General features: G+C 41.6%; 2 protein-coding genes and 1 pseudogene across 3 annotated transcripts; 1 reads left to right on the forward strand and 2 right to left on the reverse strand.

Annotated features, from left to right (window-relative positions):
* Positions 1-19,254: 19,254 nt before the first annotated feature.
* On the reverse strand, positions 19,255-53,501 carry Heatr3 (HEAT repeat containing 3). Of its 2 annotated transcripts, XM_021656709.2 has the most exons (15): positions 53,198-53,501; positions 52,924-53,096; positions 51,124-51,211; positions 49,272-49,384; positions 47,340-47,449; positions 42,829-42,969; positions 39,670-39,944; positions 37,108-37,198; positions 36,830-36,987; positions 36,519-36,601; positions 35,356-35,492; positions 31,287-31,375; positions 27,801-27,944; positions 23,917-24,093; positions 19,255-20,580 (listed from the first exon to the last, which is right to left on the reverse strand). In XM_021656709.2, exons 1-15 carry the CDS (start codon positions 53,333-53,335, stop codon positions 20,458-20,460), a joined length of 2,040 nt encoding a protein of 679 aa, XP_021512384.1. In that variant the 5' UTR covers positions 53,336-53,501; the 3' UTR covers positions 19,255-20,457. The 2 variants fall into 2 exon arrangements, with proteins under 2 accessions (XP_021512384.1, XP_060248261.1); XM_060392278.1 differs by lacking the exons at positions 47,340-47,449; positions 52,924-53,096; positions 53,198-53,501.
* Positions 53,502-58,197: 4,696 nt separating this feature from the next.
* Cnep1r1 (CTD nuclear envelope phosphatase 1 regulatory subunit 1) lies at positions 58,198-74,917 on the reverse strand. The gene is made up of 6 exons (XM_021656696.2): positions 74,782-74,917; positions 73,815-73,886; positions 68,918-68,991; positions 63,082-63,191; positions 62,493-62,547; positions 58,198-59,517 (listed from the first exon to the last, which is right to left on the reverse strand). Exons 1-6 carry the CDS (start codon positions 74,804-74,806, stop codon positions 59,476-59,478), a joined length of 378 nt encoding a protein of 125 aa, XP_021512371.1. The 5' UTR covers positions 74,807-74,917; the 3' UTR covers positions 58,198-59,475.
* A 5,943-nt stretch (positions 74,918-80,860) lies between these two features.
* Positions 80,861-81,144, forward strand: LOC110560808 (10 kDa heat shock protein, mitochondrial-like; annotated as a pseudogene).
* Positions 81,145-117,155: the final 36,011 nt, after the last annotated feature.

Genomic DNA, 117,155 nt, shown 5'->3' on the forward strand with positions numbered 1-117,155 from the left:
AAGAAAACTCGAAGCCTTTTAATCCTAAAATTAGTGGATATCTTCCGTGGTCATTTGTGTAGCTTTCTTGTGGCGCGAAAAATACCCAGAAAGGGGGCCAATTCTCAGTACTTAAAATCGTCTAGAAAAAGAGTGGAACACTTACTGTGCGCATGCTTCAAGCTTGCTACAAATTCCAGAACCAAGTCCCTGACATTTGGGTTTTGGCTCTCTGCTCAATATCCTTGAAAGTTTGGGGGTGGTTGTTGTTGTTTTTGTTTACTTACTTATTTTTCAAAGGATTAAAAACTTGTTTGTCACAGAATGAATCATTGCTGAACGTTTTTGTTTTGTTTGTTTGTTTTGCTAAAAAAGGATACAATGTCCACAGGCTGGGCTAATTGTAACTCAGTTGGTAAGTGGTTGCCTAGCACACCAGAAGCCCTGAGGTTGTTGATTCCAGATCCCCAGCACTTTATAGATCAGGCAGGAGAATGAGAAATCCATGGTCATGCTCAGCTACATAGCAACTTGGAATACGCTAAGACCCTATCCACACACACATAAAAACCCTATGAATACTCACTGTGAAGACATTTTTAAACATGCTTCCATTCTTCCCCAAATCTCTGTGTACAATACGAGTCAAAATACAAGTAGATATTCAGTTATTTAGCAATTTCCACAAATGTCATGTTAAATACCACCACCCTTGGTAGCTTTTAAATTTTTATATATTTAAATTTTGTTTTGGGGTTACAATAGTACTTTACCTTACTTGTGCTTGAGCCATATTTTCTTTCAGAAAACGTTAAGAACTACTATAGCTAAAATGACCAAATGAAATAATATATAAAAGTACTTTATAGGGGCTGGTTAAAGAACTCAGCGCTTAAGAGTACTGCCTGTTCTTCAGTTTCAATTAACCCAGGTTCAGTTCCCAGCACCCACATGGCAACTCAAATTGTCCAGTTCCAGGGGACACCCTCACACAAATATACATGTAAACAAAACACTAATGTACATAAGATTTTTTTTAATTAAGTATTTTATAAACTCAAATGTGACTGAGCTGCCATACTTAATGGATTTCCTGCAGCAGTAAAGAATGCTGGCTGCTCAGCCCTGCCTAGCCCTGCTCAGCCCTGCCTGTAACTTAGCCACTCCTCCAGGCTGATAGCAGATCCTGAGAATTCTATCCTCCAGGCAGAGCGAAGTTAAATGACCTTAGAAAAGTTAATCAACCAAGGCATTTGGCAGCTTTCCATGGATTTACTGCCTGGTTGAGAAGGAAAAAGAAGTAAATATTCAAACTCAAATTGCAATTCATTCAATTAATACAACAAATATGTCACAGGCAAATTATATGCCAGGTTCAGAGGATACAGGCAATGAACAATGTTGATAAGGTCCTTGCCTTCATGGGCCTTGTATTCCAGTGGCTGAGGCAAGCATACAAAGTCAGTGCTACTGGTGGGGACCGGTAAGCAGACTAAAGGGATGCTATTTTTAGATGGGCTAATCAGGGAAGGCTGCTCTGAGGTAGTGATATTTGAGGAGGGACTTAAGTAAGAGACTAGGCCATGACCATCTAAGGAATGATTTATTAGATGGAGTAGCAAGTTATTAGATGAGGTAGCAGTCTGCGTTGTGTACGACATAATAAGGCAGTTTAATTAAATAATGAATTTCTGGCATAGACTCATACAATATATATATATATATATATATATATATATATATTCTGGAAGATTCTTTTAAAATGGCTAGAAAGATGGCTCAGCGGTTAAGAGCATATCCAGAGAACCCAAGTTCAATTCCAAGCACCTACATGGTAGCTCAAAACTGTTTGTCACTCCAGTTCTAGAGGATCTGGCACCCTAGCACAGACTCGCAAGCAGAACACCAATGCACATAAAAATAAATAAATAAATAAATCATTCAACCCAGAGAGAGTTTGTTTGGTAAAATGCTTCTCATGTAAACATGAAGACTTAAATGTGATCCATCTCCAACACCCACATAAAAAACCAGGACTAGAGCCTGTCATGGTAGCACACACCCTTAATAGCAGCACTCCAGAGGCAGAGGCAGGTGGATCTCGAGTTCAAGGCCAGCCTTGTCTATAGAATGAGTTTCAGAACACCCAGGACTATACAGAGAAACCCTGTTTCAAAAACAAACAAGAATAGCTGGGCAGTGGTAGCACTCAGCTTTAGTCTCATCACGCTCAAGGCAGAGGCAGGTGGATCTCTAAGTTTTGAAGTCAGCCTGGTCTACAGAGTGACAAGATAGCCAAGGCTGCACACGCACACACACACACACACAAAAAAAAAAAAAAAAAAAAAAGAAAAAACAACAAAACCTTGTCTCAACAACAAAAATGAAACAACAATAACAAAAATAGCCAAGCATAAGTAGTTTGTGCCTACAATTCCAGCACAGCTCAGCCAACCTAGCCTACTTGGCCAGCTCCAGGTCCTAGTCAAGAGGATATCTGTCTCAAAAACCAAAGTAGAGCTGACAAGATGGTTCAGTGAATAAAGTTGCTTGGATCCACATAGTAGAAGGAAAGAGCCCACCTTCCTGAGTAGACCTCTGACCTCTAAATGTGTTCAGTGGCATGTGTGACATACATACACATACATACAAAGTAAAACACGTTGTACACACACAAAATCACTGAGCCTATAATAGCTATACTGGCACAAGATGAATTCTAGCTACTTAAAAGACTGTATTATTCAAGCTAGAGAGATGGCTTAGTGGTTAAAAGTACTGTCTGCTCTTCCAGAGGTCCTGAGTTCAATTCCCAGCAACCACATGGTGGCTCTTAACCATCTATATAATGTGATCTGGTGCCCCTTTCTGGCACAAAGGTATACATGCAGATAGAGCACTCATACATAAAATAAATAAATAAATCTTTAAAAAAAACCTATATTATTCAAAACAATCTACATTATATTGACGAGAAAAGAACACAGCTATTACAAACCAAAGCAGTTTTCTCCATACCCCAGTATCCTATTTGTTTTTTGTGTGCTTTTTCCAGTAGGAGAAAATGGATATATCCCTGATAACACACGAGTGAAACAAGTTAAGGGTATAAGGAATTATTTAGGTTCCTGATTTCAAAAGGGCCAGCACATGCTGGTGAGAAAAGCGTGGTGGCAGGAGCAGCCCAGTCTTGCTCAGTGGGAACCTGAGGCCAGTGGTGGTGTCACAGCTGAGCCAGGAAGCAGAGAACAAGCAGGCCAGAAACAGAATAAAAAAAACCCTCAAAGCTCATGCCCAGTGACCCACCTAAACTAGCTAGGTCTCAGGTCTCAAAGGTTCCACAACCTGCCAAAACTGCATCACCAGAAGGGGACCAAGTAAATGTTCACACCTATAAGCCCGTTAGGGACATTTCACATTCAGACCATGAAGAGCTTCTGATCCTTTTGTCTCTGTCTTGTGTCTGCTTCCTGGCTACCAATGAGTCAAGCAATTTTGTTCAGCAGCATGCTGTACTGCCTTATGACAGGCGCACAAGCAACTGCCCAAGAGCTGACCACTTTGAAACTATGGGGCAGAGTGAACCTTTCCTCCTTGAAAGCTGATTATCTCAACTAATTTGTCACTTTATTCGATGTCACAGATTACTGTTCTAAACTGGCTGCAGAATTTTTAGAATTAGTGTTGTAATCTGATTAGATATAAAAATGCTAACAACTCTACGTCTAGAACAGTGGTTCTCAACCTTCCTGTGACCCTGTACTACAGTTCTTCACGTTGTACTACTTCATAACTATAATTTGGCCACTGTTATGAATAGTTATGTGAATATTTGTGTTTTCCAATGGTCTTAGGTGACCCTGTGACCCCTTTAGGGGGGGTCACAACACACAAGTTGAGTTCTGAGAGCCTGTGAAATGATCTAGCTGTAAATTTTTTTTTTTTTTTAGAAAATCTGCATTGGACACTGATAATCAATCACATTTAAAACAAAACATAAAGAGCCAGGTGGTGGTTGTGCACGCCTGTAATCCCAGCACTCTCAAAAGGCAGGTCTCTGTGAGTTTGAGGCCAGCCAGGTCTACAAAGTGAGTTTCAGGACAGCCATAGAGAAACACTGTCTCAAAAAAACAACAATAAAACCCAAAAAAACCCAAACAAATAAAAAGTATGAAAGGCTGGAGCGGGATCTCAGGCGAGAGCGTGCTTGCCCAGCATGCATGAGTCCTGGGATCAATGCTTAGCAACACATAAAGCAGCCATGATGATCCATGCTTGCAGTCCTTGAAGGGACTCTAGCAGGCCTGAGCATGGTCAACATGACTCTGGCAGGACTTGCCCATTTCCCTCTTTCCCTCTGCCTTGCTGAAAAACTCTTAGCAAAGCTAAAGCTAACCCCCAAGGTCTATTCCTTATTTGGCCACTTCTTCCTCTTGAGGCTGACTACTACCAAGGTCCAGCCATCCAAGTGTTGAAGTACAGCAATCAGAAGCCCTTTTCAGCTCACATAATTAACATGCCCAATTAAAATTAAACACTGGTCTTAATGTGGGGTGTCCCCTTTTACCTTTATAAACAATCATTTTGCCTATGGGCCACAGCTGTCTCCTCTCTATCCAGAGTCAGTCCTTTGCCCCTCTCTGGGACAAATATCCCTCTCCCATCTCCTTTGTCCTCTTCCCCCTTCTTCCTTGTCCTCTGTCTCCTGTCTTTGTCTCTTATTCCCTGCCCTTGGTCTTTCTGGGGCAAATAAATCTCCCTTGTGCTGAGATCTTGGTCTTGGGAGGTCCTGAGCTGATACTGACCTGTTCAATCCTGGCACCCAGGAGAACCAGATGTTCAAGACTGCATGGTCCTCAGCTGCATAGTGCACTCAAAAGCAGCCTGGGTAAGAGCGGACTTTCTCAAAGAGATGGGGGGGGGGGGGGAGAAAGGAAACATGAAGCTGGGTTTATATGGTACTTCCAAAAGTTCACAATGGAGCTGGGGAGATGGGTCAGTGAATAAAAGCACTTGCTCTCCAGGCATGGGGACAAGAGTTCAAATGTCCAGAACCCATCTTAAAAAGCTGGAGGTGGCCACGTACCTCTGTAAGCTCTGACCTGGGAGGATGAAGGGAGTAACCAGCCAGGAGGATCCCTGGGGCTTGCTGTCTGCCAGAAAAGTTCCAGGTTCAGTGAAATACAGGGTTTCAAGGAATAAGACAAATAACAATAGAACAGGAAGCTCCACATTGCCCGCCAGCCTCTCTTCTCACACATACATATGAATGTATTGTGCACACTCATATACACAAGAGAAAAACAATTCAGAAACCTAACCAATGTAAATTAGCTGCTAATATGACTAGACAAAGCTGTACAAGAAAAGGATGCTGTTGTATAATAAAACTTTTCCCGGGGAGACACAATGCATGCACACATCTACTCACCCCAGATAAGGATTGCACAACAGACCAAAGTATGGGTACTGCCAAGATCCAACTTGGTGAGCCAATGAGTTTTACTGGGGTTCTTACAGGAGTAGAAATAGCTTAAAGTCAGCTTTATCTCTCAGGCCCAGCCCAGCATGGGTGACAGCTCACAAAATCTGGGAAACCGGAAGCACACTACACAGCCTGCAGGTTGGACAGTGTCCTTTCCAAGTCTCTAAACTTGGTCTGAACTTCCAGGCAGCTAGACGGATTTCTACTTCTTCCAGGCAGCTGGTCTGGTCTCAGTCTTCTTTGTGGCTTGGCTTGCCTGAGTCTTTTTTTGCAGCTTGGTCTCCTTTCATCTGAGATGGACTCTCAGCTTTTATTAATTACTGTGGCAGGGAGGGGGCCTAGTGAATCTCCTCAACTTCAGGGACTTCCTGAAGCTATTTTGTATTATTTACCTTCCCATTTAAAGAACTTCCTTGCAGGATAGAATGTTTCACTCTCAAAGAAACTGTTTTGTGTTTTGGTTTTGTTTTTTCCCTTTTGGTTTTCTAAGACAGGGTTTCTCTGTGTATCATTGGCTGTCCTGGATTCACTTCATAGACCAGGCTGGCCTCAAAGTCACAGAGATCCACCTGCTTCTGCCTTCGTGAGTGCTGGGATTATAGGAGTGCAGTGTGCTTGGCTTGGTTTTCAACCCTCTTTTTTGTTTGTTTGTTTTCAACCTTCTTAATGCTGTGTCCCTTTAATACAGTTCCTTGTGTGATAGTGACACCTCACCATAAAATTATTTTCATTGCTACTTCAAAACTGTAATTTTGCTATTTTTATTAATTGTAATGTGACTATATGATATGCAGGATATCTGATATGTGACCCTTGTGAAGGGACTGTTCCACCCATCCCCAAAGAAGTCAGGACCCACAGGTTGAGAACCACTGACCTTAAGAAGAATAAACTAAGTAAATATTTCTGGATTGATTGAGTACTAGGGATTGGACTCGTGGCCCCTTAGATACTTGACAATGTAACCGTCCCCAGCTCACCAAATAATAAAGGTTAAGGTTAATTACTATTAGTACCCTGATTTTGTTCTCCTTTAGTATTATATTGGCTTTTGAGGCCTGTGTGTGTGTGTGTGTGTGTGTGTGTGTGAATGTGTAAACATAAGTATGTTCATTGGTGTTTTACCTGCATTTATGTCTGTGAGAAGGTGTCAGACGCCCTGGAACTGTATTAAAGGGTCAGAGCATTCAGAAGGTTGAGAACCACTGCTCTAGATCCTTGTTTCTTTCATTAAAGTTTTTGAATCTCCTCTGCATGCTTTGTTTTGAGTCTCAGAAAACCAAAAGAAAAGAAAACAGTAGTTTAAAAAAATGACAATAAAAAAGCAGCTTTAAGCCTCCTGCTGGCCTTTGTAGAGCCTGATCTCTTGGTGAGGTCCATGAAGGTACTATGTGACATTAACTGAGTATCTTTGGGCCACCAAGATGGCTCAGCAGAAAAAGGCACCTATTGCCAAGACTTACAGCTTGATCCCCAGGATCCACAGGAAAGAACAAAAAAATTAATTTCTCTCAAGTTGTCTTCTGAATTCCATATGCCTGCTATGTCTTGCTTGCACCTATACACATAAACACATACACGGACCCAAAATAAATAAAAATAGTTTTAAAATTAATTTTAGAGGCTGGAAAGATGGCTCAGAGGTTTAGAGCACTTGTTACTCTTGAAACAAACAAAACAAACAAACAAAAAAGTTCAATTCCAGGCACCCACATGGTGGCTCACAGCCATCAGTAATTTGAATTCCAGGGGACCCAACAACCACTTCTGACCACTGCATGAACATGGTACATTTCATACATGCAGGGAAAACATTTATAGACATATTATAAAATAAACACACCATTTTACAAAAGATGTTAAAACAAAACAACAACAAAAAATTATCAATGGGCTGGAGATGTGGCTCAGTGGTTAACAACACTGGCTGCTCTTCCAAAAGTCCTGAGTTCAATTCCTAGCAACTACATGGTGGCTCACCACCACCTATACTAGGATCTGGTTTCCCCTTCTGGCCTGCAGTTATACATGTAGACAGAGCACTCATATATAAACAATACATAGACAAATAATTTAAAAGGAAAAAAAAAAAAAAAGAGAGCGACACAAAGGTCAGGTGTGTGTGCTGGCACCATGTCTTTAATCCCAGTTCTCGGGAGGCAAAGGCAATCAGATCTCTGTGAGTTCAAGGCCAGCCTGATCTATAAATTATCCAAGACAGCCAGGGCTGTCTTCTAGATTTTTCTAGACTTGTGTTATTTCATGAGTTAAGGTGAAGTGGAGAGACCTGAAGTAAAATTTTTTTTCATTCCTTTACAAAAGCTTTACAGTTTTTTGGAAAGTTTATGATAGTTTATTAAATTATATATTAAGCCGGGCTATGGTGGTACATACCTTTAATCCCAGCACTAGAGAGGCAGAGGCAGGGGAATCTCTGTGAGTTCGAGGCCAGTCTGGTCTACAAAGTGAGTTACAGGGCAGCCAGGGCTACACAGAGAAACCTTGTCTCGAAAAACCAAACCAACCAACCAACGAAGCAAACACATCCAAAATTTTATACATTAATGTACAAATTTTAATGAAAATGATTGTATAATGTGGCATTATCCCTTCCTTCCTTTTCAGTTTTGTGGGACAACATCTCACATACCCTAGGCTGGCCTTAAACTCACAAAGTAGCAGAGGATGACCTTGTGCTGGGGACTGAACCCAGGTGGGGTCTAATGCTTTGTAGGCAAGATACTCTGCCACTGAGCTAAAACCCCAGTACCCAGTCCCAGTGCTGGCATTACAAGTATGCACCATGCTTGCAGCTGTTTCAGTGAGGGATGTAATATTTTAAAAAACTGTTATAACTTTAAACTTAATATCCATCTTTGTACATTCCTGAGAGAGAGAAAAAAAGGAAAAGCAAAGATGATGCCTTGAGAAGGCATTATGAAAATCATTTCTGCTGCATGTCTAGAGCTGTTCTGGGAATCTGAAAAATGAATTGGTTATTCCTTTACTTTGACAACATTCATCCAAAAACAACAACTGGGTTTCCTATTTTACATAAATAACTTTAATTGTGTTTATGTTAAACAAACTCAAGAAATTGCTTTCTACAAATGAGAGAAGGGACTGTTTCCTGCTTTCACTCCTAGCAAATGGAAGTAATTGAAGTCAGTGGCTCCTTAATTCAAAAAGAATTTGTTCTTTTCATGAATATTGCTGAAAACATCAAAATTTTGGATGGCTGTGTTCTCATAATTAAGATTCCTACATAAGATTAGAGAGGATAAGAATACACTTAAGCAAATACTGGAAATTACTTGCTTGTAATTTTTCACTCTCTATTAAAAGGGGGAGGAACTTGATAAGTGGACCAAATAGTTCCATTAGGAAATTAGCTCTCTCTTATTGGACAAAATTTGAGGACATGAGGACAACTGGGTATGTTGGTGCATGCCTATAATGCTCTTACTCAAGAAGTGGAAACAGGAGAATCAGGAGTTCAAGGCCAGCCTTGGGTGAGTTTCTGTCTTAAACAAACAAATAAAACAAAATCATGATTTTTTTTTGTTAGATAAATAGCAAAATACTATAAGCTTTTAACTCAAGGAAATAGAAAGTGAAAACAGCGTCAAAGTCCGAGATGGTGACACACACTTTTAATTCCAGCACTTAGGAGATTTGAATTCAACAGAAGCAGGTGTTCCCTGTGAGTTTGATGAGGGCATTTTTTTTTAAAACATGGCTTGCTCCTCTGGAACTGGAGCTACAAACAATTCTGAGCGGCAATGTGGGTGCTGGGATTTGAACCCGGGTCCTCTGGAAGAGCAGCCAGTACTTTTAATTGCTGAGCTATCTCTCCAGCACCCTTTCCGCATAGACATACATGAAGGCAAAAGACCAATACACATAAAATAAAAAAGTAAATAAATCTTAATTTGGGCACGGTGACACACACCTGTAATCCTAGCATGGCGGAAGCAGGAGGATCTCTGTGAGTTTGAGGCCAGCCTGGTCTACAAAGTGAGTCCAGGGCTGCAAAGGCCACACAGAGAAACCCTGTCTCAAAAAATTGAAAAAAAAAAAAAAAAAAACTGGCTTGCTGTTGAGCATGGTGAAGCATGAGTTCGAGGCCAGCCTAGTCTACAAAGTGAGTCCAGGGCAGCCAGGGCTCTGTTACACAGAGAAACAGAAAAACAAAAAACAAAACAGAAGAAAAATGTGGCTTGCCTTTCTTGATTGCTTTTGCACCTTGCAATTATGGTCACCAAAAAATCACAATGGGCAAAATGGCGGAGAGCTGATATGAGTCAAGGCTTCAGCAAGCGACCCACACTAGTAACCACTGTATTCCCCCTTAGTTCGCACTAGGCATCACTGACATATGTTGGTGGCCCTTAAGAAGTGCCTGATGATTCAAGTGTAGTATAGTGGTAGTAACATATACTTAGGCTTTCTGAGGCCCTGTGTTGAATCCTCAGTACCCCAAAAAGTTAATTTGGGGCTAGAAATGTAGGCCAGTGGTAGAAGGCTCTCCCAGCATGCACAAGGCCCGAGGTTTAAGCTTCAGTACCACAATAATAATAATAGTAATAATAATATTTTAGTGACAGATGTGGTCATGCACATCTGCAATCCTTATATTTGGGAGACTGAGGCAGGAGGATTACAAGTTGGAGATCAAACTAAGCCATATATTAAGACCATGTCTTCAAAACAAAAATAAACTAAACAAAATTCTTGATCCTTGAATACATAGACCTTGTCTCTATTACATTTATTTATTTGTGTGTGTGTGTATGAACACATTTTCAGAGGTCAGACGGCAATCCTGGAAGTTAGTTCTCTGATTCCACCATGTGGGTCTCTGATTAAAAGCAGGTCCTCAGCCTTGGTGCCAAGCACTTTCCTCACTGAGTCATCTCACGAGGCCTACATATTATTTTACTACAATTGAAAAGAGTTATTTCTCTGCACGCACAATAGTGGAAAATCAATTGACCATACAACATGGGTCTATTTCTGGCCTCAGTTTTGTTCCAGTAATCTATATTACTTTCCTTATATTTAGGACACATGGGCTTTATAGAAGTTTGTAGATGATGGTGGAGGTGGCCATGCACACAGCCAACAGAACTGTGCTAGACTTTATAGAAGTTTGTAGGTGATGGTGGAGGTGGCCATGCACACAGCCAACAGAACTGTGCTAGGCTTGCCTCTTTTCTTTTGGTCCCAGGGCCAGAGCACGATGATAGAGATTTCAGGTATCCCCGGGGACCTCTCTTTGCAACACTTCACTGAAATACAAATATATAAACAGTTGCCAGTCAGTCTCCACAAGGGCCTCCCTATTCAAGAGGACCTGTCTAGCTCTGATCTCCCACCTTCTCTGCTATTTCTACCTTCAGTGATGTACCAGGCAAACCACAACAAATCATGACCTTCCCTGAGATTCTCTCCCTTCTGTTAGCTTTCTGTTTCTTGCCTTCTCTACTGAGTCTGTGTCAGCACCTGTTTCATCTTCTCCATGCTTGGCCAATTACCTCTACTCAATACCAGACAGCAATTCTGATCTTCATCCCAGGCAGGCAGGGGCAAAGAAAACTAACATGCAGTCATGAGATGGGCCATTGTTAAAAAAACAACAAAAAATCAGTCAGCCAGGTGTGGTGGCGTACACCTGTAATCTCAGCACACTGGGAGGCAGAGGCAGGCGATCTCTGTGAGCTCAACGGAGAGGGGCTGGATAGATGGCTCAGTGCTTATGAGTACTGGCAGCTCTTCCAGAGGACCATGGGTTCAATTCCCAGTACCCACATAGCATCTCACAACTTCAAAGCTGTTTTTGAAAAACTCAAAAAGTCATTTATTCTTCCTTCATTTCCTCTTTTCTTTCTTTGAGATAAATTCTCCTGTAGCCATGGCTAAGCCTCAAACTGGTTGTGTAACCAAAGATGACCTTGAACTTCTTTGTAAAAACCTTTAAAAGTTACATGCATTTATTTACCTAGCAGGAGCTGGGGTGCATACACTGACAGGCATGGGCAAGACGGAGGGCAGCTTGAAGGAGCTGGTTCTCTTTCCTGCCCAGTGAGTGCTGGGCGTGGAATTCAGGCCATCAGGCAAGCACTCCTTCACTCACTGAGCTATCTTGCAACCCCAACCTTGAACTTCTGGTCCTCCTGCCTCCACCTCCCAAGGGTTGGGATTACAGGTATGCACCCTCATGCCTGACTATTCATGTCCTCTCCTTTTTTTTTTTTTTTTTATTCATTTTGAAATGAATCTGTCAGTTTCAACAAAAAAGCCTGTTGAGGCTTTAATTGAGATTGTGCTGGAACTACAGATTAATTTAGGGGCTGGAGTATAGGCCAGTAGTGATCCTCTAGCCTGTGAGAGGTCCTAAGTTTGATCCCCACAAAAGCAATACACAAAAACAAAAGCCAATATAGATGGATTTGGGGAGAAATGCTACCTACCATCCAATCACAAACATGGTTTATTTCTCCATTTACTTATGATTTCTTTAAATTGTCTCAGCAAAACTGTACATATTTTTCTCATTACTTATTTATTATTACTATTATTATTTTAGACAGGATCTTACTGTGAACCCTGGCCTGGAACTTGCTATGTAGACTAGGCTGGCCTCAAATTTACAGAGACCTGCCTGCTTCTGCCTCTGGAGAAAAGGATGGCTTTCAGGTGTGTGCCACTACACCCAGCTTACTTTTATCACTTCTTTAGTTAGTTAGTTTTGACACAAAGTCTTATGTAAATCAGGCCAGTCTTTAACTTGCTATGCAGCCAAGAATGATCCTGAACTCCTGATCTTCTTGTCTCTGTCTCCTAAGTGTGTATTATTACCTTTCTGTTGCTGTAGTACAATACCATGACCAAAACAGACTTAAGGAACAAAGTTTATTTTGGCTTACAGCTCCAGAAGGCTGGAGGCCATAACAGAAGAGAAGGCATGGTATGAAACCAGGAGCAGGAAGCAGGCTGATCACTTTCTTTCCACATAGAGGAAGCAGTGAGAGAGAGAAGAGGAAGGAGGGCCAGGCTATAAAGCCCCAAAGCCTGCCCCTGGTGATGCACTTCCTCCAGCAAGACTCCACCTCCTAAAGATTCCAAAGCCTCCCCAAACAGCGTCACCAACTGAGGACTAAGTGTTCAAACTCATGAGCCCATGGGGGACATTGCTCAATCAAATCACAGCAAAGGAGGGTTATGGGCATAGGCTACCACAGTAACCTCTTCTTTCTCTGTAAGTACAAAATTTGGGATGGGAGTGGGGTGGCAGCTATTAAATTTAAAACAAAGCAATACTTATTTTGTCGAAATAGTAACCAAAAGCATTGTATAAGCTTATGTGTCCAGATGCGTGAGACACTAAGGGAAAATTTGTTAGAGTGCTGTCGTTGTGCACTGTGTATTAAAATGCTGACTTCTGTGGGAGCAGAGATCTTATTACAGGCCAGACTTTGGTATTATAATTCTTATGAAGCATCTCTTAGTATTTTGTAAACATTATTTTCTATCACCTTCTGATTGGTCAAATGAAGAGCTGAATGGGCCAATAGCTGGGGAGTTGAGATGGGACTTTCCAGCCCAGAGAGAGAGTTGAGGGGTGGGGGGATGTCTCAGGTGAGAACCAGAGAAGAGAGTCACCATCAGGACACAGGTGAGGAAGCAGGTGCAGAATAAGACTGAGATGGCAAGTACGGATTATGTGGCAGGACATAGATTAAACATAGGTTATAAGAGTTAGTTGGGGGCTAGAGAGATGACTCAGAGGTTAAGAGCACTGGCTGCTCTTCCAGAGATCCTGAAGTCAATTCCCAGCAACCAGGTAGGTGGTGACTCACAACCATGTATAGTGAAACTGGTGCCCTCTTCTGGCATGCAGGTATACATGCAGACAGAACATTGTATACACAATAAATAAATCTTAAAAAAAAAAAAAGTTAGTTGGGAACAACAGTAAATTAAGGCCTAAAGCTATTATAAATAAATACAAGTCTCCATGTCATTATTCAAGCAAGGGCGGGCATAGAAAATCATATGGTTATAGTGATCCCAGGAGGAAATACATTGAAAGTCTAATACAGTAAGGATAAACATTTTGAAATTAAAATTTGCAGGTAAAAAGCTGGAAAACATCTAAGTTTGATTTAGAGATCAAGCACATCATTTCCTGCGACTTCCAAATGACTCTGTTTACTGCTCACTCCTCCAGCTGGAGGTTCCTCTCAGCAGAAAGACCACAACCTGCAGGTAAAACACTTACTTGCTAATGTATTATAACCCGGTGCATGGCGTACCCAGCTCCAAAGGCAACTTGAACTGAGAAGACAAAACTCAAAACATGTTCTTAAAAACTGTACGATATTCAGGTCGTATTTACTTTGCAGAAAGATGTCACACTATTTACCTCAGTAAGGCAAGAAAACAGACATCTACTTCAAGTACTGCTTATTCAACCCCTATAATCCATTAAAAAATTTTTATGGCTGGGCAGCTTGGGCAATGATGGCACATGCCTTTAATCCCATTACTTGGAGGCAGAGACAGACAGATTTCTGTGAATTCAAGGCCAACCTGGTTTATACAGCAAGTTCCAGGACTACCTGAGCTACATAGTTAGAGCCTATATCAAAAAATGAAAAAAAAAAAATCCTCAAATTATTATCATTCTTCTTCTTCTTCTCCTTCTTCCTTCTCCTTCTCCTCCTTCTCCTTCTTCTCCTTCTCCTTCTCCTTCTTCTTCTTCTCCTCCTCTTCTTCTTGAGGCAATGTCTTCTATGGCCAGGGTTGCTTCAATCTATGTTGTCAAAGATGTCTTTGGATTACTGATTCTCCTGTCTTCACTTCCAAACTGCAGATTACATGCATGCACCACCATGCCTGGTAGTATCAGTTATTCTTTCTTTCTTTCTTTTGGATACAGTGTCTCTCTACATAGTCTCCTGGCTGTCCTGGAATTCACTATGTAGTCCAGGTTGACCTCAAATTTAGAGATCCTTTTGCCTCGTCTAAGTGCTGGGATTAAAGGCATGTGTGTCCCCCTCACCCCGCACCCCATCCTCACCCCAAGTGAAATGTAATCAGGAAGCAGAAAGAGCTAACTGGGAATGGTCTGTGAAGCTTCGAGGTCTGCCCACAGTGACACACTTTCTCTAGAAGGTTCTATCTCCTAAACCTCCCACAAAACAACTACCAACTAGGACCAAGCATGCAAATGCTCTATGAGGGATGATTATGAGTTACTCAAATGACTTTAGGAACATCTCATCAGACCACCACATTGTGAATCTCTGATGACCTGAGTTCAAATTCCTTGATCCCATGTTGGAAAGAGAACCAGATTCCTGAAACTTGTCCTCTGAATTCTATGTATACACCTGCCCATATAATAACAATATATGAAATATCTTATTAAGACCACATAAACTATTCTGTTTGCAGGGAATGGGAGGCAGAGGTGGAGGAAACAGTTTGGAGCAGCAGATGTGGTAAGGTGGGGATCTTGTTAATGCTTGTCCACAACTGCAGTGCTGAGCCTGGTCATGTCTGGAATGTTATTTTTATAGATTTCAATATATAAATATTGCATATTTCCTATGACTTTATGCCTACATACATTTTTGGATGTGACTGAAGTACAGTTATTACAGTAATTTCCTTTTTGGATTGTTCATTGTTGTCTTAGACACTGTTCTATTGCTATGAAAATACACCATGGCCAAGGCCACATACTAAACTTCTTCTCTAAAACCTCTTGAGCCAGACCCCTCCTATCTTCCATACTCCTATTGGAAGGCCCATTAAGCCCTGCTTAAAATATCCAGTCACTTTTCTAGTCCAAAGTCCCTAAGTGTTTCATATTCCTCCAAATAAAAGCATGGTCAGGCCTATCACAGTAATACCCCAGTCCCTAGGAAGAACTTCTGTCTTAGGGTTTCTATTGCTGTGAAGAGACATCTCGGCCATGGCAACTCTTATAAAGGAAAACACTTACTTGGGACTAGTTTAGTTCAGAAGTTTAGTCTATCATCATCATGGAGGGGAACATGGTTGCATACAGGGAAACACTGGAGCAGCAGCTGAGAACTATATCCTGATTCACAGGTAGATACTCTGGCCTTGGCATAGGCTTTTGAAATCTCAAAGCCTACCATTGTGACATACTTTCTCCAACAAGGCCATACCTTGTTGCATTAATCTGTCTAATGCTTTCAAATAGTCACTCTTAGCCAGGCATGGTAGCACATGCCTTTAATCCCAGCACTCAAAGAGGCAGAGGCAGGCAGATCACTGTGCATTCAAGGCTAGTCTGGGCAACAAAGTGAGTCTGGGAGAGCCAAGGCTACACAGAAAACCTGTCTTGAAAAAATAAAAAACCAACCAACCAACAACAAAAAACTTTAAAAAACTAGTGTCACTCTCTAGTGACTAAGCATTCAAAAATATGAACCTAGAGGGGGTCATTCTTATTCAAACTACAACTGCTAATGTATCAAAATAAAACAATCTTTTGATAGTGTTATTGCATTTCCTGTGGTCTCACTAGATGCATCTATTGGTTTTGGCGGCCTTCCTTAGCGTCCCCATGGACTTTCTGCGTCTTTAATAACATCAACTGAAGGGACTCTTCTTTTTCAACAGTTCTCTCTCGCTACCATTTGTTTTGTGTCTTGCTACACAGCCTTGGTTGGCTTCAAACCACTGTCAATCCTTCTGCCTCAGTCTTCTGAGTGCTGGGATTACAGCTATGTGCCACCATATCCAACTGGGTGTCTTTTGTTTTGGTTTTGAGACAGGGTCTCACCATGTACACCAGCCTGGCCTGGGTTGCTGTCATTTATGTACTGTCCTCTGAGCTCCACACTTGTGCTGTGATATGTGCTCAAATACAAACACTCTAAACAGTAATAATACCTTTTTAAATTTTAAATTGAAAACATACAAAAGTTTGGACCAGATATGGTAGCACTCCTTTAATGCTAATACATAGGAGGCAGAGACAGGAAGATCTCTGTTAGAGGCCAGCCTGATCTACAGAATAAGTTTCAGATCAGCCGACCAGAGCTACATAGTGAAGTACTGTCTCAAAAAAAAGAAATTACAAATAGACAGAAAATGTAAGGTTTTTTAAGGCTTTTCCTGCCTCTATTAAGATGATCACACAGCTCTCCTTTTCATTCTGTACAAATAATAGAAGTGGCAGAGGACATCAATGCACTCAATGCACATATCATCCAGACTGCCTGCATTTGCTGTGTGGTACATGTCTATAAGCTTTGTACTCAGGATGCGGAAGGAAGTCAAAAGCTCAAGACCATTCTCAGCTTGCCAGGTGTGGTGGTGCATGCCTGTAATCCCAACACTCTGGAAGGCAGAGGCTGGTGGTTCTCTGTGAGTTCAAGACCAGCTTGGTCTACAAAGCAAGTCTAGGACAACAACCAAGGCTACACAGAGAAAACCTGTCTTAAAACAAAAATTAAAAATACCAGTCTTAGCTCATCAGTTTTAAAAATAAAAACATCTGGAAGGCAAGTGGGCCTTCGGGAGTTCAAGGCCAACCAGGGCATCATAGTGAAATGCTATCTCTGTATTAATTAACTAGTTAATTAACTAATCTGGGGCTGAGGAGATGGGTCAATGATTAAGAACACTGGTTGCTCATCTAGAGGACCCAGGTTTGCTTCCCAGCATCCACAAAGAGGTACACAACCACCTGTAAGCCCAGCTTGCTCCAAAGATTTTGTTTTCTCTGCCTTGTGAGTGCTGGGATTACAGGACTGCCCAGCCATGGCTGCCCAGTCTTTTATGTGAGACCTGGAACCCAAACTGTGGTCCAGAAGCTTGTACAGAGCCACCTCCCCAGTCCTAGTGCCAAGTACTTGAGAGGTGTAAGGCAGAGGGTTATTTATGCTCAGGTGTGGTGATTTGAATAAAAATGGCCCCCATAGAATCATGACTGGCATTATGAGGAGGTGGGTATGGTTTTGTTGAAGTAGGTGTGTCCTTGTTGGAGAAGTGTTGGGGGGAAGCCAGGTCTTGTGGTTCTGTCTCTCCCTGCTGCCTTAGGATCTGAATGTACAACCCCAGCTATCTCTCCAGCACCATGTACGCTTGTGTGCTGCCGTGCTTCCCACCATGGTGACAATGGACTAAGCCTCTGAAATGTTTTCCTTTATAGGAGTTGCAATGGCCAAAGCCTCCTCATAGCAATAGAAACTCTAAGATAGTAGGTATCATGGAAAAGAAGGAAGATGTTAAAAACTTAAAACCAGGGCTGGAGAGATGGCTTAGCAGAGGACCTGAGTTCAGATCACACATCCACATTAGGCAGCTCATGACTGCCTGTAACTCCAGTTCCAGGGGATCTAGTCATGCACACATACTCATGAGCACACACACACACAAAATAAAAAACAAAACAAACAAAACCCACTAAAACCAGCTGGGTATCGCAGCACACTGATCTCAATAATAATTGTGATATGGAAAACGGATCAGGAGCTCAAATCCACACAGTACATTTGAGGCTAGTTTGCCTGTGCTAAATGAGATCCTATCTCAAAAAAACAAAAAATTAAGCCTTGGCTGTCCCTGAAACTCTCTGTAAACCAGTTTAGCCTTGAACACAGAGATCTGCCTGCACCTGCCTCTATGTGCCACTAAGCCTGGCTTCCAGAAGATTTTCAAATAAATTACTTTATGGATTTTCTTTTCTTGCCAGTCTTACTATGTAGTCCAGACAAGCCTTCAATTCACAATCCTCCAGCATTAGCTTCCTGAGTGTTAGGATTACAGGCATGTGCCATTGCCCCTTTTAAAGATTTCTCTATCACACTGTCCCATGAACAACACCTGCACAAACTACTTAGCTATTGTGTAAGAAGTTACAACTGGGGAGTGTATTCAGGACTTTTCCATTTCCCTGTTGCTATAGGAGCAACTCATGCTGAACCACCCATGCCTTAAAGCCTAGAAGATTGTAGCATGCATGTTTTCAATGCACCACTTTGACCTGTGCTGTGCTGCAGGCTGACCAGACTACTATGCAGCTTAAAAAACAATTATACAACACTCATTCACCCAACAAATACCTGCGTGCCCTGCGCTTGTCTATCTGCTCTAAGTCTGGAAAGCACAGAATCAGAAACACTATTCTCTTTGAAATGGGTATGACAAATACCGGAGGCAGAAGATCTCTGAAACTAACCTTGAATTCACTCTCAGCCTAGACTGGCCTGAATTCCCATATAAATTTCCTCTAACATGAATAGCAATACACTTCATCACCTGGAGAATAAAGTAACAGTTGCGTGTGGCAGAGCATATCCATTTCCCACCCCACTGAAAACCTGTCATCTCTGCTTGAACTCAGTGAAAATAATCCCAGCTTCCAATACCTGTACTGGACATAAAAACAGTCCCTCAGATCACAGTGCACAGTAAAGGCAACACTAGTAAGTGACTTGTACAGCTACAGAACTAGGAGGAAATGAGAACCTTCATTGTGTTTTGGGCTTTTCATCATGGCAACTGAGATCTGTTTCCAAATATTCTGATCAGAATATATCTGGGTGATACCCAGGACTGTTCCCAGATAACATGGACTAGAGTCCCAGCTTGAGTCCTATCTGATACTCTCATTTTTCAAGAATAATGACATTGCTCCAGAAAGCCATGCTGTTATCCTTTTGTAAGCTCTGACATGAAGCAAACTGCTAAGGAATGTGTGTACTTAGGGTTATAAAAAATAATCTGTAAGACACAAAACATCCAGTTAAAAGTTATTTATTAAAAATATTTTCTTTTCTTTTTTCTTTCTCTGTTTAGCCTTGGCTGTCCTGGACTTGCTTTGTAGACCAGGCTGGCTTTGACCTCATAGCGATCCACTTGCCTCTGCCTCCCAGAGTGCTGGGATCACAGGTCTGTGCCACCATGCCTGGAATTCAAAATATTTCTACAAATTCTTTTATATTCTGTTTTGTTTGTGGTTTTTTGTTTTTATTTTTTGAGACAGGGTCTCTCTTTGTAACCCCGGCTATCCTTGATCTCAGAGATCCACCTGCCTCTGCTTCCTGAGTGCTGGAATTAAAGATGTATAACACCATACCCAGCCTTTTCTACTAATTTCTGATTCTGTATCAAATTAAGACAAGGAGTGATGTTACACAACATAACTGCTCAGATCCCCTGTACAGAATACAATCACATCATTAGCTCATTATCTACCAAGAATGACAAAGTCATTAGCTTCACAGAAGATTCATAATTGGTAAACAGTACTCCATACTAAAATATTTTATAAAGCTTATCTTCATATTTCAGTTAAGATTTAGCTAATATAAAATGAGACTGGCTTTAAAGAGCATCCAAACAATGACTTACTTTCTTTTCTTGCAAACTTCAAAAACATAATTGTCTGGGCACCTCTTTACTGCCCACAAAGTACTTAAGAGCCACCTGAGGGCTAGACATGTAGTTAGCTGTAGAGTGCTTGCCCAGAAGGAGCAAGGCCCTAAATGCCAGCTCCAGCACCACGAAGGACAAGAGGACCACCTGAGACTGTGGTACATTTCCAGTGGCTAAAATACACTGGAGATGTAAAACCTATTTCCTACAGGTTCTCACATTCAAACTAACATCCAAAGTAGAGACATTAAACATGGCTCTTGGAGGCCAGGTATGGTGTTGAATACCTTAAATGCCAGCAATCAGGAAACTGAGGTAGGTAGACCTCTGAATTCCAGGCCAAGTAGGGCTCCCTAGTGAGAACCTGTCTCAAAAAGGAAAAAACAAAAGGCTTTTGGAAACATGTACATTAAAAGGAAACCCTTCAGTATTAGCGTTAAATCCACCTGGAGAAGCAGTCTCTCTCTTGTTCTTTTTTCTCAAGAGCTAGGGATGAAGCCAGGGAGATACATAGCAGCTAGCTATACAGCCACTGAGCCAGCCCCAGCTCTGGTCCTCCTGAGGGTTTAAGAAGTCAGTCTTTTCTCAACAGCTTCCTGGTAAGCAACAAACCGTCTCAAATTCATCTTCACGTTGTCGAGAACACACAGCTGATCTGGACTGTATTTGCCCCTCCCTTCTTTCCGTATCTGATGAGAGAGCCAGAGAGAATGAGAACATATAACCTGATTTGCTATCTATTAGTCATTCATTTAAATAAATTTTATAATCATGACATTTCAAAGAATATAGTAACAGTTTTACTTCTAGATTAAATAGAATATGGACCATGAAGAAGAGAAAAATTTAAATGTGCCCATTTTTTTCTTTTTTCTTTTTTCATTTTCACCGAGGCAGGCTCCTTCAATCAAACCCAGAACTTGCTAATTTGGCTAGTCTCACTAGCCAGCTTGTTTTTGGGATCATCTGTCTCTACCTTCTGAAGCTGGGATTCCACCCATTTACCCATTTTGGTGGGTAAATGCTGCCTTAGAATCTTAACTCCTGGTTTTCACACTTGCATGGTGAGTACTAAACCATTGCGCCATCTCCCTGACCTGAATATACACATTAAAATTATAGTCACAAGCCAATCGCATGCCTTTGATCCCAATACTCTGGAGGCAGTGGCAGAGGTAGATGAATGTGAGTTTGAGGACACCTTGGTCTATATGGTGAGTTCCTGGACAGCCAGGGTTACATAAAGGGACCCTGCCTCAAAAAACAAAACAAAAAACAAAGCAAAACACCCAAGGGGTAAAAAGGTTACAGAAATAAGAGCCATGGATAAAAAGATTGAAATTTATGGAATACAAATCATAACCCACCCTAGTCTTTTTAAAAAATATTTTTATTTAACTTTAATAAAAATGATTTAATTTTTCTGTATGAAAAATTTTTTTGCTTACATGTATGAATGTATACCACCGGTGCCCATGATGCCCATGGAGGTCAGAATGGGACAACGGACCTCCTGGAACTGGAGTTAAGCTTACTGGTTGTGAGTCATCGAGTGGATACTTGGAGTCAAAGCTAGGTTTCTGCACGAGCAACAAGTGCTCTAGATTACAGAGCCATCTCTCCAGCCCTTTTATTTTGTGTATGGACATTTTGTTTGCATGCTTCTCTGTGCAGTACATACCTGCAGTACCTAGAGAGACCAGAAAAACTCCAGATCTGGAACTGGAGTTAACTTCTAAGGAGCCATGTGGGGGCTGAGAGAACCCAGGTCCTCTGGAAAAGCAGCCAGTGCTCTTAACAGTGACTATGCCTCCTCCAGCCCTCACACCTCTAGTCTTACACACCAATCCTCAAGTTTGGATAAACCATCTACAAGATTTCCTACAGAATGGGCTGGTGGGGCCACAACTAAGTTTATGATCCAGACGGCAGCAGCTGGGGCTAAGAATCCACATTCTGAACAAGACAGCAGGTTATGCTGTGGGCAATGGTAGGGGAGGTTACCTCTGAGAAGCATGGCTTTAGACAAATTCTTTAGTTCACCATATGCAGTTGTATCCAAATGCAACTTGAGGCTTCTAATACCTTCATTTTACACAAATGGGCTTTGTTTTAAAACTGTGGGTTACATATAGTACTGGCCTAGTATCTATAAGGTCCTGGATTCCACTTCTAGTAATACAAACCAAAATCAAAATAAAAAAAACTTAAACCCAAGTTGTAGCTATTCTCTGGCTAATAAAGAAACTTCACTATGGCTTTCTACTGTAGAGAAAAAAACAAATCCAGCAGTAAAGTGTCATTACTACAGTGATGCACACTGACCAGGAAAATCTACCCGTCAGCAGGTCCGCCAATGTTTCAGGTTGCCTTCCCAGTTCAGAGCTTACATAAAGCTTTTAAAGCACAGCCTTCTTCAGAGTTTGTTCTTGTTCTATTTTTGGTGCTGAGGATTAAACCCAGGGTCTCACGAATGCTAAACACATACTCTACCATGAGCTATGTTTCCAACCCTCATTCATTTATCCTTTGAGATGGGATCTCACTGTGTAGTCCAGGCTGGCCTGGCACTTATGATTAGAGGCTGGCACACCACATCCATCTGGAAGGTTTGATCATCCTGCCTAATCTGCTTTGCTGGCAGGTGTGGAGAAATGGGGTAAACTTCACTTTTCTTATCTCAAAGGCTCCTTCTGCAGAAATCTAAGGGGTTTTATGAACAATGTAGACACTGCTTACTGCTATGAAATTAGGCCTTAGATAGAACTAAGCAAAAACACAAGAAAAGCAGAAAAGTTATGCTATGGTTGTACACTTGTCTCTGCTTAAAGAAACACTGCTCAGTGGGGCTAGAGAGATGGCTCAGAGATTAAAGAACATTAGCTGCTCTTCCAGAGACCTTGAGTTTGATTCATAGCATCTACCTGGCAGCTCAGAGCCACCTGTAACTCTAGTTCCAGGGGAGCTGACACCATCCTCTGGCTTTTGTTTTTGTTTTTAGTTTTTCAAGGCAGGGTTTTTCTATGTAGCCCTGACTGTCCTGTACTTGCTTTGTAGACCAGGGTGGCCTGGAATTCACAGAGATTCGCCTGCCCCTGCCTCCCTGAGTGCTGGAATTACAGGGATGTACCACCCCACATGGCCTTTTTTTTCTTCATCCTTTGGCTTTTATGGGCATTGCACATGTATAGTGTACAGACATGCACAGCCAAAAACATCCACATGAAACTAAATATATCTCAAAAGAAAAAAAATTCTTTTTATTTTGGGGTGGCTGGGAACATAGCTCAGTAGTAGAGTGCTTGCCTACCTATGTGATTCTTAAAAGGAAGGATGAAAGGACTGATGGATAGAAGGAAGGAAAAGAAATCAAATAAACAAGAACCCTCTAAAATAGAAAGATTCAAGTTTGTTCCTAAAATTCATAGGTGCTGGGTGGGACATGTGCAGAGCACTGGTGAGGCCCTGGCTTCTATCCCAGCACCAAAACAGTAAGTAAAACAAAACTCTGTTGCTCCTGTTCAGCTAATACAGTGGCGGCTATAGTCTCCAGGACAGAATGCCCTGTAGATGCCTTTCCTTCCCAAGGGAAAAGTACCCACAGCAAAGCGAACATATAAATCACATGTCACCATGTAAATAAGTTTCAAGGTATATGAAAGTGCTACTTCAAGATATATGAAAGTGCTACTTAGGCTACAAACATTATTTCTGTGTAACAAAGCTCTGTTAACACCATGAAGAACCTGTCAAGATGCCACTCTGGCTCCAATTACAAAAAACTAGCACTATTCTGTGGAACCATGACAGCCAACAAGCATTTCATTGAGCACTATGGATGCAAGTACTAAGTTAATCACTGGGGCTATGAAGGGAAGTGCTAGGTTAATCACCAGGTGCTATGGATGGAAGTGCTAGGTTAATCACGAGACTTCACAGGGATTCCTTACACACCCTCTAAGCTACACAGACCTTCTCCCAGAGCTACTGAGACCTAGGCATTAATAAAGAAAGCAACAACAAACCTTCATTTTGAAGACTGGCTGGAATTCTTTCAAAGCTGATAACAATTTAATTTGAACTGAGGCCTTTTCTGCTTCTTCACCATCTGCAAAAACATCAAAGAGAGCATCCAAAGCCTCTCCTGTTACCACGAGGGAAGGGTCTTTGGTGGCGACTTCCAGCAGAAAGCACCCAATGGTCTACAAAAAGCAAACACAAGATAATGAAGGTCAGTCTCCAAAATGAGCACTGACAAATGTGCCAACAGCTCCTGCATTCTATTTCATCCAAAATACCAGGGAAGAATAAAAGCCGTTAAAGGACTGAAGACAGAGCTATGAATATACCAAGCATAGTATGACCAAGATAAGCTAAATATGCTAGAGTTTATATTACCAAAATAAAGTGAACGGAGATCCATAAGTGATATGAAAATTTGATTATGAAAATGATTGAATTTTTTCTTCTGCCTCCCTCAGGAGGCTTCTCATTTGTAACAACAATCACCATCACCTTTGATCCCAGCAATCAGAAGGCAGAGACAGGCAGAGCTCTGTGAGTTTGAGGCCAGCCTGGACTACATAGTGAGTTCTAGGACAGCCAGGGCTATACAGTAAAACCTTGCCTCAAAAACCCAAAAAAGAAAAAACAAAACAAAACAAATTACACAAAGTGACACTCTAAGTTTAGTTCACTATATTTGTTTTCCTTTTGAGATAGGGTTTCAAATACATTAGGTTGGCCTCAAACCCATTACAGTGGGGGATGACCTTGAACTTCGGATGCTCCTGCTTCTATCTTCCATGTGCTGGGAATATAGACATGTGCCACCAAGCCTGGCTATTATATTTATTTTTAACATACGTCCTTTCTTTTCCCTTAGTTAGCTACTGATGAGAACGTTTCCTATCTGCAAAGGCCTCTTCTAAAACAGCCTGATTATAGTTCAGCTGTCCTGTGGAAGTGGGACATGTAACCTGTTATAGGGGTAGAGGATGGAGACTGTCAGAATATGAGGTTCAAAGTCCAGCAGTACCATGCTAGTCAGTTAACCTCTCTGGGCTCTAATTTGTTCCTTTCCTTTTTTAATTAAAGCTTTATTTATTTATTTGCTTATTTTTTTATCTATCTATCTATCTATCTATCTATCTATCTATCTATCTATCTATCTATTATGTATGCAGTGCTCTGCCTGCATGTACATCTGTACTCCAGAAGAGGGCACCAGATCTCATCTCAGATGGTTGTGAGCCACCATGTGGTTGCTGGAAACCAAACTCAGGACCTCCGGAAGAGCAGCCAGTGCTCTTAACCTCTGAGCCACCTCTCCAGCCCATCATTTGTTCCTCTTAATGTAAACAGTACAGATTTTCTCTATGACAGCATTAGGCTTATTACCCTAAAGTGTACAATGAAGCATACACCACCATATATAAAGTAGTCGTTAAAAAGGGTGGGCCATGGGAGAGGGTAGGTACAATAGGAGGAAGGAAGTGGGGGAATATTATCAAGAAGCATTGTATACACAGATTCCCAAAAAATTAAAAAGAAAAAAAATGAAATAAAAGACATTGGAACTAACTTGTAGTTTGCAAGAAATACAGCAGACGGGAACAGGACTAGCACAACAATGAAGCAACAAGACACAGTCTATGTGATTCTTCCAGGAGGTGCAGAAGAGAAGGTGGTGCTAGGTAAAAATGTTTTACATCAAGAGAGATGAAGAGGGCTGGAGACATGGCTCAGCAGTTAAAAAATGGCTGTTCTTCTAGAGGTCCTGAGTTCAATTCCCAGCAACCAACCACATGGTGGTTCATGACCATCTACAATAGTATCTGGTGCCCTCTTCTGTTATTCAGACATACATGCAAATATGTATAAATAAATAAATCTAAAAAGAGAGAGAGAGAGAGAGAGAGAGAGAGAGATGAAGATCTCAAGTGAAACATAACTTAGGGCTTTACTTGCAAAAACAAACCCTAAAGATTATCTGTCAGACAACTGGAAAACAACGAATATGGAAATGGTATTAGACTGTTAATGGTACAATGCACAATAGCAGTTACATAAAGAACTGTCCCTATTTGTAACAGATACACATTGAACAGGGGCAAAATATCATGATGTCTTTTATTTACTTTAACATACCCAGCAAAGAAACTATCTGACATAGTAGGATAGAATAGTAATTTAAATCTGCTTATGAGTATAAATAAAAAATACTTTTAAACTTGAGTGTCATTAAAATGAGCTGTGAAGGACAGGAAGTAATTACACATAAAAATGTTCACCTACACACAGAGATGCCACATAGCCAAATGTAATCATTAGAGTGCATTTATCAAAAGCACCCAGAACAAGCTGTCAAGGCAGTTCATCAGAGAAGACAGCACAGTTAGAATAAATACTCAATCCCTAGAACCCATGGAAGAAGGACAGAACCAACTCCTAAAAGTGGTCCTCTGCTACATGCACATACATACACACACCCCATAGTATGTGTGTACCTGTCTTTATACACACAATGATTGTAAATAAATGTCATTTATACTTAGTTGTTCTATTTTTCTACATATTTTTTGCTAAGTATATGTACTACTTTCTAACTTCTTTTTAATTTTAAGATTTATTATTACTGGTTTTTAATTATGTGTATGTATGCAAGGGGCTTGAACACATGACTAGCAGGGCCTGTTGAGGGGCCAGAGATGTCAGAACCCTTGGAGCTGGAATTGCTGTGATCTGCCTAATGTGGGCACTGGTAGTTGAACCTAGGACCTCTGAAGAGTGGGCAGTGCTCTAAAACTGCTGCGCTATCCCCAGCCCTTCCACATGGTTTTAAAAGACATAAATCACTATAGGATTTTAGCAGGTTAAGAAGCACCTTATAGCAAGACTTAGTGGCTCACACCTTTTATCCCAGCACTTGGGAGCAGAAGCTCCAAAAAAAAAAAAGGACTTTACAATGACTAGTTGATCCTATTAGCCAGTAACCAGTCCTTCAGCAGTTAGCATAGCAAAGGACAATTTCGTCACTGTTGACCCTGAGTTACAATGATGGTGGTGCCATACCTCTAGCTGTGCAGTTTCTGACAACCGGGCTAAGATCAAATGCTAAAAGCCAACGTCTTAGTCAGGGTTACTATTGCTGTGATGAAATACCATGACCAAAAGCAACTTGGGGAGGAAAGGGCTTATTTTACGCACACTTCCATGTAACAGTTCATCATTGAAAGCAATTAGGAAGGAATTCATACAAGGCAGGAGCCTAGAGGCAGGAACTGCTTTTACAGAGGCCATTGAGAAGTGCTGCTCATTGCCTTGCTCACCCTGTTTCCTTATAGAACCCAGGACCACCAGCTCAGGGGTGTCCCCACCCATCAATACTAATTAAGAAAGTGCCCTGCAGGCCTGTCTGCCTACAACCTGATATTATGGTGGCATTTTCTCAGCTGAGGTTCCTTCCTCTCAGACGACTCTGTCTTCTGTCAAATTGACATAAAACCAGCCAGGACAGCCAATATACTAAGTGAATTCCTAGAGTGCTGGCATTCCTAGAGTTGCTGATAGAGTACTGTAAGGATTGCCTATGTGGTATGTATTTTATCTGATCTAGCAGAATAAAACATACAAACATTTTACACAACAGCAAAGCCAAAAGTCATCTTTAAAAATTCCACATTTGGCCTTATGCTGAAGACAAATTCAGTTTTAAGAAAACACAAGGAGAAAAGTTAAATGCAAACGAGCCTCACCTTTTCAAATGCTTATTTAATACAGTTTTATTAAAGTCAAAGGGCACATTCCACCAATAACTTGATTAGCAGTTTCTTTATTCATTATCTTATCACGAACTCCTCCCCATTTCTACTTACTGAACGTTTTAGGTTAGAAGCAAACTATTTACCTTAAGAATTTCAAGTGTGCCATCTTCTTTGGCTAGGACGCTGCCAGTGATCCCCAAAATACTGACCACATTCACTCTAACCCCGACGCTACTACTGTGAATGCCTGCTCTGCAGAGCGTCATCAGCTGCTCAGGTGTCATACACTGTTGAGAGAAAAGAAATAATTCCAGGTATTTATTTTCTTATCTCATGTGTATATGAATTTTCATATGTGTGTGTACGTTGTGCAAGTTTCCTTTGAGATTGAAACATTCCATCCTGCAAGGAAGCTTGTTAAATGGGAAAGTGAACACTCAAAATAGTTTGAGGAAGTCCCTGAACCTGATCAATTTCACTAGGCCCCTACCTGCCAGAGTAAGCAAAAAAATCTGAGCATCCCTCGTAGGTAGAAGGAAGCCAAGCTGTAAAAACTCTGAGCCTAGACCAAGCAGCCTGTAGGAGGCAGGAACCAGCTGAGCTGCCTGGAAGAAGTTTAGACCAACTGCATCACTTGAAAAAAAGTCATTCTCCAACCTGTTGAGCTGTAGTCTGTGCAGTGTGTATGCAGCTGTCTTCTGCTCCTGTAACATCAATAAATTCACTAGTTCATGAGGTTGGACTTAATGTGGGATTCCCATCTGGGTTGAATACACATGTGTGTTGTCTCTCTGCAGTAAAAAAATTTCATCATACAACAGTGGACATAGATGTGCAGATGTTCGTGTACCTGTGTGTAATGTGTGGAACATCAAGGCTGATGTTGGGAGCCTTCCCTGACCACACTCTACTTTATTGAAGCCAGATCTCTCAATTGAATCTAGAGCATGCCAAGAGAGCTAGTCTAACTAGTTTGCTCCTGGAATCCCATCTCTACCTTCAGATCTCTGGGCCATCCACCACAGGGCAGTTACATGGATTCCACATCTGGATGCCAGTCTTCACACTTGTTTCATTTCTCTGTGTAGCCTTCGCTGTCCTGGACTCGATTTGTAGACCAAGCTGGCCTCGAACTCAGAGATCCGCCTGCCTCTGCCTCCCCAAGCACTGGGATTACAGGCATGCACCACCACACCCAGTTCAATCTTTACTTGTAGAGCAAGCACTTTAATCACTAAGCTATCAATCTAGTCCTCTTAGGTTTTAAGGAGGAATATCACAACTTGAGTGTGGGACATTTTCTTTAGCAAAAAGCAATCAGAAACTTAAGAGTTTAGGGGTAGAGGTATAGCTCACTAGTAGAGCACAAGTAGAGGGGAAAGGAGGAATTGAAGATCCATATCAGAGAATGGGAGTGAACCTGAAGGAATTCCTATTAAAAATGTATCAATTTTTGCATCAAATGGAATAACTAGGCTGGTGTGGTAGCCATGACCACAGGCCTACAAATAATCCCAGCATTTAGGATAGGGCAGTAGGATCAGTAGTTCAATCCCAGCCTGGGCTATATAATGGAACCCTATCTCAAAATAAATAATTGTATGTAACACTCTGAGTTCACAGGGAGACTAAAAAGAAAGTAATGTGTGAATCCCTGGGTTCAGGCTCAGAAAAACAACAAACACAATAAGTGGGGAAGAGAAAAGGAAGAGAGAGAACACAGTGTAGGTTGTATTTAGAGACTGCCAGGATATCTATTCACTATGTGAGAAAAAGGATCAGGGGTGCAAACTATGCAAAGATTACCAAACAACACATTTGCAGAAAAATCCTTGGTAACAGTACTGTACAAAGAAAACAAATTGGCCATCACCAGTGTGCAGCCTCCCAAAAGGACCTGCTATGATCACTGTCTGCTAAAACCTTTGAGTGAACACATTAAGACATGACCTGTAATTTGAAATATAAAATACATATAGCAATATGATTTTTCTTGCCAAAAAATTCTGAACCTGAATCTAATTAGATGTAGGCCTTAATATAGGTGATAGTATTAAAAAATCAGATATATTATTCAAACCTATTATTTGATATATATCACTGAGAACAAAATAACAGATTTTTCCTTGAATAAATGGTATAAGAGAAGGGAGGTGCGTATGGAAAACATGAAAGGTTAAGAGCCATGAGAGACGAACATATAAAAACTACAGAACTGTAAATTACAAATAGATAAAAAGTACAGTATATTAAAAAACCACACCTCTATAAAGTTGTTTAAAAAAGAATCAAAGCCAGGTGTGGTGGTGCATACCTGTAACCCCAGAACTCAGGAGGCAGAGGCAGGTGGGATCTTTGTGAGTTTGAGGCCATCCCAGTCTACAAAGCAAGCCCAGGACAACCAAGAGAAACCCTGTCTCGAAAAAACCAAAGCTTAGATAATAACTTCATTTATAAAATTAAATTTTTATTATTGTGGAAACATGCCACGCAGCATATGTACAAAGGTCAAAGGACACCTCTGTAGAGTCAGTCTTATCCTTCCTCTCTTATGTGGGTACTCAGGTCATTAGGCCTGCCTTCTTTTTGAGCCAGGCATAGTGGTGCATTGAGGAGCAGAAACAGGTGGGTCTATGTGATTTTGAGGCCAGCCTGGGGTACTTACCAAGTTCCAGGACATCCAGGGCTACATAATATAGACCCTGTCTCAAGAAGAAAAGAACAGCAAGAGATAGAATCTTATTTTGTAGCACATGCTGACCTTGTCATGGTCATCCCCTGCTTCTGCATCCCCAGTAGAGTGATGACAGGTGTGATTCATCACACCCAGTATAACATACAGATTTGAACAAACTGGTTATCAAAAGACATTGCTAAAGCAGCCTGGAAAAAAATGAACTGTACAGGAAGTAAGAATTATCTGCTATGTTTTGGATGTGGAGTGGTGATATTGGGATTTCGGCTTTTAAAAACATAACTTTCTGTCGGACATACATAAATCAGATAATTTATTGGTGAAACGATATAATTTGCTAAAAAATACTTCAAGAGATATGATTAAAAATGCAGGAAAAGCATTTAAAGGGGTGCATTTAAAGATGATTAAAGTGGTGGTGGCACACCCCTTTAATCCCAGCACTTGGGAGGCAGAGAGCAGGAGGAACTCACTGAGTTCAAGGCCAGCCTGAGCAATATAGTAAGATGTTTCTGTTAAAAAAAAAAAAAAAAGGTTCACAAAAATGCAGGGAAACAAAAACAAGGAGTCAGGGCACATACTGTTGGAGACTTGGGTGGGTGTACCTGGGCTTCAGCAATACTTGGAATCCACTTGATAAAAAGTAACAAGTATAAACATAAGACACCTGCCAAGGACTCAGAAAGACAGAGGTAGGAGGTTCTAGAATAACGTGTTTGAAGAGCAATAACAGCTGGAGAAAATGTTTATGGTATATATGTCAAGTAGGAAACATCTTGCAACGGCAGCCCTGTGGTGCTGCATGCTGGGTAGAAGCACTTTTCCTTGCCTGAAAAACCAACCTACCCTAACAGGTTTTTGGTTTGTTTGTTTTGGTAATATGTAAAACACAGAATCTTTTCAAGTTTCTTGTAAGAAGTTTATAATATCTTACCTGTGGAATGTTCTTGGAGGCCATTGTTTGCAAAAGGGCTCTCAAAGCACTACTTATGGCTTCTAGAAAATCCGCATGTTTAGCAAAATCTAAAACACAAGAAGTTTCCACAAAACACAAAGATAAAGTACAAGCTTCCTCTTCTCCAAGACAAACTATTTGGTAGGAAAAGAAACAGGATTAAAAAAAAAAGGACATAAGTATTATCTTACCCTGTTATTAACAAGAACATGTTTTTTTACCTCCACCCACATTTATTTTATTTTAGGTGGATGAGTATTTTACCTTCCTAGTCTGTACACAATGAGTGCAATGCCCAGGGCAGCCAGAAGAGGGCATCAAATATACTAGAACTGGACGTAGAAGGTCTCAATGTGGGTTCTGGGACCTGAATCTAGATCTTCTGCAAGACCAGTAAAGGGCTTACTAACAGAGCCATCTCTCCAACCCATTAAAAAACATTCTTGATGTATATAAAAGTTTGGGGTTTTTTGTTGTTGTTGTTTGTTTTTTGAGACAGTGGTTTCTGTTTGTTTTGTATCCTGGTTGTTTGGAACTTACTGCTAGCCTTGAACTCACAGAAATCTGCCTGCCTCTGCCTCCCCAGTGCTGGGACTAAAGGCATGCACCATTACCACTGAACTGCATTCTTGATATTTAAGCCAAATATTTGCTTAACAGTCTTCTCACACTATCAAGTAGGGATAGGCAGTGAACTTCAGAGGGCCTGACTTAGGATGTTGGGTTTTCACTAGACTAATATTTGGCACAGGATAAACCTTAGCCAGTAGTTGTGGGCCAGTCTCATCTCCATTTTGGTGCTGGCAGACCTGTGAGGGAGTCATCTCCTATATCAGTGCTCTTGACCACGTGAGTCCATGGTCAAAGTCTCCCTGGTATCTAGTTCATGACTCAGTCTTCTTTTCCAACTGTACTTTCCTATGCACGACAAACAGAATAGCAGCAAGAAACAACTGGTCTAGCACAATCACAACAAGACAGAATGAGGGTGAGAGATGCAGTTGGTACACTAGGATAATTTCTAAAGATGCGCAGCAAGTATGACCAGTCCTGCTCCACCAGACACTTCACCATGTGTGTCTTACACACAGTGCCTGTTTTCTTTTCCCTAAACATAGGTGTGGCCTTATCTTCTTCAACCACAACAATGACGGGCTAGGTCATCACAAGCAATATAACCTGCAGCTGACTCACAGGTGTGCACTTTTCCCTCAGTTCTGAACCTGGGAACGCAGTCATTGTTTTGAGGAGGTTCAGGTCATGTATGAGTGCTCTGCTGGATGATTCTAGCACTAAGTGTTCAATGTAAGTGGAAAAAAATCTCAAACAATTCTGGCTCACAGCCTTTAACTTTCCAGAAAAGTCCCTAGTCTACTCAAAAGATTCTGCCTCAGCAACAGGACAGATAATTCTGTCATGTGTGACCCAGGGAGCTCCTTTCAGGATGTCTCCTAGCATCCCTGTTGCCTACCAGGGCAACCACCAAGACATAACTACTGAAAATACCTTCACACATTGCCAAATACCCCTAAGAGAGAAGCAACCATCCATAGTGGAGAACCACTGCCTAAACAGTGCAGAATGGAGACAAATCACCTTCACCATTCTGCCTAAACTTCAGGCCCAGAAAGACTTTGAGAATGACGATGATGAAACAGGGCATTATGTGGTGCTTAGGCTGTTTTAGAACTCACAGGCTCAAGAGGTCCTGATGCCTCAGGCTCCTGAGAAGCAAGAGACTGAAGGTATAACTAATCACCCCTATTGCTTTAGCCATAACATTCAGGGCACATCTGTTAAGTAGAACCATGGTTTATTGCCCTGTAGTGCCTGGGGCATTGTCCTTTTTTGATACCTCCTTCTTAGGTTGCCTGGGGAAGCAATAGGCAGCTTCCCACAATTTTTTTTTTAAAGATTTATTTATTTTATGTAGATGAGTGCCCTATCTCATGTACACATGCATGCCAGAAGAGGGCATCAGATCTCAGTATAGTATAAATAGTTGTGAGATACCAAGTGGTTGTTGGGAATTGAACTCAGGACCTCTGGAAGAACAGACACTGCTCTTAACCAGTGAGCCACCTCTCCAGCCCCTTCTTTTTTCTTATTGTCCTAGAACTCATTTTGCTGACCTTGAACTCACACAGAGATCGGCCTGCCTCTACCTCCCGAGTGCTGGAAAGAAAGGTATGTGCTACTCTACTCCACAATTTTCTTAACACTCAGAAATCTTTTCTCTCTTTCTATCCTGGAAACCAGGATTATCAGGCTTTCATATGAAGCGCATTTTTTTTTTTTTTACCTGTTGCATATCAGCCTTCCAACAAATTATAACCAAGGCTTATTTTATGTTTTGGACTTTTCATTTTCAGATATTATATGTACCAAAAAAGGGAGTTCCTGTAATATCACAGCACAGATAATTGGCAAACTTCAGGATTAGACACACCTTGGGCAAACTCCTGCATGACATGTGATCTCTGTCAGTTCACTTTGATCCTAGCTGAAATGTTCTCTCTCTCCAAATAGCCCCTCTACCTTTAACACAGCACCTCACACCAATCTCCCCTATTTTTTTCTTCCCAACTGAAATTAAACAGGAGAGAGTATATGGTCTATGACTAGTAACCCCCAAGCCTATCTATTTACTCTAGTATCCCTTGGACCTACATGGTATATGACATAGTGAGAGGTCAAGGAGTATGGGCCAAATTCATGATCACTAGAGTTTCTCCTCCATTTCCAAAAGCCTGGTATCCAACAAAGGCTCCAAAATTGATGTGAAGGTATTAATTATTAATAGTCTTTAAAAGTTTCCACATTGTGTAATTCACATTTTATCTTGATTAAAGAAAATATTTGAATTGGGCTTAGTGGTACATACCTTTAATGCTGGCACTCAGGTGGCAAAGGCAGATAGATCTCTGAGTTTCAGGCAAGCCTGGTCTACATTGTGAGTTGCAGGACAACCAAGGCTACACAGAAAGACACTGTCTCAAAAACAAACACAAACAAACAAAAACTCTTCAACAACATAATGGTGCCCTTAATATCTTGGGGCAACCAAAAGCTGTCTGATCAACTGGAGGTTAGTCATGCCAAATACTGTAAACTTGCCAAGAACCCATGTCCAGAGAGGCCACAGGCCGAAGAGGAGACCCTACTGCTACCATACTACCAAAGTAATAGTTTCCAACTGCCTTCTAAACACTTATCCTTATTTGCATAAATAAGTGCAGATCGCTCATCTCATCAAAGCTTCCTTTTGCAGCAGGCAGAAATTAGAAAATATCTACAACTAGTCAAATGCAGAGAATAAGTGACTCAGCCCCAAATGAGATATCTATAACACAACTACAACACCTAAGGCTCAGGGAATATTACAGAGGAGGAGAAAGGAAAGACTAAAAGCCTGAAGACCAGGATTGACTGCTGGTCTTTAAAGTTTCTTTAAAGCAGGGCAGGGATGTTGCTCCTATGAACTCAGCAAAATGGCTGCTGAGGGAGGGAGAACCAGCTTTCTTTTCTCTCTCTCTCTCTCTTTTTTTTCCAAAGATGAGACCATAATCTTACCTGGTCAGCCCAGAATACATGTGGGTGGGGCTGACAGAACTAGCTGGTTGTGTGTCTATGTTCACTTGTGTGTTTGTAATAGGAATAAATAGAGAAGGTCATGAATTCAAAAGAGGGTGATGGGGGAAGATAGGAGGAATTTAGGGGGAAAGTAGAAACAAGGCAAATACAGTATATTCACATATGAAATTCTCAAATTAAAAAAAATAATAATGACTTACTCAAATATCCTAATGAGGACTTGATAGTTATGATTCACTTTAATTGGCTTGACATTAGTTTTAAAATACACACACACACTCACACAAACATATTACCACACCTTGACTATCACTGGCAATAATACATGACTGATAATGTCAGGGAAAGGTTTCTGCAGGTTAAATATAATAGCATTCCATTTACAGAGTCCGATTCCCACCCTTAAAGTTCTGCTATGTCTAAGTACTCTTTCACCGTAATGTCTAACATTTACCTGGCTGAGAAAAAAGAAGTTGTGACAGGTGCTGTGCAAGTGTCTGAAGAGCTGGGGCTCCACCAAGATGGTCTATGTCCAGGAGAGACACAAGACTCTGGAGACACATAAGGGCTCTACACTGAATGGTGTTCATTCTGCAGAGAAAGTGAATACAGTTGTTTCTGTGACATACTGGAACTCTATGAGTCTACTGATTGTTATTATTGTTGTTGATTATGGGTTAGCATCTTGCTTTATACCCCAGGCTGGCCTGAAGCTCACTCTGAACTCATGTTGGCTTTGAATTTGTGATCCTATTGAATACTGGGATTAGAGTTATGAGCTCCATGCCTGGCTCAGTGTCAATTTTTGATCTACGCTTCAGATTCTGACTAAGGTACCTGAAAGTTCCAGGAGATCTGAGACAGGTTACAAAGAATAATGTGTCCTGTTAATCTGCCAATCAAGTGCCTCAGACTCAAGGGCTCTGAGCATAACTCATTTGTGAGTCATGAGTCTCTCTCTACTCACCTTGTACATACAGCCAACTCCTTGATTTATATTTTCATTTTTACTTATGGTGCTGTCCTGGGAACCGATCCCATGGCAGCACATATGACACACAAGCATTCTGCACTGAACTACCACTCAGCCCACTTCTGACTTTCAAAGACTGTGAAGACAGAACTGTCATAGGCTTCCCAGGGAAAGCATGAACTTTGTAACCCTTCTACTTTAGCCTCAGCAGTGAAGATTATAGCTCTGCACCCCAGGCCTACTTTCTACCTTTCTTTTTCATAAGGGAGTCACTTGGTGTATAGTTGGTGTTGCTCAGCTGTGTGCTCTGTGAAAATGGAACCATAGTTCCATTTTGTGTCTTATTCACTGAGATCAACACAGTAAGTTCTACTGTGTTGTGAGTGGTTTTAGTTCAGATCCTCTTCACTGCTGAATGTCAACTTCTTATGCATGTGACCATGGCAGACATCAAAGCTGTTTCCAAGTTGGGGCAACTATGACCCACATGCTGTGAATATTCACTCTCACACTGGTATCTCAGCACATAAGGGGAACAAACTTCTCATATCAAGACAAGTCTTGGGAGCATTTTCTATTCAATATTCCAACATTTCACATAATGAAAAAATGATAAATGTTTCTGAAAATTGAAAGTTTCTTACTTCCTAATCAAAGGTTTCCAAGTAGGGTTCCTAGAACATATGTCGACTGCAACACTGTTTGGTGAAGAGGTTTTCTCAAAAACCTAGGTTTGAAAGGGAAATGGAAAAAGATAAAGGGAGGTCATCTTAAAAAAATCTTATCTATAAACATCAGAGGTTATTTACAGGTTAACATGGTCAGGACAGAATCAAGTGTGTGCATTTCTGGACCAGTCACTTCTGCTTTCCACCCAAGACTGTGCTCTTCCAATGAACAGCTCACATCAGCTATCCCCACATCCCAACCAGAGACCAGGAGGAAACTAAATTACCTTCTTTGGGATGAGGCAGTTGGTAAGGGCAGTGTGAATCTCATGGGATAGGCACATTGGGGACAGCAACTGTCCACTGCACTCATTGAAAGAGTTCTCCATAAAGGCTTCACTTTCGTCACTACTAGAAAGCTCTTCCCACTCATCATCGGAGGAATCTGAGGAAACAGCAAACCAGACATACCTGGGGTTATCAAAGAAACCCCCACGGAAGCTGCTCTGGATGTGGGGGGCGGGAGTTGGGGTGGGGGACTGTCCAGTGTAAGCTGGGAGCAAACCTTCACTGCAGCACATGTTGACAATAACTTCCAGAGCGGTCTGCTGAGCTGTCAGCAATGCCATGGTCTCTCTTAGCTCCTTGTCAGTAGACTAAAAAATTAAAAAAATAAATACAAATCAAGTATTTTTTAAAATATTTCCTTGATTAAAGTGTACGAGACAATTTCTGTGCTTGGAATAGAGTATATGGGGGCTGGAGTAGGTCAAAGAAAAGCTACAGAGGTACAAATGAGCACTGTGATTTCCTCTTGGCCCAGTAGAGCAAGTCTTTCTTAACTGTGTTCCATCTATCACAGGGCTGCATAGTTGGTGAGAACAGATATCCACCTTCAGTATTGACTACATGTTCAGAAGTAGCTCAGCATATTAAGATTATACAAAAGTCTATTTCAGACACCTGATGCTTAAACACAACATATTTTAGTCATCTTCTTGGAAAGATTACATTCAGCACAGACTACCATCCAGGCATGGTGGCACACACCTACGCCAGCATTCAGGCGGCAGTCAGGAAAATTACCTCAAGTTTGAAGCCAGTCTGGTTTATGGAGTGAGTTTCAGGCCAGCCTGGGCTACATATTAATATCTTATCTCAAAATTAAAAGAACATACCCACAAACACTATTAACAAGCCTTAAATTAACAGTGCTTGACAAATAGCAGACAGCCTTGATTCCTGGTTTTCTATGAAAAATAAAATACAAAGCAACACTGTAAGACTGACAAAAATGCTGGGCATATTGGTGGAATAATCCCAGCACTCGGGAGGCAGAGGGCAGGTGGATATCTATGAGTTCCAGGTCAGCCTGGTCTACATAGTGAGTTCCAGGACAGCCAGAGCTCTACAGAGACCCAGTCCTAAAAAACAAAAGAGCAGCAAAAAAGACTGAAAAAACAAAAACAGGCTACGAGCTGGCTCAGTGGTAAAGAGTGCCTACTATTCATGCAGGACAGTTTGGGTCTCCGCACACATTGGGTAGCTCACAGCTGCCTGTAACTCCAGCTAAGGAATCAGATGCTCTTTTCTGACCTCCATGGGCACCCCCACTCATTTACACATAAAGACACATAAATAAAACTTGAGAAAATAAAAATCAAATCAATAACAATAACAAAAAAAAAAAAAAGTTTAAAAGCAGTTTCTACAGGAGCTGGGTGTGGTGTTACATGCCTTTACCAGTCTGGTCTACACAAAGAGAGTTCCAGGACAGCCAGAGCTATCCAGAGAACTCAACAAAACAAAAGAAAACATAACAAAAAAGCAGTTTTTGCTTTGAGAAAACACTGTATTTTAATGAGCTCATAATTTTATTTCTCTCCTTCCCTCCTTCTCTTTCACTGTGCCAGTACTAAACCTTGAACATAGTTACTGTGGGCCAGGTATGGTGGTGCATGCCTTTCCCTCCAGAGGCAGAGGCTGGAGGATCTGTGAGTTCGAGGCCAGCCTAGTCTACAAAGTGAGACCAGGACAACCAAGGCTACACAGAGAAACCCTGTCTCTAAAAACAACAAAACATGGTTACCATGAATTCTACCACTGTCGATAGTCTCAGCTCCTCTGTGTGCATGTCTTTGTAAGTAGTGCAGGCACATGGGTGCACGAGCGCACACACAGGGCAAAGCAGGCTTCACACCTCGCTGCACTGCCTTCAGACAGGGTACAGGGAGAGAGAAAGCCTGAGTACTTCAAGTCCTGAGTGAATGTGCGCTTTGGGCCATGTCAAGGACCTCAGGCCCATGGAGAACAGGCAAAGCCTTTCCTTCTGACATGTGCAGATGTTGATGATGTGTGCTTTCTGCTCCTGCATATTTATGGCCTGAAGACTGTTCTGCTGCAGGGACTGCTCCTACCAAGATTAGACAAACTTGTCTCCTTGTTATCTGTATGTAATAACCCTACCTCCTATTCAGGTGTATGTAAACCCCACCTCTCTGTCCAACTCTAGTAATAAACATAATGAGCTCCAGCTGAAAGCACCAACGTATCACATTTCTACTTTCCGAACATAGATAGACACTAAGCACATCCCATTTCCACTCTTCAACTAAGCAGAGTATGACCAGTGTGAAGACAGCCTGGAGGCAATGGGTGACTGAACTAAACCAGTCAACAAGATAGGTAGGTGTCCTAAAAGAGAGTATTCCGAGCTGGGTGTGGTAGTGCATGCCTGTAATCCCAGCACTCTAGGAGGCAGAGGCTGGCGGATCTCTGTGAGTTCCAGGCCAGCCTGGTCTACAATGCAAGTCCAGGACAGCCAAGGCTACACAGAGAAATCCTGTCTAAAATACTCCCCACCCCACCGCCCAAAAAGAAGAAAGCATTCTGAAATGCTTAGTTTGCCTCAACTGAAAGCTCCCACATGGAAAGATTTCACTGTAGGCAAGATATTTTGTTGTTGTTTGTTTCTTCTATAGGTGTACATTTTTAATGTTATAACCAGAAACAACAGGAAAATACAACTTTTCCTGAAAACTTGGCTGTAATATTTTTCTGTAATGTTAAGGACACCTGTTGAAGAAAAGAGATGTATTAATTTATGTTGAACATCAATCTGACTCACTGGAAGTAAATCAGAAATAAATGTTTTCCTCCTGAGTTTTCTTTTATGAGGAATTTCTTCCATTTCTTCATCTTCAACCAAATCACCATTAGCATTTGCTAGTGTGTCTTCGGTGTCTTGAGCAGTTTTTAACCGCTGGGTTTCAGCCTCCTTCATCTGAATGACTGTTTCGGCAGCATTCGCCTCCAGGACTTCAGACAAGATGTTTACTATGGCATTTATGGTTTCTGCCTGACTCTTAGATGGAATAACGTCCTTTAGGTTCCAGATTGTACCTGGGAAAAAATAAGCATGAAGACAAAGAAATTGCCTATGGAATCTTTATTAAAAATGGCTTCTAATGGGCTGGAGAGATGGCTCAGCAGTTAAAAGCACTGGCTGCTCTTTCAGAGGTCCTGAGTTCAATTCCCAGCAACCACATGGTGGCTCACACCCATCTATGATGAGATCTGGCGCACTCTTCTGGCATATATGTAATGAATAAATAAAATAAATCTTTTTAAAAAAAAAATGGGTTCTAACACTGACTGGGTAATACATAGACTGATTTTAGTACAATAAAATGAAATGCTAAGTAGTAAAAATAAATGAAGTATAACTAAATGGAACAACATAATATTATATAATAGTGAGGGGAAAAAGAGTTTCTACAAGACTGGGTTTTTAGGTGCTGGTGTAATTTCAAAATATCTAACCCAATAGTCTTTGTTCATCCTGTCTTAGCAAACAACACATTTCTCTGGTACAGACTTACACACCCAGAGATACTGATAAAGTTTCTTTTTTTAAAAAAAAGATTTTTATTTATTTATTATGTATATAATGTTCTGACTACATGTATATCTCCATGCCAGAAGAGGGCACTAGATATCATCATAGATGGTTGTGAGCCACCATGTGGTTGCTGGGAATTGAACTCAGGACCTCAGGAAGAGCAGCCAGTGCTCCTAACCTCTGAGCCATCTCTCCAGGACCCCTAAAGTTTCTTTTCAAATGGCAGACTATGCCTCATTTTCTTCCATCTTCACGTAAGCTACTTTTCCTGGCAACTTCTTATATTATAAGTATACTGGAATGATTAATCCTCCAAAATCTCATGTAGAGGACAGACAGCAAGTTCTTGGCTTTTCCTATCAAAATAAAATAGTGCTTCTAAGAAGAAATCAGAAAAGTTTTTTGAAGTGAATGGCAAAGTCTGGGGATGTAGCTTAGCTGGTAGAATGCTTGCCTAGCATTCACAAAGCCCTGGGGTCAGCCCCCAGGACTGCAAAACCGGGGGTGGTGCTGTACACCAGTAAGCCCAGCCTTCAGGAGGTAGAGGCAGGAGGATCAGAACTTCCAGATCAAATTCAGCTAAAACACCCGGTCATATATGAGACTCTCCCTAGGAAAAAAAAAAAAGTGGTGATAAAATAAAAACACCACCTAGGAATATCTGAAAATACTGAAAGCAGAGGCCAGAAGAAATTAGTCACACTGTAGCATGAGCAACAATAACTAAAAGGTTAAAAAGGTTTAAACAACCCAGGTGCCCACCTGACGATGAAAGACAAATGGAGAGTGGCTTCTAAGACAAGCTGGGCTATATTATAGAGATCCTGTCTCAAAAAGCCAAAACCAACCAACCAAACTAAACCAAAGAGTGGCAAACACACACACACACACACACGAGTACTATTCAGCATTTTCAAAAAAGAAAATGGGTGGGAATATTATAGCTTAGTCGGCAGAGTGCTTGCTTAGCATACAGCCCTGGGTCTGATCCCCAGTACTTCATAAATTGTATTGGTGATACACACCAATACTTCCAGCACTCAAGTTGTAGAAAGTTTGCTGTCAGCAGACTATACAGTAAGTCTGAGGCCAACCTGGGCTACAAAAGACCAGGTTTCTAAATCATTAAAAAATAGTAATGATGCATGTCACTGTGTAGACAACTTTGAAGACCTCAGGCTAAGTAAAGTAGTTCAATCATAAACGTGCAAAGAAAAATCATTGTATATGTGTAAGATTTTTACAGTAGTCAAATTCACAGAAAGAGAAAGCAGAATGGTGCTGTCCAAAGATTGGAAGGGAAGCAGGGTTAAGAAAAGCTCTCATTTACTGAATACAGTCATTTTGCAAGATGAAGAGATCTGGAGATTCAGCTGTGCAGGAATGCTTTGTATTATACCACTGATCTATACAAGAGAGTCAGTGAGACAATTCAGCAGGTAAAGCATTTACATTTGTAATACCAGCTCCTGCACGGGGTTGGGAGGTAAAAACAGGAGAATCTCCCTGAAGTTTACAAGCTAGCTAGCTATTACGGAGAGACACGGAAGAAGAAGCAAGAGAGACCTTGCCTCTACCTTATCCTCTGATCTCCACAAGTATACAGGGCACACATGCACCCACAGTAACAGATATGTGAACAACAATAATAAATAAATTAAATGGACTGGAGAGAAGGCTCAGAGGTTAAGAACACTGGCTGTTCTTCCAAAGGTCCTGAGTTCAAATTCCCAGTGACCAAATGGTGGCTCATAACCATCTATAATAATATAATGTGTGCCTTCTGGCCTGAAGGCACACATGCAAGCAGAATACTATATAAATAATAAATAAATAAATAAATAAAGGAAAGTCTAACCACAGTGTTTCTATACGAGACAAAATAGTTTGTTAAATTGGCTGGGGCTGGAAAGACGGCTCAGGGGTTAAGAACCCTGGCTGTTCTTTCAGATGGCCTGTATTCAACTCTCAGCACCCACATGGAAGCTCATAACTGTATGAAAGTCCAGTTTCAGGGGATCCAATGCCCTCTTCTCATCCTCAGGATCCTTCACGCATGTGGGGCACATAAGCTTACACAGCCACATACAGATACACATAGAACAAAAGATAACATGGGCAGTGGCGGGGAGGCAGAGGCAGATCTCTGAGTTTGAAGCCACCCTTGTGAACAAAGACAGCTCCAGGACAGCCATGGTTACAGAGAAGCCCTGTCTCAAAACACCAAAATAACAATAATAATAATTTTTGGAGAATGGAAACATTTATTCTAGAAGGCTTCACAAGATGGAAAGCCATGTCAGCTAAGCACAGACCTGAGGAGGACTGAAGTGTGGCCCCACTTCTATCCATTACAAATTACTCCTTCATCTGGATGAACCTTACCTGCCACCAGTGTCCTTAGCAGAATGTATTCCATAGAGGTGACAGGACAAAGCAAAGCAGCCTCCAGCACACGCAGTGCTGTGCCATCAACCGATTTTAGGAGCTCTGGGTTATCTTCCGTCACTGTCTGTAAACAATATGCTATAGGACAAGAATCAACAATTCAAGAATTTAGAAATTTGTGAATTGTTTAAGATAATTTACACCAGTATAAGTCATATAAAAATGTGCATTTTTACAACTCTAGACACAGCTTCGTTGGATATATAGGTTTCACTTCAAGAATGGCACACACAAAAGAAGCCTCAGAACCTGTCAGTGCTACAGATCTCATGTTCTTTAAATTTCTTAACTACCCCCCTTCCCCAGAGTTTCTACATGTAGGTCTGGCTGTCCTGGAACTCATTCTAGATAAGGCTGGCCTAGAATGCAGAGATCTGCCTGCTTTTGCCTCCCAAGTGCTAAGGATCAAAGGCATACATGATAACCACTGGCTAAATTTCTAATTCATTACAGAACTACACTCTCATAAATTATAACTTAAAAAGCTATTAAATGTTGTGGCAATGCTGAATAACTATAAATATCTGTAATTTATTCTCAGTTTATTCACTTACCCTAGGCCAGTAGCAGTACCACTGCTGGGCCATGTACCACATGCTTAACAGTAGTTCTGTTGCCAAGAACAAACCTGAGGTCTTAGGCACTGTGGTCACAATGGCCTTATACATTGGTGCTATTTGAGATTTAAAAAAAGAGTAGCTGAGTGTGCTGATGCATGACTTTAACACCAGAACCCTTAATCCCAACATCAGAAGGATATCTGTGAGTTCAAAGCCAATCTAGTTTCTATAGTTTCCATGACAGCCACTGCTGCCTCTGTTACCAGAGACTCCCCTCACAATCAAACAATAAAGCGAAATCAAGATAACGGATTATAACATTCATGCTGGAAATTGACTGAAAGCATAAAGATAACTGAGCTGGCTGGGCAGTGGTGACACGTCTGTAATCCCAGCACCCAGGAGACAGGTAGATCTTTGTGAATTCAAGGCCAGCCTTATCTACTGATTGAGTTCCAGGACAGCCAAGGCTAGACAGAGGAATGCTATTTCAAAAAATGAAAAAAAAAAAAAATCAAGAACAACTGATACCACATGAAAGGTTTTGACAGAAGAAACCTCTGAATTACAAAAAGGAAAACAAACCCACATTAATTTCCTTTGAAATATTTATTCCAAAAAAATCCAGATCTAGATATTTCAAATTAGACTGTCTCCATCCACATGAACCAAAACACACTGTAGCACGGTCAGAGAGATGGCTTAGCAGTTAAAAGCATTTACTGCTCTTGGAAAGGAATTGGATTTGGCTCCCCGCACCCATGTGAAAGTTTACAACCATTTGTACCTCCAGTTTCAGGGGACCCAACTCTCTCTGATCACCAAAGGCACCAGGCATGTACATGGTGCACTCCACTCATACACACAAACTACATACATGTAAAATGAAAAACAGGATACAGAGTGTGTATCTATGCTGTGATCTAATTTGGATCCCAAAATGCATCTGTATGCAGAGCTATGTAAATACACATCAATACACAAACTTACATCTGAATGTATCGTTCTTAAGGGACTAATGCCACTAGCAAAAGACAAGAGTTGGGGTAATAGCTCCATGGCCAGGTGCTTGCCTCGCATGCGCAAGACTCTGGGCTGGATCCCCAGGACAGTATACCAAAGCAAACACCTCAACAGCCAAACAACAACAGAAGGCAAGATGAGCTATGAATGCTATCAGAAACATAACTTCAACAATTTATTCTGGACAGAACCTTATGAATTCACTGTATTATGTGCAAGCCTTGCTTTACTTGTAAAATGTGTTTATAAAATCATCAATCTAGCTAAATACACAAACATTATTATTCACTTCAAAAATGACTTTATGAAAAAAGTACATTAGAATAAAAAGAACTGGTGCTGGTGAGATTGCTCCGTGGGCAAAAGCATTTCCCTTGAGCACCTGAGTTCCTTCTGCCTCGGGAGCTTATGAAGGAGAGAGCAGACTCTTTTGTTCTCTTTCCTTGGGTTTTTGAGACAGGGTCTCACTACGTAGTTCGGACTGTCCTGGAATCTGCTGTGTGGCTCCACCGCCGGCTTCCCAGACTGAAGGCATGTGCCACCAAGCCTAACGAATGATGAGGTTTTCTGACCTGTGCAGACACTCCATGGTACATATGTGTCTGTGCTGTCACTCACAGTAGTCATAGAGGAACAGGAAAAAATTCCAGACCCTTTGATACTTTTAGGCACAAAAATATTTTTTATTTTTAAAATGTACTTACTTATTTAGTGTGTATGTGTGTATGCTGTGTGTGCCTGTGTGCATGCACAGGCTATATGCCACAGCACACAAGTGGAGGTGAGAAGACCGCTTACTGTAGCTGGTTCTTTCCTTCAGGTGGGTTCCTGAGACCAAACTCAAGTTGTAAGGCTTGCATAGCACCTCTTTTACCATAAAGCCATTCTGCTGTCCTAGGCTGTTGATTCTTCTTTCTTTCTTTTTTGGTTTTTGAAGACACGGTTTCTCTGTATAATAGTCCTGGCTGTCCTGGATTTGCTCTGTAGATCAGGCTAACATTGAACTCAGAAAGATCCTCCAGCCTCTGCCTCCCAAAGTGCTGGGATTACAGGCGTGTGCCACTGCTCCCAGCTCTTCTTTCATATTTTTAAGAGATAGTTTTAATTGTGTGTGTCTGTATGTCTGTCTTGTCTGCCTGTGGGTATGTACGTGAGTGCAGGTGCCTGCAGAGGCCCATAAAAGACTATCAAATCCCTAGAGCTGGAATTAAAGGCGGTTGTGAGCAGCAGGATGTGAGTGCTAGAAACTTAGGTTCTGCAAGAGCAGTGCATGCTCTTATCAGCAAATCGTCTCCCCAGATCACCCCTATGCTTTCTTCTAAAAGCTATAAACTAACCTGCCTGAAATTCTCTTATACTAAAAACTGGTTTAAGATTAAGACACTTGCTAATTCTTAAAGCAGTAAGCTGTTTCTAAAACCTCCACTTGCTCACTAAAACCCCTTTCAGGTTCCACGGAACAAACAGATCTTTTGAATTTTTCCAGTAGTACCTAATCCACTATTTTATGTTTGTTTCTCTTTTTTGGTCTCCCTAAAAATATCTGAGAGTTGGGCATAGTAGTACAACATGCATTTAATACCAGCAACCAAAGACAGAGGTGAATTTAAGCCCAGTCTGGTCTACATAGCGAGTTGCAAGCCAGTCGGGGCTGAAAAAAGAGCAGATGTTGAGCAGTCAAGAGCACTTGCTGCTCTTATAGAGTACTCAAGTTCAGTATCAACACCTGACAGCTTAGAACTGCCTATTAACTCCTGCTCCTAGAGATCTGATGCTCCATTCTGACCTCTGAGGTACAACCCCTATAAAAATACAGTACATATAAAAACAAAATAACTTTAATTGGAAAAAAGTATCAGCAGGGCACAGTGGCACATGCCTTTAATCCCAGCATTCAGGAGGCAGAGGTAGACAAAGAGAGTCTAGGACAGCCAATATGAAAAAAACAAAAACAAAAAAGCAAACAAAACAACAACAACAACAACAACAAAAAGAAAAAAAAAGAAGAGGAGGAAGAAAAAAGTATCTACTAAACCCAGGAGAAACACTGCTTAAGAGGAATACACATCTTCCTCTCCTAGAAATATGCATAATTAATAAAGGGGAGCTGGATAGAGAAGCAGCTTTTTCAAGTGTTTCTCTGTCTGTATCCAGAATTCTTCCCAGGTGCCTACTTTCTGGTTTCTGCCTCCCCCTGCTTTGGAGATGAGGGTTTTCAATGGCTCTCTATCCAGCCCAACACAGAGAACGTAGGAGCTAAAGGCAACTGCTGGACTCCATGTCCCCGGCTCCCAAAAAAGGACATAGGCCTAACTTAAAGTCCAGTCACTTTTTTTACATCTTCCCTGCCATCCTTCAACAACAACAAAAACTATCAGTTTTCTTTGGAAGTCAGAGAAAGTAGTATAAAACATTTAAGTAAGGCTAGATTCCAAATAACCTTTATGGGTTTTTGTTTCTTAGTAAATACAGACAAAAAGTTTAAGAATAAAGGCATTTAAGAAATAAACCATTAAGCCAGGCAGTGCTGGTGCATGCCTTTAAGCCCAGGACTCAGGGACCGAGTCAGGTGGATCTCCGGGTTCTATGCCAACCTGGTCTACAGAATGAGTTCTAGGCCTGCCAAAGCTACACAGAGAAACTCTGTCTCGGAATTAAAAAAAAAAAAAAAAAGCAGCACACTACACATACTCACATAATTGCCTTCCTCCATTTCCAAAGAAAACAGTCAAAATTGGCCAGACAGAATTCCACTATACATTTAAGTACAGTCTCAGTACGCAGCAGCAATCACTGCTGGAACAGTAGACACTGTACCTGCACGTGGCAGCACACAAATAACAAATGAGCACTTTCTTCACTTACCTACAGAAACAGCCAGGTCAACATTGGTGGGGAACCTACGTAAGTACTTTAATACAATCTCCAAACACCCTTCTTTGTTGAATACAGACACTGCTCTACTACTGCATTCACTAAATTGAAGGGGAAAAAATAAGTTTTACTATTAATATTTTAACATCAAGAAATCAATCACAGAAGCCTATGAAAAAATAATTATGCTTCATGAAACCAATGATCAGAAGTCAAGCACCCACCATATTTATAAAGAAAAAAAAAATGCCCACTCCTATTTATTGTACAAGACAACCTATTGGTGTTTCATTTCCATCACAGTGGGATCTCTTAGTCACTCTCTCCTTACAGAAGGTTAGAGCTGGAGGAAACCTCAGAAATCACTCATCTACCGTCCCATTTTACAGATTTGAGAAAACCCAAGACCCATCCATGGGTGAGCCAATCCATCTGTATTCCCATATCCTGTGTGTGGTGGCACCTGGTCCAGGATCTCAGCTCTTGTGTACAGACTGCTCCTTTCCATTACCAAGATAATGCATTCCAGTAAGGCCAAAGGCCTCTGTCACATGAAGAGCAACATTTTAAAATGCAAAACCACATTTTATGTACTCTTAGACTGTAATTATAATTTCAAAAAGCAGAATTTTCAATCTTCAAAGAAATTACTCTAATAAGCATTAGTTCTGAAATTATAAAATTTCTTTAAATAGTTATCAATATTACTAATATGCATACATGCTAAATGCCGAGTAATAGAATAATTTTACTCATGTCTCCAGAATATAATCTCAGTGTAAATATACATAATATATACTAACAATGGTATCCAAAAAAATATTTTGTTAGCTATCTATTTAGTTATTTCAGTACTAAACTATAGCCACGAACTCAAAGCATATATCGGTAAAGAAATAAAAAGTGTGAAACAGAATTCTAAGAGCTATGGTAATAACAGTAGCAAAATTAGTCGTAAAATAGCAACAAATTAATTTTATAGTTGGGTGTCACCACAACATGAGGAACTGTCCTAACCTTAACCAGTAACAACATCAGGAAAGTTGAGAACCACTGCATTAGGCTCTTTTTAAAGAAAATATTCTTAGCCAGGCTAGGCCGTGCATGCCTGTAATTCTAGCAGCACTCAGGGGAGGAAGGCAGGCGAATCTCTACAAGTTCGAGGCCAGCCTGGTCTACAAGTGAGTCCAGGAGAGCCAGGGCTACATAGAGAAATCCTATCTCAAAAAGCCAAAAAGAAAAAACATTCTTCAAATTCCCAGTTTGAGCCACATGTAGTGGCTCACACGTATAAGCCCAGGACATGGGAAACAGAAACAAAAGGATCAGGACTTCAAGGCCACCCTTAGCTACACAGCGAGTCCCAAGCTAACCTGGCCCACACCCGTCTCAAAAAATAAGAATGAAAAGAGCTGAAAAGATGGCTCAGTATGCAGAGGCAGGTAGCTCTCTGAGTTCAAAGCAAGTCCCAGGACAGCCAGGGCAGTCATACAGAGAAATCCTGTCTTTTTTTTTTTTTTAAAGAAACTATAATTCTGCTATAATTACAGACATAAAGTCAGACTTTAAAAAAGTGATTCTAGACTTTGTTTCTAGCTTCTTTCATTCCCAGCCGAGGTCCACTCTAGCCTACCAGTGCCAACAACTTGGAAAAAAAGTGGCCTTTTTCCTACTCAGTCCCCGAGAGTATCTCTTGTGAATTCCCTTGCTATTCAAATAGCCACTACCAAGCAGTGGACAAAAGTATCATTCAATGTTTGTGGTCCTGTGTACACTGGGCTGAGTAGGAGGACGAGCTCGGGTCCAGGTTTCCACCTACTATGTCAGCGGCATACTTTAGGAGGTTCCTACAGCTTAGCAAAGAGAACAGCAAGCAGGCTGAGCAGTGACGCAACTGGAGGCTGTTCTCAGAAAGCACCTTACCATATATTCCAAAGCACATTCACAGCCTCATTGGCTATGCTCTCAATAGAATTTCCGTTCTTATCGGCTTTCTCCTGGGCAGACATCTCATTTGAATCCAATCCAGCACTACACTGCAACCAAATATTATAATTAGCACCCAGGTTCAAAAGAAGAGTTAAGCAAAAAAGCTAGTAGCAGTAAAGAATTACAAAAGCAAAACACCAGAAACTACAGTGGCTACTAATCTTATCATGGTCATAAGTATGAACTCAAAAGTGTGTATCCCTTGGGGGTAGAGAGACAGTGGTTAAGAGCAGTCCCGGTCCAGAGGTATGGTTTGGGGACCTAGGAGGGGACCTGGGCTCACTTCCCAGTATCCACATCAGTTGGTACACAATCACTTCTTGCCTCTGAAGGCACCTGCATACACATGGCATTCACTCACACAGACACACACATAAAAATAGATTAAAAATTTAAAAGCTATCTGCCTCCATTTCTCTCCCTTTCCCTGCTCTCCCTGACTCTCTCTCAAGGATGGGAGGCACCATCCCCCTCTTTCTCTTCTCCTGCACTCTCCCACTGTCTTTCTCTGTCTCTGTTTCTCTCTCTCTCTCTCTCTCTCTCTCTTTCCATCTCCATACAATGAATTTCTTCTTTCCAGAAGAGAAAAAAATAGATCCCTTTAGCAAGAAACACACACAAGAAAGGTCCTCAAGGCATGATGTAAAACATCTCACACTTTACATGAAAATACAATGTCAATGCAAAGTATCTTCCCTAATATGACAAAAAAAAAAAAAAAACAGAAATAGAAGAACTAATATCTGTACAGCACCTCCCTAAGTATTATTCTGAGCATTTTACTGAGTAATTAATCCTCACTTATGAGGCAGGTCAAATATTAACCATTATCTTCTAGGAAAGAAGGAAAATATGAGAACAGAGGCTGCTGAAGGTACATGAGTGTATGGTGACATTCTAGCCTCAAACTGGTGCCCCGACCTCTGTGCATGTCTGCCTCCTAGGACACGCCAGGGTACTCTCTAAAACAGGTCTTCTGAGTCTTGCTTGGACTTCTTATGGAGAGACTACCCTCTGCATGGTAGGGGGTCTTATAACATTCCTGACTTCTACCCACTCGATGCCAGCAGCAGAGTGCCAAATATCCCCATGTGGCAAAATCACCTTCAGTGTAGAATCACTTCTCTAAAGGGAACAGGACTGATGCCTCACATCAAAACTGGATTTTTTATGTTGCATTAAGAGAAAATTGGCTACATGTAGAAAGTGGGAAAACTGCATGGCAGGCTGACAGAACTACAAGGGCTCACCATCATCATGTCACATGAACAATATTAAGCATGAGGGTGCAACATCATCTTTTAAAGCTCAAAATGGCTATACCTTGGACCTATCAGCATACAAATGAAAATAATAACATTTGCTTTGCACTTGGGATACAGTTCAGTGGCAAAGCACCTGCCTGGTAGGCACACAGATCTGAGTTCCATTTCCAGCACCACAAAAAAAGAAAGGGAAAAGAAATGTCTCATGGGACTGCAGTGAAGATTAAATTACAAACACACATGTGTAAGGAATCAAAAAACAGGCTTGAATTCTAACGTCTGCACAGTTTTAGAAAGGGCTCATCTAATTCACATAAAGGTGGTGGGGACACAATAACAGAGATTAGTGTTAGTGAGGCCTGTGTACCGATAGTTTCCAGGGAAAGAAATGAACTTGCCACAGGATGTTTATAGGTATGATAATAGATGACACCAAAATACTGGGGGGGAAATCCACTTAAACATGTTGTCTAGAAGCTCCAGTTAGAAACATCATTCAGGCTCCATTAAATACCACATACCTCTCTCAGTAGTGCTACCAGGGGCGTCATGATGTCCTTAGCCACCATGTCATCGCAAACTTCAAAACCTCCACAAGCACTGAGGTTTCTACATGAGAAATTTAAACGTTTTACTTTCAAGTCACATGTCACAAAATACTACCCAGCTCTCAAAGGTAGTGCATGTTTAACCACAGTTAAGGTTTCCCACAGAAAAACTGTCATAGGCTGGAGAACAAACCCACAATTTTGAACTGTCCTGACCCTTAGCACAACAAATAACTTTGTCATTGTCTTACACTGTTCTATTGTTTTGAGGAGAAAACATGAGTAATGCAACTCTTATAAAAGTAAGTATTTAACTGGGGGCTGGTTTACAGTTTCAGAGGCTTAGTCCATTATCACCATGGCAGGAAGCATGGTGATATGCATGGTGCTGGAGCAGTAGCAGAGAGCTAGATCTGTCTGTAGACCATAGACAGAGCTGTTGGGCCTGGGGTGGGGTTTTGAAACTTCAAATTACATCCTCAGTGACATACCTCCTCTAATAAACCTATACCTACCCCAACAAGGCCACACCTCCTAATCCTTCTCAAATACTGCCACTCACTGGTGACTAAGCATTCAAATACGTGAGCCTATGAGGACCATTATTCAAAGCACCATACGCCCAATAGCGTTCTATGCAATTACTACTAGCTATATGAATTATTAGGTTAATAATAATCAATAAATTATTAACACTAATATTCTTCAACAGACTTAATATCTATCTATCTATCTATCTAGATATCTATTTTTTCAAATCAGGGTTTCTCTGTGTGACAGAGCCTTTCGTGTTGCATTTAAGTCACCACCAAACTCTAGGTCACCTTAACTTTTTCCCTTATGTTTTCTTCTAGGAGTTTTGTATTTTACACCCAGAGGTGAGCCACTAGTTCATATGACAAGTGAGTGGCTCTTCTTTCTTTCTTTCTTAAGATTTATTATGTATACAATGTTTTGTCTGAATGTACACCTGCAGGTCAGGAGAGGGCATCAGATCTCATTATAGATGGCTGGGAGCCACCAGGTAGTTGCTGAGAATTGAACTCAGGACCTCTGGAAGAGTAGCCAGTGCTCTTAACCTCTGAGCCATCTCTCCAACCCGAGTGGCTTTTTCAAAAGGTAGACTATGCCAATACCGGTCTAGAGCTTGAGAGCCTCTGCAACTACAATCCCCACCTTCTCTCTTCTTTTGTGCTGTGTCAATCCGCACTCTGCCTCACCTCCCTGTTGTTGCTGTTCCCCCCATATTCACCCTAGTTTTCCATGCCTGGTTCCCTGATCTTCTGGTCTCCGTTTATAAATGTCCTCTAGCAGCCACCCCAGCCCAACTGTCCCACTGCCCGCAACCCACCCTCTCGTTTACACAGCACTTCTCATAAATGTCTTTTCGATAGTTTCGAGACACCCTCTCAAGGGAGCTCCTGAAAAGACAAGGATCTTGGGGGTCCTGCCATGTCTTACATGCTGAAATGTCGGTGGTGTACTTGGAGCACAGACTGTAAGACTTCATTCTATCAGGGACCCTCTGTCGGGTTGGGGAGGGGGAAAATGGGCATCAGTTTGAGTGCAGGTGAAGCAGCCAGGAGGATACAAACAATGTATGTGGTCTGTGGGTCCCGCCGTCCTTTAGAACGTGGACTCACATCTCCATCCGCTGCAAACCTGAGATAACAGGCAGGTATTTCTCCCTCTAAAAGCAGAGACCGCATCGGGAGAGGGTGTGCTGGGTTTATTTGCTCACAAGGAAAAAGCCTCGGGCCCTCTCCAACTCACCTCAGAGCTCCGGCGGCCGTCTCCCTGACGGCCAGACTAGGGTCCAGCAGCAGCGGCCCTAGCCGGCGCACAGCATCTCGGCGAGCCAAGTGTGGCAGCGCCGGCCTCTGTTGCACTAGCCGGGCCAGCCCCGCGCAGGCGCACTCGCGGACCTCGGCGCTCGGGTGCTGGAGCTGCGGGAACCAAGACGTCAGAGGCGCGTAGTGAGCACGCGCGCCGCAGCTCCACTCCCGCAGACGCCCTGCCGCCCGCCGCGAACCAAGCCCTGTCCCACCTTCTCCAGAAGCTCCGCCGCCGGCCCGTCGTCCTCCTCGTCCCCAGTCCCGTTCGCTGCGGCCGCGGCCTCGGCCTGACAGCTACCGGTAGGGGAGAACTGAGGTCGCTTGAAGCGCTTCGTCCGACTCTTACCCATGGCGACGGAAGCTGCAGTGATAGGCCGGCAAAGCGAGACTGCAGCAGGCGATGGGAGCCGCGGGGCCGGTGGCGACTTCTAGTCTCCGACGCTCCTTGACGTGTCTTCTCAGCTGGGCCAAGCTGACGGCCTGAGCACACATGGAAAAGCTGCGCGCTTGCGCAGAGGGCGGGCGCAGGCACTGCGCGTGCGTGAAATGAGGTGTGGGCGGGGCCGTCCCTGACAGTGGGTGGAGCCCCGATTTTTTTCTGGGAATGTTAACACACCCACCTTGTCTCCATCCAGCAAATGCAAGGCTTCTAATTCAGCCTTACAAGACAAGTTCAACTAGCTGTTGGTGGCGCACACACTTTTGATCCCATCACGCGGGAGGCAGAGGGAGGCGGATGTCTGTGAGATCAAGGCCAGCCTGGTCTACAGAGTGAGTTCCAGTACGGCCAGCGCTACACAGAGAAAGCCTGTCTCAAAAAACCAAACGAAACAAAAAAGGGAAGTAGTAACCTAGTCACAAGGAGTGTACTATCTACTAAGAAAAGTAAAATTCCTTATTATGCCATGTTTAGGAAATCAGAAGTGTAGCTCCCAGATGGAAAGTCAGGCCTCTGGACCAACAATTGTAGGTGCGAAGAACCCCTGGAACCTTGATCTCTTCCATGCCATACCCATAGTCCAAAGTAGTCTTCACTTGTCTTGATCTTATGGTCTTTCCATATCCACCTGTTATCTTTTCCAAGAATTCTTCCATGGTTCCTATTATTATAATTCATTGTCCTGCTCAAAACCTGTCAGTGGTTTCTCTTCCTCTTAGGATAGTTACCAAAATCTCAGCTGGGCTGCCTTATCTCACCTCGCTCCTGTATCCTGTCTTTAATGATCTTTAGGGCCTAGGGTTTTGCATAAGCCTCTCCCTAACCCCAAAAATTAGTGGACACAAGAGCTACTTATTCTGACCCCATAGTCAGAGACAGGTCTCCTTTGAGTTTGCTTCAAAGCACAATGAAGAATTGTCACTCTCTGTGTGGTTGCTGTCTTCCCAACTGAAAAATGACATCTTGTAAGAACAAGATACCCATTCCCACACATTACTGTATTTCCAACACAAACTTGGCACAAATTGTCTACAATTCCTTAAATGAACAAAGAGACATAATCAAGGAAGATCAGGACATGCAATCAAGATGGAATAAAATGAGAACAAAAACTTAGATGAGACAAACACATTTCTACTGTTTTTTTTTTTTTTTTTTTTTTGGTTTTTTTTGTGGATACGTGCAAAGAAGAAAAAGGATTCAAAATCTTAACTATGGGGAGGCTGAATAATTTTGATACCAGGCAAGGTTAAATAGCAAGACCTTGTCCCAAAACCAAGGTATAGTAGCAAAAGGAGGGTATAGTAGCACATCTGTTTCATCTATCCAAAAATGATAATAAATAATAAGTAAGCTTTATTTGCCAGTCTTAGAAGCCATTCTGCAACCACCCGTCGTTGATAGACAGTTTTAGGAGCCTAGGGACTTTTAACCAGTCTGTTATTAGACTTTTCTTTTTTAATTTATTATGTATACAATGTTCTTTCTGCATGATACACCTGCACGCCAGAAGAGGGCACCAGATCTCATTATAGATGGTTGTGAGCCACCATGTGGTTGCTGGGAATTGAACTCAGGACCTCTGGAAGAGCATCTCTGAGCCATCTCTCCAGATCCCCTTTTCTTCCCTTCCTTCCTTCCTTCCTTCCTTCTTTCCTTCTTTCCTTCTTTCCTTCTTTCCTTCTTTCCTTCTTTCCTTCCTTCCTTCCTTCCTTCCTTCTTTCCTTCCTTCCTTCCTTCCTTCCTTCCTTCCTTTCTTTCTTTCTTTCTTTCTTTCTTTCTTTCTTTCTTTCTTTCTTTCTTTCTTTCTTTCTTTCTTTCTTTCTTCTTTTTTGAGACAGGGTTTCCCTGTGCAATAGCTCTGGCTGTCCTGGAACTCACTCGGTAGACAGGCCTCGAACTCACAAGATATCTGCCTGCTTCTGTCTCCTAAGTGCTGGGATTAAAGCCGTGTAGCATCGGCTCAAGTCTTTTTTCTTGAAACAAGCTCGACATAAAAATTTTTGTCATAAAATATTGGTCTAACAATTTTTTAAATGTGCATGGGCGCACATGGCACCTTGTTGATGTAGAGATTAGAGACCTACTTTGAGGAATTGGTTCTTTCTGTCAACTTTTATGAGTTCCAGGAATCAAGCTCAGGTTTTCAGATTTGCATGGCAAATGCTTTTACTTGCTGAGTCATTTCATCACTTTTTCTAAGGTTACCTATTCTTTCAGTCATCTGTTGCCCCTCCATCTTTTTATAATGAACCTTTCCTAAAAGAGACTCTGAAGTGTATTTTCTAAAAACTTCCGGCAGAGTCATGTAGTTGTAAAATCCACTTCAGATTTTTATTTTATGGCATTCTGCTTCATGCTACCAGCATCTCCTCTATAAACCAGGGAGCCTCCTCAGTCTTCCAGGAGCTCTCTTCCAGTACTCTGAGGCCTGGGCAACTGGATAGCTTAAGTTTATGCAGTGTCCCTCGCACTGATCATTTGATCATCACCTAAGACATCCTCAGTTCTACTCAAAAGTCCCTTTTATTATAGGTAGGAATGTATTCTGGAGAGATAGGAGGTATCTAAAAGAACAAATGGACAACTTATGGGGCCTGGTCTATTGTCCTCACTCTCCTTGCTGTCCCAGGAGACACATTACCATGGGCTCTCTGGCTTCTTTGTGTACAGGTCTCTCTCTTTGAATTGTCCTTAATTGTCACCAGATATGTGCAGGTGGGGCTGAAAATGAGCCTAAGCATTAGTGATTGCCTAGCAAGTGCCAGGTCCTGCGTTCCAGCATCAGTTTCCAGAACGTGCAAACAGAAAAGGTATCCCTGTATGCTGCTCTTGCTAGGCTTGGAGCTCCCTGAAGGGAAGGTGCATGGCGGGCTATATTAGCAGTGTAGAACAAGTCTCGGGAGTGTCTGCTCGCCGTATCGGCTAGTGCCCTGTCTCACACTACTGTACATTAAGTGATTAGGCAGCCATCCAAGAATTTCAAGGCCAGTATTATCTGAAAAATTAGCTGAGAGAGTCCTCTGGTTCCAGATTCACCTCTAAGATTGTATGATCAAGGACAGGTTTCTCTATTTACAAAGACTTAAGAGGGTTTTCAAAATATCAAAGGAGGACCATTTTGATTATTTCAAAAAGGAAAATTACTTTAGCCTGTTGCTCTCACGTCTCATTTATCTCTCAGACTTTGCTGAGGGGGGTGTGATTATATAGATGCTGACAGCTCTGAAAAAGTTGCTGTTGAACAGTCTGCCGCCCATTCAATTCCACATCACCCATTCATGAGCAAGTCTTTCTGCTCATGTAGAAGTGCTTGCTTGCTATGTGTTGGGCACTGCCTGGGGAGCTAAAAATAATAGCTATACACTGGTCCTGACATCATGGGGTTTACAGAGCACTGTAGCTCTAGGCTGTCTTTAAGTTTCTGTAGATGTGCACTGTTAATAATTATCCTGGCTGGGTATAGTGGCACATGTCTTTTAATCTCAGGAGGCAGATAGGAGGATATCTGTGAGTTCAAGGGCAGCCTGATCTACATGATAACTTCTAGGACAGCCGGGGCTACATAGTGAAACCCTGTCTTAAAAAAAGCAAAACAAAGGGCTGGAAAGATGGCTCAGCAGTTAAGACCACTGTTTGCTTTTCTAGAGGTCCTGAGTTCAAATCCCATCAACCACATGGTGGCTCACAACCATCTATAATGCCCTCTTCTGGCATGCAGGTGTTCATGCAGATAGAGTACTCATATGTAAAATAATTACAAATTAAAAACAAACAACAAAATAACAAAAGAATAATTATCCTGAGGCTAGAGATGCCTCTTGTAGAGGACACAGGTTCAATTCCAACCACCTGACCTCTTCTTTTGGCTTCTGTGGGCATCAGATACACGTGTATACATACAGGCAAAACACCCATACACATAAATAAATCGAAATAAACGCCTAAAGAATTAAAAATAGTCATGACCTATGCAAACATAGTAGCACATCCCTTCGATCTAAGCACTTGGAAGCACATCCTTTTAATCACGCAAGTTGAAGACTTAGGACACTGATGGATTGCCTGAGCCCAGGAATTCAAGTTTGACTTAGGAGAAACATAGTGAGGCCTGGCCTCAAAATGTTAAGAATGAATAAAAATAGAAAGAATAGAAATGACGAAAGTACAAACCTTTCGCCTTATAGCAGCATGCTTCTTCTCAGAGATAGTGGACTCCAAACACAGGCCAAGCTTACATATATATACAGACACATCTCTCCTAAGAGAAGAGCCAGGTTCTAATCAAACACTCAGAGGAATCCCCTGCCCCTAATACTAAAGGTCTTAAATCCTCTTTAGCTTTACAGTCTTGGGGGGAAATTGCAATCCGGGTGTGTAAGAACAACAGACAAAACTGGCATTTCCCAGGTAAAAGCCAAGCGCTATTAAACCATGGCGGGTAAGACATGAGGAAGGCTGATAGTCTAGAACTACCATACCTGCAACTGTGTTCGGTCTACAGGACAGGATTATAATAAAATAGTGAGAAGCTGGAGATGGCTCAGCGGGTTAGAACACTGGCTAGTCCTTCAGAGGTCTGGGGTTCAATTCCTGGCTCCCACATGATTGCTTACAACCACCTGTAACCCGAATTCTAAGGGATCTGATACCCTTTTCCTACTTGCACAAGCACTAGACACAGGAGGGGTGCACAGACATATATGAAGTCAGTATCTTTACATTTTTTCTAGTTGCAGACACAATAAACCAAAGAAAAACTCTAATCACTAGTTATATATAAAGTATTTATTTTTATGCATATATTTACCTACAAAATTTACAGAAAATAAAACAATGCAGAACATATAGAACACCCTCTTAGAGAGCTCTCAGAAGCAGAGGGTTTTATTGCTGCAATTCAGAAAATGCAATTTTATACATTTATACACAGGAAAGTCAAGATCAACACACGTAAGTTAAATGGCAGCTTTGTTAAACGTTTTTGTCCTATTATTCAAATTTAGTTTAATGTTAGATGAAATTTAAAATATTCCTCATGAAATAATTTAACGTTTTCAAAAATCTAATAAACAGGTAAAGGCACCTCTAGTACTTTAAGTATTTACAGCAATCCCAACAGTTTCATTTCAAGGCCACTGTAGTACACGTGGCTGCTGCGCAACAACACTCTCCAGCAGTGACGACTGCAGGCTCTGGCTTAGGGTGTGGTTCTTTCTGTGGGACTGGTGATGGACTGAGCCCAGCAGCGACACCAGGACAGCACTAGTGTAACACGTCTACCACAGCGTAAAATCCAGTCACCTAAAATAAGAACTGTCAAATTCCCAGACAATACATAATTTAACTTGTACATTCAGAAGACTTTGGGGTGTTTTTAAAATTCTTTTTTTAAAAAAAGTAATTTAGTGTTAAATGAAAACAATTTATTGAAAAATATAACAATAGTTGCCAGAATCCAGTATCAGGCTTAACAAAAATTGTCAAAACATCTATAAATTTTTCAACATAATGGAGATGAGACTTTTCTCAGACTAAGTGGAATCTGATGTTTTTCCTGCAGCAAAATGGAAAGAGGCATTAAGCATGAAAGGCACACGTAATAGCCAGTTTTAAGGAGTGGTGGAGATCTCAAGCAGATGGTTCTTGAAATACTGGTGCAGGAGAACAAAGTCCAAACATTTTCATCTTGGTTTAACATTGGCATTGATTTGCTATTTACAACAGTTTGCAAAAATACATTATAAAAACTGAATGAGGTTTGGTTTCTAAGTTTAACTTAGTAACATATGCACATACTTCATCTGCAGAGTTCTGTGCAGGAGCTGAAGTGCTAAAGTGACACTAATACTGAACACAGGTAATCAAAGGTACTGAGGCGCTGAGAGCTCAGTCAGCATCATCGAGATAATCTGGGCAAATATTGCACGCTTCTTGTCAGTTGTCACTAAACCATCACATTTCCAACTCCAAAAGGAATCCTTTATGGCGTTTTGCTGTATCAATTATTTGAAGAAGACTGGTTTAGGTTCCTAACAATAGTGCAGACTGTCATTGAACGTGAGGTCTAGGTTTCAAAATTAGCTTTCCTGTCTGTAGAAAAGAAAAAAAAAAAGTCAATTCACAGTTCTATTTAAAACACCATCAGTTATTTACAAACTTCAAGGGCATTTGAGGACCCTGATTTACCAGGGAAGGGCACTTGCTGCCAAGCTAAATAACCTAAGTTCAGGCCCCAGAACCAATGAAAGCAGTGAATGAACTACAACTACTGCAAATCTTTCTCTCCCATGGGCACTGTGGCATACTTGGGCACACACAGTCAATCCAAAAAATAAAAAATGTAAAAATTTAAAAGGGGTATTTGATGGAGCCAATGAGCTGGCTCACTGGGCAAAGGCCCCTTCTGACAAGCCTGACAACTAGTTATATCCCCAGAGCCCAGATGTGGAAGGAGACAAATGATCCCTGTGATTTATCCTCAGATCTGGACTTCCTCTCAAGTGCTGGGATTACAGGGCACAGCACCACACCCACAACATCCACCAGCAACATCCATACTTTTGTCCTGATGTTTTGTTATGATTGTCTGCTTTATGATGGCATTGTCTAGTTAGGTTGCCACTATATGCAGCTGAGTACTTGAAATGGAACTAGTTTAAGTTGAGGTGTCTTATAAACACAGAGAATGTTGAGGAAAATAATACAAAGAGGGGGGACTTTAAAAATACACTGAATAGAAATTGTAACTTGTATAGATTTGATGTATTTTTGTGTGTTTTGAGACAGGATTTCACTATACAGCCTTAGCTGACCCGCAATGCACTATGTCAAGTAGATTGGCCTTGAACTCAGAGAGCCACTTGGCTCTGCCTCCCAAATGTTGGGATTTATCTATCTTATTAAACTAAAATTTATTTATAACACATAAAATTATTTGGACAAAATGCTTCTTTCCACATAAAGTTTATTTCCTTAAGTTAAAAAGTAAACTAGAAGCCAGGCAGTGGTGGTACATGCCTTTAATCCCAGCATTCCAGGAGGCAGAGGGAGGTAGATATCCGAATTCAAGGTTGGACTGATCTATAGAGGAACCCTGTCTTAAAAAAAATAATAAAAGAGCCAACCAACCACCTATAGCTCTAGTTCCCTGACATCCTCTGACAGTCTACATATGCACAGACATATATGCAGGCAAAATACCTGTACACATAAAAACAAATCCTGAGGGTTGGAGAGATGGCTCAGTGGTTATGACCTAGGTTCAATTCCCAGCACTCACATGGCAACTCACAACTATTTATAACTCCCCAAGGGATCCACCACCCTCACACAGACATCCATGCAGGCAAAATACCAATGCACATAAAATTAAAAATAAATAAATAAACAGAAATAAATCTTTAAAAAACAGTAAACCAACAGTAAGAGCAATGAATACTCACATACTGCTGGTGGTAAGAACATTCTAAGAAATTTTGTTTGTTTTTGGTTTTCAAGGCAGGGTTTCTTTGTGTAGCCTTGACTGTCCTGGAACTTGCTCTGTTGACCAGGTTGGCCTCAAACTCAGAGATCACCTCCTCTGCCTCTCAAGTGCTGGGATTAGGCATGAGCCACCACCGCTCAGCTAAAACATGTTTTTGTAGAGCTGGGCCACGTATATAAATACTAAGTTGGAACAATAATAACAAAGCACATACCATAAAAATCAAACTTTTCTAAGGGTTTGTCTGAAGTAAACCACATTTGGGTGGAAAGATTTACACAGATGTGTTAGTGCACTATTGTTAGTGCCTACTATAGGCCAGGTTCCCTGTGAAGTGCTGAAAGATTTAGTAACAAACCACACGAAGCAGCTTCTACCACAGTGCAAAGTGCAGTGGGAAACAAACAACACATGGTATGAAAGATGGGAGAACACATCTATGTCAAATAGGAGGAAAAATTACAATGCAACCAACATGCATCTAGACATAGCAGGCAATTTCAACTAAGATAATTCGTGCAGGGCTGGAACTCTGCACATAGTTAATGGCCAAAAATTAGTGGCTCATAATGTGAAATCAACATGTTCCTTTACTAGAAGCAAATAAGAATATATTAAAAAATGTAAAACATGATCAATCAACAAGCTAAGGCATGAGATAAGCAAGTCTGAGACCAGCTTGAATAACATGGTAAATTCCAGGCTAGCCTAGGCTACAAACCAAACTCTGTCTGAAAAATTTAAAAACTAATAAAAATTTAAAAAGATTAAATTGTCAATCCTATCACTGTGTTTGGCACCACTGTAGCCATGTTGTCCCAAAAGCTCATGTGTTGAAGGTTTGGTCCCCAGCCATTGGCATACTGAAGTAACAGAATAATGAAGGGACAAACTTCACCAATGGATTGAACCACTGGTATACTCATAGCTAAGGGAGGTGGGGCCTAGTCAGAGGATACAGGTCATCCAGGGTTGACTCTGAAAGACATGCATTATTCCTGGAACTTGCTATGCCTCCTGAGTGTTGGGGCCAAAGGAGTGGGCCAACAAGACTGGTTAAAAGATTTCCGGTAAAGTCTTGTTTTGTTCGGACAAGATATCGCTATAGAGCCCAAGCTGGTCTTAATCCCTTTCCTGTTTTTTTCAGACAGTATTATCTTCAGGCTAGCCTCAAATTTGTATATTGCTAAGAGCCTTGAACTTTGATCTTTCTGCTTCTACCGCCCCAGTGCTAGGATCACAGGTACACAGCATCTTGCTTGGTTTCATGTGGTGCTGGAGATGAAACCCCAGGCTCCACACGCTACTCCCCAGGCTCTGGCTTCACACTCTTGATTCTCTTCCTCCATTCCCTAGTACTGAGGTTACAAGTACGTGCCACCATGCTTGACCCAAAAGACCCACAGGTCTGTTTTCCTTAAACATGTCAGCACTCCCTCCCATTTTTATTTTGAAACAGTCTCACTATATAGATCAGGATGGCCTTGAATTTGAAGTAATCCCCTTGCCTCTTAAGGGCAGAGATTATAGATGTCAGCAATCATATCCGGCTACGAGTGTATTCTAATGGGAAAATACTTACATCATCACAAGACATATTGTATTCTGCTAATACTGTTCGACATCGAGCAGCTATACTGAATCAGTGTGGTCAAAGGAAAATTCCCACTGCAAGTCAAGCTTCTGTGATGATTTAGACATGACATGTTGCCGCAAAAGGCTCATGTGTTGAAGGCTTGGTCCCCAGCCATTGGCATGTTGAGGTAACTGAATAACAAAGGGACAAAACTTCATCAATGGACTGAACCACTGATGTAATCATAGCTATGGGGGTGGGGCCTAGTCAGAGGATGCAGGTCACTGAAGGATGACTTTGAAAAGTATACCTTGTTGCTGAACCCTTCACTCTCTGACTTCTGCCACTGTGAGGTGAGTATTTTTGTTTTACCTCATGCTCCTTTCCATGATCTACTGCTTTAACATGGCCAAAACACAGTGGAATTAGCCAGTCATGGTCTGAAACCCCTAAAATCATGGGCCAAGACAAATCTCAGGGATTTTGTCACAGAGATGGAATGTGATTTACACAGTGTCTAACAACTACTTAGGTACCAGGGACGGTTCTTCAGTTTAGCTCCAAGAATAAATTTCAACTCTGTGGTAAAGGATACATTGATGGAGCCACTACTCTTTTGTGTATTCCAGCAAAGAACAAGCCTATTAGAGTTATACAGCTAATAGTGAAAAACGGATGATTCCATAACGACGTGAAGAAGGACACCTGTAAAAGAAAAATGTGAGATATAAAGACTCAGGACACTGATTTCTACCTCCCTACTTATACCAAAATTTGTAATGTTCTATCATCTAAACTACGAGGGTATGAAGACTTCTAACTCTAGTTCTCTTTACTTTTGTGCTATGAAAACAAAACACATGCTTTATCTTCTTTGTATGGTGAGATAACAGCAATGCATATCATTCACACTAGACACCAAACCATTTCAAATGCATTCCTATCATCAGAAAACTACCCCACCAAAAAAATCCTGAACTCTCTATTTGAAGAATGAATATGAGGCCTTTAATCAATCAGTCTCTCTCTGTGTTTCTTTCTTTCTCTCCTGAGATAGGGTTTCTCTAAATAGCTCTGGCTGTCCTGGAACGCACTTCTATAAACCAGGCTGGTCTTGAACGCAGAGTTCCACCTACCTATGTGGGATTAAAGACATGGCATTGGCCTTTAGTCTCAATAAAAATACAGATTAAATTTGATTTAGTTACCTCCCAGTCAAAAAGCTTCCTCAAGGCTTGGATGGTGGTGCACATTTTAAATTTCAATACTCAGGAAGTACAGGAAGGTGGATCTTTGTGAGTTCAAGGCCAGCCTGGTCTACATAGGAGCTCTGGAATAGCTGCATAGTGAGACTTTCTCTCAAAAAATATTAAAACCAACCAACAAAAGCTTTCTTAAGAGAGTTGGGCCAGCTCTGCCATTCATAACCTTGTCCCACACTAATCTTCACCTCCTGCCCCACCCTCCACGCATATACTACCTTTCTTGTTAGCTTAATTTCTACAGCTACTCCATCACCTTTGCCTTAAATAAATGAAGTTTATTCGAAACAAAAAGAGGCTTGTTTTGAAGCTTCATGAATAAAAATAATAAAATAAAAATATGAAAATTTTTTAATGAAGTTGATTTTGAAGATACTAAGATTCTAATGGCCACAGGACACTGAAGCAGGAAAAACTAGTTAGTAGGTTTCTGTAAAGAACTAGAGTTCAAGAAAGAGAAATGACTTCATTCAGAACTGGGCCTAACAAAATGATTGTAGGAAAGTAGAATATATACAATTCTAAGACTATGTAGAAGGACAAGAGTACACCAGGATCCATGCTGGGAACAAGAGAGGGAACAAAAGGCAGAAGGCTGGGAATAGAAACATAACCAAGAATGGAAAGATAAGCTCATAAAGTGTCTAGAAAAAGAAAGCAAATGGACTAGAAACTACACAGAAGAAACACTCAAGGGAAACAAAGCCCTCTCCCCACAAGAGCAATCTCATAGTTTAAGAGAGTGCTAGCCTCTGCTTTGATACCTTGATCAGCAGTCTTTCAGAGGCCCTCTGTGGTAGGCTCCTGTCCTGTTCCCTGTTTTCTCCTGCTTCCAATGTCTATCGCATTTGTCCTTCTGAATGAGGATTGATCATCTTTCCTAGGGTCTTCCTTGTTGTCTAGCTTCTTTAGGAGTATAGATTTTAGCATGTTTATCCTATATTATATGGCTAATATCCACTTATGAGTGAGTATATAACATGTATGTCTTTCTGCTTCTGGGTTACCTCACTCAAGATGATCTTTTCTAGTTCCCACCATTTGCTTGCAAATTTCATGATTTCCTTGTTTTTAATAGCTGAGTACTATCCCATTGTGTAAATGTACCACAATTTCTGTATCCATTCCTCCATTGAGGGACATCTAGGTTGTTTCCAGCTGCTGGCTATTAAGAGCTGCTACGAACATGGTTGAGCAAATGTCCTTGTTGTATAGTTTAGCATATTTTGGATATAAGCCTAGGAGTGGTATAGCTGACTCTACTGATCAAGATATCAAAGCAGAGGCTGAGACTGAAAGCCAAACTTTGGGCAGAGTACAGATAATCTTATGAAGGGGGAGATAGAAAGACCTGGAGGGGACAGGAGCTGCAAAAGGAGGCTAACGGAGCCAAAAACAACTGAGCCCTGGGAGCCCTGCAGAGGCTGATGCCCCAACCAAGGACAATGCATAGAGAGGACCTAAAATTCCAGCTTAGATGTAGCCCATACGTTCAGTTTCCAAGTGGGTTCCCTAATAAGGGGAGCAGGGGCTTTCTCTGGCATGAACTCAGTGGCAGGTTCTCTAGTCACCTCCCCTTGAGGCGGGGCAGCCTTACCAAGCCACAGAGGAAGACAATGCAGCCAGTGCTAATGAGACCTGATAGGCTAGGGTCAGATAGAAGGGGAGGAGGACCTTACCTACCAGTGGACAAGGGGAGGGGCATGGGAGAGAAGACAGAGGGAAGGTGGGATTGGGAGGAGGTAAGGGAAGGAGAGCCACAGCGGAATACAAATTGAATGAATTGTAATAAATGATAATAAAAAAAATTTTTAAAAAGAGAGCACTAAACACACATGCACATTCAAGACAAAGGAAAACACTAGGTACACGATATTACCAAAGCCAAATGAAGGAACAAGACTTAAAATACCTGGAGGGAAATAGTCCGGGGATGAGGTGATGCTGAAGACAAACTAATGTTCCAGAGATCTGTTTTTTCTCTTTTTGTTTTGTGAGATAGGGTCTTGTTATGAAGTCCCCTGCTGACCTGGCACTTGCACTGTAACCAAAATAGCCTTGAACTCACAGCAATCCCTGTACTTCAACCTCCTAAGTATGTGGAATACAGGCAAAAGCCACCACTATGACTCTAAAGAGCTCGCTTTACCCTATCTGAGATTCAGTGGCTAGCAAGATGGCCGGCTAGGTAAAGGTGCTTGCCACAAGGCCTGATAACCTGAGTTCAATTCTCAGGACTCATATGGTGAAAGAAGAGAAGAACCAACACCCCCAAGCTATCCTCTGACCTCCTCAGGAGTGGCAAACACACACAAACACACACACACACACACACACACACACACACACGTAGTAGATAAGTGCAAATTAAGGAAATCTGAGGGTTTTGGTTTGGTTCCTCTATATATCCCTAGCTTTCCTGGAACTTGCCTCTGTAATACAGGCTTGTCACAGACCCACCTGCCTCTGCCCCCCGAATGCTGGGATTAAAGGCACAAACCACCCTGCCTAGCTGAAAATCTGAGGTGATTTCTTTTTTTCTTTTAGGTTTTTTGAGGCAGGGTATCTCTGTGTAGCCCTGGCTATCCTGGACCCATGGGGTTTGACTTCTACAAGATGGCTATGGTGTCTATATAATGTTAGCATATATAGTACTTTGTATTTTATGTGTATATGTGTATAGTCTATGTGTGTGCACTTGCTTGTATGGGGAGGTCACAGGTTTGACACAGGACTCTTCCTCCATCACCCTGCACCTTATTTCAGTCTCTCATTGAATCTGGAGCTCACTAATCTGGCTAAACCCGCTGAGCAGCCATCCTCGGATCCTTCTGTCTTCACCAATCCTGCTTTCCCCCCCAATGCTAGGGTTATAGACTGCCACCTCTGGCTTTGACATGATTGTAGGAGTTATAAACTCAGGTCCTCATGTTACACTGAGTTACCCACTAACCACATCTTCTGTCCCAATATTTTACATTTACATTTTTTTCTGTTGTTATTTAGCAACAATGTCTCATCATGCAACCCAGGCTGGCCTCTCTCTCTCAAACCTCCTGGTTCAGTCTCCCATGATGCCAACATTACGGGGCTACCCCACCACACCTGGCTGTATGTTTTATTAGGTCAGTTGTTTTAGCCTCCTTCCTTCCATACCAATAATCAATGACATCTAAACAGAAGTTTCCTTCTTCTTTCAGGAGTTTGCAATATCCTTTCTCTCCCTAGCTTTTGTATTCGTACCTCCTGCTTCAGCCACAATTGCTGGTTAGAACTCTCATCAGGTTTGGGGTTATTAAATACTGAAGTAAAAAGAGCCAACCCTAAGGCTAATAGCTATCTTCTCATCTAATTTAGAAAATTATATTAACTACATTGTTTTGGGCCTATTTCCGATTACATTTAATTCTTCGTTTTATTAAGATCTCAACTAGCTGAAATCGGCTTATATTTTTCTCAATTAGAAGTAGACTCATTTCCCAAGATAGAACTTTTCAATCTTCTTGCCAGCTTCCTTCCATCCTTCCCCTTCAGATGAGTACCAAGTGAAGCCTTCGTATCAGTTTTATAAATGAACTCACACAAATTTCCTGTCTGCTATAAAATCCTCTCAGTAGTACAAACTACACCAGCCTCCCCTGCTTTCTGTCCTTTCCTACCCCCCTCATGCAGTCAAGGATGCTACATGAAAACTCTCTCCCCTTGTCTGAACTGACAACTAGATTGATGACAAAAGCCTTCTGTATAACTTACAACATATAACACAAAACTATAGATGTAGTCTACCTAATTATAACTTTAAAAGGGAGAGCCTATTTTTAAAATTTCTGAAAATTATAACTAAACAGCTGGGGAAAGGTATCATTGAAGAACGTGAGAGTCACTGGGTGTGGCAGGTTATGCCTCTAACCCCATGCCCCCCCACACACACACTTGGGAGGTGGAGGCAGAGGCGGGTGAATCCCTGTGAGCTAGGATGGTCTACACAGCAAGTTCCAAGACAGGTAGGGCAACACAGTGAGACAGTGAGACGCAGTGAGACAAAACAAAACAACAAAAAACAGGGGCCTGGAAGAGGGCTCAGTAGGTTAGAGCACTGACTGCACTTCCAGAGGACTCAGGTTCAATTCCCAGCACCCACATGGCAGCTCACAACTGTTTGTAACTCCAGGATTTAACACTCACAGACATACATGCAGGCAAAACACCAAAGCACATAAAATAAAATAAATTAACAAAACAAAAGAAACAACAACAACAACAAAAAACCCAAACAGAAAACAAACAAAAAAGACAACCCCAAGACTGCAGGTTTTCTAATAAAAAAGGATTGAGCTTGAAATTAAGGCAATAGGAGAAAGAGGTAGAAACTTCAGAACATTTTATCAGCTTTCACCAAATAATCCTTCAAGAGCTAACATTATGAAATTCGATATTGCATCTGGTATAGAAAAGCTCCTGCACAGCGCCCAGTGGGAGACCTCTCAGTGTTTCCTATATTAAAATCCAGGCAAGAAGAGTGGAAGGAAAGTATAAGAAAGCAAGCTTTGCTAACTCAAGGGGCTAGCATGTGTTCTCTTCAATGACAATGAAAACACACAGAATTAACTGGGACTTTGCGGATCAGGTCACTTAGAGATCAATTTATAACTCAATTCTGTCAACTTCGCTAAGCTATGTGGCCTAGAAAGAAGCGAGTTGGTTTCCTTCCTGATTTTGGCCACCTGGTGTAATGTTTATCAATTTATCAGTGCTTATCAGTTATCACTGTCTTTTGGCGGGGGGGGGGGGGAACAAGTCATCTCAAATGCTTTATGGGATAAAGAAAGGTATTAACAGTTAATTCACTAAATTACAATTTTTAAAAGCTGGTACTAATGACACTAGATGAATAAAACAAAAGGAAAAATGTTTATATGGAAACAGAAAAACTCAAAAAGTTAATTAAGAAATAATGAAGTAAAATTTTTTCGATTCTTTCTCTTATGGAGACAGTTAACAATTAACTCAAAACAGCCAGCTAGAGCTTTCCACAGGCAAATGATTACAGAGCATGTTGTTAATGTAATGATCAGCATCATCAGTAGCAGGTAGAGCGTCACATTTCAGAATTAGCACCACTACATCCAGTGTCTTAATCTGCGAAAGACTTTAAAACAAAATTTCTACCTTTTGTGTCTCAGGATCTATTAGCCAGTTCCAGGCACCAGTAGCTGTACAGACAGACACCACTATAAGAAGCACTGGTGAAAAATAAACACGGTATTAGTAAGCAAACACACCCTTCACCCCTTCATGTTTTGATACCACTTCCAACAGTGCCTAATAGACACAGCCAAAGAACGCAACACTTGCTCAAACAAAGTGGATCAAGAGTCAAGACTTGCAGTATTGAGGGACTCTTCAACATTCTGAACCCTGGGAACTGAGGATGATAGCAACTTCCTGCTTCTTATTTAGAATTCATGAAAATGAAGATTAATTAAATTGAAAATAAGAAGTCAGATGGCAACATATTAACATAAAACTCTATGTTGCAGAAATTTCATTGTGGTTTTGGGCTGGTTTTGCAGATCCTGTAACCTCAAATTGGAAAAGAAAAACCCTCCCATTTTCTACTGTGAACACACAAACAAAGGCTCCTTTCTGAAGCACACTGCAGCCCTGGGAGTTCTGCGTGGCTCTGCCATGCGGGCAACTGCTGCTGAGTTAAAGCTTAGTGCTGATGAGTGTGGTCTCACTGGCAGCACACCCATCAGTACTGGGACTTAAAGGGACTTAAAGAAAGGACTTAAAGGGATAGTAGAACTGAGAGTTTAGTTTTTCCTATTAAGCTTTTCTACGTGTGTGTGTCTGTGCATGCACACATGTGTGCCACGGTGCACATGTGGAGATCAGAGGTACCTGTTGGAGCTGGTTCTTCTTCTACACCAGATGGTTCCTAGGGACTGAACTCAAGCAATCAATCACCTTTACTTGCTGAGCCATCTTACCAGCCCCCTATCTAAACAGATTATAAATAAATTGAAGAATAAATGGTAATAGTAAAAAAGAATGTAAGGACACCAGGACTTAGCTAACGTTCTTTATAAATAAAGACAGTGTCTTTATTTCAGGTATGCTTCATAGTTTTACAAATGGGAAAAACAATTGTCAGAGAACAGAAACATAGTAAAATCTTAATCGACTGGAATTATTGGTGATAGTGGTAATGAAATCATTTTAGGTATTTTGTAACAGAATCAAAATTATCTTCTGAGCTAAAAACAAATTAAACTCAATTCCCTAGTCCATATTTCCAGAAATATATTGTATATCACAGGTACTTTTATAAAAAATGAGATAAACCAAAGCCAAAATATCAGAAAGGATCTCATATGCATGCTTTTGCCTGATTGGTACATTAGCCAAGCTGATGACACTTGCAAGAAGCAGATAGAAAGAAAAGTGCTTTCACCAGAAGATGTCTGAAAAGATAGGGCAGCATTGCACACATTTTAAAAGGTTTTCTAGCAACTTCTCTGTAAACAAGAACAAGAGAATCACTACTTATGAATCTGACCAATAAAAGTTACAGAATACGGCTAAGACAGCTAACTATCCCTGACTTCAGTAGTGTCTTCTGGTACTGGAGCCTGAGTCAAACCTTGAAACAGAACATGTCTTTGTAGGTCTGGGATGGCTCAGTAGGTAAGGGCACATGCTGCTCCTGCAGAAGACCAGGGTTCGGTTCTCAGGACATGGTGGCACCACTGTTCTCAACTCCAGTTCTGGGAGGTCCAGCACTCTCTTTGCCCTCCCGTAGTACTAGGCCTGCACATGGTGTACATACATTCATGCAGGTAAAATGCTCATATAGATTAAGACAAAAATAAAGAAAAATTAAACCTCCAAAAACTATGCAGTTGCAAAGTTGGCTCAGTGGTTAAGAACACTAGTTATAAAAGAACTGGGTCCGATTCCCAGCACCCACATGGAGGCTCACCATCTCCTCAGACACCAGTCACACATGTGGTGCACAGATGTACATGCTGGCTAAACACTCCATACACATAAAATAATAAAAATCTAAAAAATTAACAAAAATAAAATTAAATTTAAAAAGTATGCTCCTAGCTGGGTGGTGGTGGCTCTCAGGAGGCAGAGGCAGGTGGCTCTATCTCTGAGTTCAAGGCCAGCCTGTTATGCCTGTTATACAAATTAAGTTCCAGGACAGCCAAGGTTACACAAAGAAATCCTGTCTTAAAAAACCTAAAAAAATAAAAAGAATGAAAGAAAAACCAAAACCAAAACCAAACAAACCAACTAATCAACCAAACAAACAAAACCATTTTCTCTTTGTGTTGTCTATGTGGTTTAGCCACAGGAAGCATGTCTAACAAAGTTAAGACCCTGGATCTTAGTCCCAGCACTGAAAAGTGGATTATGCTCTGAAATCAAATTTCAGTAGTTCAGCTTCCTAAGAGTATAACACATGTATGGTCCCAACAACTGGGGAAGCAGACATACGAGGACCATTTGAGCCTAGTAATCGGAGGCTAGCCTGAGCAAGACAGTAAGATTCCATACTCAAAATGATAAGCGGTGAAAGGAGGCGAAGGGAAAAAAGACAACTTGTCTCAATATAAATGAGCAGCATTCTCTTGGCTATCTCAATACTTTATATTTGTTCACATTTCCGACTATGGCCCTTTTTGGGGGCAGTAACTAGAATTCATTCAAATCATACACTGCAGCCTTCATAATATTTAGGAACAGGCAGTAGTAAGAAGAAACTCTTTTCTGGGTCAGGCTTCAAAACATAATACTGTATTAAAAGTAAGGAGGTCATCGAGATGGTTCATTTGGTAACAACATTTGACATCAAGCCTGATGACCTGAGTTGGATTCCCAGGACCCACATGGCGAATGAAGAGAACTGACTCCCACCAGTTGTCCTCTGACCTCAACATGGGCTGTGGCATGTGAGTGAACCTGCACACATGAGCACAATAAACACATGTAATATAATTTAAAAAAAAACCAACTAAAGGAAATGCCACAACTTTTGTTTTTAAAATATCTATGTAATTTATACATACTGACCTGAGTGTATGTATGTATACTGTATGTACGCAGGGCCTGCAGCATTCAGAAGATTGTGTACTATATGGGTACTGAAAACCAAACTTAGGTCCTCTGCAAGAACAGCAGGCACTCACTGCTGAGCCTTCTCTCCAGCCCTATGTCATAACCTTTATACGTATAACTGAAAGCTATTTTTTTAAAAGCAAGAGCTCTGTGTATGCTAAGCTCTACCACTGAGCCATCCCCTCACATCAAAATAATTTTTTTTCAAAAGATTTATTATTTTAACTAATATGTATCTGTATGTGTGAGGGTGTTCACATGGGTCTGTGTACATGTCTGCAGAATCCAAAAGAGGGTGTCAGATCCCCTGGAGCTGGCGTTACAGGTGGCTGACATGAATGCTGGGAACTGAACCTGTGTCCTCTACACGGTCGTCAAGCCATTTCTCAAGCTCCAATATAGGATTTTTCTTCACACAATTGTATTTCAATAGTTTAAAGGCAGATCGTGTTTTGTTTGGGGGATTTTTTATGGATGTGTGTATGTGTTCATGTATGTTGTACACTGTGCGGGTGTGCAGAGGCCAGAAGTCGACGTTTGACTTATTTTATGGGACAGAGCATCTCACTGACTCTGGAGCTCACCAGCTACTAACATTTTAATTGCATGTTTTTAATAAAAGTTGTAACATTTAATAAAAAACATGTATCTTGGAAAGATGGCTCAGCAGTTAAGAGCACTGGCTGCTGTTTCAGAAGTCCTACGTACAATTCCCAGAAACCACATGACAACTTACAACCCTCTGTAACTCTAGGCCTAGAGAATCTGTTGCCCTCTTCTGGCATTTTTGGGCACTGCACATACTTAGTACACATACATGCAGGCAAAATACCCATACATATAACAAATAGGAAAAAATGTGGGGTTTTTTTTTGGGGGGGGCTAGAAAGATAGCTCAGCAGTTAAAAGCACTAGTTGTACTTGCAGAGAACCTGGTTTCAGTCCCCAGCACCCACACTGTGGCTTACAATCATGGCAACTCCTGTTCCAGGATATATGGAGCCCTCTTCTAAAATCTGTATGTACTAGGTAGGCGCACATACACACACACACATACACATATGTAGACAAAACACTTATACACTTAAAGTTTAAAAATACATATGTATGTTCATGCTGGGCAGTGGTGGCACAGTGATACCAGCACTTGGGAGGCAGAGGCAAGGCCAGCCTGGTCTACAGATACAGAGTAAGTTTCAGGGTAGCCAAGGCTACACAGAAAAACCCTGTCTCAAAAAAAAAAAAAAAAAAAAAGAAATATAAAAATAAAAACAAAAATTCAACCATATAAAATAGTGTCTTTTTAGGGTAGCCAGTCATAGTTTTCTTTTTCTTTAACAAATATTTATTGAGTGTGTACATATGTGATACGAACAGGCATGCATGCCACAGCACAAATGTGTCAGTCAGAGAACTTCGTGGAGTCCATCCTCTCCTTCCCCCTTTCTTTCTTTTTTTTTTTTTTAAACATTTATTTATTTTATGGATATGAATGTTCTATCTGCATTTACATCTGCCAGAAGAAGGAATCAGTTCACATTATAGATGGTTGTGAGCCACCATGTGGTCGCCGGGAGTTAAACTCATGACCTTTGGAAGAGCAGACAGTGCTCTTAACCACTGAGCCATCTCTCCAGCCCCTCCTTCCCCCTTTCAATGGCATCTGAAGATGCTACTAAGGTCTACAGGCTTGATAAACTGCATGCACCAGAGCCATCTTGATAACCCACAATTTTCTTTCCTTGAAGACTTCTTTATAATACAATGCCAACAGTGTTAAGCAATGCATTTAAAAGCTGTCTGAACACAGAAATCTTACAGCTTATTAAAAGAAGGATTTATCCGTCAAAAGTTTTACATGAAAGGGAGTCACTCCTACTGAGGAATAAAGTCTCGACTGCAGCCGTCCTCCCTGACAAAGCATTCGGCGACTTACTTCTCCAACGTCCGGTGGCAGGTTGCAAGCAGTGGATATATTCAGTAAGTCTTCTCTCGAAAGCCTTGAGATCTAGGTGAAGACAGTTCAGTTCTCTACCGGCTCTTAATAGTTTGAACTTATTAAAATGAAATTTTAGGTCAATAACTGCTACAGGTGTTATACATCAAATGACACGTGTCATGCATTGTTTGCTTACAGTGACAATTTTAAGTACATGGCAAAACAAAACAAAACAAAACTCCCAGTTTCTGGAAACCGGCTGGTCTACTTTTAGAAGTTTGGAGAATGGTATGTGGGAGACCAGCAGCAACTTCAACCAGAGCCGAAAGCTGGAATCGGAGGGAGTTGCAAATAAAAGGACCAAAACCCAGCTTAATTCAAATTCCGTGGAACTAAGAACTTTCTCTTGAAACAGCAAAATCCGTAAGGTCTACTTGACTGCGTTTACCCAATTCAGGCCCTAGCGCTAATCATTAATTGATGGCTATGCGGTGTGGGTTTCCTGCACTTCCGAAGACAGATAACGGGCTGTGCAAAGATACTCCCTCTCATCTTCCGAGTGGGTTACCCGGTGATCCCCCGTCCGCAGCAGAGCGCCTACGCCTTGCGCCGTGACAGGGCGCACCTCTGAATGAAGTAGGGTGTTATTTCCACGGTGGGGGTTTGTCTGTCTTTCTTTCTTTTTCTTTTTAAACTCTGGAAGGCCGAAAAGCATTTCCAAACCCCGGCATTTACCAGAAGCCAAGGAAGGAATTTTAGGGCTACGGCTCGCGGGGTTGCCGGACAAAATGAAAATGAATTCGCACTCTACAACTCGCACGGGCTCGTCAGCGAGAAGGGGCCCCGTCGAGGCGGGAGAATGCGGCCCCCTCGGCGGCCGTGCGCCCCGCGGCCCCCGCCGCCGCCCCGCCACGCCGCCCTCGCGACCCCTCCGCCTCGGGGCGGGGCGGGCGACACACTCTACCTTCCGCCTGCTCCAGCGAGTTCATGTCGGGCGGCAGCTCCGGTCACCGCCGCGGCCCGGTCCGCATCGCAGCCCGCTGTCCCCGCCCGGCCGGCAGCGCCAACTCCCACCTCTAACCGCTCCCCTCAGCCCTGCCCCTTCGCACCGCCCATTTTCTAGAAACATTGAGCTTATTGGGCACCTCGGCCTGACCCCTTAACTAAAGTAGTTTGTTATTGGCTAACTTCAGCAAACGCCTTCGGAGAACCTAGCGTTGGACGTGCAGCTGGAAGGGCCGAGGAGAGCCGGCACCCAGTCGGCCACAGCCGTGGCGTCGCCTCCTGCCTCGGGGAGGAACTGCAGTCTGTCCAAGCATAATTCATTTTCACACATACTTTCTTAGTACTTTCAGTTTCTAAACAGTGATCGAGCGCCCACTGCTCTCTGCGCAGTATTCTGGTTGCTAGAGAGAAATCGACAAGCTGTCTGTGCTCTCAAGGAATTAAAGAGAAACTAAAATATGCTCAGCAGTAAGTAACTAGGAGGCCCCCAAATAGACTTCTTTGATTATGGGACCTCTTTTTTAGATATCCAGTTCCTTAAACAAGGATTTCTTTCTGGTTATTTTTCTCTCATGTCATCGGATATTCATAAGTCATAAAAAATGCAAAGTGTAAGCCTCAGTAACTATTTTATATATATATTCAGCAAAATTAACATTTGATTATAATGTCCTGTTTATTTCTTGGTAGTAATTGATTCATTCAAGAAGAATTTATTAAAAAAAAAAAAAAGAAGAATTTATTGCAGGACCTGCTAAGCATTGTACTCATCCTGGATACAATTATGAGCAAGGTAGATAAGATTGCAATTCTCACAGTGAAAGGTTGCAGAGAGCAATAAGCATGCAGATAATTGTTTTCAGATAAGAGTAGTTCTACAGAGAAAGCAACAAATGAACAGATGTCAAGAAAATCAGAAGGAAGGAGGTTTAGCAGGATGTGTGAGCTGAGAGCCCCAAGATGACAGGAAAGCATCCAGATGCACAGATCAAGGCTGAGAGGGTCTTAATGCAGCACTGCCATGTTTCCAAAATTGATATATTGTATGTTTTACTCATCTTCAACCTTTTTCTTAAGTCACTCGCCGGCTTCTGACTGCTTTGCTTTAAAGACTCCTTTACCATAGCAGCACTTCCAAACTTTTCCATTAGGGAGCCTTCTCTGGACTAAATCCTTTATATGGATTATCTCATTTAAACTTTTAAGGTGATGTGTTGTTTTTGAGATAGAGGTTTTTTATGTAGATTAAGCTGGCCATGAACTTGTCAGATAGTTCAGTCTGGCTTCAAACTTGTAGTCCTCCTGCTTAAGCTTTCCAAGTGCTGGGATTGCAGGTATGGGCTGCCATGCCTGGCTTCAATACGTATTTTTAATGTTATGAATCAAAACCTATGAAAGCGTTATAACATATACTTAGTAGATCATACCGTGTTTTGTTCTGTTTTGAGACAGGGTCTTCGCGTAGCCCTGGCTGTCCTGGAATCCACTATGTAGATCTGCTTGCCTGTGCTGGGATTAAAGGCATGCTGCACTGCATCTCAGGCCTGTAACTATTGTTTTTAAAAACTGAGGCAGCGGAGTGTGGGGGTGCAACTGTTTAACCCCAACACTCAGGAGACTGAGGCAGGCAGATCTAGGCAGGGAGCTCTGGGCTAGCCAAGACTACACCGTGACTGCACAGTCTTTTTGTTTGTTTGTTGTTTTGTTTTTGTTTCTTTCAAGACAGGGTTCTCTGAGTAGCCCTGGCTGTCCTGTAACTCACTTTGTAGACCAGGCTGGCCTCAAACTCCTGAGTGCTGGGATTAAAGACATGCACCACTGCTACCCAAAACAAAAGGCTACAACACTGGAAATGAGGAGGAATTTCTGTTTCAGAGACTTTTGTTTTAGGTGTGAGTGTACTTGTGTGTGTGTGTGTGTGTGTGTGTGTGTGTATTATGCCTGTCCATGTGTAGTATGTTTTGACCAAAATGTAAAGCATTCATACTGAGAGATTCAGTAAAAAAAAAAAAAAAAAAAAAAAAAAATTGAAATTGAGGAGTAATCAAGGCAGGTATTCAGAGGACAATTCCACAAATGAGAAAAGTAAAAATGTGTTTGTTCAAATCTTGCATTAATGATCATAGCCTGAACGTTAACTCTCCTTCAACCTACCTCTTCCTTCTTTTTTTTTTTTTTTAAGGAAGGAAGAATTTATTTTGGCCCACAGTTTTCAAACATTAAAACTTTTATTTTGCCTGGTGATGAGGGTGCATGTCTTTAATCCCAGCACTTAGGAGGCAGAGGCAGGTAGACTTTTGTGTTCAAGGCCAGCCTGATCTACAGAGCAAGTTCCAGGATAGGCAGGGTTACACAGAGAAACCTTGCCTCAAAAAAACAAAACAACAAAAAAATTTCTTTTTTAGTTTTATGTTTGTAGGTGTTTTTGTTTTGTTTTTTGTTTTTTTTTTCTGGATGTATGTTGTGGATCACATGGCACCTAAGGCAAGGACCATAAGAGGGTCCAAAAGGCCTGGATCTGGAGTTACAGGTGGCTGTGAGCTGCTGGGAATCAAACCTGGGTTCTCTAGAAGAGCATCCAGTGGTCTTAACCCATGAACCATCACAATTTTTCTAAAGAGTATTTTTTAAATTTACATATTTCTGTCTTTCTACCAAGTGTGTGCAGGGCAGATGCCAGAGGAGTCCCAAAGAGGACACTGGATCCCCTGAAACTGTATTTACAGAGTGTGGGTGCTAGGAACTGTACTTGAGTCCGCTACAAGACTTGAGAGTTCTCTTAACACCTGAGCCACCTCTCTAGCCTCTTGGTTCAAAGTTTCAAGGTAAACCATTAATCATGACAACGAAGGCATGACACTGGACACATGAGGCAGCCTGTGAAATTGCGTCTTATAGTTAGCTGAGGGGTGAAGGCTGGGGCTTCGAGCTCTCTTTACAACCTCAGTGTTCCATTTCTGCATCTCTATCTCTTAATTCATCATATTTCATTTTGACAAATTTACAGCATGTCTATTTGTGTTGGGTGACAGTCTTCCTGGAGAGGCATGAACAAGTGTCTCCTCACCCCAGATAAGGAACTGACAAGAGCGCAAAGCAAGGATCCCTCCAGAGTCCAACTTGGTGAACTAGCAAGCTCATCGAGGTTACTTATGGGAGTACAGATGTCTGTGTGCTGTGGGTATGTGCAGGAGTGTAGGTGCACTTGGAAACCAAAATACTTTTGAAGCTGGGTGTACAGGCTCCTGTGAGGGCCCAGCTGGGTGCTGAAACCTGAACATGGATCCTCTGTTCCATGGAAAGGACAGGACACACTTTTTTTTTATGTGTATGAGTGCTCTGGCTGCATGTACAACTGCACACCAGAAGAGGGCATCAGATCCTTGTATAAATGGTTGTGGGCCACCATGTGGTTGCTGGGAATTGAACTCAGAACCTCTGGGCAGACAGTACTGTTAGCCACTGAGCCATCTCTCCTGCCACACGACACACTTATAACTCTTGAGCCATGTCTCTAGCCCTATCACTGGCGAGTCTGAAAAAACTAGATTCAACTATCGGTTGCCTGTAAAAAACACACGTCCCTGTGTGACTGAGAGTCAAAGAAAGGAAAACAATCCATCAAACTGGCATAGTTATTCTTGTATTGGGTAAAGTAGTCAGAAGAGATAAGGGTGGCCAGATAGCTCTGTAGGTAAAAGCACTTGTCATACATGGCAACTGACTGGAATTCTATCCCTGGAACCTACATAAAGGTAGAAGAAGAGAACTGGCTGAACTAAGTTGTCCTCTTATCACACATGTGCCATGGCAATGCGTGCCCTCCACATCATTCACACACACACACACACACACATGCACATGCACATGCACACATGCACACACTGCCACTGCCACCACCACTACTGCTAAATAATAATAATAATAATAATAAAATGTAAAGGATATTCGGGGTTCAACAGGTAAAGGCGATGGCAGGCAAGCCTGACAACTTGATCTGAATCCATAGGTTTCACCTGGTGTAAAGAGAACTGACTTCTGCACATTGTCTTCTGACCTCCACACACATGCTACAGCATTTGTACATGCATACATATTCACTAAAAAAATGAATGAAAAAAAATTTTAAAGAAAGGTGGCTGAGGGACTGGAGAAATGGCTCAGTGGTTAAGAGCACTGTTTGTTTCTTCAGAGGTCCTGAGTTCAATTCCCAGCAACTACATGGTGGCTCGCAACTGTCTATAATGTGATCTGATGCCCTCTTCTGGTGTGCTGATGTACATGCAGAGGAACACTCATATACACAAAAAATAAATACATCTTTAAGGAGAAGGAGGAGGAGGAAGAGAGGAGAAAAATGGCTTTAACCCCAGCACTCAGGAAGCAGAGGTAGGCAGATCTCTGTGAGTTTGAAGCCAGCCTGGTCTACAGAGGGAGTTACAGGACACCCAGACAGAGAAACCCTGTCTAAGAGCACAGGCAGCTCTTGCAGAGGAACCAGATTCAATTCCCAATTCCCAGCACCCACATGATGACTCACAAACTGTAACTCCAATTCCAGGAGTCTAATGTGCTCTTCTGTCCTCCAAGGGCACCTGGCTTATATTCTAAAAAAAAAAAAAAAAAAAAAAAAAGAAAGAAAGAAAAAGGGACATCTAGAAGTAGATAAATTCCTAGACATGTGTGACCTACAGAAATTAAATTAAGAAGAAATAAATAATTTAAATAGACCCATAACAAGCAAGGACATTGAGGTAGTAATTAAAGTCTCCCTATATAGAAAAGCCCATGACCATGTAAATTCATGGCCAAATTGTACCAAACCTTTAAAGAAGAGCTAACACAGTGGGGCGTGGTGGTGCAGGAGGGAGGCAGAGGTAGGTAGATCTCTGTGAGTTCTAGGCCAGCCTGGCCTACAAAGCAAGTCCAGGACAGCCAGGGCTACATAGAGAACCCCTGTCTTGAAAAACCAAAAAAAGAAAAGAAAAAAGAAGAGCTAACACCAAAGCTCCCCAAAGTGTTTCATACACAGGAGCAGAAGGAAGAAACCCTCCCAAACACATCCCATAGAGCCAGCATTACCGTAATTCCCAAATGCATAAGGACATGACAAAAAAAAAAAAAAAAAAAAAAAAAAAGGAAGAAAGAAAAGAAGAGAAAAAAAGAAAACTATTGAAAACTATGATAAGATTTCCTTGATCAACACAGACATGAAAATTCTCAATAAGACCCTGGCAACCAAATTCAAGAAATCAAGTTGGCTTCATCTCAGTGATGCAAGGATAGTTTGATATACAAAAACCAATATGTGTAATTTGGCATATAAATCCTCGTTAGGACAGAAAGCCCATGCTCAAGTCAGTCATGACAGTGTGCACCTATGATCATAACACTTGATCTAGCAGGAGGATCTAGAGTTTAATGATATCCACAGCTGTATAGCAAGTGTGAGGCCAGCTTATGTTGCATGAGATTCTGCCTTAAGAAAAAAAGGAAAGAAAAGAAAACCAATAGGACCATTTCAATTGATGCAGGAAAGTTTAACTCCCTTCATGATAAAACCTGTGAGGAAACTCGGAATTAAAGGAAGGCATCTACTGAATGATGGGTTTTCCTGTGGGAGAATGAAAACTAGAATGGTAAAAAGCTCAGAAGATGGCTAGACAGAGGGCTCAGTAGTTAAGACACTAAGTGCTTTTCCAGAGGACCAGGGTTTCAACTCTAGGGTTTCAACCTGGAAGCTCACAACTGTCTGTAACACCCAGATCTGACACCCTCACACAGACACACGTGTAGCCCAAACATAAAAATAAAGTATTTAAAAAAAAAAAGCTCAGAATTCTGGGAAGAAAAAAATAAATTCCACAACAAAGGTCTTTTTGTACAATGTGTGTATGGTGGTCCTGGTAAGTTTCTTCTTGAATGATGTCACCATCATCACCGGTATATCATAAGGGTGTTTACTATTAGAACTAAAGATATAAAGTCTCCTTGCAGCAGCTGCCTGGGTGCAGAGTCCAGAGCTGAGGTAGCAAGTCATGGCTGGACAAGCTGTTAGAAAGTTTCTTCTGCTCTTTGACCAAGTATTGATTGAAGGGAGTTCTGCTGAAACTGTAACCCAAGGTGGCATTATGTGTTCAGAAAAGCCTCAAGGAAAAGTATTGCAAGCAACAGTAGTGGCTGTGGGATCAGGCTCAGAAGGAAAAGGTGGAGAGGAGACAAAGTTCTTCTCCCAAAGTACGGAGGCACCAAAGTAGTTCTAGATGACAAGGATTATTTCTTATTTAGAGATGGTGACATTTTTGGAAAGAATGAGGACTGAAATCACTGTTGAAATGGTGTCACATGAAGCTTCCCATTCCACTGATGTTCTGAACTATTTAATCATGTAAATAATTTCATTGCCTCCCTTTTTATAATAAACTGATGATGCCTAAAGAAATGTCTCTGGAGTTTAGTTTTGCTGAATTGTTATAAACATTTCCGAATAAAATATTGTAAATGAATGGAAAAAAAGAACTAAAGATATAAATATAGTAGAGTTATAATGAAGGCATATTACTGCACCAAAAGCTATTAATAGGACATAGAAAGCTCTAGTGACACAGGTCTACTCACCCAAGAAAGGGAACCTGTTGCGGGATATTTGATTCCATTGTGAACTCCAAAATTGTGAACTCTAAAATCCCGTTTTATTTGTGTGTGGGTGTGGGTGGTTGAGGCCTAGCACATACCTTTAATCCAAGAGCTTTGTGTACACAGAATTTAATAAAGTTAATCCTTGGTCAAGATGCAAGAACCCAGCTGACAGGGAGTAAAGAGCAGGAAGGACTTTGAGTTGAGGGGTATTAAAGACAGTATGGAGAAAAGGGTGATTTTAACTTAAGCTCTGGCTTTAGGTTAGGATTCAGCTCTTCAGCTCCCTGGCTTTTGGGGCTTTGAGATAGCAAGCCTTCAGCCTTGGGTTTTTTGGTCTTTTGCTCCTGGGCTGTCAGCTGAGCTAGTGGGCTTTTTGTTTTGTTTTGTTTTTCCATCCAGATCTGAGGTGAGAAGGAAGGTTAGCTGGGTACTTTCTCTGCCTCTCTGAGCTAGCAGGTTTTTACCCCAGCATCCGGCTCCTGAGTCTTTATTGGTAAAATAGAATGGTTGTGATTTTTGTTCTTGTGTATAACAACATTTGCTGCTCCAACGAGTGGCCTGACCCCACAGACAGAGATCATTCCAGCTGCAGACAAACTGAGAAGCCATCAAATTCAGTAAGTCATCTGGGAAGTCCTTTAGGAGACAGTTAAGGATGGGATCTACCATAATAGACTTTAGAACCCTTTTTAATGCTGCTCCAGATGGTCTAAAAATAAAAGCATTCAATAAAAAGCTAACTAAGATTACTGAAATTAGCTCAATACCAATTATGCTTAATATCGTTTTGTTATTTTTAAATTCATTCTTAATAGTCATTAAGTCTTTCTATACTTGCTCTAAGAAAAAACCTTTAAAGAAACAGAAAAAAGAAAAATGTGAAAAGTGCATTGATGGGGGCTGGAAAGATGGCTCAATGGTTAAGAGCACTGAGTACTCTTCCAAAGGACCTGGGTTTAATTCCCAGCACCCACATGGAAGATTCAACTGTCTGTAATTCCAGTTCCAGGAGATCTGACACCCTCATACACATACAATCAGGCAGAACATCAATGTACATAAAATAAAAGTATTTTTTTTAAAAGAAAGAAAAGTTCTTTGATAAGATACAAACCTTCAAAGAAAAATTAGAGAGAGTCACAAATGAAAATAAAAATACTCAGACAGGGCTGGAGAGATAGCTCAGTGGTTAAGAGCACTGGCTGCTCTTCCAGACAGAGGTCCTGAGTTCAATTCCCAGCAACAACATGGTGGCTCTCAACCATCTATAATGGATCTAGTGCCCTCTTCTGGCATTCAGGCAGAACATTGTACACATAATTTAAAAAGTACTCAGAGACAGAGGGATTTAGACAAGCCTTAGAAAGATTTATTAATGAGATGAAGAAAAGTACCCAGACACAGATATAAGAATTTAAACAATCCTTAGAAAGATCAAAGAAAAATAGTCAGATACACAGAAGAATTTAGACAAGCCTTAAAAGACTTATAAATGGAATAAAGAACATTCTCAGACACAGACAGAGGAATTTATTTTTTTTTAAGATTTCACACTCTAATTTTTATTTTTTTATATTAATTACAGTTTATTCACTATGTATTCCAGCTTTGTATCCCCAGCCCATCTCAATCCCACTCTACCTCCCTCTTCTTCTCCTATGCCCCACCCTGAGTCTAATGATAGGGGAAGTCCATCTGACCTAGTCTATCAGGTCTCATCAGGACTGGTTACATTGTCTTCCTCTGTGGCCTGGTAAGGCTGCCCCCGCCCCCCCCCCAAGAGGAGGTGATCAAAGAGCCAGCCCATGAGTTCATGTCAGAGATGGTCCCTGTTCCTATTATTGGGAAACCCTCTTGGACACTGAGCTGCCATGGGCTACTTCTGTGCAGGGGTTCTAGGTTATCTCCATGAATGGTCCTTGTTTGGAGTATCAGTCTCAGAAAAGACCCTGGGCCCAAATTTCTTAGTTCTATTGCTCTCCTTGTGGAGCTCCTGTTCCCTCCAGGTCTTTCTATCTCCCCCTTCTTTCACAAGATTCCCTGCACTCTGCCCAAAGTTTGGCTACGAGTCTCAGCATGTTTTGATACACTGCTGGGTAGTCTTTCAGAGGCCCTCTGTGGTAGGCTCCTGTCCTGTTCCTTGTTTTCTCCCTCTTCTGATGTCCATCTCGTTTGCCTTTCTTAGTGGAGATTGAACATCTTACTCAGGGTCTTCCTTCTTGATTAGCTTCCTTAGGTGTACAGATTTTAGTATGATTATCCTATATTATATGATATCCACTTATAAGTGAGTATATACCATGTGTGTCTTTCTGCTTCTTGGATACCTCACTCAGGATGATCTTTTCTAGATCCCACCTTTTGCCTGCAAATTTCATGATTTCCTTGTTTTTAATTGCTGAGTAGTATTCCATTGTGTAAATGTACCACAATTTCTGTATCCATTCCTCAGTTGAGGGACATCTGGGTTGTTTCCAGGTTCTGGTTATTACGAATAAAGCTGCTACAAACATGGTTGAGCAAATGTCCTTGTTGTACACTTGAAGATCTTTTGGATATATACCTAGGAGTGGTATAGCTGGATCTTGTGGTAGCACTATTCCTAATTGTCTGAGAAAGCACCAGATTGATTTCCAAAGTGATTGTACAAGTTTACGTTCCCACCAGCAATGGGGGAGGGTTCCCCTTTCTCCACATCCTTTCCAGCATGTGTCGTCACTTGAGTTTTTGATCTTAGCCATTCTGATGGGTGTAAGGTGAAATCTCAGGATCATTTTGATTTGTATTTCCCTAAGGATGTATGACTCAGGATGTTGAGCATTTCTTTAAGTGTTTCTCTGCCATTTGATGTTTCTCTATTGAGAATACTGTTTAGCTCTGTACCCCATTTTTTAATTGGGTTACTTGATTTGTTGCTGTTTAACTTCTTAAGTTCTTTATATATTCTGGATATTAGCCCTCAGACAGAGGAATTTAGACAAGAGGCTACCACTCCACAACATAATGAAGCTGGGAGGGTGTAGCCTAAGATTGTTAGAAAACCAACCTTAGTATATCCAGTTCCTATACAAGACCTACCAGGAGACAATTGACACCCCCAAGATTATACAGAATTTAAATGGAATCCTATAGATATATTAGATTTGAGGAGATTTAAGGAAGAATCATCTCCTATGGTATGCATTCAACCTATGTTAAGCATGTGTGAAATTCATGGTCAACTCAGAATAAAGGGTTATACCCAAAGACTGGAAAGATATCACAACAGCAATATTGGAACTTGGTCCTTAGTTACAATGGCAATCATGGTGGAAAGAGAAAGTGAAGATAACAAACAACAAAATCACACCAGAGAATATTAATATGTCCCAGGATCAATCGCTAGGTAAAAGTTAATATGCTGATTTACAAAGGCAGTTTGAATTTGATGATCACATCTTGGCACTATGTTGTCTAGCAGCTTTAAATGCTTTGGATAAGTTTGAAGAATCAGGAAAGAGGTGTGAGTCATTTACTAAAATTATACAAGGCCCAAAAGAAGACTTTACTGATTTTTTGCAAAGATTGACTTCAGCTCTAAATAGAATTGTATCATTCCTTAAAGAGAAAGGTACTAACTGAAACTTTGACTTTTGAAAATGCTAATTTAGAATGCAAAAGAGCTATAAGACCTTTAAAGGTAAGATCAGTGCCAATTGAGGAATGCATTAGAATTGTGTCTGATATTGTCATCTTTATGACACTAATCTGATAGGGGAAGTAATTTCTAAAAAATTTAGTAATCAAAATGGCAGATGTTTCAATTGTGGTAGGCATGGCCATTTGAAAAAGGACTATTCTAGAAGCAGTGTTTTTTTCTAGAGATAATTCAAAAAGAAGACCTCAGCCTTCTGGAGTATCCAGAAGGTGTGGCAAAGGCAGGCATTGGAGTAACAGTGCAGATCAAGAGGTAAGGTAAGCCTTTGCCTTTGGGAAACTCCCAAGGGAGCCTCCTGCAGGCCCCAACATTAAACTCTATTCAGTTGTTTCCTGGCAGCTTAGGAGAAACTCAACCACAGAGCAATGAAAAGATTTAATGCCTGTTGTTAAAAACAACACTGCAATAAAGGACAGAACAGCTTCAATAGATAAACCAAAAATTCAAGAGAGACTACAAAACAAATGTATTGGCAAACAGCTATAAAAGATCAGAGACCTAAGCTAAAAATAAAAATGAATGGCATTGGAATTGAAGGTTTGGTAGACACAGGAACAGATGTAACAATAATTTCACCAAAGTCTTGGCAACCAGATTGGCCTCTTCAAGAAGTAAATATTCAGCTTCTTGGAACTGGAACTTTATCTCAGTTAAAACAAAGTGCAAGACAGGTCAAGTGTATAGGACCAGAAGGACAAATAGGAAAATTAAAGCCACTTGACGCTAATATAGTTGTAAATTTATGGGGATGTGATTTGTTACAGCAATGTAAAAATACAGATTAACATTCCTTCAATATCAGAAACAAACTATGAAATAAAGAATGCTTCTGAGACAAAATATTAGAAGATATTATTAAGAACAGTCACAGACTATTCAGGTTGTCCATAAGTAGAACACAACAGTTGTTGTTCTTTCTAAGGTACCAACTGCCTTACTTTTAAAATGGCTAACTGACAAGCCTGCATAGGTAGATAAATGACCTATGAAAAAAGAAAAATTACAGAGGCTAGACAGCTGGTACAGGAGCAGCTAAATGCTCAGCACATTGAGGAATCTACCAGTCCATGGAATTCCCCTGTGTTGCTATAAAAAAGAAATTAGAAAAATTGAGGATGTTAACAAATTTAAGAGCCATAAATAAGATGATTCAGCCAATGGGCTCTTTAGAGCCTGGAATCCCATTGTCTCTTTATTACCTCTGTCATGGTCTTTGATAGTAATTGATTTAAAAAATTGTTTTCACAATCCCTGTGCATAAGCATGATAGGGAAAGTTTGCTTTCTCAGTGCCAATTTATAATAATAGTGGTTCTATAAAGAAATATCATTGGAAGGTTTTACCACAAGGAATGTTAAACAGTTGTACCTTGTGCCAATATTTTGTACAACAACCATTAGAAATATTTCGTACACAGTTTCCTCAATCTAAAATTTACCGTTATACGGATGATATCTTATTGGCTGATTCAGATGCAGATACCTTAGAAAAAAATGTTTGATGAAGAGAATTTTGCCTTACTGGGGAATATAAATTGTTCCAGAAAATATATAAAGAAGAGAGTCTATCAAGTATCTAGGTTATAAGATAGGTTTACAGAAAATTTAACCACAGAAAGTACAAATCGGGAGAGATCAATTACATACGCTTAATGATTTTCAAAACTTGCTGGGAGATTTAACTGGCTACGACCCACAACTGAATTAACTCAAGAGCTGAGTAATTTATTTCAAACATTACAAGGTAGTGAGAAAATAATCAGCTGAGGTTGAGAGAGATTTGGCTCTGGTAGAAAAGAAACTACAGGGTGCAACATGTGGATTGCTTGGATCCAAAGCTAGATTGTATGCTCATTATTTTGCCTTCTACTCATTCTCCCATGGGAATTTTTATGCAGAGAGAAAATAACATATTAGAATGGATACTTTTGGCACATAAACAGAGCCAAAATTTAAAGAAATAGAAAAGATTTCTGAATTGATTCTGAAGGAGAAAATGTGACTTCATCAAATAGCAGGAACAGACCAGCAGAAATTGTGGTACTGGGATGAGCTGCAGTGTTGTCCAATTGTATTTTGACATATAGGTTAAACAAGGGAGTTATCTGTTGGAGACTGGGTCTGATCTAGGATATCTGGCCTCCAGGCCCTTAACTCATTCTCCTAGACATTTGGTCCAGAGCTCAGAGTCATAAGGGAAGAAAGGAGTGGACCAGCTGTATCTAGTTAATTAGGGCACAACAGGCAATTGGTTATATAGTTTTATAATTATGTATCTTGTATAGAAACAGCAATTTTTATATTCTTTAGTGGCTGACAAATATTTTTTGGAGAAGTGGGATAGGAATTCATTCCTGGGCTTGGGAGCATAAACTTGTTTGAGCGTGCAACAAGATGGAGAAGTTGTTTTGGAGATGGCTGGACTCAGACAACCGTCAACTTACAACAGAAGCTGTTCAGCTATTGGGAAGGTCCCAGATCCCTCCCCTAGGGCCTGGGACCTTGAACTTAGTTTTGCCCTATGGTTAAATGGAGTCTGAAAATGAAATTGTAGTACTTAGAATAAGTTCCTTTTGCTCAACACTACTGAGCCTCATGAACCTCTCCCCATCCATGCTGGAACGCTGACAGACTTGTGCAGGTAACTCCAGCCACCATGAATTCATGAGCGTAATGCTGTGCCATGTCCAGAAGACAGTTCCATATCCTCTAGCTCTTAAACTCTTTCTGCCTCCTCTTCTGTGATTGTCACTGAGCCTTGAGGTGTGGATAGATGTCTTTAGTTTTGAGCACTCAACAGTCACTTACTCTCCCAACTTGGACCAATGAGCCTCTGTATTAACCACTGCCCAGTGCAAAAAGAAGCTTCTTTTTTCAGGATGAAGGGCAGCACTTCTCTATGTTGGTTCTCTGGTGTTTACCATTGTGTTTTTACATTCATGATCTGAAAAGGGGCTTTTCTCCTGTATGTATGAAGATGTGTGATGTATGAAGATGTATGAAGATATGTGTTTTGACTAGGGCTTTTCCCACACTGTGACCATTGATGTTTATTCCTGGGAGTGTTGTTAAGTGCTTATTACGATAATTGAGATCCAATAACATTTAGACCTCTCATCATGTTGCTGACATTCCTCAACAGCGTGAATTCTTTGGTATTTGACAAGCTAAGCCTGAAGCTTTCCCCACATTACAGGGACTGCAGATGCTTTCTCTTATATGATCTTCCTAGGGACAGTATGTAGGTCTCAGTAGCTCTTCTTTCCATATTGAGAATTATTTTCTTCACTGGAAATCTCTGTGCTGTGTCTCCATTCTATGTGCATCACCATTCTATGTGCATCTATTTGCCTGTTGCTTTCTGGGGAACTTTTACTTGGACTTTATTTTTATTTTAAATTATGTATTTGTGTGAATGTCTGAAGGTTGGTGGAGATGTTCTGGGACAGGAGGAAAAATGAATTCAGATGCCACTGTCCAGTCTTGATGCATGTCTGCTCTGGAAAGGCTAGCATTTGTTGAGCATGCGTTGTCTTCTCATATCAAGCCCTGGTTATTTATGAAGTCTCCTGCAGGCTGATCTTATAGACTCTGGTACCTCTTCCATAAGTCTTCATCCTGAGACACGCCCTGCAGTTGAGATTCTGACGGCTTCAGCTCAAATCCTGGGCCCTCTGCCACTTCTCCCAAGAGCATCACCTCCTTTTCCAGCTCATAGACTGCAAACCCATCCTTCATTGGATCAAATTCTGTCTGAAAGTGTTCTATGAGGGCCACAGCCTCCCCATTGCTCATGGATAGGGCTTCTCATCTAAATGGGGGAGAAGTGAGGGTTGGAGAGATGGCTCAGAGGTTAAGAGCACTGGCTGCTCTTCCAGAGGTCCAGAGTTCAATTTCCAGCAACCAGGTGGTGGCTCATAACCATGTCTGATGAGATCTCCTGTGGCCTGCAGGCATGTATGCAGGCAGAACACTGTATTCATGATAAATAAATCTTAAAAAAAAAAAGGTGGACACAGCCTAAATACCTATCAACGAATGAACAAAACACCACTCCAACTCATGCAAAGTAGTAAAAAGGAAATTCTGATAAATGTACATAAGTGAACCAACCTCGAAACGGTGTTAAATGAAAGAGGCCCTACACAAACAATAACATATTCTATATTTCCATTCACACACAGAGCATGAAATCCATCAAGATGGAAAATAAAACGGTAGGAGGCTTAGGAAAGAGACAACAGGGAACAGCTGATAACAGGTGGAAATTTTCTTTGCAGAACAATACCTAGGGCTAGGGATTGCATTAAGGTTATAGGTGAATAACTCTATAAAGATACTTAGAAAAAAAGATACTTGGAATCACTGAATTATGAACTTCTAATATTGTGACATGGAAATTATATTTCAATGTTTAGGAGTGGTGGGAAAATGCCACGTGATTATCTCAACTGTTGGAGAAAAATGCTTGACAAAAATCCAACAATGATTCATGATTTAAAAATAAAAACCAAAACAGCTGGGTGTGGTGGCACATGCCTTTAATCCCAGCACTCAGAAAGCAGAGGCAGGTGGGGCTCTGTCTTTGTTTGTGTGTTTGTTTTTGAGACAGGTGTCTCTTATATCAGTGGTTCTGAACCTTCGTAATGCTGTGACCCTCTTAATACAGTTCTTCAGGTTCAAGGGCAGCCTGGTCTACAAATCGAGTGCAGGACAACCAGGGCTACAGAGAAGCCCTGTCTTGAAAAAAACAAAACAAAACATGCCCCCCCCCCGCCAAAAAAAAATAGAAAAAAAAAAGTAAAGGCCAGCAAGTTGGCTCAGTGAGTAAAGTTACCTGGTGCTTTTGGTCACAGTGCTTTCTCACAGCAACAAAAGGTAACTAATACAATAGGAACAGAATGGAGAACACCCACAAGGCTATCAAGGGTGTATATAAAACTCACAATGAACCTCATAGCTGATGCTGAAAGACTGATGCTTCCCTCCAAGAGGAAGAAGACAAGGGTTTCTTACTGATTTTTCTTTTTGTTTGTTTTTTCAAGATAGGGTTTCCCTCTGTAGCTTTGACTGTTCAGCCTCTAACTCAGAGATCCACCTGCTTCTACCTCCTGAGTGGTGGGTTAAAGGCACCCACCACCATCACCAGGCTGTTCTTAGCCCTTTTGTTCAACATTGTGCTGGCGGTTCCAGCTGGAGAAAGGAAGAAAGAAAGAAAGAAAGAAAGAAAGAAAGAAAGAAAGAAAGAAAGAAAGAAACCAAAGTGATTAGGTCTGAAGGCAAGAAGTAAAATGTAGCTGACTTGTTTCTGGATATAAAATCATAAACACACCAACAGATAATTAGAATTAGCAAAAAACTTAAGGGTTACAGAATAGAAATCAATAAAAATAAATTGTATCTTTTTCTTTGTTTTTTGTTTGTTTGTTTGTTTGTTTGTTTTTAAGACTATGCAGCCCTGACTGGCCTCAAACTCTGAGAGATCCACCTGTCTAAGCCTCCTCGTGCTGCTGGGATTTAAAGGCATGGGTTACCATTCCTGGTTCATTAAAAAAAAATAATACTAATAAAAATAAAAATAAATACTTTTTAAAGTTAAAAACAAACCAACAACTGAGTGGGTTGCTCATACCTCTAAACCCAGCATCTGGAGGCTAAGACAGGAGAACCACAAGTTTGAGGCTAGCCTGGGCTACATAGTGTTGATACTACAGCTCTCATCTGGAGCCATTTTGAGTGGCCATGGCCCAGGAACACAGATTAGGTTACCCCTATGTGGAAGCAGTTTCGAGAAGTTATTATAGTTTTGCTGAACAAAGAAAGTCACAAATCCAGGGCAGTTTAACATACATTGGTGGGGACCTCAGAGGGGCACATTTTCCTATAGGTTCTGGATGCTATCTGATCGCATTCTGAGCCTTTGGATTGGTACAAGCTTATTGGCTGCTAAATTAGTAGATTCTAAAAGGTTTTTTTTTTTTTTTAATCTATTATCACAAGAGTTTTGTTCTGACATTTGGAGGTCTAGAACTTATTAACCTCCAGACCTACAACACTGCAGCCTTTCTCCAGACTGAAACTCTGATTGGTCAGTCAGTCTGCAAACACGAATTTCTTTCATTTTTCATTCACAGACAGACCCAACTTCTCTTCAGAAGTTTTTGTTCACAACAGAAGGACATTGTCTTTGTTTGTTTGTTTGTTTGTTTGTTTTTAAGACAGGTATCTCTTATATCAGTGGTCTGAACCGTCGTAATGCTGTGACCCTCTTAATATAGATATTCTTCAGGTTGTGGTGACCCCCAACCATAAATTTATTTTCATTGTTATTTCATAACTATACTTTTGCTACTGTTATGAATTGTAACGTACATTTTTGATAGGCAGGATAGCTGACATTTGATGCCGAGGGCGTGGAGACCCACGTGTTACCCACTGCTGCTCTCTATATTTCTGCTGTCCTACAGCCCACGATGAAGAGGAGGCTGGTCTCTAACTCACAGAGATCGCCCAGCCTCTGCCTCTGGAATGCTGGGATTAAGGGCCCTCTCCACCACGCCTGCTTCAAGACAGTCTCAAAACGGAGTAGCTGCACGGAGGCAGCAGTATTTATGTAAGTACAAGGCTCAAGAGAAAAATGAAATTTAAATTTTGTTTTAATAAAAATATATTAAAAGCCAGCCAGGCGTGGTGACACACACCTGTAATCCCAGCATTCAGGGAGGCAGAGGCAGGCAGATCTCTGTGAGTTCGAGGCCAGCTTGGTCTACAGAGCGAGTTCCAGGATAGCCAAGGCTACAGAGAAACCCTGTCTCGAAAAATAAAAACAAAGACAAAATTAAAAGCCTCAAATGGTGAGCTCTTAAAAAAGCCCAGGGATATGGCATAATAAATTCCATAACTTTCCCAGTTCCGGAAAGGAAACTGTAGCTTAAATTCAGCTTGTACCGCCAGGAGGAGGTGTCTGCAACTTGCTGGGACAGTTCTCCAGAACCTCACTTCTCAAAGGCACACATAACCCCCTGGGGAGGAGACTGAGTGAGGGGCAGAAAAAAAAATCCCCTGGTCAGGAAGTTCCTGGTCAGTGAGTGTGGCTGGCAGAGGCCTGCTTTTGTCCTTTCACAGTTCTCCCGGGAGGTGTATCATCACTTGCCAGTTTGTGATCCCAGGTGGGTTTGTGAACCTGTCTTAGTTCTTCCCTACGGGGTGGGAAAGTAAGAGAAGCAAGCTGCTCAGGTGCTTGGCAGGGACCTGGGAGGGATGATGTGTGCCAAGTGTTCAGCCTGGACAATGCTGTTCCAATATCAACTATTATTGGTATTAATCTTGGTGTGTGTGTGTGTGTGTGTGTGTGTGTGTGTGTGTGTAAACTCTCTGGGGACTGATTACTCAGTGTAGGCAAATACTTTACCACTGAGCTACAAGCCCAAACCTAGTTTTTGCTATACGTTTTTTTGTGTAAGTATCTTTTATTTATATATTTAAATATATTAGCAGGCTGCTGGTCGTGGTGACACACGCCTGTAATGTCAGCCCTCAGAGAGGCCGAGGCTGGTGGATCTCTGTGAGTTCAAGGCCAGCCTGGTCTACACAGTGAGACCAGGACAGCCAAGGCTACACGGAGCAACCCTGTCTCGGAAAAAACAAAAACAGACAAAAAATTTGCTGGGAAGAGTGGTGCACACCTTTATTCACAGCACTCAGTCTGCAGAGTCAGGCAGATCTCCTGAGGCCAGCCTGGTCTACAAAGCAAGTTCCAGGACAGTCCCAGGGCTACACAGAGAAACCCGGTCTCAAAATAACCAAAACAAAAAAAAATTATTTTACGTGTATGAGTATTTTGACTGCATGTATGTATGTGCATCATGTTTGTACCTGGTGCCTGCAGAGATAGAGGAGAGTATTTTCTGGAATGAGGGATGGGAAGAGTTGTGAGCCTGTGGTAGGTGCTGGGAATTGAACCTGGGTACTCCAAGAGCAGAGGGCTCTTGACCAGTGAGCCATCTCTCTAGCCCCTTATTATCACTATTTGCAAATAGCTCCCTAGTTGCTTAAATCACAAATTTAGGAATTACTCCTATTTTCCCCCTAAATGCTCTGTGTTTGCCATTCATGCTGAAGGGTCAGGATGGTCAGGAATACTTTCCCTTTCTCTTCATTTCCACATGGTCCGCCATCATTCCAGCGCTGCTTACCAAGCCCTCTATCATGTATCTGCTGTGCATTGTCATCTAGCCCATGTCTGTGCTTTCTGGATCCGTCCCACTGTTCCACTGGCCAGACCAGACTGAGCAAGAGGGTGTGAAGTCTGGGATTTGAGCTACAGATGGCTGTGTGTTGCCTTGTGGGGTCCTAGGAATGGAACTCAGGTCCTCTGGAAGAGCATCCAGTGCTGCTAACTTTCGGGCTGCCTCTCCAGCCCTGGCCTCGTTGTTTTAATACACACATTCATATCTTTAAAAAAAGAAGATCTATTTATTTATATGCATGCTCTGTCTGCATGTACACCTGAAAGTTAGTAGAGGGCATGAGCCAGCATGTGGTTGCTGGGAATTGAACTCATGACCTCTGGAAGAGCAGCCAGTGCTCTTAATCTCTGAGCCTCCAGCTTCCTGCGTTCATATTCTTTTTTTTTTTTTTTTAATATGTATGTATGTAATGTATGTATGTATGTATTTTGGGTTTTTCAGGACAGGGTTTCTCTGTAACAGACCCTGGCTGTCCTGGATCTCACTTTGTAGACCAGGCTGGCCTTGAACTTACAGAGATAAAGGCGCGTGCTACCACGCGCAGCTCCACATTCATATTCTTAAGCAACTTTTGGCTGGGCTTTTATGAAAGTGGTGCCACGTTGTGGATGCTCATGTGAGAACTGCTTTACTTACCATTACTACTTCTAAAATTTACCCCTGTTGCTCTTCTGAGCCATCATTCATGTCGCTGACAGGTAGATGGAGAAAACCCGGAACTTGAGAACTGTTTTCTGCTAGTGCTGGTAGCGCATGTGCTAGACCGCTGCGCTGCGGCCCTTGCCTTCATTACTGAGGTGTGTACATGTTACTTTTCTCCTCTGTCTTCCTGATTTCAGGAACTTAAACTGCCTGTACAGGCCAGCGGGAGTGCGCGTACCAGAGGTTTTCCTGGACGGTGGCTAGAAGGTAGTGGGAATTTCACCTTTCACTCTGGGTGATAAGTGTGTTTGGTGTTGTGATGCAGTAAAGACAAACGTTATCCATCCTGACTTGTGATTCTGCTTGGCATTTTTTAAAATTCTACTTTTTTTTTTTTTAAGATCTGTTTATTTTTAGTTTATGGATATGACTGTTTTGGCTGCAGTGCTCACAGAGACCAGAAGAGGGCATCAAGTTCCCCTGAGAACTGGAATTCTAGAGGTTTTGAGTGTCGTGTGGGTACTGGGAACTGAAATCTCACTGGAAGAAACGGATAGTGTTCTTAACTACTGAACAAGCCAGTGGGTCTCGGCTCCTCAAGATCATCAGAAAACACAGATGGCTCATAGCAGTTGTAAAATTACAGTTGCAAAGTAGCACAAGGCCCTGGGTTTCATCTCCAGTACCACCCAGATAGAAGTCACCTTCAGAGATGTATCTGCCCCTGGTTTTTGCTGTTTCACTCTTGGATTTTTTTTCTTAAAGATTTGTGAGACTGCTAACTATTCATGCGCTTTAATCTTTTCTTGGATACACTCAGTGTTGGAATCATCTCCTAATTTATATCTTGTCTTTCACTCATCAGTGAAAGACGAACAGAAATTCTTCCTTTTAATTTAGACGACTGTGTGATCTTCCCCAGGGAGAGAGGAGCAAACATTTCCTTGATGCTGTGTGGAGGCAGGAACAGGTTCATTTCCCCTGCCTATTAAAGGATTAAAAGGCAGGAGAGAAACGTCAGAAATCTGCCATGAGTCCTGGTGGAGCCACCGTATTGGAAAATCAAGGTTCTTAGCCTTTGTTAATAAAGAACTTAAGGATGGATGCAAATGGAAATTTGAGGACAATTTATTGGAATCAAACAAATCAGAACCCCGCAAATGACCCAGAGCAGGAAGCTGTAAATCTTGCAGCTGTCCAGAGAAGGCTGGAGAATATAAACTGGCATGGAGGTCAGCCACATGGCAGGGATGGGGCTTTAGAGAAAGATTAGGAAAGCCCAAAGCATCTGTGGATTTAAAAGCAGGAGTTGTCAGGCTTGCATGGTGGTAAGCGCCTTTGCCAGCTAAGCCATCCTATGAGCCCTTACATATTTTTGTGGATATACTAATATACATCTGTGTATGTAAAGACTTCTTCCTTCCTTCCTTTCTCCCCCTCCCCCCACAAGGTTTCTCTGTTAACCCCTGGCTGTCTTGGAGTTCACTCTGTAGACCAGGCTGTCCTCAAACTCAGAGCTCTGCCTGCCTCTTCCTCCCCAGTGCTGGGATTAAAGTGTGTGACACCACTGCCCCAGCTCTTTCTTTTTTATTTTACTATTATTATTACTTTTGAGGCAAGGTGTCATGTATTCCCAGGCTGACCTCAAAATTTCTATGTAGCTGAGCATGGACTTGAGCTCTGGAGTCTACAGGCCTCTCCACCAAAGTGCTGGGATTGATTACAGATGTGTGCTGCTACCTGCAGTTTAGGTACCACAGAGGACTGAACTCTGAGCATGTGCCAGGCAGACACTCTACCAGTGGAACTACATCCCCAGGCCTGTTCCCCTCACCCTTTGTTTTTGTTTTTGTTTTGTGACAAAGCTGGCCAGTAACTCACTGTGTAAGTCCCTTCTGATGTGAACTCCTGGCTCGCTGCCTCCTGAGTGCTAGGACAATGCATATGCGTCACCACACCTGGCTTTTCTTTGTTTTCTTTTTTCCTTTTATGTATTTGTTTTTTAAAGAATCATAAATGGAATCATAGTTTACTACTGGAGTGTGTGCTGCTTTCTTCATTTTTAATAAGGCATGGGTATCTTTCCACTTGTGCACAAGTAGATATTTAATGAGTCCCCAAGTGATAGGCATTAACTTACTAAAATAGTTCTCTGTTATAAACAAGGATGAAAATGAATTGCATTTGTCAGGGTTCTCCAAAGAATGAAACAAATTGTGTGTGCGTGTGTGTGTGTGTAAAAGAATTGCCTATGTGTTCATGGAGGCTCTTGTGCTTAGACCTACCACGATAGCTCTCAGGCTGCAGACCCTCGGAGAAGCCAATCTTGTTGCAATTCAGATGTGAAGGCCCCTTAGGAGCTTCCCTTTTGCTTAGGGTTGGGGGGGGGGTGTCAGTCCTGTTTTAGTTAGTCCTTCAACTGACTGGATGAGGTCCATTTACATTACGACAGGCAATTTGCTTTATTCAAAACCCACCAATTTACAAAAAAAAAAAAAAAAAAAAAAAAAAAAAAAAAGCCTTCTTAGAATCATCCAGACTAGCCTCTGATCAACTAATGCTTGGCACAGCTAAGTTGTCATGCAAAGTAAACAGTTTTCACTCAAAATTCTGAGGCGAACCTTGCCATTCTTGCTTTTCTTTTGTTCACTCTTGGTCGGTCCACTCTTTGTCCTCTGCTCACTTCCTGCACCATAAAGGTGAACAGGGCTGAGCGTGGTGATGCACCTTTATAATCCCCAAACTCAAGAGACAGACAGGGAACCAAAGACAGGCCACATTAATGATTCCACCAACTTGGCAAACACATGGCTTTATTGGGGTTACTTACTGGAGTGTCACTGAGGGGTAGCTTATCGCTTTGGTGGTACAGAGCTCGCAAGGATGTGCAAAAACTTGGATCTAACCCTTTTACTGAAGGAGGGCTATGGAGCTAACTTTTATGTAAACTTTCTCTTACATTTATGGGTTTTATTGCTTTCTGGACATGATATTACTAGATGCTTACAATAGTTTACTCCATAACCAATCTTCAGAAATAAACTGATCACAGATTCATCAATATCACAAAGGCCGGGCCTGGAGAGATGGCTCAGCGGTTAAAAGCACCGTCTGCTGTTCCAGAGGTCCTGAGTTCAACCTGGTGGCTCAGAACCATCTATAGTGAGATCCGGCACCCTCTTCTGGTGTTCAGGTGTACATGCAGGCAGAACACTGTATATATAATAAATAAATCTTTAAAAAATTTCACAAAGGCCAACAAAACAAAACAAAAACCCAAACAAAATAACCCCAAAACAAAACCAAAACCCTAGCACCTTCCCCCCAAAGGAGAAGAGAAGCCTGCCGAAACTTCATTGCCATGCACATGTTCTTACGCCCCGTCTGCTTGCTGGCTTCACTACTCCACCGGGAGCACAGTGAGCACCCTCACAGAGATGAAAACGTCACATCACCTTGGCTTAGGTGTGTATGTGTATGCGTGTCCCTTTATAGGCAGTCTGTCTCCTGCGTTGCAAGTGTGGGTGGTGAGTCTTTGGATTACTGTCATTGTTTTTTGTGACAGGGTTTCACTTTGTAGCCACAGCTGGCCTGGAATCACTGTGTAGACCAGGCTGGCCTTTTAACTCACAGAGATCTGGCCTGCCTCTGCTTATTGCGTGCTGGGATAAAGGTGTGGAAAAGTTTTCTGCTCTTTACCTCCTCCACGGCAGGGGACGCAGTTTGATCCAGCAAGCTTTATGGGCGTGGCTATGGGTCACAGTGAGGCCCACTCGACCGCTACGTGAGACCTCGCTGCTGAGGTGCTGGGGAGACAGAATCCGGGCCCCAGAGGCTGTGCCGACTGGCCCCTGCAGGCCTCAGTTTCCCCAGCTTGAGTGGGGAATGGGTCCGCTCCTGCTTCCTGCCTGACGGCCCGGCCTTGCCCTGGAGGCCCGACTTTCTGCAGTGCAGCTTGGTGTTCTGGGCAAGACCTACCCGTGAATCTAGAAGGCTGACTGTGCGACCTTGGGCAAGTCACGTCCCCTGAGTACCTGTTTTTCTCACGGCTGAAATAGGCAGGATGGGGCTACAGGGATGGCGCAGCGGTAAACGCGCCTGACCGTGGTCGGCCCCCAGGACATGGTGGAAGGAGGAAACCGACTCTCGAGAGTTGTTCTCTGACCCCCACACCGGTGCTGTGAGCACGTGAGCGCACCACTATCCCAATAAGTCATGTAAAAAGAAGAAAAAAGTGCTTTGAAATAGGCAGCGTGCCCCCTATCTGATATTTTGGTGGTTTTTAAGAGACCGGTATAGGTCCAGAGCACACCAGATCTTGTTACTGTGGCTGTAGTTGTACTTCTGTGATGATGTAGGTATTATTTTGATGACCTGATGCTTTTATTTGTTTTTATTGTGCTGAGATGGAATCTGGGACCTTCTGCGACATATTGTGTACCCCTGAGCCACATTCTCAGTTTAATATTCTTTGAATTCCTCCCCAGTAAAGAAGGGCAGGGTAGAAATAGTTTACCTCATAGCTTTCATCGCAGCGTTGAGTGGGGAAAGTCTGAGGCTTGGTATTGGCCAGCCTGGGGGGGTCAGTGGTTGTATCCCAGCAGTAGTCCCCTCCCAATCCCATCCACCCTCCCTCTTCTCCCATGCCCCTCCTCCAGGCCACTGAAAGGGGCGCTCCACCTTCCCTTCCATCTGACCCTAGCCTATCAGCTCTCATCAGGAGTGGCTGCTTTGTCTTCCTCTGTGGCCTGGTAAGGCTGCCCCCTCCTCAGGGGGAGGTGATCAAAGAGCCAGCCACTGAGTTCATGTCAGAGAGGGCCCTGTTCCTTTTACTAGTTCACCCACTTGGATACTCAGCTGCCAATGGCTACATCTGTGCAGGGATTATAAATTATCTCCTTGCATGGTTCTTGGTTGGAGTATCAGTCTCAGAAAAGACCCCTGTGCCCAGATTTTTTTGGTTCTGTTGCTGTCCTTGTGGAGTTCCTGTCCCCTCCAGGTCTTTCATCTCCCCCCTTTTCAAAAGATTCCCTGCACTTTGCCCAAAGTTTGGTTATGAGTCTCAGCACCTACTTTGATACCCTGCTGGGCAGTCTTTCAGAGGCCCTCTGTGGAAGGCTCCTGTCCTGTTCCCTGTTTTCTCCCTCTTCTGAAGTCTATCCCGTTTGCCTGGTCATCTTACCTAGGGTCTTCCTTGTTGTTTAACTTCTTTAGGTGTACAGATTTTAGTATGTTAATCCTATATTATATGTCTATATCCACTTATAATTGAGTATATGCCATGTGTTCTGCTTCTGGGATACCTCACTCAGGATGATCTTTTCTAGTTGCATCCATTTGCTGAAGATTTCATGATTTCCTTGTTTTTAATTGGTGAGTAGTTTTCCATTGTGTAAACATACCACACTTTTTGCATCCATTCCTTAGTTGAGGGACATCTGAGTTGTTTCCAGGTTCTGGCTATTATGAATAAAGCTGTTATGAACATGGTTGAACAAATATGTCCCTGCTGTATACTTGAGTATCTTTTGGATATATGCCCAGGAGTGATATAACTGGATCAGTGGTTGATTCTGAGGTGTGTGTCTGAGAGAGGCAGTTCAATAATTAAGAGTGTTTGGTGAGTGTGTGTGTGGGCAGGGGGGTTCAGGCCTTTAATCCTGGCAGAGGTAGGCAGATTCACGTTTGAGGTCAGCTAGGGCTACATAGCGTGACCCCGTCTGAAGAAAGAAGGGGAAAATGGCATGATGACTGGGAGGGTTTTGCCTCTAGAAAGTGCCTTCCAATAGCAGCTCTTCCATCGGTGCCCTTCCCCCCAGCTGTTTTAACTTTGTATTTTAGTTGTGGCGTAGGTGGTGGAAGCTAAGACCTTTTTCTGTCCTGGGCAGCAGTGTGGTCAATTCAGTGCAGATATCAGTGCTTGCTTCTCAGAGAGGTCTTGTTTTGCCTGTTCTGGTGACAGTGAACTGACTAGTGGCGTGACCCTGTTTTTTTTTGTTTGTTTGTTTTGTTTTGTTTTTTGGTAGAAAAACCTTTCTTTCACATGTAACCCAATGCAGCTACAGTATTTTTTTTTTAACTTCTAAAGAATTGTAAAGAAGATCGTTACTATTTCGTCTATTGAAAAAAAAAATTAAATTATTTGTTTGGTGTGTATCGGTGTGTGGACTCATGAGTGTTTGTATGTCAGGTTTTCTTCCATCAGGTAACTCAAATTGTCAGGCCTGATGACATACACCCTTACCCCTTGAGGCATCTAAATGGCCACATCTTGTTTAGTGAACATGTATTTTAATTGTATTTTAAGTAAAAGCTTAGTGGTTGATGGAAACTGGCTAGTTAAAAAAAAAAATAAGTGGCTGCCTTGGGCCTTGTCTAACTTGTAATTCTGATTTCATTTATTTTTGTTGTAGTTGGCTTTTGTTTTCGAATAATATTTTTGAAGTTCAGTGTTCAATACTTAGTGTCTGGTCTTCTCCTCCTCCTCCTCCTCTTCTTCCTTCTCTTCTTCTTCCTCCTCCTTCTCTTCTTCCTTTTTGTTTTTTTAAGACAGTAAAACAAGACAGGGTCTCTCTGTGTAGACCTGGCTGTCCTGGAATTCACTCTGTAATTCAGGCTGGCCTTGAACTCAGAGATCCATTTGCCTCTGCCTCCTGACTGCTGGAATTAAAGTCATGCACCACCACCTCCTGGCCTGATTTTTCCTTTCTTCATTTTCTTTTCTTTTCTTTTCTTTTCTTTTCTTTTCTTTTCTTTTCTTTTCTCTCCTTTCCTTTCTTTTCTTTTCTTTTCTTTTCTCTCCTTTTCTTTCTTCCACTTATTTATTTATTTATCTATTTATTATTTATTTATTTTTGCCTTATTGTTTTTTGAAGTGGGATTGCCTTAAGCTGGTTCTGAACTTCTGGTCTCAAGTGAGCCTCACACTACAGCCAGCTGGGATCGCGTATGTACACTGTCATGCCCAGCCTCCCAACAACTAATTAACTAATTTTAATGCATTCACAAGTTCATGGGCATCTGAATTGTTTCACTTCCAGCTGTTATGCCTAATGCTGCTATGAACATTTGTGAACAGGTCTTTGTATGGACCTGCATTTCACTTTTCTTGGAAAAGAGAGAGTGGAATTATTAGGTCGTACAGTAAAGTTACATTTGCCCTTGTGAGGAACTGCCACACTGCTTTCTGAAGCTCTTAAATTATGTTATATTCCTCCCCGTAATCTATGAAGGCCCGGAGTGCTTTGCATTCTCATCAGTGCTTTCTGGGTGGGGGACAGCACGCATGCCTTGTGCATGCTTAGACACTGAGCTACACACCCCGGCTTTCTTATTAAAGCCACCTTAGTGAAGTAGTGAAGTAGTATAATTTATTACCGGGTTTTGGTTTGTTTCTCTCATGGCTTGTTGTGCTAGTTAGTATTAACTGTCAGCTGGATGTAGCCTAGATTCACCTGGGGGCGAAATTGTCTTTATCATGTTGGTCTTTGGACATGCCTCTCGAGGGATGTTTTGTTTAATTGATATGGGAGGGTGGGCAGCGCCATTCCCTGGGCAGGTGTCCTAGGCTGTATAAGAAAGCTGGCTAAGCTTGGCTCTGCGAGTGAGCCAGCAAGCAGTGTTCCTGATGTTCCTGCCTCTCAAGTTCCTGACCTCACTTCTCTCAGTGATGGATTGTGACCTGGATTAAGCCAAGCAAACCCTTTCTCCCCAAGTAGCTTTGGTCAGCAACAGGATGAAACCAGGACAATTTTGTTGTTGTTGTTGATTGTTTTTTAACTGTGGTAAAACACTAGTATTTGCCATCTTACCATTCCCTCCTTCTACTATATCTAACTCCTTAACTACCACCACTACCCAGCTTCTTTTTTTTTTAATTTTTAAAACTTTATTTTTTCCCCCTTTTAAAAATGGAAAATAAATTTTCTTCATGCAATGTATGCTGAGTATGGTTTCCCCTCCTCCAGCTCCTCTTAGGCTCTTCCATCTTCCTGCCCATCCAAATCCATACCCTTTCTCTCTCATTAGAAGACAGCCACCTAAATACTCATACTAATGATATAAGAGAAAATAAAAATAAACAAACAAGAATGGGACAAAACAAAAAATAAGAAAAAAAAAGAGCCACCCCCACACACAAGAAACATACAGAGAGACACACATTTGCACATATAGAACCACAAAATTGGAAATCATAATATATAAGCAAAAGACCTGTCAGGTAAAACAAAAAGCCCATCATGTAGAGGGATTTTAATCTAGCAATATGGCTGCTCTGATCACATCCAAAGACCTTCATGGTCTGTGTGATCTAGAATGCAGACATGCCCTTAGATGAAGGTAAAGTTAGTTTGTAGAAGAAACCACCCATGTTTGAAAGTAATGTCTAATTGAAAGACAGACAAATTGACTAATCAGAGAAAGATTTGATAGAATAGGATGTGCCCAGCTCTCACAAGAAAGAGGCTACTTAAGAGAGAGCAACACAGAGAGAGATAAGTGTGAGGAGGCACTTTTACCAAGAGAATGGTACAGGGACTGTTGCAGAGAGAACAAGCTAGACACAGATGAAGACAGAACAAGCCAGAGAATGAGAAGGAACCAGAAGAAAAGAACAGATTGCTGGAATAAGCTTGAGGCCAAGCAGAGCAATTTGGTCAGAAGCTGAGAGAAGCTAGATTGAATTGGTCAGCTTGGAGAGGAGTTTGAGCCAGAAGAGCTCAGTCAGTCAGAGTTCAGAAGGAGTTACAGAGGGTGAGTTTATTCAGCAGTACGTCTCAGAGGCTAAAACATTGTAGGAGGCTAGAAGCTTCCAGGATTAGGCCTCAGTTACTAGAAGGAGGCAGTAAGCTTTGGAAACAATTACATCTGGCAAATAAGTTACTTTTGCAGCCTCACTGAGCTCATTTTGTGATGGCCATCTGCTGTTGGGCATGGGGCCTGCCCACATAACCAGTGAGACTCTTGTCAGAGAAACCTGATTCTTCCTTTGTGAGTGCTTATCAGTTGGTGGCAGCTTCTGGGTTAGGGTTGGGGGCTTGTATCCACTTACTAGCACAGCACTGGGACCCCATTTGACTAGCCTCATGCGTGCCGCCACAGTGTCTTGAGTTTGTGTCTGTGTCCTGAGCTCCTTTTTGAATTTTAATTTTGAGGGACTGAGAGATGGCTCAGCGGTTAAGAGTGCCGGCTGCTCTTGCAAAGGACACGAACTTAGTTTCCAGCAGCCAGATCTGGAGGATCTTTAAATCTTTAGCATATGAATGTTTTGCCTGCCTGTACGTCTGTTCACTAAGTGTGTTCCTGGTCGCTACAGAGATCAGAAGAGGGCACCAGATTCCCTGGGACAGGAGTTACAGGCGGCTGTGGGTCACTGTATGGGTGCTGGGAATCAAACTCAGGGCTTCTTCAAGAGTAGCCAGTACTTGTAACTGGTGAGCCATCTCTGCAGCCACCCCATTAAAAGATTTTAATATGAGACCTGTGGTCCTGTTCTTTTGCTCAGGATGTCTTTGAATTTGTAATCCTTCTGCCTCCTGAATACCTGGGATTTTAGTCATACGCTACTGCAGTGACTGTATATATATTTTTTAATCTGGGTACCATGCTCTGTCTGTCTAGCGTGTACTCTTGGTTACTGTGAACACTGATGCCATGATCATGGATATACAAGTATCTTCAGGGACCTGCTCTTAATTCTTTTGGACCAATACCGAGATGTGGATCATAATGCTGATTCTGTTAATTTTTTCCTACTGTGGTCTTAGCATTTCACATTCCTAACCAACAAAGCACAGTGGCTCTAGGTTTGTTCCCCTCCTTGCTTTTTTTTTTTTTTTTTTTTAAATAATAGGCATTCTTTTTAATAGTGGGCAGGAAAGAAATGGTGTCCTTGGGTTTTATTTTACATTGATCTTCCCAGGTACAGCGGACCTGAGCTTTCATGTGATTTGTGTCACATGTGCATGTTTGCAGACGTTTCTGGGAAAATCCTTTGTGAGCTCCCCTACCCTTGGTTTTTGAGACCGTGTTTCACTATGTAGATCAGGATGGTCTTGAACATCCAGTCTTCCTGCTACAGTCCCCTGAATGCTGCTGTTATGGTGTGAGCCGTCACACCTGGATCCACTCCCTGTTTTCTGTTCTGTTTTGTTTTCACTTTGCTCCATCATTCTTTCATCTTGTCCTGAAGTTTTCTACCCAGGTAAAATGATCGCGGTGGTAAGGGGTGGGAGAGAGAGGGGTTTATATTTTACAGTGGCAACTGTGCAAGGAGATGGGGAGGACAGCAAAAACCCTTTTCTGAGCCTGTTAGAGTGTGTCAGTTTCGGAAGAGTACTGGAGGAAACTGCGGGCCTGAACTGATGATCTTCGCAGAACTTGTGCTCATGAACTCCATGGGTGTTCCTGTTTTAGGTTCTTTTCCCAGTTTGGAGAATGACCAGTTGTTGCTGAAAATTCAACTCAGGGGTCTCTTTGCTAGCGTTCCCTGATCTTCCTTGATTACCTTTGTGTTCACTCTCCCAAAAGATGCTTGCATATTGCCAGCTCCAGTGCAGCAGAAGCTAAAGCTCGGGGTTCCTGGAAGAGAACAGTGACTCCGGGCAAAGAGCTGCACAGACTCTCTGGGTTCCTTCTGTGTGGAAAAGGGAACAGCGCTATTTTACAGTTTGGTGTATTTAAGGGCAGAGCACTTGCTGAAGGTGTTAGACCTTATCTAGAGCCTTGCAAGTCAGAAGGGCTCAGAGCTACTTTCTCAAAAAGCACCTTAAGGCGTTTTCCTCCTGGCTATCAGAGTGCCCTGCAGTATTTCACAGACAAGTGGAATCCAAGGGAGGATTAACTGACTCACAGGTTGCCTTGATTTGGGCTTGCCCCTGAAAGCTTTACAGGCCACCTGTGCAGCAGCATGTTTTACTCCTTTAAACTGCATTCATTATCAGTTCAGCTTAATATTTGTCAGGTGCTGCATGTGATGCTGGATGTTATTAAAATGTTTTATTTTTATTTTTTGTATTTGAGTGTGTTGCCTGCATGCATGTAAGTGCACCGTATGTATGCAATGCCCGAAGAGGTCAGGTGTCCCTGGGTTTGCTGTCGGCTCACAACTGTCCAGTTCCAGGGGCAGTTCTGTCCTCCACAGGTGTTACATGTGTTTGGTATATTTGCATATATGCAGGCAAACACTCAAACACATAAAACTAAAAACAATTTTTTTTTATTCATTTCAGGACTCCAGTGGTATTGTGCTGTTCATATTCAGAGTGGCTCTAACCACATCATTTAATCTAATCTAGAAGCTCCCTTACAGACATGCCCAGTGGTTTGTTTCCATGGTGACTCCAAGGTCCATCAAGCTGACAGACCATCAGAAGCGCTAATCCTAAGCGTCATCTGCTCACCTCCCAAAGGCCCCACGTTCTAATACTATTTCTGTGAGGGAGCATAAGAATTTCTTAGGAGCACATACATACCTTTTCTGACATAATGATAAAATGACAGTAACAAGTGTTGACAAGGATGTGGGTCAGCTGGGTCCCTCTCAGACTGCTGAGGGAAATGTACAGTGGAGCTACCAGTAGAAGGTAGCCTGGCAGTTTCTCAAAAACAAACATAAAATTATTCTTTTGAAAATTACTGATATGTATGTATCTGTGTGTGGATGCTGCACGTGTGCAGATGCCCACAGAGGCCAGAGGGCTCATAGGCACCCCTCGAGTTCTAGGCAGTTGTGAGCTGCTCTACATGGTGGTAGGGAATGGCACTCAGGTCGTCTGGGAGAACAGCAGTTGCTTTAAATTGCTGAGCCATCTTGGCATACAGTTATTTTGTAACTTTGTGATTCCACTCCTGAGATTATACTCAAGAAGATCGGGCTGGTGTGGTGGCACAGGCATCACAGATCACAGCATCGCTGTGAGTTCGAGGCCAGCCTGGTCTACATAGTGAGTTCCAGTACAGCCAGGGCTATGTAGGCAGACTCTGTCTCAAAAAGAGGAGGAGGAAGGGGAGAAGTAGGGAGAAGAAAAGAAGGAAAGAAAAACAAAGGAAAAAAAACAGATTTTTATAAATCATGTAAACAAGTATTTGTAACAGCTTTATTCATAATAGTCAAAAAGTAGAAACAACCAAATACCTGTCAGCTGATGCATACAACATATCTGAACAGCAGATTCTTTCTCAAGAAGAAAAAGGTGCAGTATCCTACAGGGTGGACAGTCCTGAAAGTGTGCTGAGGGGAAGGATTCATGTGCACAAAAATGGTAGTGTTCTTCCATTTCATTTATGTGACTAACAGATTAACTGTTGGGAGCCAAGAAGAGGGAAAAGTAGAGGGTGGCCATTGAATTCTTTTTTAAGGTCGTCACACAACTATGGACTTAAAAAACCCCCACAAAATTCACCTTCGCCCATGCTGAGGCTTGAACTCTTGAGCTTTCTGTCATGTTAGACAAACATTCCGCCAGTAGGTGGCACCACCAAGCCCTCCAGGTGTGGCTAATGTATAAGTCTCTGGCATGAGAATAAAAACCGACGTTATGTCAAGTGTGTTTTAATAGAAAAGGGCTGCGTAGTGCTTCTTCTTTCTTAATGCCAAGCTTTGCTGTTTCTGTCTTTTAGTTTTAGACATTTCATCATCGCTTAGGACACTTATTAGTATATCAGATCTTTTGGGTTGTTGAGGATTAAACCTGGGACCTTGTGATGCTAAGCAAGCAGTCCGCCAGTGAGCTGAACCTCCAGTTTTAAAACTTATACATTGCCGCTGTGGCTCTGAGCTTATACATGCCTCAGTTCTGTTCTACTGTCTCTGGGACCTCTGAATCTTTTTGAGATAATTTGTTGGTTTAAACATTTTTTTTTCCTTTTCTCTTGCAGAGAAATATATTTCCTAAAGTGTCTCTGGGTTATAATTATTAGATCTTTGTTGTATTTGCTTTGAGTTGACAATTACTGGGTGGGAGTATGGGCTAGAAGCAAGTGTTGCTGCTAGTAAAAGTTTCACTGTAGTATTGATATCATGAAAATGGTCTTCTAAATTAATCATTAATATCTTTTTAGGACTTAAGGTGTTTTCTTTGATCAGGCACCATTTAGAACATGGAAAAGACCTTCAGCAGCTAAAAGGTAAAGTGAAATATTTTCAAAATGTGTATCTTGGGTTTTTTTTTATGCATTCTGGGATAAAAGCAGCAATATTAGATGAAGACAAAAGTGCATTGATCAAGATTTAACTTTGACAATTATTTCTGATTTCACTTTAATTTTAAGACCATATAATTAGTAAATATATATTTCATTTTCTGGTTGCAAAAGCAACAGTTTTTAGTTTTTATTTATTTATTTTGTTTTCAAACACACTATTTTGGAGTACTTACATTCTTACAAGAGGCTGAAAGAAATACTTTGTAAATATGTTCACAAGCTGTGGTGTGTGGTATGAAGCAAGCCCCAGTGCTGTGTAACCCATGGTATCCATTCACTGGCTACCTTGGAACACAGAAACAGAATTTGCAGTTCCTGGCTTTCACTAGCAATATAAAAAGGAGTGTGAAGAATCCGCATACCTGACCTTTTTATCCACAGTTATTAATTGTACAGAAGGCAGAGTTCATTGTGACATTTCCATACATCTGTGGGATGGACTTGGATCACACTCTATACCCCCTTAAACAGTGTATCCTCTCTCTTCCCTCCCCCAGCCCTCTTATTCTTCCTTACCAGTTTCATTCATTTTACTTTCATGTCCTGTCTTTTCTAAACTTGACATGAGAGGGAAAACTTGTAACCCTTGTTTTTCTGAGCTGGCATATGTTAATAGATCATCTCCAGTGTCCCCTGCTTTCCTGAAGTCACACTCCCTTTTCCTTAGTGTGTGTCAGGTGTGCAGGTGTGTGTAGTTGTGCATGCATGCATGAGTGTGTCCTTCCCAGGAACCTTCTATCTTGTCTTTTGAGACAGTTTCTCACTGGCTTCAAGCTCGCCAACCTAGTTTTGCCTCCTTGGTGCTGGGATTACAGGTAGGGACCACTGTACACACACACATCCATCTACCTCGTATTAATTCTATCCATCACACTTAGATTATCTCAGTAAGCAAATACTTGCTTACAGAGCTATCTCCCCTGCTGTGGTGGCTAATTTTGGTTGTTAACTTAACACAGCTGGGAAGAGGGCGTCAGACTAGCCTGGGGCATATCCTTGGGGCCATTTTCTTGATTGCTAAATGATGGAGGAGGTCTTGACCCACCGTGGGTGTCTGCTGCTAAGTCTTAAGCAGGGGCATAGGCTGTGAAAGAAAGCCAGCTAAACAGATGCGGGAAAAGTGCGTCAGCAAGCGGTGCTCCATACTTTGGCTCCACCTCCAGGCTTTCAGCTCTAGTACTTGCTCTGGCTTCTCTCAGTGACACACTGTGATATGGACGTGTAAACCAAATAAATCCTTCCTTAGCCCAAATCGTTTTTAGTCAGTGTTTTATCACAGCAGTAGGAAGTTAGGACCTTAGCCCTCTACTTTTCTCTACAGCTGAGTTAATAGCCAGTGTATATATTGTGCATATTTTTCCGTGTGTGTGTGTGTGTGTGTGTGTGTGTGTGTGTATGCCACAGAGTCTTTATCCATTCATCTGTTGTTGGGTATCTTGGTATTGTGAACACCTTCAAGATAGATGCAGGGATCTCTGTTATGTGCTGACTTTGATTCCTGTGGTGAATGTCAGGAGTGCTATAGCTGGATCTTAGTATAGTTCTTTTTATCTTTTTAAGGAACCTCAATACTGATTTCCTTAATTCCTATACAAATTTATGATACAGCTATAGGAAGGTTCTGTGCATCTGTTTTGGTGAGAGCCATTTTGACTAGAGTGACATCTTCCTGCCTCTGCCTCCTGAGTGCTGGGATTAAAGACATGCCACCACACCTAGCTCAATACGGTTTTAAAATGCATTTCATTTCCCTGATGGCTGGCTGTAGGTGCTGAACATTTTTCATGTATTTACTGGCCTTAGAGAAGTGAGAGAGAGAGGTGGGGGGTCAACTTTGTAGAATCAGTTCTCTATCTTTTGTTTTTTTCAAGACAGGGTTTCTCTGTGTAGCCCTGGCTGTCCTGGAACTCTCTCTGTAGACCAGGCTGGCCTCGAACTCAGAGATTGTCCTGCCTCTGCCTCCTGGGAAGGCTGGGGAGATGCTTCAGTGGGTCACGTGTTTGCTTCAGAAGCATAAGGACCTGAGTTCAGATCCCTGCATCAACAGAAGAGGCTTCTAAATAGAGGGCTGTATCATCTGCAAACAGGAAGGTTTTTGTTTGTTTGTTTGCTTCCCTTTCATATTTCCCTCTTTTCTCTCTTATAATATATTGTGATTATGGTTTTCCCTCCCTCTAGTCCTCCTACTTTCTCCCCACTTCTTCTCCCATCCAGATCCACTCCCTTTCTTTCTCTCATTAGAAAACAGATTTCTTCTAAGGGATAATAATATACTATAAAGAGAAAATATAATAAGATAAAACAAAAACTATCACATTGGAGTTGGACAAGACAAACAAACAGAAGGAAAATTGCCCAAGAGAAGGCACAAGAATCACATAGGAAGCCAACAACCTCACTAAATGAGAAGCCATAATACATTTGCAGAGGAACTGGTGCAGACCTGTGCAGGCCCTATGCGTGCTGCCTCAGCCTCCATGAGTTCATAGGAACTTTGATCATATTTATTTAGAGGACTTGTTTTCTTGGTGTCCTTTATCTTCTCTGGCTCCTAGTCTCTGTTTTGCCTCCTCTTTTGTGGGGTTCCCTGAGCTCCCAGAGAAGGGACTTGATGGAGACATCCCATTTAGGGCTGAGCTTTCCACAGTCTCTCACACTACATAATCCCTGGCTGTGGGTCTTTTTATTTGTTGTCATCTGCTGTAGGAGGACGGATGATGGCTGAGCAAGGCACTGATCTGAGTGTAGCAGAATGTCATTAGGATTCTTTTTATTGCTCCTTTTCTTTTTCTTTTTCTTTTCTTTTTTTTTTTTTTTTCTTTTTTTAGCCCGGTCTATTTAGTATTTGGTTCTTGGTCACCCAAGAAATGTCAGGGATGGGTTCTAGCTTGTGAATTGGGCCTTAAGTCAAACTAGATTTTTTTTTTTTTGGTTACTCCTATAAGCTTTGTGTCATTGCCTACATCTTCCAGGCAGGACACCACTGTCCTGTTTGTGGCTGGCTTGGTGTTTATGGTTTTCTTTTGGTAGAGTTCATTGTACCTTCCTGTACCAAAGACACTAGAACGTAGACATGGGGCTCCTTTGGCAAACAACTCAATTAAATGTAAGCCAGTCCTGGTACTAGAAGCTTCATTTAGTGACAAGAGATGATCAGTTAGGATTCTGTCTCCCCTGTTATTTGCTGATTTTATTTAGATCACCTTCATAAATGTATATATTTTAAGAAGCTTCTGTTGTTTTAGTTTTTCTTACTATCCCTATAATGGCTCCGAATTTTAGCTGTCACTTTCTATATTCCCTCCTTCATCCCCCCCTGCTCCTCTTGACCCTCCCATTCCATCTCCTCCCTACCCATCCATAACTATCCTATTTGCCTTTCTTAATGAGATCTATCTATACTCCCTAGTCTTTTAATCTGTACCTAACCTTTGTGGTTCTGTGGATTATAGCTTAATTTTATTGACTCAACAGCTAATATCCACATGTAAGCAAATACATACCGGATTTGTCTTCCTGGGTCTGGAATACCTCACTCAAGATGTTTTTGTTTGTTTATTTATTTATTTATCTTATGTATGAGTGCTCCATCTGCATGTACACCTGCACACCAGAAGAGGGCACCAGATCCCGGTATAGATGGTTGTGAGCCACCATGTGGTTGCTGGGAATTGAACTCAGGAAGAGCAGATAGTGCTCTAAACTGCTGAGCCATCTCTCCAACTTTATAATGTCTTTTTTTTTTTTTTTTTTTTCAAAAAAATGAGTAATACTCCATTGTGTAAATGTACCACATTCTCCTTACTCTTCTATTGAGGGACTTCTAGGTTGTTTTTAATTTTTGGCTGTTATGAATAGAGCAACAATGAACATGGTTGGGTAAGCATCTTTGCAGTAGGATGAAGCATCCTTTGGGCCTATGCCTGTACTGACTAATTTTATATCAACTTGACACAAGCTAGAGTCATCTGAGGGGAGGGAGCCCCAATTGAGAATATGTCTGTATAAAGCAGTAAGCAAGCCCATAGAGCATTTTCTTAGCAAACTAAGAAAATGGGTGGGAGGGCCCAACCCATCGTAGGTGGCGTCATCCCCTGTGCATGTGGTCCTGGGTTTCATGAGAAAGCAGGCTGAGCAAGCCATGGAGAGTAAACCAGTAAGTAGCACCCCACAATGACCTCTGCCTGTGCCAACAGAAGTCTTTGTGCTGATGAGTTCAAGACTACTTCCCACTTTCTCTTCAATCAGGTTAAATAGATCTGGTTTTATGTTGAGGTTTTTTTGCCAGGTGGAGTTGAGTCTTGTGCAGGGTGATAAATGTGGATCCATTGGCAGTCTTCTACATGCAGACATCCAGTTTGACCAGCACCAGTTGTTGAAAATACTGTCTTCTTTCCAGTGTATATTTCTGGCTTTGTCAAAAACTCAGGTGTTGATAGGGTTGTGGTTTTATGTCTGGGTCTTCAGTCCTTTTTCATTGATCAACAAGGAGTCTGTTTTTGTGCCAATACTCATGCTGTTTTTATTACTATTATTTTATTATTATTCAGGACTATTTTAAGCTATCAGGGGTTTTTTACCATAGAATCTGAAAATTCTCCTTTCAAGATGTGTGAAGAATTGTGGTGTAATTTTGATAGGGACTGCATTAGATCTGTGTATTGCTTTTGGTAAGCTATATTAATTCTACTGATCCATGCGCATAGGAGATCTTTAAATTTTCTGATATATTTTTTAATTTATTTCTTCAATGATTTGAAGTTTTTATCATACAAATTTTTCACTTACTTGGTTAGAGTTACCACAAGATAGTTAATATTATGAGGCTGTTGTGAAAGGTGTTGTTTCTCTGATTTCTTTCTCCGTCTGTCATTTGTATATAACAGGAGTACTGATTTTTTATTTTTTATTTTATTTGTTTGGTTTTTTGAGACAGGGTTTCTCTGTGTAGCCTTGGCTGTCCTGGACTCAATTTGTAGACCAGGCTGGCCTGGAACTCACAGAGGATGCCTGCCTCTGCCTCTCAAAGTGCTGGGATTCCAGGAGTGCACCACTGCGCTCAGGGCTTGGTTTTTGGTTTTTTGAAATAAAGTTTCTTTGTGTAGAGCCCTGACTGTCTTGGAACTTGCTTTGTAGATCAGGCTGGTCTCAAACTCACAGAGATCCACCTGCCTTTGCCTCCGGAATGTTGGGATTAAAGACATATACCACCATGCCTGGCTGGACTACTGATGTTTATGACTTAATTTTGTATCCAGCTATTTTGCTGAAAGTGTTTATCAGATGTATGAGTTTCCTGGTAAATTTTTTTAAGGGTCACTCACTATGTTGTCATATCATCTACAAATAAACATACTTTAACCTCTCTTCCTTTCCAGATTGTATCTCCTTCAGTTGTCCTATTGCTCTAGCTAAGACTTCAAGTGCTATATTTAATGAGAGTAGGCAGCCTTGTGTCCTGTTCCTGATTTTAGTGGAATTGATTTGAGTTTCTCTCTTAAGTTAATGTTGGCCATAGGCTTGCTGTAAATTGCTTTTATCATGTTTAGGTATGTGCCCTGTATCCCTAATCTCTCCAGGACTTTTATCTTTAAGGGATGTTGGATTTTTGACAAAGGCCTTTTCTGAATCTAATGAGATGATCATGTGGGTTTTTTTCTTTCAGTTTATTTATATAGTGGACTACATTTATTGACTTTCATATGTTGAACCATCCCTGCATCTGTGGTATGAATCCTGCTTGATCATAGTGGATAATCTTTTTGATATGTTCTTGGAGTCAGCTTGCAAGCATTTTATTTTTTGCATCTATGTTCATAAGAAAAATTGGCCTGTAATTTTCTTTGTTGGGTCTTTATGTTTTGGTATCAGGGCAACTCTGGCCTTGTACAATGAATTGGGCAGTGTTCCTTCTGTTTCTATTTTGTGGAATAATTTGAAGGGATTGGCATTAACTCTTCTTTGAAAGTCTGGTAGAATCCTGCATTAAAAAAAAGGCCATGGGCCTTTTTTAAGTTGGGAGACTTTTAATGATTGCTTCTATTTCAATAGGGGCTATAGAGATTTGTTTAAATTGCTTATCTGGTCTTGATTTAACTTTGGTAAGTGAAATGTATCTAGAAAATTATCTACCTCTTTTTTTAGATTTTCCTTTGGCACAGTACCAGTTTATAAAGTATATGCTTTCATTCTCAGGATTTTCTCAATGTCTGTTGTTATGTTGCCTTTTCATTTCTGATTTTGCTAATTTGCTAATACTTTCTCTCCACCTTTTATTTAATTTGGATACGAGTTTTTCAGTCTTACTTACTTTCTTTCTTTAATAATTTAATTTTATTTTATTTGCATTAGTATGAAGGTGTCAGGTCTCTTGGAATTGGCATTATAGATAGTTGTGAGCTGCCATGTGGGTGCTGGGAGTTGAACCCAGGTCCTTTGGAGAGCAGACAGTGCTATTCCCAAAGCACCAATTCTTTGTTTTATTGATTCTTTGTGTTGTTTTTGTTTGTTTCTATTTTATTGATTTCAGCCCTAAGTTTATTTCTTTTTCTCTTCTCCTCTCTCTCTCTCTGTCTCTTTCTTTCTCTCTCTCTCTCTCTCTCTCTCTCTCTCTCTCTGTTTTTTGAGACAGCATTCTCTGTGTAGCCCCGGCTGTCCTGGAACTCATTCTGCACACCAGGCTGACCTTGAACTCAGAGCTCTGCCTTCCAAGTGCTGGGATTAAAGGTGTGTGCCACCATTGCCTGGCATGAGTTTGATTACTTCTTAACTTCTATTCCTTTGTATGTAATTTCTTCTTTTTGACCTAGAGCAGTGGTTCTCAACCTCCCTGATGCTGCTACTCTTTAATACAGTTCCTCATGTTGTGACCCCCAGCCATAAAATTATTTTGTTGCTACTTCATACTGTAATTTTGCTACTGTTATGAATTTCACCTAGTATGTAGGATATCTGATATGGGGGTTGCAACCCACAGGTTCAGAACCATTATTCTAGAGCTTTCAGGTGTCTTGTTTAGTTACTAGTATAAGATTATTCAATTTTTTTTCTAAAAGTAGTATTTATCTTTATTGTTCTTTGTTCTTTAATTTTTTAATTAAATTATTTTTCATATTGGTTTATTCACTTTGTGTCCCAGCAGTAGCCCCCTCCTTCCAAATCCCAATCCCACTCTCCCTCCCTCATCTCCTCCCATGCACCTCTCCAAGTCCACTGATAGGGGAGGTCCTCCTCCCCTTCCATCTGACCCTAGCTTATCAGGTCTCATCAGGATTGGCTGCATTGTCCTCCTCTGTGGCCTGGCAAGGCTGCTCCGCCCTCAGGGGCAAGTCAAAGAGCCAGCCACTGAGTTCATGTCAGAGACAGTCCCTGTTCTCCTTACTAGGGAACCCACTAGGATACTGAGCTGCCGTGGGCTACATCTGAGCAGGGGTTCTAGGCTATATCCATGATCGGTTTTTTTTTTTTGTTTTTTGTTTTTTAATGTAGGCACTTAGTGCTATGAACTTGCCTCTAAGAAGAACTTCCTTCATTGTGTCCCTTGAGTTAAGGTTTTTTGTTTGTTTGTTTCCATATTTAGCTTTAATCCGTGGTGGTCAGATAGGATCCAGGATGCTGTTTCTTGTATCTGTTGAAGCTTGCTTTGTATCTGTGTATGTGGTAATTCTGGAGAAAGTTTCATGAGGTACTTAGAAGAACGTATATTCTGAAGAAATTGAAGATAACAGGACCAACTCCATTTTGTTTCTCAGACAATATCTTAAGTTGACTGTCCTTAGGGTGACTTGACCACCCACCTTTGGGTTCCGAGAAGAACCAGCTGGCCCTCCACCCAGCTGGTTCCAGTAAATACCAAAGAATGTGTTAATAGATAACTTCAATCAGGACTAGATGTTTCTACAGATATCCTTCGATTTGGCCAGGTGGTCTGAACCAATCAGCTTAAAGGTCACCTTGCTTGCCGAACCTTTACCCAATTTGGTTAATCCTGTAATGCCAAGGCTTGGACTTACCCAATTAAGGTTTTTCCCTTTAAAAACTCTGCTCTCCTGAGGCTCCAGGCCGCTCTTTCTGAACTGCTAGTCAGGGACAATTGATGGCCCAAGATCGAGCTTGAATAAAGGTCTCTTGTGTTTTCATCAGACTCAGGACTCGTGTTCCTGGTGGTCTCTTCGGGGGTCTTGCGATCTGGGCATTGCAATTCTTTTGTGTTTGGGTGAAATGATCTGTAAATATCTGTTAGGTCCATTTGGTTTTATAATGTCAGTTAGTGCCTAAACATTTTTCTGTTTAGTCTGTCTGGGCTGGTGGTCTTGGGTTCTATAAGAAACCAGGCAGAATATGCCATGAAGAACAAGCAAGTAAGCAGCACCCCTTCATGACATTTGCATCAGCTCCTGCCTCCAGGTTCCTGCCCTGTTTGAGTTCCTGCCCTGACTTCCTTCAGTGATGGACTATGATGTGGAAATGTAAGCCAAATAAACGCTTTTTCCCCCAACGTGAGGTCATGGCATTTTATCAGCCGTATTAATCCTGACTAAGACAATAATTACATAATTTCTCCCTTTCCTTTCTTTCCACTCCGCTATAATCCTCCTTGCTGTCTCTCAAATTCATGGCTTCTTTTTTCATTAGTTGTTGTTACAAGCATATATGAATATAATACATTTCTTTTTTTAATATATATTTGTATGAGGGTGTCAGATTCCCTGGAACTGGACACCTGCGTACAAGGCCTATGGTAACAATATGGTCTATTTGGTATCTGTGGTGGCTACTATGTAACCAAAAGGCAGCACTGTATACATTGTTGCTACTTTGTAAAAAGTGATGATGTTTATCCTGAGCAAGGCAAAGCAGAGTATCATTCTGATACTCAGAATGGGATATAATTTAAAAATTATCAATTGTTTATTTCTAGAATAAACATTTAATCTTTTCAGTTCATAGAGAAAATGCCTCCATCAAATTGGTCTGTAGATAAATCTGTGGGATCATTTTCTTGATTAATGATTGGTGTGGAAGAACTCAGCCCACTGCAGGTGGTGTTTCCTCTGGGCAGGTGGTTCTGGGTTGTAAAGGAACGCAGGCTGAACAACTCATTCCTCCATGGTCTCTGCTTCAATTCCTGCCTCCAGGTTCCTGCCTTGGCTTCTCTGGATGATGAACTATGACCTGTGAGCCAAATGAACACTTTCCTCTCTGAGTTGCTTTTGATTAAAGTATTTATCACAGCAGCAGAAACAGTAGGACACCAGGACACACTTGCTAAAGTGCAAGACACCTAACACACAAATACACATGTGCATGGGTAGCACCATAACCTTTTATGTTAGGCTTTTTCTTGGTTATTTTTAAAATATGAAAACGCCAACAGTCACTGAGGCACAGGCCTACAATCCAGCAGGAAGCTGAGATAGAAACATCACAAGTGTCACAAGTTTGAGGCCAGTCTGGCTTCTTTTTTAAAGATGTTTTAATTTTTATTTATGTGTATGTATGTATGTCTTTATGATATTGGTGCCTGCGGCCTGTAGGGGCCAGAAGAGGGTGTTAGATTCCCTGGAATTGAAGTTATAGGTAGATGTGAGCTAACCAACATGCATACTGGGAACCAAATCCAGGTTCTCTGGAAGAGCATGAAGGGCACTTAACCACCGAGCCATCTCTCCAGGCTTGTGAGACCTTGCTTCTAAATTAATTAAAAAGAACTACTGCAGAATCCAGCAATCTTATTTCTGGATATATATCTAAGGCACTCAAGACGGGATCTTGAAGAGATATTTACATGTTCATGATGACTACTCCCAACAGCTAAGTGGAAGCAGCAATGTTCTTCAACAGAATATATATAAACAAGTTATGAACTGCTGAGAGTTCTCCAGAGAAACACATCCAGTGT

The sequence above is a fragment of the Meriones unguiculatus genome, chromosome 10, assembly GCF_030254825.1.
Source record: "Meriones unguiculatus strain TT.TT164.6M chromosome 10, Bangor_MerUng_6.1, whole genome shotgun sequence".
NCBI classification, from domain to species: Eukaryota; Metazoa; Chordata; class Mammalia; order Rodentia; family Muridae; genus Meriones; species Meriones unguiculatus.

What these genes read in the sequence shown, in the direction of transcription:
- Heatr3 (XM_021656709.2), bottom strand. Translation starts at nt 53,335, where the DNA reads ATGGGTAAGAGTCGGACGAAGCGCTTCAAGCGACCTCAGTTCTCCCCT. An exon ending in TGACCTGGCTGTTTCTGTAG is followed by an intron (nt 42,970 to 47,339) that starts GTAAGTGAAGAA and finishes CTTGTCCTATAG; the next exon opens with CATATTGTTTACAGACAGTG. An exon ending in ACTGCCTCATCCCAAAGAAG is followed by an intron (nt 36,602 to 36,829) that starts GTAATTTAGTTT and finishes TTTCAAACCTAG; the next exon opens with GTTTTTGAGAAAACCTCTTC.
- Cnep1r1 (XM_021656696.2), bottom strand. Translation starts at nt 74,806, where the DNA reads ATGAACTCGCTGGAGCAGGCGGAAG. An exon ending in TAGATCCTGAGACACAAAAG is followed by an intron (nt 63,192 to 68,917) that starts GTAGAAATTTTG and finishes TTTCTTTTACAG; the next exon opens with GTGTCCTTCTTCACGTCGTT. An exon ending in AGAGTAGTGGCTCCATCAAT is followed by an intron (nt 62,548 to 63,081) that starts GTATCCTTTACC and finishes ACACTGATTCAG; the next exon opens with TATAGCTGCTCGATGTCGAA.